This window comes from Acomys minous (assembly GCF_964271855.1).
Source record: "Acomys minous genome assembly, chromosome: 12".
NCBI classification, from domain to species: domain Eukaryota; kingdom Metazoa; phylum Chordata; class Mammalia; order Rodentia; family Muridae; genus Acomys; species Acomys minous.
The window spans coordinates 81,652,541-81,795,171 of NC_140493.1; the positions used below are offsets into that span (position 1 = coordinate 81,652,541).

Genomic DNA, 142,631 nt, shown 5'->3' on the forward strand with positions numbered 1-142,631 from the left:
CAGTCCCCGGCCTCCCATCAGCCCAGGTGTAAAGGTTACCTACGATTCACAGTACTCACCTACCGCCTACATCTGATACGTTTGCACAGCATCAGTAGCAAAAGGCGGAGGAGATGTCCCTGGGCTCCAAGACTCCCAGGTGAGAAATCCATGCCCTCAAGGGGAGCCAGCTGGCGGGTCGGGACACTCCCCTTCTCCCTGTAAGAAGGCAGTACCATATGGCTCACACTCCTTTACAACTAGCTCTGTGGCACGCCTGTTGTGCTGTAGTAGGTCTCTGTGACTATCTCGCCCTAGGAATTTGATAAACACGGAGTACGGGCCATGTCCCAAATCATCTTCATTGTCCAACCAGTCTTTCTCAACCACTCAACCTAGAAAGAGAATTCCACGTTCTGCCATGAATCACCAGACCCCTCCACCCACGATAATTAGGTTAGAGGTGGATTTGTAGTGTTCATTTCCTGGAAACTGCTTTGCTCCTCCCTTGGGAGGCAGCGTTTTTTGTAGTAGTAGGAAATATTTGCCCTCTGGAACCAGACAGGCTCCGTGCCAGCATTGTCTTAGCTGGATTGCTGGCTCCCTACACCTAGTTTGTTTTGTTTTGTTTTTTTCTGAAACATGGATGATTTCTATCTACTTTGAAGGTTATTGTAAGGAGTCTTAGCATCTCACCCCAGAACCTCTTTGTCCTCTTCTTTTCCCATACTGCCAAAATATGAACGTAGGTCCTGGGGAAACAGAAGTCCATGTAATGAACATTAGGAGAGGCAGCACTTTGAATGTTGAGTTCAGCAGTCCTGAGCTCCAATCCCAGCTCTGTCTGTGACAGCACTCTCACTGACACCAGTGAAAATGGATGTGGGACACCACCTCCTAGGGCTGTGTAAGGATTTTTCTGGTAGTCTACTTGATTGGTCTGGCACACAGTCGGTGCCTCACAAACAGTGGCTGTTAGATAACACGAGATATTTACTTTGTCCTCAGGGCTGCTTAACCTTGTCACCCAAGGCAAACTCCCATGGTTCCTCCAGAAGCTCCTCCTTGCATTTCCCATTGAACACTTGTAGCCTCTGTGTCCACCCATGTCTTTTGCACTCAGCCCGGAATGGGAGACTCACAGAACTAAAAACAAAGAAGGCCTAGATGAATGATTCTGGGGGGTGGGGAAAGAAGCTCCAATATTGTGTGTGCGTCTGTAAGGGGAAACATTTGTTAAATTTGGGAGTCTCTCCCAGCACTCAGGAGGCAGAGTCAGGTAGATCTCTGTGAGTTCGAGGCCAGCCTGGTCTACAAAGCGAGTTCAGAGCAGACAAGGTTACTTACACAGAGAAATCCTGTCTCGAAAAACAAACAAAAAGCTGGGTGTGGTGGCGCACATCTGTAATCCCAGCACTTGGGAGGCAGAGGCAGGCAGATCTCCGTGAGTTCGAGGCCAACCTTGTCTGCAAAGCGAGTCCAGGACAGCCAAGGATACACAGAGAGATCCTGTTTTGGAATCCCCAACCACACCCCCCAAAAAATAAAATAAAATAAAAGTGAAATTTCTAGGCAAAGGACTTTACTATTAAATTATGTCCCTGGATCCTCTATTACTTTAAAAGAAAAGGGGGGGGGGCTTGCTATGTAGCCCAAGCGGGCCTTAAACTTGAGATCCTCCTGCCTCAGTCTCCCTCGAAAAAGTTCTGGGATTATAGGTGTGCCCCCACCTCACCCAGTTTAAAAATACTGTAATCAATTTGGTGAAGAAATTCTAAAAAGACACTTGTGTCTCTCAGTCTATCAGATGATTGAAACAATGGACCCCAAAGAAATGGGAATTTCCTCCCCATTTCATGCTGGGAGAAACCAGAGGGAGGACCCGTCTCCTGGAAAGAAATCCCACACAGTTCTAACAGCTTATCAGAACAGTCTACAAGAAGCCACCTGACTCCCAAAGGCTGGGCTGCACTAGGTCTTGACTGGTGCTTAGATGAATGTATTTTTGTCGTTTTTAAAAAACTTCCATCTTACATAAGAACCTGGAAGATAGACTTGAGGAGTTTGCTGGGTCTCTTTGTGGCCACATTGAATAAATCTTTTTTCTTCTTTTCTTTTCTTTTCTTTTCTACTTTCCTCTTTTAATTGGCTTGAGGACGGGTGGCTGAAGCTGACTTGTGCACAGGTTGTGCCACCCAACTTTTGAAATAGTAACAGTTTAAAAAAAAAATATCCCGTACCATAAAAGAAATGAAATTACCAAATCAGCCGGGCGTGGTGGTGCACACCTGTAATCCCAGCACTGGGGAGGCAGAGGCAGGCAGATCACTGTGAGTTTGAGGCCAGCCTGGTCTACAAAGTGAGTCCAGGACAGCCAAGGCCAACACAGAGAGACCCTGTCTTGAAAAACCAAAAAAAAAAAAAAAAAAAAAAAAAAAAAAAAGAAATTACCAAATCTGAGTGTGTGACTTATGGGATGCTGCCTTTATGTCAAGGGCCCGCAGTCAGCGGAAGAAATGGGAATTGAATAGAAAGGGAGTGCAGCTGGAGGGAAGGAGAAAGGAAAGAGGAAGGGAGGAAGGAATTGTGTTGTTGCTTTTGTTTTACTTAAATTTTTATATGCAGTGTGTATGGGGGGGGGGAAGGTCCATGGACAATTTTGTTGAGTCTTAACCAGAGTTTCAGTAATTGAGTTTAGGCCCCACGGCCACATATTCCAAGTTCTTTTCCGGTTCAGCCATCTTCCTCCCAAGCCTGTTTTAGATGTTGAGGCAGTCACTCACTTTGTAGCTCAGGCTACTCGGAGCAATCCTCCTGCCTCAACCTCCCAAGTGACAGAATTACAGGCATGAGCCATCATGCTCTGTGTCTACAGTATTTTGCTCTGTTTGCTTTAGTTTTAATGAGGATTAGACCCGCCTTGTTCTGGAGGCGCAGTTGGGCACACCTCGGGACACGGATTCTCCAAAGCTGAGCTGCACTCCCGCAGGACTTAGGCCCCGATGTGTGTGTGTGTGTGTGTGTGTGTGTGTGTGTGTGTGTGTGTGTGAAGGATACTCCGTCCCTTGCTACAGTTCATCTGTAGAGTGGCCCATAATTTACACCTGGTGGTCTTGCCGGACCTCGGACCGGCGGGAGGGGGGGGGAAATCATGTAATCCCACCTTCACCTCCCAGGACCAGCTTGGTGGCCTCCACTGCCTGCCGCCCGGCCCCTCGGGCCTCACGTGATTTCCTGGAGGCCCAGGGCGCCGCCCCTCCTGTCCAGTTTCGATTCCTTCCTCACTGCTTCCCGAGCGCGGCGCGGTGGTGTCTACCGCGGTCCCTTTGCGTCTCGTCGGGTGTCCCCAGGAGCGCGATGGCCGAGCTCTTCCCGTTGGCCGAGGAGCTGTCTTGCTCCATCTGCCTGGAGCCCTTCAAGGAACCCGTCACTACCCCGTGCGGCCACAACTTCTGCAGGTCCTGCCTGGATGAGACGTGGGTCATCCAGGGCCCGCCGTACCGGTGCCCGCAGTGCCGCACCGTGTACCAGGTGCGCCCGCAGCTGCACAAGAACACGGTGCTGTGCGCGGTGGTGGAGCAGTTCCTGCAGGCGGAGCAGGCGCGGACCCCGGTGGAAGACTGGGCTCTGCCCGACCGCTCCGTCGCTTCCAGCTCAGCCACCCAGGTGGCCTGCGACCATTGCCTGAAGGAGGTCGCGGTGAAGACGTGCCTCGTGTGCATGGCCTCTTTCTGCCAGGAGCACTTGCGACCACACTTCGACAGCCCAGCCTTTCAGGACCATCCACTGCAGCCACCGGTCCGGGACCTGCTGCGCCGCAAATGTTCCCAGCACAACCGTCTTCGGGAATTGTTTTGCCCGGAGCATGGCGAGTGCATCTGCCACATCTGCCTGGTAGAGCACAAGGCCTGCTCCCCTACGCTCCTAAGCCAGGCCAGCGCCGACCTGGAGGTAGGGATTGGCTGGTGGGGGTATAGAGGACAACTTAGGGTCAGCTGAATTGTGGAAAAGGCCCACTCAGGGTATCTCTGAGGTATAGTGGGTTACTAGAGGAGATAGCCATTGCTGAGCTAGAGTTTCCCACCCCTTCACAAGATCTCATGGCCCTAAGGCTCCATGGGCGTTATCTGTGAGTTGAGGGGGGTGGGGGGCGGGCGGGCAGTCCCCACAGAGCAAGCAGAGAGCAAAGAGATTTTATATATAACCTTCCCTCAGCCCCAGCCATTGCTTGCTTTCTCCAAGCCTCTCATGTCTATTTTACACAGCAGACAACTGAAGGCGCAGGGAAGGGTGCCTGCCACACGCCTGTGTTTGTCCAGTGGTGTTTAATATGTTTTGAATATTATTTATGAGCCGTGGGAGTTACCTTTGGGCTCCCTCGGGATCCTGGCCGCATGCAAAAGCGGTACGCTCTTAGTTCATTCCGCAGTTCAGGAAAACGGGCCCAAGAGAAGTTGTTAGCTGAGCTGGGAATCAGGCTGCTTTGACTCACAGTTACTAGTTTCTTGTTCCCCTGAAGACCAGATGAATGTCCACATCTGGTGAGTCCAGAGAATGGAGCATTCTTGGAGGCTTGAGGTCATGAGTAACAGAAGCCTGTGTTGATCTGGAGAGTTCTAAAGATAGGGAATGTGAGCAGAACTCCTGGAGTCTCTGCTTGGGACCTACTGGGGGAGCCAGCACTGTTGCACCACGGTTTTTTGTTTTTTGCTTTGTTTTGTTTTGTTTTGTTTTTTGGTTTTTCGAGACAGAGTCTCTCTGTTAGCCTTGGCTGTCCTGGACTCACTTTGTAGACCAGGCTGGCCTAACACTCACAGTGATCCTCCTGCCTCTGCCTCCCAAGTGTGTGTTTTTTGTTTGGTTTGGTTTGGTTTTTTGAGACAGGGTTTCTCTGTGTAGCCTTGGCTGTCCTGGACTCACTTTGTAGACCAGGCTGGCCTCGAACTCACAGCGATCCACCTACCTCTGCCTCCCGAGTACTGGGATTAAAGGTGTGCGCCACCACGCCCGGCCTGTGTTGGTTGTTGTTGTTGTTTTTTTAATGGAGTCCTAACTGTCCTGGAACTCACCATGTAGATTAGGCTGGCTTCAAACTCACCGGGACCCTCCTGCCTCTGCTTCCCAAGTGCTGGGACTAAAGGCGTGCACCATGGGCTGGTGTAGTCCTTTTTGCTTTGTGAAATTGACTGGGGATTCGGCCTCTGGACCCGGATCCTTTTTGATAAAGACAGGAAGTGGGTCGGGGGTTCAGGGTTCCTAAGGGCCCTTCCAGGCTTGCAATGAATTTAGTGGCTTACTTTAGAGGGTCCTGTCTTCCGTTCCTGTCTTCCCACAATGGACTCAAGACAGAAGCTGCCCATCTTTGCCACGTTTGTTAACGTGCGATCAGATCTCACACGTCTGGGAAGTTGAGGCCTGTCCCAGTGTTATGAAAGGACCCGTAAGCCTGGGTGAGGCCGGCAAGCTTTGCAGTAGTGCCAGGACCAGGATTCCAGCTCCTTTTCCTCTTGCTACAGCCCTTCCCTGGCCTTGCCTGCCTCCTCTGGGCCTTAGCCACGTTCCTCAGGACATTTTCCTCCTGAGTCTTGACACCTCGATCTATGGGGACATCTTTTGAGTTCACCTCTTCAGTACACCCCATGTGGGGTGCAGACACATCTGAGGCTACCAGTTCTAGGAGAAAGTCTGCCTCCCTGCCCCTCTACCCCCCCCAACCCCCCCACCCCCACCCCTCCCGCCTTTGGAGCCTGGAGCTCTCTGCTTTGTCCAGCTAGCGTTTGGCTTGAGGCAAGTCACTACAGATCTCTGCGTTAGATTCAGACCCACCTGGGAAGTGCTTCCGAGACAGGACCCAGTGTCAGGAGGCCTGGTGCATACGGGGTTCCTAACCAGATTCCACGCCAAATCTGTGTTTTAAATCCTGACCCTGCTCGTAGCTTCCAGCTGCAAAATGGAAAAATGAGGGACAGGGTGGTGCTGGTCTCTGGTTATGGTGAGCAGTGGGCAAAGCTCATGCCTATAAATTCGGCATTTGGGAGGCGTAGGCAAATAGATCATCATGAGTTTGAGGCCAGCCTGGACTGTATAGTTTGAGGCCAGCTACAGGGTGAGACTTTGATCGAACAATAACAACAACAAAAACCAGAGGCCATCAAGATGTCTCATCTGGGAAAGGCGTTTGTTACCAAGGCTGTGACCCGGTTTTGATCTCTGGGACCTATATGGTAGGAAGAGAACCAACCCCAGCTAGTTGTCCTCTGACATGGCATCCATCTGCATGTGATGATGCCTGCAGACACTTACACAAATAAATAGCAAAAAAAAAAAAAAAGTCTTAGCCGGGCATGGGGTGCACACCTTTAATCCCAGCACCAGGAAGGCAGAGGCAGGTGGATCCCTATGAGTTAGAGGCCAGCCTGGTCTAGAAAGCAAGTCCAGGCCAGCCAGCCAAGACCACACAGAGAAACCCTGTCTGGAAAAAACAAAACAAAACAAAACAAAATTTTTTTTTTGTCTTAAATAAGAGAGAAAGTAGATGAGGCAGTCTATAAAAAGCAATTTTGTGCAAAAATCTCTATTTAGGTTAGGTTACTCCCATTTCTACTATTGGGCCTGGGTAGATGGGGGTACTCAAGATGGGGGTACTCTGTGCTCTGAGGCAGCCCTAGGCAGGACACTGTCCTGGTGGTCTCTGTCTCAGTCAATGGGACTTGCTAGTGATCCCTGCCAGGCTTCTGAGAAGTACAAAATCACCAAGGCAGAAGTAAGTGGGGGCAGGGGAGCCTCCCTAGCCTGGCCTGAGCCTCTGCTCCCTTTTAGCCCTTTCTGCAGTGAGCGGCCATTCCTGCTGATTTTTTTTAATCCCAATAAGCAGGATTCCCCCTGCCAGCCTTCGCGTTCAGGCCCCTTTTCAGCCCAGCTGTTGCTCTTACTGTTTCAGGACCAGAACCTGGCAAGGCCTGCTCAGTCTTAAACTGGTTTGGGGGGTGCTGACTCAGAAATCCACTCGCTCCCACGTGGAGAACCCAGGTCCTTGGCCTGTGGTAAGGTCTCCCAAACATCGAAAGGATCTCTGTCCTTGATCGGTGGACTGTTATCACCCTTTAAGTCCTTGGACTGCTTCTCTTTGGTTTGGAGTGGGGTGGAGCGGATCCCCCATCCACAGTGAGGTGAACTGTTCTCTGTGTTTGGTTAGGGTCAGATAGACCTTTCCACGGGGAGGCTCACAGTGCAGTTCTGGAAGTGGGCCCGTTGCTAGCACCTGCCCCTTCTCGAGTCTCTTCCAGCTCAGGGAGGCAGGATGTGCCTGGGTTTGCCCTTTGACCCAAATCTATCTCAGCCACTATTCGAGGCCTAGGGGGAGGGCTGTGTCCCAGAGGTTGAGTCAACCATCCCTGACCTGGGCTTTCTGGCTAGAGTTTGTGCTGTCTTGATCTCTGTGTCTGGCCCTTACGTGTGACAGAGGACCCTTCAAATCCAGCCCCAGAGGCCTCTGATGGAGTAGAGGAAGTGGTGGGGGTGGGGGAGGGGGAGTAGAAGGGAGGCTACTGTGTCTTGAGTTACTTGGTTACCGGAAGGAAATGGTTTTTTTGGTGTGTTTCATAGAAATCCCTAGCATACACAGTTTGGTCACATGCCTGTAGGTTTAGTACCAGAACCTTACCTGTGCCAGATACTAACAATATGGTCTTGGGTGAATCACCTGATGCCTCTGCCCCTCCAAGTCCTTCTGTAAAGATTGAGCAATGTCTACTTTCAGGCGTTGCTCAGGGCTTTAAGAAGTTAATAGGGGTCAGAGACTAGAGAGTGCCTGGTGTGTGTGTGTGTGTGTGTGTGTGTGTGTGTGTGTGTGTGTGTGAGCACTTCGGAACAGCTCCCATTACGGCTGTGGGAGTGTCCTAGTCTCTGCACACCACCATCCCATCTTAGCAGGGACGTAGGAGACATTGGAGGTGGCTAAGAGCCAGAGAGTTTTGAATCAGCAGCTTAGCTGTTTCAAGTCCCGGTGGCCACCTTATCCTGATTCCCAGCCCTTGGTGACTCCGGCCTGGGGTGGCCAAGTACAGCTTACTATTTGTCCCTGCCTTGCTGGAGCTGACAAGGCCTTCACCTAGCTTCCTGCCGTGGTTGGAAGTGGCCCCTGGGAAGGCGAGCCTTGCGTGTTGGGCTCCTTCGCTGTGTACCCCCCTTCTCCTGGAAACTTCACTGTTTTGTTAGCTTTCTAGCACCTTGTCGGAATGGCTTTACTTTGCTATTTTGTCTGCTTTCATGGCTGTGTGCTGTGGTAGGGCGAGTGACGTTACCCGCCATCACAGAAGCAGCTGTCCCAGGTCATTATGTCTCTGGGAGCTTGGCCACGCGCTGTCCCCCTTGCTTGGATTTCATGAGCTGTAAAGTGAGTAGCATGGACCTGGCATCATTAGTCTTTTTTACAATTTTTATTTATTTATTTATTTTTGGTTTTTCAAGACAGGGTTTCTCTGTATTAGCCTTGGGATTAAAGGTGCGTGCCACCACGCCCAGCTTACATCGCGTTAGTCTTAACCTCCCCACCCCAGCCTCCTACCCAGTGGTATCTGTTCATGGCTAAGGAAGTAGGCAGAAGACACATTGCTGGGAACAGGATTTCAGACACAGTCATCTTGGTTTCAAGATTTAACATTTCTATATTGCCTCCATAGAGGGAGAAAGGGAAGCATCAATTTCAAGAAGCACAGGGTAGGTAGAAGGACCAGTGGGATGGATGGAGAGAGTGGTCCTCAGTGTGGGGGGCTAAGACACTAGGCTAAAGAGGGGCTCTCTCACCCTGTATGTTTCCCTTACAGAACAAACTGAGGCATAAACTCACCATCATGTACAGTCACATCAATGGGGCAAACAAAGCGCTGGAGGACGTGAGAGCCAAGCGGCAGAGTGTGCAGGTGAGTAAGTGACTCCCCGGACTCTAACTCTAGCCTGGAAATGCCAAACTGCACCGTTCTTTGGGGGCGGGGGTGGGGGGGCAGGCATAGTTGTGATCTGGACCAGCCTGGCAATGTTCAACACCTAGAATCCAAACAAAGGTGGAAGGAGAGAATTGACGCTCCCGAGTTGACCTCTGACCTCCAAACTCTTGCTGTGATACTTGCTTTCTCCCCAAAAGTAAATAAAAATGTAAGAAAAAATAAATAGGACAGACCTGGTGTTGTGCGTCTTTAATTCTAGCACTCAGGTACTAGAGACAGCCGAGTCTCTGAGTTCTAGGCTAGCTGACACTACAGAGTGAGACTTGACCTAAGAAGAAGGAGAAGAAGAAAAAAAAAATAATAAAATGTCTCAGGGAGAATCCTTCCTGCCTCTTCCAGAAGCTGAGGTCTTCCCTGTCTTTTTTTTTTTTTTTTTTTTGGTGTTTTGAAACAGGATCTCTCTGTGTAGCCTTGGCTGTCCTGGGCTTGCTTTGTAGACCAGGCTGGCCTTGAACTCCCAGTGATCCACCTGCCTCTGCCTCCCGAGTGCTGGGATTAAAGACATGCGCCACCACGCCCAGCTAGGTCTTCCCTGTCTTGTCCTGTTTCTGTCTTTCCCTCCTGTACCATTTTTTCCATCTGTAATAGGGCTGTTGTTGTTGGACTCAGGACCCACCCTGCTACCTCAGGATGCTCTCACTCTTGTTTTAAGTACATCTGCAAAGACCCTTGTTCTAACAGAGCCAGACGTTCACAGGCTTTAGGGTGTGGAGGGATCTTTTGGCTATCTGACATCAGCTCATAGGATGTACAGGAAAAAACACTAAGAGGGAAGTATCATATATTAGCCGTGGACACGCTGCCATGCTAATCACGGGAAGATTTGTTATCCATTTTTAAAAATATTAAATTACCTTTAATTTTATTTTTCTTTTTACCTTTAACTTTTAAAAAAGATTTACTTATTATGCACGTACATCTGCAGGCCACAAGACCAGATCTCATTATAGATGGTTGTGAGCCACTACATGGTTGCTGGGAATTGAACTCAGTACTTCTGCAAGAATAACCAGTGCTCTTTTTTTTTTTTTTAAACAACCAGTGCTCTTAACCTCTAAGCCATCTCTCCAGCCCTTACCTTTAATTTTTAAAAGATGCATTTTATGTGTATGGGTGTTATGCCTCTTTGTATGTCTGTGTATATATGCATGCCTGGTGCTTGTGGAGATCCCCTGGGACTGGAGTTATATTAGGAGCTGCCATGTGGGTCCTGATAATCAAACTTGTGTCCTCTGGAAGAGCAGCCAGTGTTTTTGTTTGTTTGTTTGTTTGTTTTGTTTGGTTTTGGGTTTTTTTTTTTTTGGTTTTTCGAGACAGGGTTTCTCTGTGTAGCCTTGGCCATCCTGGACTCACTTTGAAGACCAGGCTGGCCTTGAACTCACAGCGATCCGCCTGCCTCTGCCTCCCAAGTGCTGGGATTAAAGGCGTGCGCCACCACGCTTGGCTGCAGCCAGTGTTCTTAACCAATTACCTTTATACTGAAAGAAAGGAGCTTGATTCAAAAAAAAAAAAAAGAAAGAAAGAAAAAAAACTGTTGCTGAGCTGCAGTACCCACTTACCCGTGGCAGCTGTGGCTTCATTGAGGTCTGGGTTCTGATCCCAGCTCTAGCACGGACTGGCCCATGTGGTGGATCTGCAAGCCTTAATTTCCTACTGGCACAGGGGAACCTCAACTCTTCTGAGGAGATTTTGAGACCCACAGGGTGAAGGTGGAATTATGATTATTGGTTGGTGAGCAGACTAAACTCCTAGGATGAAGCCCCTCCAAATGCAAAGATTTAAGGTAGCTAATTTTTGTTTAGTTTAACAGCCTAAAGCCCACATATGACTAACTTTTTGTTTTGTTTGGTTTTGGTTTTGGTTTTGGTTTTTCAAGACAGGATTTCTCTGTGTGTAGTCCTGGCTGTTCTGGAACTCTTTCTCTGTAGACCAGGCTGGCCTCAAAGTCACAGAGATCCACCTGCCTTTGCCTCCCAAGTGCTGGGATGGAAGGTGTGTGACACCACACCTGGCTCACATGACTAACTCTTTTTTTTTTTCCTCCAAGACAGAGTTTCTCTGTGTGACAGCTCTGGCTGTCCTGGACTCTATTTGTAGACCAGGCTGGCCTTGAACTCACAGAGATCCGCCTGCCTCTGCCTCCCGAGTGCTGGGATTAAAGGTGTGTGCCACCAGGTACTGAAGAGCAAAGGAAGAGGCTGGCAGAGCCAGGATTGCATAGTCTGTAATATATTAAGGATTAGGTAGGCAAGAGTCTTTCTGAGCAGGAGAACGGGATGTGTGTGCTGAGGTAGGCTAAGGTGGCCCATGGCTAATAATAATTATGACCAAACTAAATTCATGCCAGGCTGGATCCTTACACTAGCCCAGCCTTACCTGCTTTCTCTAGTCTGTGAAAAAGGGAACAAGATGAAAGACACCGGCAACCAGCAATTTCCTCTTATGCCATCAGTGTGCTCTTTGTTACACACACCACTTTTTTGTTTTGTTTTGTTTTGTTTTGCTGGCCTCAAAGTCAGATCTGCCTGCCTCCTTAAATCTCCTTCTTCTTATTCATCCCCCGTCCCTTTCAACACCCCAACACCAGGTAAGAGAGAGAGGTTATTAGGGAGAAGGGACGTAATTCTTTTTGGCTACTTCCTGCTGTTTAGGGTTGCAGGTTCTTTGGGGCAGTACCATTCTCTGCTTCAGGCTGTCCTCTGACTTGTCACACAGCATCAACAGAAGCCAGAAGGGAAGCACCAACCCCCGCCCCCTCCATCTCCCAGGTCTCTCTTGGTTTGGCATTTATTCCACTGGCAAAGATCACACTCCCTCTCATGAGGCAGTTCTAAGCTATGGACAAATAGGAGCAGCCCCCATATCCCACACGTGGGATTAAAACAAAAACATTTACATATAATCCAAAATTTCTACAACAACTCCTTAAAGTTGTCCTCTGACCTCCACATTTGCACTTGGGGATGTGTGCACACGATGATGATGATGATGGTGATGATGATGATAAATTTACCATTTTTTTCTTTAATTTTTTTTATATGCATTATTTTTGGCTTGCATGTATGTCTGTGTGAGAGTGTTGGATCGTGGAGTTACAGACAGTTGCTAGCTGCCATGTGAGTGCTCGGATTTGAACCCAGGTCCTCTAGAAGGTGCTTTTATTATTATTATTATTATTATTATTATTATTATTATTATTATTATTATTACTATTATTATTATTATTATTATTATTATTTGTTTTTTTGAGACAAGGTCTCTCTGTGCAGCCTTGGCCGTCCTGGATTCACTTTGTAGACCAGGCTGGCCTCGAACTCACAGCGATCCGCCTACCTCTGCCTCCCGAGTGCTGGGATTAAAGGCGTGCGCCACCACGCCCGGCTTAGAAGGTGCTTTTAACTGCTGAGCCATCTCTCCAGTTTTTCAAAAGTTGAATTTCAGGCTGGGTGTGGTGGCGCAAACCTTTAATCTCAGCACTTGGGAAGCAGAGGCAGGTAGATCGATGTGAGTTCGAGGCCAGCCTGGCTCACAAAATAAGTCTAGGTCACTCAAGGCTACACAGAGAAATCCTGTCTCAAAAGACAAACAAACAAACAAACAAAAAAAAACAAAACACACACACACACACAAACCAAAAGTTCAATTTCAGCCAGGTGTGGTGGCACACATCTGTAATCCCAGCACTCAGGAGGCAGAGGCAGTAGGATCTCTGTGAGTTCGAGGCTAGCCTGATCTACAAAGTGATTCTAGGGCAGCCAAGGCTACACAGAGAAACCCTGTCTCGAGAAACCCCGCCCCCCCCCAACAATTTGAATTCCATTCTTTTTGTGTGCATTGCATATTTTTGTTTGTCATGATTTTGGACTATTGAAGTTACTCAATATATTTGTTCAGAAACATGACTGTTGAAACAATGCTGCCTACCAGAAACATCCCAGACACCCGACTTATTTAAAACTAATTTGAACAACGTGAAACGAGCTATGTGAACCTTGAACCCATGATCACATGCATGCTAGGTAAACACTCTGCACTGAACTATACTCTCAACCCCTGAAACTGATTTTAGTAATGCACTTTATTTAATTCAGTGTGTCTAAAATGTTATTTCTATGTATTACCTATCTATCTATCTATCTATCTATCTTTTTTTTTGTTTTTCAAGACAGGGTCTCTCTGTGTAGCCTTGGCTGTCCTGGACTCACTTTGTAGACCAGGCTGGCTTCGAACTCACAGCGATCCACCTGCCTCTGCCTCCTAGTGCTGAGATTAAAGGCGTGCGCCACCACGCCTGGCTCGATGTTTCTACCTTATCATACCTAAACTCCAAGATGTAGCTACCATCTTGAATTGTTCATTCATTCCCATGTGTTTACATATTTGTGCATTTGTGTGTGTGTGCGCGCGTTTCCATTTCTTAGTAGCAGACACCACTATTCTGTTAATATCTAAGCTTTGTGTGAATAGAATCTAACCGCTTCTTCTGCTTATGTAGTTTTCCCTTGTGGAGATGAACCCACATGTACATCCAGTTTATTGTTTGATATTCTATCTTATGATCAGTTCTCAGTCTTTGCATCACATCTTTTCTTTGTTCAAGTTCTCCACCCCACGTACGTAGTCTTACTATATTATATTGTCCAGGCTGGCCACTGACACCCTCCCGCCTCAGTCTCCAGAGAAACTTGAGTAATAGACATATGCCATAGTAACTAGCTCATTTTAAAAAAAAAGATTTATTTATTTACTTATTTATGTATATGAGTACTTTATCTGTGTGTACACCTGCATGCCGGAAGAGGGCATCAGATCACAGTGTAGATGGCTCTGAACCACCATGTGGTTGCTGGGAATTGAACTCAGGACCTCTGGAAGAGCAAGCGGCGCTATTAACCCCTGAGCCATCTCTCCAGCCCAAGTAGCTCACTTTTTGCTGTTTCAAACTTCCTAGGAATTGGGGTTGCTGGGTCTTGGGGTGTGATCACTTCGAGATGGACAGGACGCTGCCACGTGGCTTCTTACCCCTCCCCCCCCCCCCCCCCCCGTCATCCCCCAGAGTGGCGCCACGAAGTGTTGTGCAGTCCCTCGTGCCCCCCTCTGACCCCAACACTGGAGTGCAGCCTTCGCCAAATGTGACAGGAGCCTCTTCCTTTTGGCCTGGTAGGAGTCTATGACCAGGAAGACGGACCAACTGAGACAAGAATATATGGAAATGAAGGCCGTCATCGACGCCGCGGAGACCAGCTCCACACGGAAGATGAAGGAGGAGGAGAAGAGAGTCTGTGCAAAGTTTGACACCATCCACCAGGTTCTTCTCAAGAAGAAGAGCGAGATGCAGAGTCTGAAGGCAGAAGTTGAGCTCATCCTGGGCAAAGGGGATGAGTTTGAGTTTCTGGAGGTGAGTCGTGTCGAGGGTGCCACTGCGCTTGTGTGTGTTCTGCCCAGCATCCCGCTGCGCTTGTGTGTGTTCTGCCCAGCATCCCACTGCACTTGCGTGTGTTCTGCCCAGCATCCCAGAATCCACAGTAGGCTGGACCTCAAGGAGTAGGGACTGGTTTTGTTTTGTTTTTCAAGACAGGGTTTCCCTGTGTAGCCCTGGCTGGCCTGGACTCCCTTAGTAGACTAGGTTGGCATCAAACTCACAGAGATCTACCTGCCTCTGCCTCCTGAGTTCTGGGCTTCAAGGTGTGCTCGCCAGGTCCAGCAAGTTTAGAGGCTTTAGAGATCCTCGGATTAATATTTTAGTAGTCCCCTTGCCTCATCATCTGGGCATGGCTTTCTGCCTGCAGGCTGGGCTGTATTGACTTGGGAGTGCAGGTCTGTTTTCCAAGTGCACCTGGCTACTGGCAGAATTTAGTTCCTTGGGGCTATAGATGAAGTGTACACTTTCTTGCTGGCTGTCAGCTGAGGTCTTTTCCCAACTTGGCAGCGTGTGTTTCCTCAAGCCAGCAAAAACATTGCTTCCTCTAGGAAGGCCTGCGTTCCTCTGTGAAGGTCTCTTACCCAGTGAAGTCTGCCCCACCCAGGATAATTGCCCTTTCGGTTAATTATTTGAACTGGTTTGATGTCTTCTTTGTTCTTGTGGCTTCCTTCTCTGTCCCTTGTAGTTTGTTGTCAATCAGGTCCTTTCCTATTGACCTTGTACTCAAGGGGATGGTCATGAAGGGTGTGTATAAGAGGAGACTCTTGGGACCATCTTAGTGTGTCACTCACTGCCCTCCCTCACATGGTCCCTGGAAGCACTGTCTTCCTGCTTTGTCTGGCACGCTGTGTGTCTTAGCATGGTCCATGAATGAGGTCCTTGCTATCCAGACTTGGTCTTCTCTCAAGCTCATCTCCTTGCCCTTTGTCCATGCCTTGTGCTCTGACCACAGTAGGCCCTCTCTATTCATTCCTTAGGTGGAGCACTGAGTGGGAGCACCATGTTGGTCTCCTCTGCCCAGTAGATTATGTCCTTTTTCCAGAGCCACCTCCTTGGGTCCCACTGTTACACAGTATTAGCGTTGTAGAATATTACCCTCCCTTAATCCACCCCACCATCACCACAGGACTGAGCCTGCCCTGTGCAGGGCGGGGGATCTCTGTGAACTCCCTAGTCTAGTCCCCCAAGGACCCAGATTCCCTGCACAATACAGGAGTCATGGGACTTCCTCCGCCTCTGATGCCTACTGATACCTAGGTGGAGGCGCTACGCTGTCCCCGGGAGCTCATTCCCGGGCCTGAGAGCTGCTGAGTTCTCTGAGAGAGGATTCAAACTCCCCCATCTGAGCTCCCTTGGTTCCGGGGGACTCCCAGTTAGTAAACTAGCTTTCCAACTTCAGTGACACTTCCACTCCATAGAAGGCCGTTCTGGCTCAAGCTCCATATGCTTGAGACATCCCCGCTCATCATCTTTAGGGAGGAGGGTCTTGTATCTCTTGGGAGGAGGGGAAGAGCTCCAGAGCCTGTCCATCCTGTCTGTGCCTCTCATCCGCACAACTGCTGGCGAGCCACTTGCTGCATCTAGACCTCTTTCCTGCTCTGTAAGAGAAGTGACCTGAGGTCCTTCCGGCTCCAGTTCTTAAACTGCTGGTGACCTTGGGCTTGTGACTGAAACAGGCAGTTGGACTCCTTGTTGACAAAGGAAACATCTGTGGGCATGATGAGGATGGAGCCTGGGCCCCGGTGCCTGTGCTTAACACCTTGGCTTGTTCCAGAAAGCTGCAAAGTTGGAAGGAGTGTCAACGAAACCAGTGTACATCCCAAAGGTCGACCTAGACTACGAGCTGATAAAGGGGATCTACCAGGGTGCAGTGGACCTCAAGGCTGAGCTGAAGCTTTCCCTCAAGCAGCTACAGGAGAAGGCTGAGGAGCCCTCCGCCTCAGGTAACAGCAGCGACCCAACTCACACGGCCCCCTTTGAACATTTTTATTTTGAGGCAGAATCTTTTTTTTGTTTGTTTTTTGGTTTTGTTTTATTTTGTTTTGTTTTGTTTGAGGGAGGGTCTCTCTCTCTCTCTCTATTATGTAGCTCTGGGTGTTTTGCTATGTGGCCTCAAACTCACAAGGATCCAGCCTTTGCCTCCCAAGTGCTGAGATTAAAGGTGTGTGTCACCGCAGGGTGGGGTGTCACAGGCCTGTGATCCCAGCACTCCGGGAGGCCTAGGCAGGCAGATCTCCATGAGTTCAAGGCCAGCCTGGTCTACAGATGGAGTCTAGGACAGTCAAGGCTACACAGAAAAACCAAAATAAATGAATGAATAAATGAATAAATAAATAAATAAATAAATAAATAAATAAATACAGTGTTCGTGCTACCATATCTGGCACTGAGGAAGGATCTCGCCAAGTTGTCTAGGCAGGCCTTGAGTTTGCAGTCCTTCAGCCTCAGGCTGCTGGGTAACCGAGATTACAGGAATAGACAGTTAGGCATTCTAGTTTTGTTAGGCGCCTGTGTTTGGTCTGTTGCTGTGCTAAACTATCCAGATAAAAGCAAATTAAAGGAGAAAGGGTTTCTTTTAGCTCACAGTTCAAGTCACCTTCCGTCATGGCAGGGAGTCAAGGCAGCCGAGCCTGAAGCAGCCGATCACATGACACCTGCAGTCTGGTCACGTGACATGTGCAGTCTTTTTTCCGTTTGTTTGGTTTTTTTTGAGACAGGTTTTCTCTGTGTGGCCTTGGCTGTCCTAGACTCGCTTTGTAGACCAGGCTGGCCTTGAACTTGCAACGATCCGCCCGCCTCTGCCTTCCAAGTGCTGGGATTAAAGGCGTGCGCCACCACGCTCGGCTCATGTGCAGTCTTAAGAGTAATAAGTGTATGCACATTAGTGCTGAGCTTGATTTCTCCATTCTATACAGTCCAGCATCCCAGTCAAGGAAGAGTGCACCCAGAGTGGGTGGGTCCTCCCACCTCAGTAGGAAATTTAATAATCCCCCACAGGCATTTGTTTGCTTGTTTGTTTGTTTGACCGGTTTGGTTTTCTTATTTTGGTGTTTTTGAGGCAGGGTTTCTCTGTGTAGCCTTGCCTGTCCTGGGCTCACTTTGTAAACCAGGCTGGCCTCAAACTCACAGAGATCCGCCTGTCTCTGCCTCCTGAGTGCTGGGATTCAAGGTGTGCACCACCATGTCCGGCTAACATTCTCACTTTTTAAAAATAAAACACATTTATTTACTTATTTTGTATGTATGCATGTATGCATATGTGTATGTGTATGGACATGTCCACCAGGACATAGAGTTCGGGGTCACAGGACAAATAATGGGGGTTGGCTTTCTTCCACTGAGTGGGTCCTGGGGATTGAACTCAGGTTTGGCGGCAAGCTCCTTTACTCACAAAGCCATCTTGACAGACTTTAGGGTAGGAGCCTTTTTTGGGGGGATCCTTTACATACGTGTCATTTTACTGTTCCTTGAGACCCGCTGCTGTCTCCCTCCCTGACCTCTGTGATGGCTGGGGCCAGGCCTGTTAGGAGAAGCTGTCCCACAGCGCTGAGGACAGAGCCTGGCACATTTGTAAAATCCTTGTTGAGTAACCCAGGGGATGGGCCCTGAACTTCATGGGCCAACCCAGTGTCCTTGCAGAGGGACTTCGGAAACAGGTACAAATGAAGCACCTCTGTGGAAGGTTCTGGAAGTACCTCACATGGGGGTAAATCTCTGAGTGACTAGACTGCTGAGAGAGGAAAGAAAGAACCAGTGGACAAAAGACTGATATTGGCCTACCCTCCACTCCATACCAGACACTTGGACCTCATTCAGGAGTCTTATCAGCCATCATCAACGTGGTGTTCTCCTTCATGTATGGCCCAAGAAACCAGAGGAATCTCAGTGCTGGGTGCTGGTGGAGGAGGCTTTCCCCCAGTTGTGCTTTAAGCAGCGAAGAGAAGGAACAAAGACTCCTCTTCCTAATACTTTACTTTTGTCTCTTGCAAATGACTGGGTGGGACGGTGAGTGGGAGGGCTGTCCGAGTGGATGCTCTGACCTTTCTTGGAGTTAGTGGGGAGGACCACATACAGCCGGACCCTTTTCTTTGGCACAGGTGATGTGGGGGACCATGGTAAGGAGTCCGCGTCCAAACCAACGCGCCCTACGAAGAAGACACCACGTAAGTAGCCCCCTTTCCGGTGTCAGGTGCTTGTTTGAGATCATCCCAGGACCTGCTGAAGCTTTTAGACGGTCACGGCCCATCCCAAGTTTCCCAGGGGCCTCGACTGGAGAAAAGTTGGGCAACAGGGCCAGGCAGGTGCTTCAGTGGGGCAGGAAAAGTGACCAAGTCTGCCATGTGACTGAGGGACATTTGTCAGATAAGTGTGCTCTCTTCCCTGCTGGCCTTATGGCACTCTGCTGTTGCAGCATCGTTTCTCCATCTTTCTTTTTCTGTGTGTCTTCAGTGTGGGTGCCTGTGTGGAAGTGAGAAGTCAAGCTTGGGTATCAGTCCTTCCCTTCCACCGTGTTTGAGACAGGGCCTCTTGTTGGCCGCGGCAGGCGCCAGGCTTGCTGGCCTGAAGGCTTCTGGGGATTCTCCCGTGATGGCTAGCCATCAACTTGCTGTGTAATTTCTGGGATCACAATGCATGCTACCCCATTGAGCATTATCTGGGGTCAGGTCCCCACACTTGTGTGGCAAGCGCTGCGTCCACTGAGTCATCTCCCCAGCCCTGTCCTTCTCACTCTTTCCCTCCCTCCCCGCCCCATTGCCCTCTCCCACTGAGCCTTAGAAAATGTTTTCCTAATTGTCCCTACTAGCGAAAATTTGATTCTATACATGTACAGTATAGTGGTTCATTTATAAAAAGAGTAAGCAGTAAGCAGGGCATGGTGGCACTCGGGAGGCAGAGGCTGGTAGGTCCCTGTAAGTTTGAGGCCAGCCTGGTCCACAGAGTGATTCCAGGATAGCCAGGCCTATGTAGAGAGATCCTGTCTCAGAAAGGTTTTCCTTTTCTGTGGGCTTTAAAAAGAACACTTAAAAAAATTTTTTTTATTTGTGTATATAAGCACTCTATTGCATGTATGCCTGCATGACAGAAGAGGACATCAGATAGAAGAGGGCATCAGATCACATTATAGATGGTTGTGAGGCACCATGTAGTTGCTGGGAATTGAACTCAGGACCTTTGGATGAGCAGTCACTGCTCTTAACCACTGAGCCATCTCTCCAGCCCCAAGAATACTTTTTATACCCCGCACCCTCAAGCATTAGATTTTACCCCTGCTCCCCTCCCTCCAACACTGTGATGGTGTCACTGTCATTGGGAATGTGGGCATGAGGTTGGGAAAGAATAGTGTGAATCTCCGTGTCCCTCACGTTTGGAAAATAATGGCAATTGAGACGGTGGGAGGATGGCAAGTGAGGTGGCCCCTGGACACACTGGTTGTGAGCACAGGCAAGCTGGGACTGTTGCCCCAAGGTCAATATAAAGTGGCACCAAGGCACCTGATGTTAGTGGGTACCCAGTGAGTGAGAGGACTCCGGGTGAGCTTCACTGCTTGTTGCTTGTTTATTTTGTGTGGGTTGTCTTCAGCAAACCACTGTTGGGTATTGTTCTCTCTGTGGACTAGAACACCTGGTGACAGTGTGCTTGTAGAAGGAGGCGAGCCCTTAGGAAGGCAGGATGTTTTTAAGCGCCTTTGTTAATACTTAACCAGGACTGTTTTTTTTTTTTTTTTTTTTTGTTTGTTTGTTTGTTTGGGTTTTTTTTGCCAAAAAGTTAAATACATTTTGGCAAATGTGTTCCCTGTTACAATGACCCAAATTAATGTAAACACTTCCTAGAAAAGTCTTTCGTATTTCCTAATAGATGGTCTATACCACCCATGACCCTGGTGGGAGCGCCTGTACTTATGGATGTGTGTCATCAGCCACTGCCTTATATGTCATCCTTCCTTGGTTTTTTTGTTTTGTCTTTGTCTTGTTTTTTTTTTTTTTTGAGACAGGGTTTCTCTGTGTTAGCGTTGGCTGTCCTGGACTCACTTTGTAGATCAAGCTGGCCTTGAACTCACAGCGATATAGCCTGCCTCTGCCTCTGCCTCTCCTGGGATTAAAGGCGCGCACCACCACGCCCGCCTCCTTCCTTAGTTTGTATGAGTCAAATGCATGCTGATGAATGCTAGTATGTTCTTTTGTTGTGTGGCACTGTGCTTTAAAATATCTCAATCCTAAAATCTTTCTTTTGTAGAGGAAAAGAAGACCAAGAAAACCCGTAAGTCATGCATTTGTGTATCTTTTTATTTTCCTGACTTGTTTGAGCTTAGAGCTAGGGTGGGCAGCAACAGTTGACCTGTTTTAACAAGGGTTCTGTGATGGAGCCATTCTCACAGATGTATGCTGGGAAGGCGGGCAGGGATGAGCAGAGATTTGAGGCCCAGCGTAAGACAGATAGAGGGCTTTATCTGGTCTCACTTGTGTGGCCCTGGCTGGTCAGGTGTGTTTGTGGAAGTTGACAGTCATCTTGGAAGGGGAGAGAAATCTAGACCCCTGTGTCATATTGCTCTTCATGTTTGTCCTCCCTCACCTCCTAGCTGGTCCTGCTGTCCCTACCCCCTCCTCTTCCTCATCCAACAAGCTTCCCACCTTTGGAGCTCCGGGACAGACAATGGATTTTAAAACAACCAACCCCGATGGTGAGTTGTTGAGGACAAGTGCCAGGGAAGTATTTACCATTTGTCTCGAGTTTGTCTTGAGTACCACTCTCGGTTTCCTCTTCTAGCCACACCCAAAGCCAACGCCCCACAGCCAAACTCTACAGCACTCAAGGCTAAGATACTAGAAAACTTCTTAACCAAGTCTAGAGCTGAGCTCCTGGAGTGTGAGTAGCTCGGCTATGTGGATGGAAGAGTGGGTGGGTGGCTACATGCATACATGGATGGCAGAGGAATGGATGGGCAGGTGGATGAACAGACAGACGATTGGGTGGTCAGTGCATTAGTAGGTAGCTAAATGGGTAGATAAATGATGATATGTGTATTTGAGTGGGTGTTGGGGTAGATGAATGGCTAGTTAGATGCGTGGGTGGGTGGGTAGACAGATGGCTAGTTAGATGCGTGGGTGGGTGGGTAGACAGATGGCTAGATGAGAGGGTGGGTGGGTAGACAGATGGCTAGTTAGATGAGTGGGTGGGTGGGTGGGTAGACAGATAGCTAGTTAGATGCGTGGGTGGGTGGGTGGATAGACAGATGGCTAGTTAGATGAGTGGGTGGGTGGATAGATGGCTAGTTAGATGCGTGGGTGGGTAGACAGATGGCTAGTTAGATGAGTGGGTGGGTGGGTAGACAGATGGCTAGTTAGATGAGTGGGTGGGTGGGTAGACAGATGGCTAGTTAGATGAGTGGGTGGGTGGGTAGACAGCTAGTTAGATGAGTGGGTGGGTGGGTAGACAGATGGCTAGATGAGAGGGTGGGTGGGTAGACAGATGGCTAGTTAGATGAGTGGGTGGGTGGGTAGACAGATGGCTAGTTAGATGAGTGGGTGGGTAGACAGATGGCTAGTTAGATGCGTGGGTGGGTGGGTGGATAGACAGATGGCTAGTTAGATGAGTGGGTGGGTGGGTAGACAGATGGCTAGTTAGATGAGTGGGTGAGTGGGTAGACAGATAGCTAGTTAGATGAGTGGGTGGGTGGGTAGACAGATAGCTAGTTAGATGAGTGGGTGGGTGGGTAGACAGATGGCTAGTTAGATGAGTGGGTGGGTGGGTAGACAGATGGCTAGTTAGATGAGTGGGTGGGTGGGTAGACAGATAGCTAGTTAGATGAGTGGGTGGGTGGGTAGACAGCTAGTTAGATGAGTGGGTGGGTGGGTAGACAGATGGCTAGTTAGATGAGTGGATGGATGGGTAGACAGATGGCTAGTTAGATGAGTGGGTGGGTGAGTAGACAGATGGCTAGTTAGATGAGTAGGTGGGTGGGTAGACAGATAGCTAGTTAGATGAGTGGGTGGGTAGACAGATGGCTAGTTAGATGCGTGGGTGGGTGGGTGGATAGACAGATGGCTAGTTAGATGAGTGGGTGGGTGAGTAGACAGATGGCTAGTTAGATGAGTGGGTGGGTGAGTAGACAGATGGCTAGTTAGATGAGTAGGTGGGTGGGTAGACAGATAGCTAGTTAGATGAGTGGGTGGGTAGACAGATGGCTAGTTAGATGCGTGGGTGGGTGGGTGGATAGACAGATGGCTAGTTAGATGAGTGGGTGGGTGAGTAGACAGATGGCTAGTTAGATGAGTGGGTGGGTGGGTAGACAGATGGCTAGTTAGATGAGTGGGTGGGTGGGTAGACAGATGGCTAGTTAGATGCGTGGGTGGGTGGGTAGACAGATGGCTAGTTAGATGAGTGGGTGAGTGGGTAGACAGATAGCTAGTTAGATGAGTGGGTGGCTGAGTGAATCGGTGGGTGATGTGTGAGTAGATAGGTGGATGGGTAAAATAAGTGTGCAGATAAGGAAAGCTTTAAAAGTGTAAGCACCATGCCGGATGGTGATGTCACACACCTTTAATCCCAGCACTCGGGAGGCAAAGGCAGGTGGATCCCTGTGAGTTCGAGGCCAGCCTGGTTTACAATGCGAGTCCAGGACAGCCAAGGCTACACAGAGAAACCCTGTCTCGAAAAACCAAAAAGAAAAAGAAAAGTGCAAGGAGTACCTTGGGCCCCTGGTAACATTGGTTCTCTGGGGGATGTTTTCTCAGATTTCGTTAAAGTCATCTTCGACTACAATACCGCCCACAACAAAGTGGCTCTCACGGACAACTACACCACTGCCTCTGTGGCTGATGTGCTCCAGCACTACCGCTCCCATCCCCAGAGGTTCACCTACTGCTCTCAGGTGCTGGGGCTGCACTGCTACAAGAAAGGCATCCACTACTGGGAGGTGGAACTGCAGAAGAACAACTTCTGCGGCGTGGGCGTCTGCTACGGCAGCATGGATCGGCAGGGCCCTGAGAGCCGGCTGGGCCGGAACCCCAACTCGTGGTGTGTGGAGTGGTTCAATAACAAGATCTCCGCCTGGCACAACAACGTGGAGAAAACCCTGCCCCCCACCAAGGCCACGCGGGTTGGCGTGCTTCTCAACTGTGACCACGGCTTCGTCATTTTCTTTGCTGCCACCGAAAAGCTCTATCCGATGTACAAGTTCAAGGTGGACTTTACTGAAGCTCTGTACCCAGCCTTCTGGGTGTTCTCTGCGGGCACCACGCTCTCCATCTGTGCCTCCAAGTAGGCAAGCCTCTAAGCCAGCCACAGACACTTGGCCTTGCTGGGAAATATCCAAGACTGGGGGGGGAGGGGGGAAATGCTGTAGGAGGGACTGTCCGAAAAAGGAGTCCCCGGCAGATAGGAGATTGGGAAGGAAGCCGGGGAGGGGGCAGAGGGAGTAAAAGGGGGAGATTTGGCTCAGAAAGGGGTGGGGTAATTGTCTTGTGGGTGGGAAGAATATCTACCTCCTGGTGGCCCTGAGGGCAGGGTAACCTCCTCCCAGTGTTCTGGGGAAATCTCTAAGCCGTTAGCCACTTGGGCGGAGCTTCAGAGAGTAAAATCATTAGTGTTCCTTTTGTCTTACAGAAAAATCTATAGCCATGCTCTTTCTTTTCTTTTTTTCTTTTTCTTTTTCTTTTTCTTTTCTTTTCTTTTTTTTTCTGTTTTTTCTCTGTGTAGCCTTGGCTCTCCTGGACTCACTTTGTAGACCAGGTTGGCCTCGAACTCACAGCAGTCCGCCTGCCTCTGCCTCCCAAGTGCTGGGACTAAAGGTGTGCACCACCAATGCCTGGCACCGTTCTTTCTCAGGTGACAGATGTCCACCCTGTTTTGCTCTCTGGGGTAGCCTTCGGACCTTCGTGCTTTGATTATATTCTAAGTTATTAAAAAAAAAAAAAGCCAGGTGTAGTGGTACATGCCTTTAATTCTAGTATTTAGGAAGCAGAAGCAGGCGCATCTTTATGAGTCTGAGGCCACCTTGGTCTACATAGTGGGTTTCAGGACAGCTAAAGCTACATAGTATGGCCCTGTCACCACAAAACAAACAAACAAAAACTTCTTATTGAGTTCAGTGTATGTATTATCTCTTTGGTACTGGGAATTGAATCTGGGGCCTTGCTCGACTCTTGAGCATCACCCCTACTCTGAATTTCCATATGACCCTTTCTATAGGAACCTTCTATAGCTAAGGCTTCAGGCTCTGCTCTGGATCAGCCTGTGTTGATTTTTGTCAACATAACCCAGACCTGGTTGAGATGGAAGTCTCTCCCTTCCCAAGGGACATCTCTCCAGGGACCTGTTGACTGTGGCCACACAGTTAGAGTCCTCTCTTCCTATATAGCCTTGGCTGGCAGTGGGGGATTGGGGAGCAGAACCCTGGCTGGGTTGATGGGAGCCTAATGGCTTTGCTCTAACTATTCTTTTGCATTGTCAGCAGTAGTGTCCCCCTCCTCTGTTGTAGATATCAGGCCGATGGCTATAAATGCTGACATTTGCCTCCTGTGGCTGCCACAGTTAAGTGGCCAGAGAGCCACACCACATTTCCAAGCCCTACCGTCATATGGACATACTGTGCGTGGTTGCTTCAGGAACCTCGCTAGATCACCCCAGTGGGGTGACTACCAGTGGCCTGAAGGGTCCTATAACAGATCTGTGGGAGACAGCGATATTCCTGTTTATCCCTAGCCACAGACTGCAGGCGGAGTTGATGGGTCTCAGGCCTGTCACCTGCCCTGATCCTTCTGCTGTCTTTTAATTCCAGATGCTCATACAGACCAAACCACAGGCTAGGAAGACGTTTAAGGATAAGAAAAGATAAGTTAAGGAGGGTCTAGCCAGCGGCGGTTTTCTCTGCACTCTTTCACCCAGGGAAAATAGCCCAGGCCACTGAAGGGCACCCTCCTTCTGTCCTGATGTCAAATCAAGAAAGTGTAAGGATTTGGCCTCTTGGGACAGGCGTCCAGCTCTCTCTTTGCTAAGTGGGGAGCTCTCTCTCTCTCTCTCTCTTGTAAGCATTCTTATGAAGAGGGGTCACATTAGGGAAGGTAGGGTCCCTAGATCTTTCATAGGGATGGATATTTGAGAGCATAACACATCTCAGGGGCTTGTATGGGATTCCAGGGCTCTTAGCATGGCATTCCTGACAGATGTGTGATCTATGTCCTCTCCCAGAGGAATGCTCTGTTCCCTGGGAGCATCTTTGCAGGGAGCATGTCCCTGTGGATGATATGTGGGCTTTGAAAGGTTTCCTCCTTTGCCACATGCATTCTTGGTGGTACTTCTCCAAACATGAAGCATCTTTACTGATCTTCTGAAACAAAGCCTTGTTCCGAAGCCAAGCGAGACTTGGGAAGTGGAATCCCAAGGATTTAACTCGGGCTTCCTGTTCGGGCTCTCCTGCAGGCAGTCGAGACTCTTCCTAGGAGTGCAGTTCAGGCTAGGAAGGCACGCACCTCTCTGTTGATTGAGAGAGCCAAGCAGGCAACTGGAGCCCAGAGCTGGGTGAGAGATGCTTTGGAGTTGTGAGTGGAGGAGTGTATACCCTTGCTGTCTGATACCCTTCTGTCTGCAGTGTTAAGACCTACCGTAACCCTAAGCGTTTCTGGGTTGGCGTACCACAGGCTCGTGGCATGGACGGAACCCAGGTTTCTATCTCACTTAGCCTTTTGCAGAGGCAGGCAGGAGGGGGTGGGGAGGATGGCCCGGTTCACCACCAACATGGAGATGCCCAACATGGGTGACAGGAAAACCCTGGGGCCCTGTGGACATACAGAGAATTCCAGAAACGTTCATGTAAAATACTATTTTAGACCCAGGTACTGGGGATTGCCTCAGTCACTCTGGTGTGATAAAGTAAAGGTCAAGTCTTTGTATTATTATCCAGGACTGGCTGACTAGTCTTTTTAATTACTCGGAAAATTGATTTTTAATATATTACTAATGTTGATATATTATCTTTTTACACTATTGATTTAATGAATTACTGATGTTTTAACTATAACTTCTTGAACCTAGTGTTTTAGAGGTAATTCATTATTAAGATAATCATGACAAACAGGGCAAGGCTGGCTGGTGTATGAAGGAGAGATAAACATGTTTTTTTTTTTTGTTTAGGTCATAAGTGGGGGATGAGAAAAAGACTTGTGAGAGAACAGGTGATATTTATCCCCTTAGAAGTCGAACCACTGCATAGGGGAGATTGGTTGTTAACCAGCTGAAAAAAAACATCCTTGAACAAATTCTGAGAGGAGATATAAATGTGAGCCAAAAACAAGAGGCGGGGCCTTTGGGGACTTGGGATAGTTTTGGCTGTTCATCGCTCCACTGTTGTGCCTTACTTTGAATGCACTGAAGTAGCCTTCATGGACCCTTCTGGATTGAGGTGTGGGTGGAAGATGTTGTCACTCAAGCTGAAATCCGCTGATGAGGTACCCACCCGCCCACTCCCCAAAAACTTCTGCCCAGGGCCTCTGGGTGCTCAGCCTCCATTCCAGACTTCTGCTCCCTTGAAGCTTGCCGTAGCGTGGCACCGACTGCAGGGAACTCTGGGTGGAGAATACTCAGAGAGAGAATGTGAGGGCTTAAGCTTCAAGATAATGCAAACAAAGGCGGGACATTGACTAAGCCCCACTTGAGTGACCAGCAAGGGAGCCCAGGGCTTGTTTTCTTGCTCTTCCTACTGTTGTGTGGGCTTGAACATTTCTATCATGAAAAGTTAAATAGTGAAATGGAAAACAGTCTCAACCAGAGATGGACCCTATTTGTGATCTTCTCTGCAGAGTTAATAGGTGTCTCAGGAAGTGTAGATACTTTGTTGGCTATTAAAGAATCTGGCTCGCCTTTGTCCCTGGGGTGTGTGTGTGTGTGTGTGTGTGTGTGTGTGTGTGTGTGTGTGTGTGTGTGTGTGTGTGTGTGTCTTAAGTCCTTGGAATTTCCTGAGAGGGTGGAGCATCATTGTTATTTGTCTCTTGATCACAGTGGAATTTGCGTCAATGGAGGAGATGGCTCAGGGTGGTAGCCAGGCACTCTAAAGGCAGCTAGCTTACTGATTGATAACAGGGATGAGGCACTGGGCTCAAAGGACCTCTGGAGGGAAGAAGAGGGAACCGGGGAGCAAGGGCAGTGCAAGACCTTTGTGAATCCTGCCTGGAAATGACAGTTCAATCCCAGCTCCAGCTGAGACCGAGTGCAACATCCCTGCAGATGAACACAGAATGGCTGTGCTTCTGGCTCACGCACTCTTGTCCCGTGACGGCAGGACAGGGGAGCTCTGTGTTTGAGACCCTTCCAGGCCTTGCCCTATATGTATCTTTATTTGACTGTTTCTGATTCTTGTTCTTTTGAATAAAGTTCAAATCACAAATGCAACAGTGTCCCGCCGTCTGTGAATTCTAGCAAGTGGCCAAAAGGCAGGCAGGTCACAGTCACTTCCAGGATTGGCAAGGCATGGGGGTTGGGGAGTGTGTCCCTTAACTTGGGGCACCACATCTAACTCTTGGCGGCTGGCAATGCGCCTCCACCCCCTCCGTCCCACCATTGCAGGACAGCGATTGCTGCTGCAACAGAGGTGATGGGCGCGTGCAGAGATGGGCAGCCTGTCACAGGAAAACACAGGGCTGTCTTAGAGTTGTTTCTCCACTTATTCTGGGAAGACTCACCAAGTCAGAGACTCTTCAGAGATGCCACTTCACCTGGCCCAGAACACTGTCATTCAGATAAAACTCGGAACGGGCTACTCAGTCAAGGCAAGCTGGGTTTGTGAATGTGGAAATGTGCCCATGCGAGTGCAGGTGCACCCTGAACTCCAGAAGAGCGCTGGGGCCCCCTGTATTTATCATTATATATATATATATATATATATATATATAGAGAGAGAGAGAGAGAGAGAGAGAGAGAGAGATATTTATTTTAGAAACTTGGGGAGAGAGAAAGGGGAAGGGGCACCCCTGGGGGACAGAGAGACAGGCAGAGAGTGCTAGAAAGAGAAAGAGAAGAAAGTAAGATCGAGAGTGCAGTGGTGAGTAAATCCATTATATCTGGCACAGCTGAAGTGCACTGTGGTGCGGGCATGCACACACCTGGCAGAGGCAGGTGATGACATTAGAGGTTGCTAAGAAACCTAGAGGCAGTAGCTTTTATGCCAACCCCCTGGAGCTGTGGTGATCATGAGGCCCTCCACCCCCCAACCCCCACCCTATCCCGTTATTCAGGCACTGCTAAGAGGAGAAAGCTTAACTGCTGAGTTAACTCTCCAGCCCCAAAGTTAGGGCTGTTTCTGCTTGAAACAGAATCTCATTTAACCCAGGCTTCTTGATTTGCTGTGTAGCCAAGAGTGGCCTTCAATTCTCCCCCCTCCCCCCCTTTTTTTTTCTTTCTTTCTTTGAAAATGTATTTACTTATTATGGATACAGTCTTCTTCCAGGATGTGTGCCTACATGTCAGAAGAGGGCACCAGACCTCATTATAGATGAGCCACACCATGTGGTTGCTGGGAATTGAACTCAGGACCTTTGGAAGAGCAGCCAGTGCTCTTCACTTCTGAGCTATCTCTCCAGCAGCCCCCCAACCTTCTGTTGGGAACAATTTTAAAGTTATCCGTGGTCTATTTGAGTGACTCCCGGCCGAGACTGCACTATGGTGGAAACAAATGTATGTTAAAATTAATGTTGAAGTTAACATTACGACACCTGGGAACACGGAGAAAAGGTGACCGAGAAGGCTTGCAGCTGGGTATGAGACAGCCAGGCAGCTCAGAGAAGAGGATAGTGTTGGGGCCAAGGAGCAGCACTAACCGACAACAACAAGGCCTGTCTTGGCTGGCTCCAGCTGCCTAAGGCGGCGATGCTCTTCCACATATTGTAGTAAGACATTGAATTGCAACACACAGAGAACTGCAAGAATACTTTCTAGGCTGGGCGTGGTGGCGCATGCCTTTAGTCCCAGCACTCTGGAAGCAGAGATAGGTAGATTGCTGAGGCCAGCCTGGTCTACAGAGTGAGTGCCAGGACAGCCAGGGCTACACAGAGAACCCCTGTCTCAAAAACAAAACAAGACAAAAACAAAACAAAACGAAAACAAAAAACAAACACCTTCTAAGGAAGCCTCCACTTTTTCCAGGAAGATCGCCCCAAGAAAAACTACAGCCACTTCTTGGGACCTTTGTCCCCAGATGGTCAGAGATGTCCTTGATGGTTAAACATCCTTGCTGCCTAGTGGCAGAGGCCTTGAGTTCCAGCACTCAGGAGGCAGAGGCAGGTGGATTGCTGTGAGTCCAAGGCCAGCCTGGTCTACAAAGTGAGTCCGGGACAGTCAAGGCTACACAGAGAAACCCTGTCTCCAAAAACAAAAACAAAATAAAATAAAACAAAACAAATCCTCAGCCAGCTAAGCTGCCCACTCCAGTCTGTCCCTGGACTGTTTGTTTTAGCTTAGCTTTCCCTGTGATACTTTGGTTCACAGGTCAAAAGAGCTTGCTGCTCTTGCAGCAAACCGGAGTTCAGTTGCAGCACCCATGTGCACTCACAAACACCAGTTTTTCCAGTTCCAGGGGGTCTGGCTATCTTCTGGCTTCCCTGGGTATGTGCAAACACATGCATGTGTGCAAACACGTGGGTATGTGTAACCACGTGGTGCACATATATACACTCAGGCACCCACATATACAAAACAAAACAAAACACATCAATCTTAAAAAGAAGGAAAACAGCTTTTAAGCACAGGCAGTAGGGAGAAGGGTGCCTTAAAAAGAACAGTACACAGCCAAGGCATGGGTGTGGACTTCTCAAGAGAGACCTGTGCGTGCTGTATCAGCGATAGCCAACTGTAGTGTTTTGGTGGCTTTAGAAGTTACATTGTTCAAAGTATTTCTAAGAAGCCCGTTCTTTTTAGTAGATCAGAGCAACAGGGAAGTCCTAAAGTACGTTAGGCAGAGATAAGACGAACCAGTCACCAAACTGGAGGAATCCTTACTGTGGGGTGTCACAAGGGATGGTGAACAAAGCTTATAATCTTGTTTATAAGAATCTAAGGGCCCCGGGGCTGGAGAGATGGCTCAGAGGTTAAGGGCACTGACTGCTCTTCCAGAGGTCCTGAGTTCAATACCCAGCAACCACATGGTGGCTCACAAGCACCTATAATGTGATCTGGTGCCCTCTTCTGGCCTGCAAGTGTACATGCAGGCAGAGCACTGTACATATAATAATAACTAAATAAATCTTTAAAAAAAAAAAAAACAAAACCAGAATCTAAGGACCTTACAGGGCAACTTTTCAGATCAAAGCATGCTGGGAGGGCCAGTGAGGTGGATCATGGGTAAAGGTGTTTGGTGCCAAGCATGCTGGCTTCATTTAGGTCCCTGTGCCCCACATGGCCGGAGAGAACTCACTTCTGCAGCTTGGCTTCTGACTTCCACACCCGGCTCATGCACCCACACTCTTATACCACACACACACACACACACAGCCTCGGCTGCCTAGCAAGACCTATCAAAAAAAGAGAGAGGCGGGGGAGGGGGGAGGGGGAGGAGGGAGAGGGAGAGAGAGCTCACACATGTGCGGGCAGACAAGAAAAACTGTAGCTCATTCAGCAGAGTGCCTACCTGGATCATAAGAGGACTTGAATTCAATGCCCAGGACCAAACCTGGCATGATGGTGCCAATATTCCAGTGCTTGGGTGGTGGAGACAATCCAGTCTCATCTTTGGCTGCACAGTGAGTGAGCTAGAGGCCAGCCTGGGCTGGTTTGTAGCTAGACATCAGGCCTCTTTTATCAGGACAAGGCAGCTAGACAGACCCAGTACACACACACACACACACACACACACACACACACACACACACACTACACATGCACACATAGTATTAGCGGATAATGAAAAGCTTCTGCTATAGGAGTCATTGGTGTAGCGCATGCAAGCTATGTTTAATTTTACAATGGAAACAGGTTTTTGTTTTGTTTTAGATTTATTTATTACATATACAGTGTCCTGACTGCATGTACACCTACATGCCAGAAGAGGGCACTAGCTCTCATTATAGATGGTTATGAGGCCCCCCCCATGTGGTTGCTGGGAATTGAACTCAGGACCTCTGGAAGAGCAGCCAGTGCTCTTAACCGCTGAGCCATCTCTCCAGTACCAACAGCTTTTTGTTTTTTTTTAAGATGGACTTTCAATGCACCATATTATAGCCTCAAACTCACTAACTTCCTGCCTTAACTTCCCAAGTGCTGGGTGGGACTGTAGGCGCATGCCGTTTGTGGTGGTTTGACTAAGAATGGCCCCCATGGGCTCCTATACCTGAATGTCTAGTCACTAGGGAACAGAACTGTATGAAAAGACCAGAAAGATCACCACGTGTGTCACTGTAGGGGTGGGCTTTGAAGTTTGAACTCACACTGAGTCCTTTGTGCCCTCTCTCTCTCTCCTCTCCTCTCCTCTCCTCTTCTCTCTTCTCTCTCTCCCTCTCCCTCTCTCTCTCTCCTTCCCTGTCCTACCCCCCTCCCCCTGCCTGAAATCAGGCTATAACTCAGCTACTGCTCCAGGACCATGCTCCTTGTCGCAACAATATGACAATAATGGAGTAAGCCTCTGAAGCTGTAAGGAAGCCCCTAGTCAAATGCTTTCTTTTATAAGAGTTGCCTTGGTAACAGTGTCTCTTTACAGCAACAGAGCAACACTAACTAAGGTACCACTCTGCTAGGCTGGCAGAACCTTACTAGCAAAGTTCTAAGCCAACTCAGGGCATCGCATGGCCAGAGTCAGGGCATATGTGTTTGTGTGTCTTCTTTCTGGCCTTTCTCTTACCTCTTCTAAAGGCACTTGTTTCTTTTCTTTTCTTTTTTTCTTCTTTTTCTTTCTTTCTTTCTTTTTCTTTTTCTTTTCTTTATTTTGTTTATTTATTTATTTATTTTGTTTTTTTTTTTGAGACAGAGTTTCTCTGTGTGACAGTTCTGGCTATCCTGGACTTGCTTTGTAGACTAGGTTGGCCTTGAACTCACAGTGATCCACCTGCCTCTGCCTACTGAGTGCTGGGATTAAAGGCGTGGAAAACACAAAAGTTAATCAGCGATTCTTTAACAGAAAAAAGAGAGAGAGAGACTGATTTGGAGTACTGGCTCAGTGGTGAAGAGCATTTGCTTAGTCAAGGGGAATAAGAGCTGGGTTTCCAGTACCCCTGTTGGGCAGCTCACAAAAGCCTGTAACTCCAGCGCTTGGGAGTCTAAAGCCCTAGTCTGGCTTCCCAGGACACCTGCATGGACACTCACACAAATGTATAAGTACATGCAGATAAAAAAATAAATTGTTCGAGGCCAGCCTGGTCTACAAAGCAAGTCCAGGATAGCCAAGGCTATATAGAGAAACCCTGTCTCGAAAAACCAAAAAAAAAAAAAAAAAAAAAAAAATTATCTCTAAAACATTTAAAAAATATATAAGGTTGGGCTGGAGAGATGGCTCAGAGGCTAAGGGCACTGACTGCTCTTCCAGAGGTCCTGAGTTCAATTCCCAGCATCCACTCACAGCCATCTGTAATGTGACCTGATGCCCTCTTCTGGCCTGCAGGTGTACATGCAGGCAGAGCACTGTATACATAATAACAAATAAATAAATATTTAAAAAAAAAAAGAAAAAAGAAAAAATATAAGGTTAAGAGCAGTTTAAGCTTTGTTACACACACACACACACACACACACACACACACACACACACAGGCACTAAAGAAACAGGAAGTATCAATGTGCAGTCTTTCATAGAGTAACTCTCCCAGAAACGTAAACAGAAAGGTTGGCCTGGTCTTGGATGGTTCTAGTTCCTGTGTAACTTTGAACTTTGTCCTCGAAGCCAATGGCACCTGCTGGGTGGGCCAGTTTCTAGTTCCTATTTCTTCCCCATTTTTACTGACTCATAGCGAGTCTATTTACTAGACCTGAAGACAGATTTCTTTAAGGCACACTATAGCCACGTCAGGCAATGACCTCTCACCTCTCTGCCTGTGTGGAAGGCAGCCAACAAAGATGCCACTGTTAGGAGCCCCGCAGTCTTTACTGGGGAAGAAAAGAGTATTTTAGAAGTAAGCAGTGTGGTGGCCCACACCTGTAATCCCAGCACTCGGGAGGCAGAGGCAGGTGGGTCGCTGTGAGTTCGAGGCCAGCCTGGTCTACAAAGTGAGTCCAGGACGGCCAGGACTCTGCTACACAGAGAAACCCTGTCTTGAAAAACAGCAACAAAAGTAAAGAAAAATAAAAAGAATGGGTCCTATGTGTTCATACGTCTGAATGCTTAGTGCCCAGGAAGTGGCACTGTTTGAGAGGATGAGAAAGAGTAGGAACTGTGTCCATGTTGGAAGAAGTGTGTCACTGAGGGTAGGCCCATACCACACACTCCGGGCTTTTCTATCAGGACATAGCTCTTAGCTACGGTTGCAGCACTGTGCTTGGTACCAGGCTTGCCACCACACTCCCCACCATGACGACGATAGTCTGATTCTGTGAAACTGTAAGCAAGCCTTTTTGTTTGTTTGTTTGTTTGTTTGTTTTGAGACAGGGTTTCTTTGTGTAGTCCTGGCTGCCCTGGACTCCCTTTGTAGACCAGGCTGGCCTCGAACTCACAGCGATCTGCCTGCCTCTGGTAAGTCTTTTATAAGAGTTGCCAGGGTCATGATGTCTCTTCCCAGCACCAGAACACTGACTGTCTGAGACAATGGCCTTCTAGTCCTTCTTAAAAGCAACACCACTCAGAGGAAATCCCAGTGCTCTCAGCTCAATGTCTGCTGCTCCATTTAGAACAGCCGCTTCTCAGTGTCACACTTGTCCTGCCTGCCTGGCCAGCCTTTGTGGGTCCCTGCTCTGAACTCTGCCTTGGCTTCTTCTCACAAAGTGCCACTGCTGCTGCCAAACATCAACAGAAGGGTGACTTTCTCACCCAGGAAGCTTGCCTGCAGGGCTGCCATGTGCCAGGCGTTGCAACCATGCTAGAGAGAGATACAGGAGTGAAAAAGCACCCCCCCCGCACCCCCAAATCCATGCTCGGTGTGTGATGGGGGTTCTAGATCCTACATGGGGATGTAGGGAAAGGGGACTGTAAAGAAAAGAGATAAGACTATAGCATAATAAATAGACATTGTTTGCTGCTGTATCTAAAGCATCAGGGAAGATTTCTTTGTGGGGGTGGTGAGCTCTTTAGGCCCCAGAAGGCAAAGGTAAGAGAGAAAATGAAGGCTTGGAAGTAAAGTGTGTGTGTGTGTGTGTTTGTGTGTGGTGTATGTGTGTGTGTGTAGTGTATGTATGTGTGTGTGTGTGTGTGTGTGTGTGTGTGTGTGTGGTGTATGTGTGTGTGTGTAAGTCCTGAGCCGTGGGCTGGAGAGATGGTTCATCTGTTAAGAGTACTTCCTGTTCTTGCAGAGGACTGAACGTTGAGTTCCCAGTAGTTCTGTAGCTCACAGCTCTGACTCCAGCTCCAGGAATCCCTCCAACGACATTCTCTTCAGGCCTTAAAGGGTGATGGTACCCACATGTGCATACTCCCTTACCCCCCCCCCCGCCCCACCCTCAATCCTTTGCAAACGTAATCATCACCATCTTTAAAACCTGAGCAGAGGATGACGATCCACACCTGAAATCACTACGCTCTCCAGGCTGACACGGGGTTCTTGAGTCAAGGCCAGCCTGAGACACACTGTGAGATCCTGTTTCAAGCACTAACAACACCCTGATGCTCAACATGACTACCCAGAGTCTTAGAGAAAAAGGGAAGTTAAGCTCCTCAGAGGGGGTTGCCGGGCACAGGCCAGGCTTTGTTCTGTATCTGCCCTCTCCTGCCCTCGAGTGACACTGCTGGGCAGAGTGTTGCCTTCCGTTTCTTATGGAAAAACAAAACAAAACAAAAAAACTTCCTTCCCTGCGTGTCTGCACTGCTTTATCAGTAAGATCATTTTTGCTGAGGATTTAATGTCCTCCATGACATCGATGCCTTTCCCAGTGCTCAGAGCCCCTGGGAGCAAATTCCCCACTGTTTAGGGTTCTGGTGACTTGGAACCACCCCAGAGCTTAAAGCGCTCTCTCTCTCTCTCTCTCTCTCTCTCTCTCTCTCTCTCTCTCTCTCTGGCACCTGATGATACAGGTAGTGTCTGAGAACTGCACTGAGAACTGTGTGTCAGAGGACATCAGACTTTGCACTGTCACACATGGCTCCCCTGGGATCTCTTTGAGGTAAGGGAAGAGCGTACCTGTGGCTCTTGTCCTGTCCCTGACTCTTCGGTAGTTGATATTCACGGTTCCTCAGTTTTGTTTTCAGGGTAAACTTGACTTTGCTTTTTTTTGTTTTTGTTTTCTGAGACAGGGTTTCTCGCTGTAGTCCTAGGTGTCCTGGAACTCACTCTGTAGATCAGGCTGGCCTCGAACTCAGAGATCTTCCTGCCTCTCCCCCTGAGTGCTGGGATTAAAGGCGTGAGCTGACTTTGCTTTCTTTTATTGGTTGTCATTCTGACCTTCTGGTGATCTGACCTGTCACTTCCATCATTTGGAGGACGTCTTCTCAACTGCCGTTTTCCCTGCACCACTGTGATTCCCACCCAATGTAAGAACAACACCTGGAACTGGGCATGGTTAATGGTGGCGCACGCCTTTAATCCCAGCACTCGGGAGGCAGAGGCTGGGCACAGACTGGATCGCTGTGAGTTCGAGGCCAGCCTGGTCTACAAAGTGAGTCTAGGACAGACAAGGATACACAGAGAAACCCTGTCTTGGAAAACAACAACAACAAACAACAACAACAACAAAAAAGAACAAAACCTGGTAGTGCACTTTCTCATTTTGCTTTTTGTTGTTGTTGTTTATCTTTCTTTCTTTCTTTCTTTCTTTCTTTTTTTTTTTGTTTTTCAAGACAGGGTTTCTCTGTGTATCCTTGGCTGTCCTGGACTCACTTTGTAGACCAGGCTGGCCTCGAACTCACAGCAATCCACCTGCCTCTGCCTCCCGAGTGCTGGGATTACAGGCGTGCGCCACCATGCCCAGCACTTTTCTATTTCTTGGTCACCATCCAGCACTCTGCATGAACATGGCGCCAGGATGCTACTTGTGGTAATGAACCCAACTTTGTTTTTTAATGATTATCTTATGTGCATTCATGTTTTAGCTGCATGTATGCCTTCGCACCACATGCATGTCTGTTGCCTGCAGAGGCCAGAAGAGGGTTTTGGACCCCCTTCCCCCCCCCCAAACTAGAGTTATGGATGGTTGTGAGCTACCATATAGGTACTGGGGGGTCAAACCCAGCGCTTTTGACTGCCAAGCCAACTCTCCAGCCTTGGTGTCCTTACAAAAAATTTAAGTTTTTAATATTTCTTTTGTGTGGTGTGTGTGTGTGTGTGTGTGTGTGTGTGTGTGTGTGTGTGTGTGTGTGCATATGTGGCACTGAGTGTGCGTGGAGATCAGAGGACAACTTGTCATATCTATTTTTTAATTACATAAAGTTGTGTTGGAGGAGTGAGGTGATGCCAGGACACATGTGTGGTCAGAAGACAACTTGTGGGAAAAAGTTCTCTCTTCTCACATGACTGGTCCTGGGATCAAACTCATCAAGCTTGGTTCCTTCAAGTACCCTTATACCCACTGAGCCATTTTGCCAACTTTGGTTTTTGTTTTTGTTTTTATTTGTTTGCTTTTGTTTTTGAGGCATCATCTTAACCTGTAGTCCTAACTGGCATTGAGCCATAACTCAAGACATAACTCCCTCCTTAGCCACCTGATTCCTGGGTTTAGAGACATGAGCCACCATGCTGTGCTTGAAAACCCAAGTCTTTTTTTTTCTTAAGGATTTATTTATTATTTATTATGTATATAGTGCTCTGCCTGCAGGTAACACCTGCAGGCCAGAAGAGGGTATTAATCACATTATAGATGGTTGTGACTCACCATGTGGTTGATGGAAATTAAACTCAGGACCACTGAGAGAGCAGTCAGTGCTCTTAACCTCTGAGCCACCTCTCCAGCCCCCAAACCCAACTCTTTGTTTGTTTGTTTGTTTTTTCCGAGACGGGGTTTCTCTGTGTAGCCTTGGCTATCCTGGACTCACTTTGTAGACCAGGCTGGCCTCGAACTCACAGCCATCCGCCTGCCTCTGCCTCCCGAGTGCTGGGATTAAAGGCGTGCGCCACCACGCCCGGCTTCCAAACTCAACTCTTAAGAATGAGGAAATCCTCCATCTCAAGAACTCTCAGTCCCAAGGCAGGGTGTCTCTGGGTTGATTCTGCCTGCGTCAGCTCTCTGTGACAAGCACAGCAAACTTGGAGAAGAAAACAGGTGTGTTTCCCTTCTGACTCAGCAATGTGTGCACAGCTTGGGAGGCGCAGCTCATTTCCAGTCCACGTGGCATCTGTTGGGGTAGTTTGGAGGATGGAGGGATCCCTTTGCACCAGCGGTTAACAGCAACTGGGAGCCGTCCATGCGTCTGTTTGCTCTCCCAGCAGCTGGAAGACACATTGTGTCGATGTGAGTGAGACTGAAGAAAGGGCTGGGGTCCCAGGGCAGCTGTCCCAGCAGAACCAAAGAGAGACGGGACCACCTTTTACAACAGAGCCTCTGGAGACCCTGTGTGTCACATTGGCCACCCAAAGAGGTCAGAGGAGAGTGTTTTGGACTCAGCCAGTATCACCTACCTGAACCCCTTAGTTTGAGTTGAACTTGGGGGAAGCCTCGTCTTGAAAAGCATCACCGCCCCTACCCCCTCCCACCCCCCCACCTCACAAATGTAACTACCAAGTTTTGAGGCAATTAATAAGGCAACCATTGTGTCTGTTACTTCGGTGTCACTGTGACAAAATACTTGACATTAACAACCTGAGGGATGATTTATTTTGACTTACCCTTTCAGAAGGGTCTCAGTTCAGGAAGGCCAGGAAGGCATGGTGGATGTCATCCCGGTGCAGTCTGGCAGAGATAGATGCCTCACATCAGGACAAAGCAGAAAGCAGAGTGAGCCGGATTAGGACCTTCAAAGGCTCACCTCTAGTGAGTGGCTGACTTTAGCGAGCTGGGTCTCCCCCCACCCCGCCCCACCCCGCCCCCATCCTAATGGTTTCACAGCTTCCCAAAAATAGAGATACCAGTTGGAGAACAACATTCAAGACAGGAGCCCGCGGGGCACATCTCAGATTGAAACCACAACAGGTGTCACAGAGACAGGACCTGACCTCAGGACTAGAGACGTCTCTCCGAGACCCAGTCATCGCCACGACTCTGCACAGGACACACGGGCCTACACTCTCCGTTCACAGCAGCCCCGGGTACTTCCCTGTAAACGTCCCTGTTATCTGTCCAGTGTCTGTATCTAAAACCCAGCTCATCTGCAGTTTCTGAAAAGGCCAGCTCCTATGTGTGGGGAGGGTTTCGCCCTGGCATCATGGTGACCTTGAACGTACTCAGGTGAACTTGAAAGGTAGTCTTGGCAGAACACCCTGTGATCTTCTTGGATCTGGGAGGCCTTCAATGGAGTGCTAGGGGTCCTTCTTCTAGCTGTCTGGAGAAGCTATCAGACAGTTTCTCGTTTCTCAGGGCTTCTGGGGGGGGGGAGGTGGGAGGAAGCAGAGAACTTCCTGTTCAGGCCCCATCGAAGCATTGCTTTAGAATACAGAAGCCCAGAGGCAGCTTCCTAGGCCATCGCTCAACCATGTTCACTGTGGTCTTCCGGCCCCTTCAGTGTCAGTGCTGGACCTTTTCTGGTTTATAAGACAAAAATCAAGGGGACCTGGCACCTTTTGCTTATTTGTTTTGTTTAGGCAGGGCCTCTTAAGAAAAATCTCAATCTGGCCTCAAACTCTGTAAGTAACTGAGGATGACTTTGAATATTTATTTATTTATTTATTTATTTATTTATTTATTTATTTATTTATTTATTTATACAGGGCTTCTCTGGGTAGCCTTAACTGTTGATCAGGCTGGCCTCGAACTCAAAGAAATCCGCCTGCCTCTACCTCCCTGAGGGTTGGGATTGTAGGTGTGTGCCACCATGCCTGGTTATTACACTTCTCTTAATTGCATTGATTTATTTATTGTGTATGTATGGCCTGTGCATTCTTGCGGAAGTCAGAGGACAACTTTTGAGAGCTGGTTCTCACCTTTGTTTGTTTTTGTTCTTTTGAGACAGGATTTCTCTGTGTAGCCCTGGCTGTCCTAGAACTCAATCTAGAGACCAGGCTCGCCTCAAACTCCGATCTGCCTGCGTCTGCCTCCTGAGCACTGGGATCAAAGGCATATGCCACCACTACTGCCCCTCTGGCTTGGTTCTCGCCTTTGTAGTAGAGTTCTGTAATTTATTTGGGGCTTTGGGATCAAATTCAGGTCATTAGGTTTGGTGGCAAACACCTTTACTTGCTGAACTATGTCACCAGCTTCTAAGTGGCTCCAAGTAAGCATACTGATCCAATCAGCCAGGACCTGGCCTAGGTTGTGTGTTCGTGAGCTGGCATCCCATGCTTTTGTTTCTGTCACTCACATGAAAGTGCGCCCAATAGTAATTGAATAGATTCGTCCTTCCAAGGCTCAAGCCCCGCCCACTCCCTCTTAGAGACAAGGTCTCATTGTAGCCAAAGCTGTCCTCGGAGTCGCTGTATAGGAGAAGATGAGGTGGTGGTGTTCCCCTTTAATCCCAGCACTTGGGAGGCAGAGGCAGGAGGATTGATGTGAGTTTGAGGCCAGCCTGGTCTACAAAGTGAGTCGAGGACAGCCAAGGCTAACACAGAGAGACCCTGTCTCGAAAAACTAAAAAACAAACAAAAACAAACAAACAAACAAAAAAAACAAAACCCCAAACAAAAACAAAACAACAATAACAAAACCCAAATAAAACAAAAACAAAAAACTTCGCTTACGTAGTTATTTGCTACTTTTCTAAATTCCTCTCTCATTGAGCCTCAGCTAGCACCCGGCTCTTCCTGCCACCTTGTCCAGCGTGACATCTTTGGACTTGAGTTGGTTACGTTGTCAGCTCCTTCTAGGCTCATGGTAAGTATCACTTTTCTTTTCCTGTTAACTCTTCTGACCCTGCAGTCTCATACACTGTGTGAGTCAGAGCCGGAAATGACTGGGGGCGGCAGAAGCAGACCGTGCAGAACAAGTTCATGCATGGCCAGTTTATATTGACTGTGTGTGGCAGCCCTGGCTAGAACTGCTGAGGTTTGTTTGTTTTTGTTTTTGAGACAGTCTCAATATGTAGCCCTGCTGCCTGGCCGGAACTTGCATAGATCAGGCTGGCCTCAAACTCACAGAAACTCACCTGCCTCTGGGAGAGGTGAGATTAAAAGTGTACACTATCAATTGTGCTGGCTGTGAAAATCTGTTGTTTTGGTTTTGTTTGATTGTTTGCTGTAGTTGTTGTTGTTTCTGAGACAGAGTCTCTCTGTGTAGCCTTAGCTGTCCTGGACTGGATTTGTAGACCAGGTTGGCCTTGAACTCACAGAGATCCTCCTGCCTCTGCTTCCTCAAGTGCTGGGATATCAGGTGTGAGCCACTGTGCCTGGTGAAAATGTGTATTTTTTTACATTTACTTATTGTGTGTGTGTGTGTTTGTGTATGTATGTATGTGTGTGTATGGATGTATGTATGTGTGGTGTGTATGTATGTATGTGTGGTGTGTATGTATGTGTGTGTATGTATGTATGTATGTATGTATGTGTGTGTGTATGTATGTATGTATGTATGTATGTAAGCCACAGCACATATGTGGAGATCAAAGAATAACATGGACGCTGCTCCCTTCTTCCAGCTTGTGAGCCCTGGGGATCAAACTCAGGCCATCAGGCTTGGCAGCAAATGTCTTCTACCTGCTGAGCCTTACCAGGCTGAGTCTTACCAGGCCACTTCTGACAAGGTCCTTACAAAATTCTGCTTTCTGGTCTGAGAAGATAATCTCAGTTGGTAAAGTGCTTGCCGTGTGAACCCGTAGATGTGAGTTCCGTCCCATCCCCCAACACCATGCAAAAAAGTCGGGTGTGGTGGCATACAGTTCTAAACCCAGCACTAGGGACATGGAGATGACACATCTTTCAGGCTTGCTGGCTAGCCAGCCTAATCGATACAGTGAGAAGATAGTGAGATACCTTTATCTCTGCCTCCCAAGTGCTGGGATTAAAGGCGTGTGCCACCACGCCCAGTTTAAGGGTAGTGTTTTTTGTTTTTTTTGTTTTGTTTTGTTTTGTTCTGTTTTGTTTTGTTTTGAGACAGGGTTTCTCTATGTAGCCCTGGCTGTGCTGGACTCGATAGGATTAAAGGTGTGCGCCACCGCCCGACTAAGGGTAGTGTTTTTAAAAGGCAGAAAAAGCACAATTATATTGATCTTAGATAAGGTCAGAGTAATCCTGCAACATTTATTTTGATAGAGCCTAATTATTTCAGACACAACATGACAATTTTGATTTATACCCTTCCCAGCTAATTTTAGCTTATGTGGTTTGTATACCCATTACTTATTTTGGTTAATACATCTGGACCATGGTCAGGGTCACGGAAATCCCGGATGTGTTGCCAAGGCAGACCTGGTTGTTGGAGGGAACGGGTAGAGGGCTGAAAGTGTCTAAGCAGATGCAAAATGGAGTCAGGGCAGCCTCAGCAAGTCATTAACCTTTCTGAATAACCATCATGATTTGGGCAACAGAAATTATATATGTTCTGCTGATTCACTTTCATTTTTTGAAAGGAATAATTGAAACTGCTTTATGACTGACAGATGTTCTGCAGATGTTACTGCACCACATACCTGGGACATATGGATGGCTTTTATGTTCTAGTTTATACAGTAGCCTAGTTACCTGGGTATAACAGGTTTCCCTCCTCCCTCCTTCCATCCTTCCCTTTCTTTCTCTCTCTCTTTTTCTTTGAGACAGATTCTCACTTTTCAGCCCTGACTGGCCTGGAACTCATTATGTAGACCAGGCAGGCCTCAAACTCAGAGATCCCTGCCTCTGCTTCCTAAGTGTGAGATTAAAGATGGATGCCACTATGTGTGACCCTTTCATTTTTCCTAGGTTAGTAGTGAGCAAGCTCCAGGATCCTTCTGTCTCCGTTTCTTTTCTTTTTTAAAGATATTATTTATGTTATGTATGAGTGCTCTATCTGCATTTACACCTGCATGCCAGAAGAGGGCATCAGATCTCATTATAGATGGTTGTGAGCCACCATGTGATTGCTGGGAATGGAACTCAGGACCTCTAGAAGAGCAGACAGTGCTCTTACCCACTGAGCCATCTCTCCAGCCTTTTTTTTTTTCCCCCAAGACAGGGTTTTTCTTGTAGTCCTGGCTGTCCTGGACTTGCTTTGTAGACTAGGTTGGCCTCAAGCTCACAGAGATCCACCTGCCTCTGCCTCCCGAGTGCTGGTATTAAAGGCGTGCACCACCATGCTGGGGCTGGCTCTGTCTGTTTCTTGAATGCTGGGGCTACAGGGATTTGACAGACCACACCAGCCTATTATATGGGTACAGGATCTGAACTCAGGTCCTCATGGTTGTACAGCAGGTGCTCCTAACTGATGAGCCGTCTCTTCGGTGCCACTGAATTACAATTCTAATGGAAGAGTCGTGAAGGCATAGCAACAGCAACAGCTGGGAGTTCCCATCCCAAACCCTAAGCAGGAGGCAGAGAGCACACTGGGGATGGGAGGGGCTTTTGAAGGTTCAAAGCCCACTCCTCCAAAACCGTACCTCTTAATTCTTCCTGAAGGTCCCACCAACTGGGGACCAAGGATTATGAGCCTCTGAAGGCCTTTCTCACTCAAGTCACCACAGGGTATGTCACCACATCCAGAGGCTCTATAATTTTTCTGTTTTTCCTTCCACCCAAAAATATCTGACTTAGAATTTGTCACCAAGTCTGTTTGCCCTGCTGAAGGACTGTGACCATGGGTGGAGGCTCACAGCTTCTTTTACGTCACTGACAAACACACCCACCACACTTTTTAAGTGCTACACTTTACATTTTATTTTAAAACAAGCAGGCATACCGTCGACATATCAAATGCTTCCCCTTACATTTCTGTTTGTAGGCACTCATCGCAGGATGCAGACCCGGCTCAACGGAAGCAATTAACGTAAGAGTGATGGCCGGCGGTAGACATTAGTACTGTGCTCAGAGCAGGGATAAACGTGCAAGAAGCTGGTTGGCTGCTCCGGCGGACTCACTGAGCATCTTCAATGCTGTGGGTTAAGGGGTGTGAGTAGCTGGCTCTTGTGAGAGAATCAAGGATCCAGCCAGGCTGCTCTAAACTCGTATGGAGCAGAAGGCCAATCTAGTCAGCTGCTTCATCCAAATGCTCAAGCTGTAAAGAACACTAGCATAGCCCAGAGCCCAGCAATGGAAGCCCCGTGTGAGGCAGTCGCCACCTAAGAGCACACAGTGCTGCCTAAGCCTGCATTTTTCTTGGCCTGCCCATCCATTCAGGATGCTGTCCTGCTTAGACACTGTCAGAGAAAATAAACAAACAAACAAACAAAAACCCCAAAACCCAGGAAACAATATAACTTCCCAACTCTCCCTGTTTCAACATTCTGTGTCAGTCACCAGAGATTGAATTCCTTTCCTGTTCAGTGTATTCTGTGCTGGCTCCTCCTTTAACATGAGTAGCCCAGGTTATCCTTCTAGAGACCGAGGCACTGTTTTTGGTCTGCTATCAGCATCATGATTGCGTGCTTTCTGGATAGATACATTCTGCAGATGTTCCCAGAGGGCTAAATCTCAGCAGTGTCTATATTAAGACTTGACTTTCTAATATGCTTTCCACAAGAATCTTTGGGTATAGCCTTTGAGACCAGTAAGCCTCATACTCCTACACAGCAAACAAGAGGCATCAGAGCAAACACATGTGTGTATTTATGTCAAATAACTGAATTCACAGGGAATTTCCACATTATAGTCACAACATCTTGTGACTATGTTTGGCATTTTACTATACAACAAAAATCCCCCCTCCCCCGAAAGCTGAGATAGCTGAGTGTATTCCAAATGGCAACTGAGACTCCCCCAAAGAAGTATTTTCAGAAAAATACAAGGTTTTGAGTGCATACAAAAATCATTAGAAAGCTGGGCGGTGGTGGCATATGCTTTTAATCCCAGCATTTGGGAGGCAGAGGCAGGTGGATCTCTGTGAGTTCGAGGCCAGCCTGGTCTTCAGATGGAGTTCCAGGACTGCCAAAGCTGTTACTCAGAGAAACCCTGTTTCAAAAAGAAAAAACAAAACAAAACAAAAAACCATTAGAAAATCAACTATGTGCCAAATTCATCAAAGAAAGTGCTTCCCAAATCTCTTTTTAAAAAATTTAAGAGCACTGACTGCTCTTCTAAATAACCCAGGTTCAATTCCCAGCACCCATATGGTAGCTCACAACCGTCTGTAATTCCAAGATCTGACATCCTCATACAGGCATACATGCAGGCAAAACACCAATGCATATAAAATAAAAATAAATTATTAAAAAAATACAATCTTGGGGTTGGAGAGATGGCTCAGTGGTGAAGAACACTGGTTGCTCTTCCAGAGGTCCTGAGTTCAACTCCCAGCCCTCACATGGCAGTTCACCTCACACCCTCTTCTGGCCTCCCTGCGCACCATCATGGTGTTGACATACGCAGACAAAACACCCATACACAAACACCATGCTGGCCGGCCTTCAACTCCGAGATCTTCCAGCCTCTTTCTGAGATCACAGATACTGCTAACACACCCAACAGAGAGCTGGTTTTTAAGTAGTGGCAGTATTACCTACTGGTCCCACACACCACTCAGTGTAGCCCAGTGCAGTCTAACATGCTGCACTGAGAGTGCTCGCTTGCTCTGCTCCACTAGCTCTGCTCTTACTTCTTTGAAAGTCCGTCCGGCAGTCTAAACACTACATTCACAGCAGGGACTACCAATCATTAATAACGAGGCCATTAATTTAGGTTAGAATATAAACTTTTTTTTTTTGAGATATATAGCTAGGCTAGCCTTGAACTCAGCCTCTAGGTATTGGGATCTAACAGCATATGCTGCCAACTTAATACAAACATGAGTGCTGTTCAAAAAAAAAAAAAGGGGGGGAGCTCCTCTGTCTTTCGATCAGGCTCAGGAATTCACCCCTCAATCACACTCCTGGGCCTCCTGGTTCTGAGAGAACCCCTGAGATGCAGAGGCTAGGCGTGAGGGTTCTGGAAACATAAGACATGCTTCAAGGTGAGCCAAAGAGCCTGTGCTATGGCCAAGCACGTGACTTCATGAGGATTGGGATCAAGTAACAAAACTATTTTTCTTTTAAAATTTCTAGATTACAAAAAAGCAAGAAAAAAATATATACAAACATACATATATAATCTACTTAACATTTCCTGTCCTAAACTGTTCAGAAGTTTAAAAAGTCACAGAAACCAAATTAACCACTCCCCACCTACCACATTTCTGAATATAAAGTGCTGGTTTCTTGCTTTAATATTTTTATTTTGAACAAAAGTATCATGAAATTATACCTATTCTAATGACCTTTCTGATCAGATTATGTATTTAGGTCCACAATAATGTGTAAACTATCATAACCTTTCAAGTTTTCTAGCTAGTGCAAATTAAAAATCCCACAGTATACATTAGAAATATTTTACTTTATATTACAGGTGAAAATTGCTCTTTCTGACATGCTGGCACAAGTGCTAAGTTAAAACATAAAAAGAACTTTTCTGAGTCAGTCTTCATTACAACTGGGTACACAAATGTCCAAAAGGCAAATACTACAGGTTTTCATAATCTAAAAAAATAAAATAGTTTTCACTATAAAATTTTTATAAATATCAGCTACACATTACAGGTTCACAGCTAAGAGTTACAGAAAATCTAAAACACTTAAACTTAGTTCCCTTCCTACTGGACAACTTCTACTCTGAGACAGAAACCCCTGACTCTATTAAAAAAAAAACAAAAAAACCAAAGTACTGAAAACTCTCTAAGGGCCGAGAGGAGCTGCCGGGTACTCGGAATTAAAGCCACTAAGTCACGTGGTGTGAGGAATGTATTAGGGCAGAAAAAGACAAGAGAGGTGAAAACAGATAAAGAGATGGTTTGCAGTTTTTCCTGAGAATGTGTAAGATTTGTTGCTATGAGTTTAAACAGAACAGAGTGATCTCACGGTGAATCAGTATGTATGTAAAGTACACAGCCCTGGTGGTAAGCTGTCACCGCCTAACGTAACTCGCAAACACCAAGACCTATAAACTGTATTCAAACAAGGCACGTGCCTATCCATTTATCTGGAATGCTGGGTAAACTGGTGCCTAAAAAGGTGAGCTGTATGTGGTAAAACAAAGTGCTGGTATGCTTTCTAATGCGGTGTTGTGTATTGTGAAAGTTACAGAATGGAATATGAGTGAGCTGTATGTGGTAAAACAAAGTGCTGGTATGCTTTCTGATGCGGTGTTGTGTATTGTGAAAGTTACAGAATGGAATATGAGTGAATGCGTATCAGAAAACACCCCGGCGCGTCATAGGAAGGAGACACCAGCCCGCTTCTGCCTGGTGTGTCTCTATAATAGTTACCTAACTATTTTGGTTGACAGCCCAGAATCGACAGTCTGTTTCCACCACAAATGAGTATTGTGAATTACAGGTATAACCTACAGCCAAGTCAACTCAACAGCCTCAGAGAGTGACTGTATGACAGTCTGAGGTTGGATCACTTCACAACTCCCCCAGGCCCTCAGCTGCAGTTGTCCAGAGTTGAGGCGCATGCATAACTAACAAACCTATGGATCATCTTTCCATGGTAGAATTTGGTATCACCCAGGAACAGGTGGAAGAGGTTAATTTAGCAGTGTCAAATTACTTTAGACAATGCACTCAGTAATATATATTATAAGTTGTCCTTTCAAGAACATGGTCTAGGCCTGAGATGACTCAAATTGAAGTTTATAGCAGTTCACTGACTGAAGATTCAAAATAAACCATTAAAAGGGAAATAAATGGTGGTTTTGGGAATAGATTCTAGTCTTTCAGCAATTAGTTTATGCAAGACCAGCAAGTGCAAACATGCCATTTGTCAGAAATACACCCAGTTAGCTGCCCACTGGTGCAGCTGAGTGCAGAGGCAGGCCACTGACAACAGCAGAAGAGCACCCCCTAATGGAGAGCCGGGGAACTGCCTTCAATAAGCACTTGGCAACGGAGACTGGAGGTGCAATGAGACAAAGCTTTGAAACCCCAAGTTCTTCATTATGTGCCCTCCTCTTTACAGTCTGAGGAGTGAGCATAGGTGAGGATATATGTCATGGGAACCAAGAGAGAGTTCTATGTGACTGTGACCAGCAGACTTATGTGAGCACTTCACTAAATAAAGCTGTACAATACAGTGTAAACGCTAAACACGAGCATCATGCCACAAGGTAAATAAATTAAATTAAAAATATATATCTTTCTCACTTTGAAATAAATATAAACATCTTAGCAGAGCTTCCCTCTCTGAGGGTGACGCTGTCAAGAGTCCTGCAGTGATTCACAACACAAGACCACTCAACTTGAAGGCAGTCAGCCTGGATTTTTTTTTTTAAAGTAATTAATTTGACCCAGAAGCTTCACTATGTGTATTTTGTCTCACTGTCAACACTATCTTTTAGTCTAAAGAGAAGATGGAAATTGTAGAGCTTCCAATCCAAAGTTCTCTATATCTTACTTTAGACCCATCCAGCCATATATATATATATATATATATATACACATACACATATACATATATATACATATGTGTGTGTATATATATATATATATAGTTCAATGACAGAGCATTTGTTTAGACTTCCAGAGGACCTAGTTTCAATACCTAGTATTGCCCAAACAAAAACAATTAAAAATTTTTGCATTTCAGCTCAATATGGTCATTAAATACCTGAAGGAATAAAATAGATACAAAAGATTCTACTGTGAAAATTGGAAGTACTGCTTCTCTTTCACTTTTCTCCTCAGGTGCTCCTAGAAACCAGGAAACCGCTTCTGCAGGCGGAAGCCCAGTGTTAACCACAGCAGTCCAAAAAGCAAGTTAATTTTTAACATGTTATGTTGTTACGATATAAAAAACTAAGGGAATGATCTTTTCATCCACATCTTGTCCATGCAGACAGTGAGTACACAGTGCAGAGTGAGCGCCAGTCTTAACACATCCAGCCAGGAGGAGCGTTCCATCCTTGTGAACTTGCTGTGTTTTCTCAGAGTTAGTGAGAAATGATCAGTGTCTCGGTGACAAAAGAGTATGTGCTTGTGGTACTGAAGTCTAGCTGTGGAAATGCTGTTTACAGAGCTCACATACATTATACTAGGAATGAAATGAAGAGCAGAGTGCCAACAGTACTTCCTGTGGACGGCCATGTGTCTCCTGGTTTGGCAGATGCTGCTTCATTCCATCCTTCTACTCAGCTTCCTTTAAGTCCTCTTGATCAGAAGCACTTGAAACATCATCGTCCGTCTGCTCTCCAGAGAAGTACAGCATCAGCGCGTGTGTCTTGTGCGTTATGGTGACGGTGCAGGGTCCTTGGGCCCATGGCTCCCCATCCACTTGCATCGGCATCATGGAGCACTTCAGAATCAGCTGAAGTCAGGAAATAGTTAGAAAGACATCAGTTCTAGACACTACAGGAAGGTGTTCCTAACCACCACTCTCTTTTGTGGGTCCTTAACCTTTGACATTAAAAAAAATTAATCTGAATATACCTTTTTAATAGATTGTTTAGGTATTCTTTTCCAGTGAGCATTTTATTTCTTTAACTGGCTAGCTTCCTGCAAGCCCTGCTATAGGCTATAAAGCTTAGGGTCCACATTGCTTTCTCCATATTAATGCTTGAAAATAGCTGGTTATACTAAGGCTACACAGAAAAACCCTGTCTCGAAAAACCAACAAAAAAGTAGCTGGTTACAGAGCTATGCCACCTACCCGCACTGTATGTGCTTGTCCTATTCGAAAAGGGTTTGCCAGCTTCACCTGGATCTGCGCACAGTGGAAAGACCCGTACACTCCAACGACTTCCAGTAAGCCGTCATCATGTCTAACATTGGAAAAGGAAAATGTGGATTACAGAATGCAGTAAAATCAAATTATCCATGGAAAAACACATACTCTTTTAAATCAAGCAGGCCATCACCGTATTTATTTATTTATTTGATTAAAGGAATGCTGCGCCACCATACCCTACTCTAACTTATTACTAACATATACAGTGTTGCAGGATATTTGATCCCATTGTGAACTACCAAGATTGTGAACTGTAAAACCCTCTTTCTTTGCTGTCGTTGAGCCTTAACACACACCTTTAATCCAAGAACTCTGTGTTTACTATAAACAGGTGACTACGGTGTGGCTCAGACAGCCCTAGGACACACCTTTAACCCAAGAGCTTTGTGTACACAGGATTAATATAGCTAACCATGGGTCAGGAGGTGGAGCAAGACACCAGCTGACAGAGATTATAGAGTAGGAGGCCCTTTGAGTTCAAAGCCCTTTAAGACAGCATGGATAAGCAAAGAGTGAGCAAACTCTTTGGCTTTTAGTTTTTTGGCTTTTCCTCCTGGGCTGAGCTGGCAAGCTTTAGGCTTTGGGCTTTTTTGTTTTCCTTCTGGGATGTTGGCTGAGTAGGAAGGTCAGCTGGGTACTTTCTCCGCCTCACTGAGCTAGTAGGCTTTCACCCCAGCATCTGGCTCCTGAGTGTTTATTAATAAACTTGAATATTTGGGATTTTTACTGTCATTATAACAATAATACAGAAGTAAAAACCTGAGGGAAAAATGAAAGTTTAAAAAGCAAACAAGAGCCAGGCATGGCGACACATGCCTTTATTCCCAGCACTTGGGAAGCAGAGGCAGGTGGATGAGTTCCAGGCCAGTCAGCCTTATCTACAAAGTGAATCCAGGACAGTTAAGGCTACACAGAGAAACCCTGTGGGGTGGGGAGGGGGAAAACAAACAAACTGCTGGGTGTGGTGGCTCACACTAATAATTCCAGCACTCAGGAGGCAGAGGCAGGTGGATTTACAAAGTGAGTCCAGGACAGCCAAGGCTACAACTGAGAAACACTGTCTTGAAAAAACAAAACAAGGGGGCTGGAGAGATGGCTCAGTGGTTAAGAGCCCGACTGCTCTTCCAAAGGACCCAGGTTCAATTCCCAACACCCACATGGCAGACATCACAACTGTCTGTAACTCCAAGATCTGACACCTTCACAAAGACATACATGAAGGCAAAACACTGATGCACATAAAATAAAAATAAATAAATTATTGAAAAGAAAAAACAAAACAAAAACCCCAAAACAAAAAACCAACTCCTCCCAAAGCAAGCAAACCAATAACCGCCTCCCCGTACCCCCCAAATCCTCAAAAACAAAAATAGAAGGCTGGGTACAGTAGTGCATACCTTTAACTCCATTTGGGAGGCAGAGGCTGTGAGTTCAAGGCCAGCCTGATCTATATAGTAAGTTTCAGAACACCAGAGCTACACAGTAAGACGCTGTCTTGAAACAAAACAAAAACCAAAACAACCCAAACCCGAGCGCTCTAAGGGAAAGCGATGAACCCAGACTGTAGCTGTGGTAGCTCAGAACTATAATCTAGTCCCAGGGAGGCTGCAGCAGGAGGGGAGGGCAGAGTTGGATTAACCAGGTTTACACAGTGAGACACTCCCCGCCCCCAAACTGCCCAACCAGCTCCACTGCAAGGGTGCATACCTGGCTAGAGGGTAAGTCTCATCCCCCATGCCTTCCCACAGTCTACAGCCGCCGCCCCAGTAGCCAATGTTCAGAACGATGATGCCTTCCAAGCTGGGCAGTTCAACTCGTTCACCATCCAGTTCTAGCTTTAAAGAAACGTAAGTAGTTAGTTACTACAGGGCACCCTATTTCCACACCCATCCACGGAACTCAAACTTATTAAGCATATTCCTAGATGTGAGACACGCCTGAGGGGAAGACAACTTCCAACCTCAACTCAAGGCAGCCTGGCCTTTCTCTTCAAACAATGGACTTCTGTCTTATTTAGTTTATTCCTGGTGTCTGGAGGTGGTTCCCAGGGGCTACATACCTTTTTTTTTTTTCATTTACACATAGATTTTATTATTTAAATTGTCCCTGTATTTCTGGATGACAATATGTCTACAATTTGAAAAGGAGACAATACTTTAATGATGGAGTGGTGATACTAATCTGACTCAAGCACCAGGGAGAGGACTGAGTGTGGAAAACGAATGAGGTTGGCAAGTCTATACCTCATTTCTTAGATTCCTGTGTGAATTCTTTCATGATTTTGAAGATAACTGCTACATGCATGTTGTTTTTTTTAAAGATTTATTTATTTATTATGTATACAGTGTTCTGCCTGTATGAACACTTACATGCCAGAAGAGGGCACCAGATCACATTATAGATGGTCGTGAGCTGCCATGTGGTTGCTGGGAATTTAACTCAGGACCTTTGGAAGAGCAGTCAGTGTTCTTAACCTCGGTTTTGAGAGTGTCACTGCCTGGCACTTATTACTTTTACTTTTTTTTAAATCTTGGGTTCTGGGGATGGAAGGCCTTCATTTGCACTATAAGCCCATCACCAACTATCCCCTCCACCCTAAGCAGAATGGTTTTTAATCAAGTTATCAACAACGTCCTCTCTGTCTCTGTCTCCTTTGGTTTTTTGAGTCAGAGTTTTCTGTGTATCCCTAGTTGTCCTGGAACTCTCTTTGGATATCAGGCTGTCCTCAAACTCACAGAGATCCATCTGTCTTTGTCTCCCTGAGTGCTGGGATTAAATGCATACACCACCACGCCCTGCATGTGTGTGCAACCCTTCCCAGACACTCATATACATGTAAAATAAGAATAAATAAAAATGCTCCGTATGAAGCTGAGCGTGGTGGGGCATGCCTTTAATCCCAGTACTTGGGAGGCAGAGGAAGGTGGACTGTTGTGAGTTTGAGGCCAGCCTGGTCTACAAAGCAAGTCCAGGACAGCCAAGGCTACAGAGAAACCCTGTCTCAAAAAAAAAAAAAAAAAAAAAAAAAAAGAAAAGAAAAGAAAAAGGAAAGAAAAGAAAAAAGCTCCTCTGCAACCCGTTCTCATCACCCATCTTAGGAGAAAGTAGCATGGGGCCTTACATTCCAGACCAGGAGCCTGGCGCTATCTACACTGTGTTCCCCACAGCCAGTTAGTAGGAAATCAGATGTTGCAGGATATTTGATCTCAGTGTGATCCCTGAGATTGTGAACTGTAAAAACCTGTCTTTTGTTTGGCGTGGTTGAGCCCTCCACACACCTTTAATCCAAGAGCTTTGTGTACACAGGATTTAATAAAGTTAACCCTAGGTCAGGAGGTGGAGCAAGAGGCATGGGACGTGGCCTGGGAGGTAAATGATAGCTTGCGGGGGTAGTTTCTGCTGAGGCCCAGAGCTTAAGGCACATTCAAAATCTAAGAGGTGTCTGTGTCTTTTATTGATATGGTAGCAGGTTAGAAAATAACCACTGTAATAATTACATGGTTAATGGTAAATATTAATAACCCACTTTCTTCAACATCTGTCTGCACGTCTTTAGCCTTGCCTCTTGCCCTCTTCTTCCCTGCAAGCCATGATCGGCACTGAAGCTCTCTTACAAGCATCTGATGCCCAGCACCACACTCAGCACCACCGTCATGGGACCCTTGCAGCTCCTTCCCTGCCCAGCGCCTGCAGAGGCTCTCAGCCACAGGCTTGCTGGATGGGGCTAGGGGACCAGGCTGCTTCCTGATGCTTGTGTTGTCCACTCTTGCCCCAAGGTCGTTATCATTTCTCCCCTTCGTATTTTTCAATACTTTTGGGCTTCTCTAATTAATGTTTCTGTCCTTATTGACCATTATGGAATCTTTCTAGAAGCAAGCAAGATACACATGACTGCTAAAAAACATGAATTCATCTTTTAAATTTTCCTGAGCATTCAGATGAGTCAGCACTGTGTTAAGAACTTTAAATTTGATATCAGTCAGCTTACCAATTAAACAGATTCTGGGAACAAACCTGGGTTCAAGTTGTGACTACTAGTTCCTATGGCTAAGAACTATGTAACTTAGGAAAATTACTAAATTTCAAACAGTTTGGCCATCTCTTGGAATACAGTAATGCTTGCCATACAGAGCTGTAGTGATAATTTAGAGGAATGATGAATATAAAGGAACCTAGTTAAGCAGAGGCTGGAGAGATGGCTCACTGGTTCAGGGCACCTGGTACTCCTATAGAGGACCCAAGTTCAGTTCCCAAGTACACACGAGGCAGCTTGGACAACTGTCCTGAACTCTAGTTCCAGGGGATCTGGTACCCTTTTTGGACCACTAAGGGCACCAGGCACGCAAGTGGTGCTCTTACATATATACAGGCCAAACACACTTATATACATAAAACAAACACACACACACACACACACACACACACACACACACACACACACACACACACACAAAGAACACAGCCAAGTGCCTGGCATACAAACATTCCACATTCATGAACAAAGTATGTTTCCAAAAAATTTAGCTTTTGATAAAGAACTTCAGAATCTAGACAATGCCCAACTTTAGAAAAGACATTAGTATCTTACCTCAATTTTTTTATTCAAGTCTTTACACTCTTGCACTAAACAATCTTTAGTTCCATAGAATAAATAAACAGCCTATGAAAAATAGACAAAAATATGACATTAAAACATTAAGAAGACACTGTAATAATGGCATTAAAACATTAAGAAGACAAGGCCCAGTGTGGTGGCACACGCCTTTAATACCAACACTTGGGAGGCAGAGGCAGGCGGATCTTTGAGTTTGAGGTCAGCCTGGTCTATGGAGTGAGTTCCAGGACCGCATAAAAACCAAAAGAAAAAAGAAATTGGGCTGGGCGTGGTGACACACGCTTTTAATCCCAGCACTCTGGAGGCAGAGCTAGGCAGATTGATGTGAGTTCAAGGCCAGCCTGGTCTACAAAGTGAGTCCAGGACAGCCAAGGCTACACAGAGAGACCCTGTCTTGAAAGACTAAAAAAAAAAAAAAAAAAAAAGAAGAAGGAAAAAAGAAGACATTGTAAGTATGGCATCAAAGCATCAAGAAGACACTTTAAGGGACAGAAGAACAAGGCGCCTCTAGCACTTTCACATTCTTTTAACACCTAGCATTTCTTTTTTCTTCTTCCTCCTCCTCCTCTTTTTTTTCCCCCCCAAGACAGAGTTTCTCTGTGTAGCCTTGGCTGTCCTGGAACTCACTGTGTAGACCAGGCTGGCCTCAAACTCACAGAGATCCACCTGCCTCTGCCTCCCAAGAGCTGGGATTACAGGCGTGCGCCACTGTGCCTGGCTTCAGCATTTCCTTCTACTCTGCATCCGTGGCTGCAGAATTCCAGGTGAACTGTGACCCATGAAGTGCTAGCCTTCCCCTTCTTTCTGGAGATAGGGTCCCTGTCGCCCAGTGTGGCCTAGAATTTGATACTTAGTTTCAATTCCTACTCCTCCTGCCTCTATGTCACCACTCTTGGTTTTATGGGGAGCTGGGGATTGACCCAGGGCTACACGCATACCACACAAGAACTCTACCAACCGAGCACAATTCCTGAACCCTCTTTTTTTTCTCTGATAGGGTCCTGCTATGTAGTTCAGAGTGGCCTTGAATTGATAGTAGTTCTTCTGCCTCTGGTGTCCCATTCTGTTACAGATACAGACTCCTCCTCTTTAGCATGTGACAGTAAAACCCATCACTGTGGTTTAAATAGTCTGTCTCACAGAGGCGATGTGGAATATGGCTGGGATGGTCTGTGATTAAATAGCATTTCCTTCTCATTAGTCCAAAGGCACATGTTATAAGACTATGTTGGACAAAGAAGATCCTACCTTCTCCTCGTACTCCAGGTGACTTAAGGAAAATACATATACATCTAGCAAATGTTGTATAGACACTTTTGAGTATAGAAGGGTTGATAAAAACACTGAAGTTGCCAACTCTTCACTGACTTAGTTAACATTATTTTAAAAAAGATTTGTTTTTATTTTACGTGTATGGGTGTTTTGCCTGAATGTACGTCTGTGCACCACATGTGTGCTTGGTACCTGTAGAAATCAAAGAGGACACCTAATTCTCTGGAACTGGAGTTAGAGAGGGAAGTGGGTTGTCACATGGGTGTTGCGAATCAAACCCTGGTCCTCTGCAAGAGCGGTCCTCTGCAAGAGCATCCAGTGCCCTTAACCACTAAGCCACCTCTCCAGCCCCATGTTCTCTTAATAACATTATTAATAAAAGGGAACCAGTGTCTGTGAAAGAGTGTTCTCCCTGAATATTGTGTGGTAATTCTTTGCATCTATTGGATCCTGTAATGGTTGCTGCTACAATGGCTTTTTTTTTTCTTCTCGAAACAGGGTTTTTCTGTGTGGCCTTGGCTGTCCTGGACTCACTTTGTAGACCAGGCTGGCCTCGAACTCACAGCGATCCGCCTGCCTCTGCCTCCCGAGTGCTGGGATTAAAGGCGTGCACTACCACGCCCGGCTTTACAATGGCTTTTTAAAGTTACCAGTTCCAAGACTGATTACTGGGATTCAAAGAGAGATTTAAAAAATGGCCTGTGTGATTAGTGACAGCAAACATATTAGCAGAGGCCAATCAAGAGGTGGGCAAATTGAGAACCACAGTTTTACAAAATAGAGCTACTAGAGATTTTTTTTTTGTTGATCAAGCATAATCTTGGTTGCCAACAATTTCCTGCCAAGTGTTGCTTTAATGTGTCAGATTTCTCTCATACTATCAATGATGGATTGATGATAAACAAACATCTCTCAAGTGACCTTGGAATAAGCATCATGGTTAAGATGCCTTCCCCTTTCCCTGGTCCTCTGCTCACAATGTTGTGCTTATCAATAATAGCAAGACAAGACATGCAGACAGGGCATTCGACCGTAGCCTCTGGATTACAGCCACAATTTTGTCTTTAAAAAAATAAAAAAAGGAGCTGTAGGGGGCACAGAGGTCTTTCCACTCAGATTTGCACACAGGATTGTTCCTTCTGCCCAGAAGCCTGGAACTTTCTGGCCTGGTGACCTTTGCACTATCTGTGTGGCTGAAGATTTTTCAGCACCAGATCCTCCCCAAGACCCTTATGGTAAGCTTGTTTTCCTCAGTCAACCCACAGAACCTATCTTTAGGATTTTACAAGGAGTTTGGATGGAGTAACAGCTGATCTGCATTTGGCTTACTTATTTGTCTGCTTTGACAAATTGAGTTAAGTATCACAGAAAAGCTTTCACCAAATTGTGCTGTGTTTAAATACGACTAAAAGACCACTAGGGGGCAAGACACCTGAAGTCTGAGCCACCACTGGCTACTGAGTCATGCTGAGCTGACCTGCCTTCGTGCTCCCAGAAGCTCATCACTCAGCTGTCCATAAAAGTCACAAAGACATTCCCCACCCTCTGCAACCTACTATGAAATTTCAATGATTTGTAAAATAGAAATAGGGACACAACTAATTTGCACTTATTTTTCACAGCCAAAAGCCACAACAATCAAACAAACCCTAAACAGAGCCAGGCATGGTGAAGCACAGCAGCAGCAGCGGCAGCAGATGGGTCCCTGAAAGTTACAGGCCAGCCTAGTCTACTTAGCAAATGTCAGGGCGGCATCCGGGACTCTTGTCTCAAGACAAAACAAAACAAAAACTAATAACAACAACAAACCAAACAAAAAACCCAGCAAACATACAAACAAACAAAAACTGAAACAATATCTCCAACAAAGGAGTCCGCTATGCTCGGAACTGGAGTGGTGATGGTGTCGTGAGCCATGGGTAACAAATGGCCCTTTCCTCACTTCATCTGCCTTGTGAGGCCTCCTAAGGCAACAAATTTTATTTTCCCTAGAATTTCTTTCTGCTATTTAAGATAAACTTCAACATGTGCCAATTACCTTCCATCTAAGTAAAACATCTCCACTTCTAGTTTTTTTTTTGTTTGTTTGTTTGTTTTTCCTGAGACAGGGTTTCTCTGTGTAGCATTGGCTGTCCTGGACTCACTTTGTAGACCAGGCTGGCCTCGAACTCAGTGATCTGCCTGAGTTAAAGGCGTGCACCACCACGCCCACGCCCGGCACTCCACTTCTAGTTTTTAAGCTCTTGTTATTGTTAACAAAATATATTTACATATCTTAATTAGAAATCCAATACACAGTAGAACACATGCCTCCATAAATCAGTGATCTGAATCTAAGAGTGCTAAATATAATTGAAGTGTTGGTTTTTACTGTACCTTCGGTGATAAGCAGGAAATGTTATTTTATCCCACACACCTTGTTAAGGATTCTGCTGGAGAATAGAGATGGCGCCTTCTCACGGTGAGCGTGAAAATTGAGAGCCATGAGGGCATCGGGTCCAATAGAGAAGTAGTTGTTCATTGTGAACTCCTGGAGAGAGGAAGGAGGGTGACTCTACCAGCTGTGCCACACACAGGTCAGTCCCAGTCTGTGCTCTGTATTTACTGTCACACATTGCCTGCTGAAGCCACAGGCTGAGAATTCCAGAGCCACTCCTACTTTCTATCTCGCTTGCACATCCTACCTCAGAACTTCCCATCTGGAATGGCTCGATTCTATATGCAGGCTTCTGGGATCCTGTTGTCCTCAAGGCTCTCCTTGGGTCTCTGAACTATGGTCACACTGTCTTCAGGATCTTTCTTAAAATACTGATTGGGACTGTAGGTAGCTCAGTGGCAGGGTACGTGGGCAGCATGTGTGAGATCCTGACTTTGATTCTCAGTAAACTCACAGAGCTCCATGGGATTACAGGCGTGCACCACTGGTCCTGGCTCAAATATTCTCTATTATCTCTGTATTATTTGCTATTTGCTGACATGCTTACCTCTGTGTGGGAAACCCTGCGTTTCTTTGCTGACCCAAATTAACCTGATCTGCCAGGCCAGGACTAAGTGTCCTTGAGCAATATTTTCTTCTATAGCACATTTATAGTCCAGCTTGGGGCCTGGAGATGTGGCTCAGTGGGAGGGTAATAATCTAGCACTTCCCAAAACACAAGCCAGTGGGGGGAAAATGAAACCAAACCCAGCAGGGGTTAGTGAGGAAGCAGCATTTGGGTGTTCTTCCGCTCTGGACCCAGCTCCCTTCAGATAACAGGCCTCTCCGTCCATGTGTGCTCCCCCCAACCCCCCACCCCCGTGCCCCCCCAGCCTGGAGTCATGTACTGCAGACACCGTGTGCCTTTGCTGAAGTGCTTACGGCTGAAGCCCTAGAAACATACCTTGGGTTTTCTTAAATTGTAGTATCCTTTATTTGTTACTTGCACTTTCCATCTAAAAAACAGAAGTTTAAAAAAAAAAAGAAGAAAGTACTTTTTACCAAAAAAACCTGTATTCTAGATAGCCTGGCAGACGAAAATTTCTATTTTAACAAATGCTATTTTAAAGCATCTGAGAACATATTTACACCCAAGTAAGTGTTCAAATTTTGGCATAATTTATAACTGAACCATTTATAATACCACGACTAAGATACCAGCACCTGTCATAAGCACAACAAATATAGTTCTTTTTTTTTTTTTTTTTTTTTTTTGGTTATTTTTTTTTGAGACAGGGTTTCTCTGTATAGCCTTGGCTGTCCTGGACTTGCTTTGTAGACCAAGCTGGCCTCGAACTCACAGCAATCTGCCTGCCTCTGCCTCCTGAGTGCTGGGATTAAATGTGTGCACCACCATGCCCAGCTCAGTTCTTTTAATTTAAATTACATTTAACTTGGTTTTGGTTTCTTGAGACAAGATCTCAATTCTATGGCCCAGGCTGGCCTCAGACTCATCCCAATTCTCTCCTGCCTCAGTCTCCCAAGGGCTGGGATTACAGGTATGAGTCATCATGCCTGGGCAACTTCATTAAATTCTATAGCTACACACATCTTCATATATATGAAAAATATCCCCAAGCTCAAATGACAGACTTGCTAGCACAGCCTAGCTTACCTGTCCAGTTTGATTCCATCTGCTTCCATTACATTTCTCAAGACCTGTTCAACCGGGATTTCTCCAGCATAGCCTGTTCCCCAACCCAGGGTATTGGACAGATCATTGCCTGTTCCCAGAGGTAAGACCGCCACCTGTGGAATGTATTTTTCTTGTCCCTAGAATACAGAAGATGTACTGCAGATTTTTTCCTTTAGATTATCTGGAGCATAATGATATTTTGTGAAATGTAAAGACTAAAGCAACAAAGACACAAACATAACAACTGTAGGTTGTCTTAACCACTAATCAGTGTCTTATTCCTAACTACCCAAATTTGCTTCATCTTTTTTTTTTTTTTTTTTTTTTTTGGTTTTTCGAGACAGGGTTTCTCTGTGTAAGCTTGGCTGTCCTGGAACTCACTGTGTAGACCAGGCTGGCCTCAAACTCACATCGATCTGCCTGCTTCTGCCTCCCAAGTGCTGGGATTAAAAGCATGCACTACCACGCCTGACTGGCTTCATCTTCTAATAGTCACCTGCTAATTTTATTCTTTGGGGGTGGGGGGAGTGCTAGGGACTGAAGCCACATATGCTAAGCAGGCGCTCTACTACGGAGCCAAACCATTAGCCCCATGCAGTAGGTGCAAAAGCTGGGTACCTTAATCTTCATCTCATCAACTGCATCGAGGACCCAGCCCACAGTCCCGTCCCCTCCACAAACAAGGACTCGAACTGAGTGGTAAGGAAGAAGCGTGCAGAGCTGCAGGGCTTTGATCGGAGGCGTTTTAGTTACATCAAACACCTAAAAGTGAAAGGGCAAGAAAAAATTATTTTGCCTAACACTGCCCTTTGCCTGCCGATGACTGAACTCTAGAAGAACAGAGGTGTAGCTGAGCAGCAGTACTGGCTATTATGTATTTTCCTTTTACAGTGCCTCAGAGACAAGCCCAGACCTCCTGTTCACTGTGGCTCACCCTGTACACTGACCTACGCAGGAGGAACCGGCCTGATTCTACCGCCCAGGACACTGAGGCCTGGGAGTCAAGTCAGCGGCCTGTGACTCTGCAGATGCTGAAAGACAATTCAAACTAAGACTACAACTCCATTTTGACTCCTTTTTATTCACATCAAACTAAAGTGTGCTAAGCTTATCTTTAGCTAGTGTTCCGTATTTCACGACTTAAAAACAGAACAAAACAACACTAGTGCAAATTTCTAGAAAATAATTTTGACAAATACACAGTGACCTAAAGTGTAAGGACTCTGAATATCTGTAAGTATTTACTGACACAGGAAAATACTTAGGAGACTAATGCTGTCTGTACTGGTGGCTTCTGTGGGACAGTTTATAGTAATCCAAGTGCAGGGGCAGTCTCAACTTCCAACAGTAGGAAACTCGATAAATCACCGCATATCTTTTAAATGACTTTGGTTGCCAGTTTTATAATTACAAAGTTATATTGCAATAGCAAAAAATATTTACATCATTGAGGAAATGCAAATTTATGCATCTTACTGTTAGGACTAAATCTGGGCTCTCAGTGCTAGACAATTGCTTTATCATTGGGTTACTGATCCAGTACTAAAGATGTAAAACGCATAAACTGGAAGGAAAAAAAGCAATTACATTTCTGACAGCTACAAAGTAGATTGTTATCTAGCATATACATATAATCTTATTTTTTAAAATGTGCTTTTAAGAGAGGATCTTACTGTGTAGTCCAGGCTGGCCTTGAACTCAGAGATACACCTGTCTCTGCCTCCTGTGTACTGGGACTATGGTGTTACATCACTACACCTAGACAGGCACATTCTTTTTTTTGTTGTTGTTTTTTGTTTTTCGAGACAGGGTTTCTCTATGTTATCTTGGCTGTCCTGGACTTGCTTTGTAGATCAGGTAGGCCTCGAACTCAGTGATCCGCCTACCTCTGCCTCCTGAGTGCTGGGATTAAAAGCATGAGCCATCACGCCTGGCTGCATATTCTATTTTAATGGCATGCCTGACCCATTTAAAAAATTCAAGGTATAATTTACTTATCAAAAATTTCTCTCTGAGCCTGGCCTGGTGGCTCCATGAGTACTCTATGAGTCCACAGTTTACTTATCCACTGAGCAGGCCATGCACAGTCAAGCTGTTCCACTTTGAGGCAATTATGGAAAATGCTGCCATCAAACATTTGCACCCATCCCTGTGTGACCTAAGGCTTGATATCCCTTGAAACAGAATTGATAGATAGTATAGTTTTTGTTTTACTTTACATTTGAAGGGCTTGAGTCTGTTATATTCTTTCCTATGACTAGGTAGTGATTTAAAGCATCTATAATCATTACATTTTATGGAAATAAAAGCTAAGACCAAGGCAGGCAATGCAGAAAGGACGGTTTTTCTCTTTAGTTACCTGGACTGGATTCAATAGGATCCTAAACTCTCCCAACAGTCCTTCTCCCATGTTGGTTCCACTCCGAGAGTTGGCCAGGATTATTAATGGGGTCCATTGCTTTCCAAACTTAGAAGCTAGCTGAAAAGGAACATGAAACAAACAAACAAACAAACAAACAAACAAACAGGATTAGTGTCTGAGACATAAAGCTTTCTTTAGTAACGATGGTTCTGTAATTGGTCTTTTGAGAGTCTCACTGCATTGCCTTGGCTGGCCTGGAACTCACAGAGATCAACCTGTCCTCGCCCCCCAAGTGCTGGGATGAAAGGTGTTCCAGCAACAAGAGGCTACCTTTTTTACTGAGCTAGGGTCTTCTGATGGGTCATGGGCTTGTCAGTTACGCTAGGCTGGCTAGCCTTGAGCCCCAGGAGCTCTGCCCTTTGCTGGCAGGACTATACATAGATGCTGCCATGCTCAGCCTTTGACACAGATGCTGAGAACAAGTCCTCATGCTTACACGTCAAGTACTCACTTCCTCAGTCGCCACTGCACTCTTTTCACATTACCCTTTTAAAGAAATCAAATTTAATCACCTTCTCCCCCTTTTTTGAGACAGGGTTTCTCTGTGTATCCTTGGTTGTCCTAGAACTTACTCTGTAGACCAGGCTGGCCTCAAACTCAGAAGCCCACCTGCCTCTGCCTCCCAAGTGATGGGATTAAAGGTGTACGCCACTACCACCTGCTAAATTTTATCAATCTTTAATATATTTAAAATTTATTTTTGTGTGCATGACTGTTTTGTCTACATGTACATGCATCATGAGTATGCAGTGTCCTCAGAAACCAGAGGGCATCAGATCTCCTGGGACTGGAGTTACAGACAGTTGTGAGCTGCCATGTGGGTGCTGAGAATTAAACCTGGGCCCTCTGAAGAGCCTGTGCTCTTTACTGCTGAGCCCTCTCTCCAGCCCCTTTAGCATCCTTTAAACAGTATTTTCATAGGGCTCTTGCAGTGTTGTCCCCAGAACCCGCTTCAAGTAGCTCACAACTGCCTCTCAGAAGACAGCTAGAGGTCCTTTAAATATGAACATCCAGGCATGTCCTAGATGAATTCCGACTAATACTTAGAGGCTGGTGAGACAGCTTAGCAGGTAAAAATACTTATCACCAAGCCTAATACCTCAGTTCACTCCCTGGAGCCTACCTGGTATAAAGGACCAACTCCCACAAGTTAACCTCTGACCTCATCTCATGCGCAATGGCACATGTATACCCTCCATGAAATAAGTAAATGTGATAAGCACTTAAAAATATTTTATTTTCAGTTTCATTTTTTTGTGTGTGATACTCATGTGTGAGTGCATACATACACACACACACTCATGGAAAAAAATTAAAGGAACTCATTAATAAAGCAATCAAAGTCATCACATAATTTACCACACAATTGTTGTGTTCAAATACTTAAAACATTACGTAGGTTGAGTATACCTTATCAGAAATGCTTGAGCCAGAAGTGTCCTGTGCCCTGCCGCCCATAGGCCCTATTGTATCATTTTACTCTTTCATACATGTGTATGGCATATCTGGTCCTTCCTCCCACAGAAGTGTCCTGTGTCCCTTGTCCTCCATAGGCCTATGGTATCATTTTATTCTTTCATACATGTGTATGAGTATCTGGTTCTCCCTCCCACTTCCTTTCCATCCTTAAAATCACCCCATCCCCAGCCATATACAAACCTCTTCCCTCTATTTACTAATTTTGGTTTTGTTTAGTGTCCCATAGACCTTAATCAGGGGTACCTGTGTGATCCTGAATTTGAACCTAACCATCAGAGCCGGGTGGGCTCCCCAGTGGATAGACAAACAGATAGCATTTCTTCCCCTCTACTGAACTGTTATCAGCAGATTAGCAGCATGAGGTAGGCTGTCCTCCCGGCCCCTGGATGTCTGGTGTAGAGGATGTTTAATCTAGCAACAGGGTCCTCTGATCACATCCAAAGACCTTCTAGATCTGGAATGCAGACGTGCCATTAGCACATACCTTTAATCCCAAACAATGAAGGTAAAGTTAGTTTGTAGAAGGAAGCACTAATGTTTGAAAGTGATGTTTAAAAGTGACGTTTAATTGAGAGGCAGACAAAGTGACAAATCAGAGGAAGATTTGACAGAATAAATAGGATACGCCCAACTTTCAGGAGAACAACACAAGAAAGAGAGGCGACTTCAGAGGGACAGAGAGAAGGCAGTCTGACCAGGACAGTTGTATGAGACAGGTTGCAGAGAGAGAGAGAGAGAGAACAAGTTACACATAAGTGAAGACAGAATGGAGCCAGAAGATTAGAACATCCTGCCAAAGTTAGTATAAGGCCAAGCAGGGCAGTTCAGTCAGAAGCTCAGAGAAGCCAGTGTGAATCAGTCAGCTGGAAGACTGAGTTTGAGCCAGAATAGCTGAGCTGAACCAGCCAGCTAGAGTTCAGAAAGAACTAGAAAGGGTGAGCTTACTCAGTAATAAGTCTCAGAGGCTGAAAACATTCTAGGCCTAGATTAGACTGTACAGAGGCTAGAAGCTTCCAGGACTAGGCTTATGTTAGCAAATGGAGGCAGTAAGCTTCTGAGACAACAATTACTTCTGGTGAATAAAAGTTACTTTTATATCCTGGAACTAGCTCTGTAGACTAGGCTGGCCCCCTAACTGGGAGACGCACTTGCTTCTGCCTCCCTAGTATTCTCTATTATCTCTTTTAGCCACTGACAGACTGGACTTAGATTTTCTGTGATCTCTTTGTTTTCCTTTTCTGGAAGGCTTGGCTGTTTGTGACTCCTAGTCTTTTCCTTTGTTCTTTTTGAGACAGGGTCTCACAGAGATCTGTCTGCCTCCTGAGGACTGTGATTAAAGGATCTCTTATTACTTTATATGTATGGGTGTTTTGGCTGCATTTATGCCTGTGTACCATATGAAAGCAATGCCTAAGCCGGGCATGGTGGCACACACCTTTAATCCCAGCACTTGGATCCCTGTGAGTTCAAGGCCAGCCTGGTCTACAGAGTGAGTAGGACAGCTGAGGCTACACAGTGAAACGCTGTCTCAAAAAACCAAAACAAACGAAGCAATGCCTAGCATCCCAAAGGGGCACTACATCCCTTCATACTGGACTTATGGCTGGATCTAACTCCTTACGTGAGCACTGGGAGTTGAATCCTGGTCCCCTGGAAGAGCAGCCAATGCTCTTAACCGCTGAGCCATCTCTCCAGCCCCTGGTTCTTAGGTTTGCTTTGTTTTGTTTTGTTTTTTGAGACAGGGTTTCTCTGTGTAGCCTTGGCTGTCCTGGACTAACTTTGTAGACCAGGCTGGCCTCGAACTCATAGTGATCCGCCTGCCTCTGCCTTCCGAGTGCTGGGATTAAAGGCGTGTGCCACCGCTGCCCAGCTAAAATTTTTTTGGGGGGGAGGGGTTTGGTTTCTCTGTGTAGCCCTGGCTGTCCTGGAACTAACTCACTCTGAAGTTCATGCTGGCCTTGAACTCAGAGATCCATCTGCCTCTGTCTCCAAAGTGCTGGGATTAAAGGTGTGTACCACCACGGCCTGGCTTGGTTCTTAGTTTTTAAGACCAGACTTTGCGAAACATTCTAGAACTTGCTATATAGACTATGCTGGCCTTAATTTTTTGATCCTGCTGCCTTTTACCTCCCAAGTGATGCTATTAAAGTTGTGTGCCATCATACTGGGCATTGGGCAGAGTTTTGTGACTTACCTTTATAACCCTTAACCTCTTATTTACTTAATTCCCACTTTCTCAGATACACAGAATTAAGGAAACATTTTACTTGCCATCTTTAAGTGAATAAATTTATAAAAAATAACTAATTACCGCTTCATAATCTGTTTTTTTGTCTTTACGCATCTGGTTAATGGAAGTTAAATAACCCGGCGGGATGATGAGATTTCTGAATTCTCCAAAATCACACTTTTCATTCTTTAAGCTACTTTTCATGCATTCATCATGGACTGTTTTCTGGCACCAAATGCACCTGAGGAAAGAAGACACCGCTGTCAATTAATTTTAAACCAGTGTTCCTAATCCAAAACCCACATTCTGTGGGAAGTTAAAATAGCGCATCCCCACACAAATAAGTGTAATGAGTTTGACAAAAATGTACTACTTATGATAATTTTAAAAATAATAGCGCCGGGCATGGTGGCGCACGCCTTTAATCCCAGCACTCGGGAGGCAGAGGCAGGCGGATCGCTGTGAGTTTGAGGCCAGCCTGATCTACAAAGTGAGTCCAGGATGGCCAAGGCTCCACAGAGAAACCCTGTCTCGAAAAACAAAAAAAAACAAAAAAAACAAAAACAAAAACAAAAACAAAAAAAAAGGAACTTCTTGCTGCAATATTGTACCGTGGCGACACCTGAAGGTACACCATGCCCTCTACCCCCACTCCCTGCACACAAGGTCAATCTAGAACAGCTGTACACATTAGTAGTGTGTGTGCTTTAGCTGAAACCTGTTTATGACATCTGTGGTTCCTCAGGTCTGGTCTGGAAACCTTTCAACTTGTATGTGGAAAGCAAAACATCCCATTTCTTTTAGGAGCTGATAAATAGCTCCATGTCTGCTTCTGAAACAAAGACAGGACGTGTGCATTCAGATTTGCCTCTGTACTGGGTGCCGGTGTCAACAATAGGCAGGGAATAGTGCTGGCGAGACTCAGGCTTTCTATTATTAATCTGCTAAGCTATTTAATCCACTCACAGTAAGACACATCTGACTGAGCAAACGCAGGCCATCAGAGAAGGACAGAATTAACTACTTTTAAAAGGAGGGAATGAACACTTTCCTGCTGGATGTTAACTCGTGGCCTTCTATTTTAAAGGTGTTTTGGATGTTGAGATGTGTCAAGTAATTACTGCTGTTTCCTCAAGAGTTCTATTGATGGCTAAAACCAGATACCTGTATAACGTGTAAAGGACAGTATAACATAGCTCACGACATTTATAAACCCTGGCCTTTAACTTCAGAAACTGTAACAGATGGTTACACAGTTGATGTAAATATTCCATCTACTGGTGGCCTACAGCTAATTACTATTTGATTGCACCAGTGCATATAATATCATTGTTTTTGAGAGAAGATCCTGCTATTTGGTCCTCTGGTCTTGAGCTCCTAATCCTAATGACTCAGGCTCCAGAGTGCTGGGATTATAGATGGCCAAACCTGGCTTGGGAAAAAAAAAATTCGGTGCTGGAATGCAACCCAGGACCTGTTCATGCTATTCAAATAATTCAAATATTCTATTTCCTACCCACCTACACCATAGCCTAGCTCATTCTAGATTAGTATCGTATATTCCCCCCATAGTATCACATTTATTTGTGGGGAAGAGGGTCAACTCTCACCACTGATTTTTAAGCCGAGCAAGACTATGAGACTCTGATGTCCTTGACTCCTTGGCTTCACACCTGCACAGCCAATCAGATTTGGCATGTAAACTGTTCCCACCACGGAGACAAGCACAGGGGACACGTTTGAGGAGTCACAGTTTCCCACTCAGAAAGCGCTGTTTTTGTTTGTTTGAGACAGGGTTTCTCTGTGTAACAGAGCCCTGGCTGTCCCGGACTCACTGTGTAGACTAGGCTGGCTTTGAACTCACAGACATCCTGCGGCCTCTGCCTTCCAAGTGCCGGGATTAAAGGCGTGGGCCACCACTGCCTGGCTTTAGGAAAGTGCTGATCTTGAAACAAAACAAAAATGAAAAAGAAACACACACACATACACAAACACACACACATCTGGCAAAATAAAACAACAAACCCCCTATAGTGTTGAAAAACAAGGGCAGGGGCTAGGGAGATGGCTCAGCAGTTGAGAGCATTTGTTACTCTTGCAGAGAACCTGGCTGGGCTCTCAGCAACCATGAGGTGGCTCAAAAAGCACCTACAGCTCTACTTCTAGGGGAATCTGACACCCTCCTCTGACCTGTGGGCACCCCAGGCATGCACGTGGCACACAGACACACATGTAGGCGGAACCCCAGTACACATAAAATAGTAAAAGACCCCCCCAAAACAAACAAACAAGCAAACCAAAAACCAAACCAAACCAACAAAAACCAAAACCAAGGGCAGAGCCTTGGCTTAGCCTCCTGGCACAGGCTTACACGATTGTGGCCTCATAAAAGAGAATCACAGCCTAAGAGCAGTACATTGTTACTGGACATAACCGGCAAGGGATGCTCACGAAGTGTTCATAATAATTTCTTCTGGGAAGAAAAGACTCAGGTGGAAAGGGCATGAACTTCTAATCCTGTTATTTTTGTGTATGTTACTTAAGTTTCTTAAAACTACAATATATTCATGAATTTCTTTACTACGTTGTTTTGTTTTTGGAGACAGGGTATCTCTGTGTAGCCCTGGCTGTCCTGGACTCACTTTTATCTACCTACTTACCTATCCTCTAATGAATCGCAATGTGTTAGAGGGGCATTCCACAGCACATCTGTGGAGGTCAGAGGAAAACTTCTGGACTCTGTCCTTCCACCATGTGGGCCTAGGACAGGCTCAACTCAGGTGGTAAAACTTGGTGGCAGCAGTCTACCCACTGAGCCATCTTGATGGCCCTGTCATTAGGTTTTGGTAACTGCATACACTTTCATTTACCCAGAAATCTCTTTTATTGTCAGTTATTTAAAAAATGCATCAGTTTGTTTGTTTGTTTATTTATAGTTAGTCTCTTGTATCCCAGTCTGGCCTTGAGTTCTGTAGCCAAGAGTAACTGCAAATTTCTGACCCTTCCCATGTGGGTGCTTTGAATTGAACCTGGGTCCTCTGGAAGAGTAACCAGTACAACTGCTGAGCCACCTCTCCAGGCCCAAATACAAGAAATTATTTTTTGTTTGTTTTGTCTTTTAAGACAAGGTCTCACTATGGCTGTCCTGGAACTCACTATGTAGACCAGGCTGGCCTTGCACTCTCCCAGATCCGCCTGCCTCTGCCTCCTGAGTGCTGGGATTAAAGGCGTGCACCAAGCCCAGCATCTGGCATCATTATTAATAGTGTTCTCTTTTGCTCTCAGTGTGTCCCAGCAGGGACGATAAGTGCACACATAGTAAGATGGAGAGATTGATCAATACTTAAGAGTATGTACTACTGTTCTCCCAGAGGACCCTCTGATTCCCAACACCCATGATGGGGAGCTCACAACCACCTACAACGTCAGCTCCAGGGCAGGCTGACGCCCTCTTGTGGCCTCTGTGGGGATCTGCACTCACATACAGATGCCAACAATGCCCGCCCCACTAGCTTCAGCGCTAGTACCACCTTTCTGTTCAGCTCTTCAAAGTGTGTGTGGGAGTTTCTATTTGCCAGAAATAAAACCTCTGACAAGCCTCTGACAAAACTAGGTGTTAGAAATTTTAGGAACTAGTGCTATTTTATCTTTAATTTTCTCAAGTGTGAAACAAGTGAGAATAGATGATCTGTAACACCGGCCCCCCCACCCCCCAGAACACAGAAGCCCATTTCAGACAGCATTCCACAACGCAAAACTCGTTGTGTGGCTTCAAAATACACACTGAATAATGAATTTTGCATTGTGGGATGTGTATATTGAGGCCATGAAAATATTCTTTTTGTTTGTTTGTTTTTGTTTTTTGAGACAGGGTTTCTCTGTGTAGCCTTGGCTGTCTTGGACTCGCTTTGTAGACCAGGCTAGCTTTGAACTCACATCGATCCGCTTGCCTCTGCCTCCTGAGTGCTGGGATTAAATGCATGCACCACCACCCCCCGGCTCACGAAAATATCCTTAAGTTTAGCTAAGGTGACTGACTCATCTGCGACATTAGTCCTGAAAGATATGACAACAGAAATATTCCTTTCAGGGCTGGTGAGATGGCCCAACAGAATGATGGGTTAGAACCACGGGACTCATGCAGCAGAAGGGAGCTCAGGCCATAAAGTTCTGTCTTAGACCCCCCCCCACCCCCCCACCCCTTGCCACCACGCGTACAACTCCATTGCAAACGCACCTCCCTCCTATAAACAAACAGAGGGAAAACATAAGAAATACTCCTTTCCTATCCATAGTGTCAAATACGTCACTATGACCCCAACACCTTGTGTTAGCAAAAGAAATGGAAGAGCACAGCTTTGGGGTGACCCTTGTTTTCACTGTTCCAGACTAAGTACCCATCGGTTTTGTGACTGACATACTTTGTGTGCCCTTCATTTTTCCTTATATAAAATGGGGTGCTATAGAGTAGCCACGAGGCAGGCAGCACTTAAGACGCCTAGCAGGGGTGAAAAAGTAGGGGGTGGTGGTTGTGGAGTTCAGTAGGCGGCAGAGGGCTTGAATAACGTGTTCACGGCCTTTGGGTTGGATCCCCAGCACCTCATGAACTGGTTCTGGTGGTTCTGGGGTGTAATCTCAGCTCTGGGGAGGTGAAGGCAGAAGAATCAGAAGTTCAAGGTCATCCTCTGCTCTCCAGTGAGTTTGAGGCAGCCTGGGCTACACAAGAGACCCTGTCTCAGAAAGGAAAAACAAAAAACAAAAAACAAAAAACAACCTCAAATGAGAACCACCATGAAAGCCTGGGATGCCTTTGAGTGAGTGGCTTAAATCATTTGCTGAGTTGAGATGAATTTAGGTCTCACGACTCACTGTTTTGCAATCCTGCCTCCCACAGGGCCGTCCCATACCTGTAATCGCAGAGTTTAGGCTGGCTGCCACACTGCTGCCTGCAGACTACACAGTAAGTGCACAGGGGCACATTGCCGCGGATCCAGTGGTGGGGCATGGCATCCGTGGCCCTGTGGTCGTTCTTGAGCATGATCTCCTTGCACGGGAAGCGCTTGTCCGCCTTCTTGAGGCAGCCCTCGTCCACGCGGAGCCCGCAGCAGTCGCAGAAGGCTCCCTGCAGGATGTGCTGCGCGCACACGCAGCAGTAGGTGGGGTGGCTGAACAGGTCGGTGTCACGCCAGCCGTGCTTGCTCTTGCGGAAGATGTCCCTGCGGTGCAGCTGCCGGCGCGACCGCTGTAGGCTACACCAGAAGGTGATGAATACCGGCAGCAGCACGGAGCACAGCGTCCACAGGACCAAGTGGCCATCGGGGAGCAGGCTCTGGGCGGGTGGGCCGGACCGCCGGTCCCCCTCCATCTTCCCAGGCCGGGCGTGGCCTAGGGCGCTGCAGGGTCCAGCGGGCTCGCCTTAGGACTCACTGCGTGGGGTTGCGGCTCGTCTTCGCAGCGCGCGCGCGCGAGCGCGGCCTCGGCCCCCGAGGAAGGCGCAGGAAGCACCCGTGGGCTCAGTCCAGCACAGGCCCGGCTCGCGGCCACCAAGGCTCGCAACGGCCGTCGCGCGGGGGGGGGGGGGGCCTCGCCCCTCTCGCGAGGTCTCTGGAGACCCCGGTCCGTTCACGTGGCCCTGGGTTCTACCCGAAGCCAAACCTGCGGCCTCCGTCCTACCCTCACGCCCCGAGATCTGCGTGGGATGAGAGGCAGCGCTCGCGGTGTGCACCTGCGCAGTCCACACGCCGGCCGGCCGGCCGCTCCGCGAGGGATGAGCGGAGCCTGACGCGACCAGAGCATGGGCGGGGCCAGGTAGGACAAGGCCTATGGCGGCCCATTCCGCTGGTGGGCGGGGTTAAAGAAAGGCGGGTCCTGAGCGGATACAACCATTTATAGGCGGGGTCAAGTGGAAGGGGGGGAGGGGGAGACTAGTGGAGGGGGCGTGGTTTCGGGAAATCAGGGGCGGAGTAATGCGGATATTAGTGTGCAAGGTTGACCGGCCTATGTTCAGAACCAAAGGAAGTTCTACCGTAAGCGACTTATAGCATTTGACTTTGAGCCTGACTCCCTTTCTCACTGATGGAGGGAGTGGCATGATAGTGCGTTATTACTCTTTCAAAAGTGTTTCATTCTGAAAGACATAAGTCAAAGATTGCTAAAAGTGACCAATGTTCTTGCTCTCTGTCTGTATTTATTTATTTCTATATTGGTGCTGGGGACCCAGCAGTTCAACCCAGAGGTTCAACATGCTAGCCAACACTACACTGAGCTACCCTAATCTTCTTATTGGTATTATTGACACACATACTGGTTGATTGCTATGCAATTACTGTGTGGGAAATTCGAGCCTTCGCCGGGCATCAGGCCTGTAGAAACACGTCTAACAAGAATTATTAAGGGCTAGAAAGATGGCTCAGCGGTTAAGAGCTCTCCCAGAAGAACTGAATTTGGTTCTCAGTACCTGTGCCAGGTAGTGCGTAACTGACCGGAACACAAACTCCAGGGGATCAGACGCCCTCTTCTGGCCTCCTTGGGAACCTACATGCGCTTGCAGAGCGTGTGTGAAACCAAAGCAGGAAAACTGTACCTTTCAGGTTAAGAGTTCTGTTTGCAACTAAGAATAATATTTGCCCTCTGTTTGTTTGATCCATCTGCATGGATGTGCTTGCTCACATGTGGGCTGGAGGTGCACGGGCAGAAAATACATCAGGATGTATGCTTGCTGCTGATGGGACCTGACGGGACATGGCAGTGAACTGTGGGTTTTGCCTTTTCTGAAAAGCGTGACTAGGGCCCGTTTCTGGGAACCCAGAGATGGACCAGGCCAGAGAGTCCATCAACCTGTCTAGTATCTAATTAAAGTTTTCTTTAAATGTGGCTTTAAATTGTGCAAGTGGTTTTATTCTTGACTGATAGGATTAACACAAGCTCCTGTCGGCTAGGGGTACACAATATGACTCCATATCAAAAACAAAAACAACCCCCTCAAGCTCAAAACAACTCCACCGATAACGGTTTATCACATCCCAGATAATACTTGCTTTACTTTGGCCGTCCATGGGCTGGTGAGATGGCTCAGCAGGTGCGGGCACCTGCTACTAAGCCTGAAGGGCTCAGTTTGGGACCCAAATACTCTCTGTGGCATGTGAGCACCCATAAACACACATAAATAAATAAATAAATAAATAAATAAATAAATAAATAAATAAATAAATATTCTAAAAAGAACTACGTTGGTCTTCCAGGTCAGCTTCAGTAAAACCCATGGAAGAAAGAGTTTCTCTAATTTGCTGTTGCTCCCGTGGGAACCTTGCCCTGGGGTTCTAAAATGCAGGTTCTGTTTCCCCCTTTTCTCAGGAAGAGACCTGAGATTATTTTCACTTTGAGACGCTTTCCCTGCGTAAGCCAGGCTGGCTTCAAATTTGCTGCAGTCATCTTGCCTCTGACTCTCCAGCGCTGGGAGCATGGACAAGTGCCACTTTGCCTGGCTCTGAGAGCATAGCACACCATATACTCTGTACCAGCCATCAGATAAGGAGCTTTGATGACGCCACCAGCCAGGACCACAATGTGAGTCTGAGACTGGCACACCTTCTGCTCTGACCACTGGCACTGTGTGCGCAAATATCACCATTTTCTATAAATCCTTCTGGGTGCAGAACCTTTACATTTATTAAGAGAAAACAACAGAGCATACTCTTTTAAAATGACTATTGTTCAGCCGGGCGTGGCAGTGCATGCCTGTAATCCTAGCACTCTGTGGGGGCAGAGGCAGGCAGATGTCTGAGCTCAAGGCCAGCTTGGCCTACAAAATGAGTTCAGGACAGCCAGGGCTACACAGAGAAACCTGTCTCAAAAAACCAAACCAAACCAAACCAAACCAAACCAAAACCAAAACCAACCAACCAAACAAAAGTCAAAGTGTTGGAAGGTTGGGAATCACTGCTCTGTCTGTCACAGGGTAATTGTCCTGCCTCAGCCTCCCCAGTGTTTGGCAACAAAATAACTTTTTTTTTTTTTGGTTTTTCGAGACACGGTTTCTCTGTGTAGCCTTGGCCATCCTGGACTTTGTAGACCAGGCTGGCCTCGAACTCACAGCGATCCGTCTGCCTCTGCCTCTCAAGTGTTGGGATTAAAGGCACGTGCCACCACGCCCAGCAAAACTTTTTTTTTTATTTTATGTATGCGTGCTCTGTCTGCATGTATGCCTGCATGCCAAAAGAGGCTCAGGCCCCATTATAGATGGTTGTGAGCTGTCATGTGGTTGTCGAGAATCGAACTCGGGACCTCTGGAAGAGCAGCCAGTGCTAGTAACCACTGAGCCATCTCTCCAGCCCCCCACCATACCTGGCTTTTTTTTTTTTAAAGATTTATTTATTTATTATGTATACAGTGTTCTGCCTGATGCCAGAAGAGGGCACCAGCTCTCATTATAGATGGTTGTGAGCACCATGTGGTTGCTGGAAATTGAACTCAGGACCTTTGGAAGAGCAGACAGTGCTCTTAACCTCTGAGCCATCTCTCCAGCACTTACTTTTGCATATTTAAAAATATCATATTTAGCTAGGCATGGTGGCACAGGCCTTGGATCCCAGCACTAGAGAGGCAGAGGCAGGTGTATCGCTCTGAGTTTGAGGCCAGCCTGGTTTATAAAGTGAGTCTAGGACAGCCAAGGCTATGCAGAGAAACCCTGTCTCGAAAAACCAACTATCCAACCAACCAACAAAACCCCCCCCAAAAACAAAAAACAACCCCCCCCATATTTATAGCCCAACCAAGACCTGAAAAATGACAGCAGTTGGCATATACCAGTATGTCTCAACAAGCCCATAGATGAAAAGCTACAGTCAATTAAAGACGGGTGGGGGCGGGGAGAATCAGCTGTGCCCAGGGAATAAAGCTCTTGATTGATTATCCAGTGTCATGTGGTCAGCCCTAAAAACACCTACATATGAACCACACTAGACTCAGCATGTTGTGTTTATACACTTCTACATATAGATACACACACTTAAGAGAAAAAGGTCCTGTTTGGTGGCTCCATAACACTCCATTCTGTGATGTGACCCACACTTTATGTAACCTGCTTCCATGATCGTAGATGCTATAGCAAGCACCCTGCTCCGCGCCCCCTTCCCATCTTGTGTGGGTTCCCTAGATGCGCACATGCATGCAAAGGCAGTGAGGAGATCAATGCTTATGAAAATGCTTCAAAGATTAATATTCTCATTCATTGTAGTGGTAAACACCTGTTCCCTCACTGGGGAGGCTGAGGCAGGAGGATTACTTCAAGTTTGAGGCCAGCTTAGGCTTCCTAGTGATATCAAGGCCAATTTGAACAAACAAAAGTAATCTCTCTGATAAATTTATATTAGCTGATCATTTTGCCTGAATAGGACAAGTTTCATAGAAACTTCTGCTTCTGAGAAATCTTAGTGTTTGTTTCTGTGATACTGAACCCAGAGTGCCTTGCGTGCTAAGCCCTCACTGAGGAGCTTCATCCTAGTCCCTAATTATTATCACGACAGCCAGCTGTGTTGACTCCTGCCTAGCCACTGTGCTGCTGCATTCCCAGCATTCCTCTTTTTTTTTTTCCCTAAGTTTTTCGATAGAGGGTTTCTCTGTGTGTAACCCTGGCTGTCCTTGGAATCACTCTGTGACCAGGCTGGCCTCGAACTCACAGAGATCCATCTCTGCCTCCCGAGTGCTGGGATTAAAGGCCAGGTGTGCCACTGCCACCTGGCTTCACCGTTCTCATTTTATATGTGAAGGAAGTGTGTGTGTGTGTGTGTGTGTGTGTGTGTGTGTGTGTGTGTGTGATATTACACAGTCCCAGTCAACCAAGGGGGGCTTTGACTAACCCAGTTGACTAACCCAGTTTGTCTTATACCAAAACCATGATGTTCTTAACCCAGCTAGATTTTGTTTGTTTGTTTGTTTGTTTTGTTTCCTGAGACAGGGTTTCTCTGTGTTGCCCTGGTTGTCTTATGTAGACCAGGCTGTCCTTGAACTCAGAGGTCTGTCTGCCTTCCAAGTGCTGGAATTAAAGGTGTGAGCCACCACAGCTAAATTGGGTTGCCTAGTTCCTGCCCAGGTCCTCTTAATCAGATTGTGGTGGACTAGGCATCTCCTCTCCCTCCAAGATCTTTAGGTCATTCTTTCATGTATTTATTTTTAAAATGTTGCTTAAATTCTGGGATATTGAGCCGGGGGTGGTGGGGCACGCCTTTAATCCTAGCACCCGGGAGGCAGAAACAGGCAGATTGCTGTGAGTTGGAGGCCAGCCTGATCTACAAAAGCAAGCCCAGGACAGCCAAGGCTACACAGAGAAAACTTGTCTTGAAACAAACAAACAAAAATTCTAGGATATTAGCTGGGTGGTTGGGGCGCGTGCTTTTAATACCAGCACTTGGAAGGTAAAGGCAGATGGTGGATCTTTATGAGTTCAAGGCCAGCCTCGTCTACAGAGTGAATCCAGGACAGCCAGGGCTATTACACAAAGAAACCCTGTCTCATAACACAAACAAAACAAAACAAACAAACAAGGAAAGAAGGCTCAGCAGTTAAGTGATTGCTCTTCCAAAGGACCAGCATTCAATTCCCTGTACCCACGTGGCAACTCACAACAGGCTCTAACTCCAGTCCCAGAAGACTCTGATGCCCTCTTTTGACCTCTTAGGGCGCTGCATGCACACAGTGTACAGACAGGCATGCAGGCAGAACACCTGTGCACGTAAAAAAAAAAAATACTTAAAGATGTTCTTAAACACACACACACACACACACACACACACACACACACACACACACACACACCACCACACATAACCACACACACACACCTTACAAACAGCTTAAAAAGTCATAATAGAGTGCACATCTGTGAAACACTATCCGGATGGGCATACTGTACACTGACAGCAATACTCTGTGTGCTGTCTCCTCCCTCCCCTGTTACAGGAAATACCTGTCCCGAACTTGGGGTCTTTATTTCCTTGATCTTCTTTAGTTTTACCATCCCCAAGAATATCTCTAAACAGTACAGTTTTGCTTTGAAAAACTGTAAAACCATCCCCAACTTAACTCTACGCTGAAGTAGCCATAAAGCCCTTCAATGTGAAGGTTGCCCGAGGGGTTTAGGCTGAGCATGGATTTGGTTTCCCCCAAGAAGATCCCAGCCTGGGGAGTCAGGGGACAGGATGAAGAGCCTCATCACGGTGGAAATTTCCAGGCAGGGCGATAGTTTGAAAATCTGGCAAAACTATGCTCTCAGAGGGACGGTGCTGTGGGCTACTGAGTTTGTTCACGTGGCTCAGGTAATGGGGGAGGAGACGCGGAGCAGGGGCCGCCACAGCTCCGGGTGTCCATTGTGGTCCCAGGAATACTGGGCATCCTGGCTTCAGTCTGCTTTCTCTCACATACTATTAAATTTTCTTCTTCGTTTTGTTTCATTTTCCTTCCAGATCATGTGTTCACTTGCCTCTGAAGGACATCTTGATGGTTGCCAGGCTTGGCACTGACGAATAAAGCCTCTACGAACGTCCGTAGGCAACGTTTCATGTGGACACAGTGTCCAACTGATTTGGGTAAACACCCTCCCTTACAAACATATTTTTTTTCTTGTTTTCTTAAACTTTCCTTGTCATTCTTGCTTTATTGTAAAAAACATTTCCTCAGTTTTTCTTTTAAACCTTGTTATTAGGTTTTCAATTTCTTTTTCTTTTTCTTTTTCTTTTTTTTTTGGTTTTTCGAGACAGGGTCTCTCTGTAGCCTTGGCTGTCCTGGACTCACTTTGTCGACCAGGCTGGCCTCGAACTCACAGTAGGTTTTCAATTTCTGCTCTTGTGTTTAAAAAAATCTGTGTGTGTGTGTGTGTGTGTGTGTGTGTGTGTGTGTGTGTGTGTGTATGTGCTGTGATGACCGCTGAAGGTCAAGGATGCTTCAGGACTCAGTTCTCCTTGTCCAAGACAGGTGAGGAGGTTAAAGTCAAGTTCAAAGCTCTTCTCTGCTAAGCCCTTTCACCAACCTTCTTGTTTAATTTCTATTCTTTCTTCACTCTTCTCTCCTCCTCTTCTTTCTTCCTCTTCTTCCTCTTCTTCTTCCTCTCTCTCTCTCTCTCTCTCTCTCTCTCTCTCTCTCTCTCTCTGTGTCTCTCTCTTTCTCCCCTCCCCCCCCCCAAGGCAGGATTTCTTGGTCTGTCCTGGAACTCTGTAGACCAGGCTGGTCTTGAACTCAGAGATTCTCCTCTCTTTGCTGGGATTAAAGGTGTATGCCACCACCACCCAGCTCTTTCCCATTTTTTTGAAGTTCTGTCTCTCACTGTGTTGCTCACGTTGGTCACAATCAGTCCTCCTACCTCAGCTGCTGAAGCATCTGGGGCTGGTGCCTGTACTACCACAGCCTGCTTAGAATTTGGTTTCTTGTTGATTTGTTTGGCAAATGTTTCTTTTTTTCCCCAACATCCTGTTCCTATTGCTTTTGAGCGAACATGTTCTCTTTCTTTTCAGAAGATACTAATTTTTTGTTGTTGTTGTTGTTGTTGTTGTTTTTCGAGACAGGGTTTCTTTGTGCAGCCTTGGCTGTCCTAGACGTTCTCTGTAGACCAGGCTGGCCTCAAACTCATAATGATCCACCTGCCTCTGCCTCCCAAGTGCTGGGATTAAAGGTGGAGAGATGGCTCAGTGGTTAAGAGCACTGACTGGTCTTCCAGAGGACCAAGGTCAAATCCCAGTACCCACATGGCAGCTGACAACTGTCTTTAACTCCAGAATCTGACACTCTCACACAAACATATGCAAACCACAAATGCACATAAAATAAAAATAAATGGGGTTGGAGAGATGGCTCAGAGCTTAAGAGCACTGATTGCTTTTTCAGAGGTCCTGAGTTCAATTCCCAGCAACCACATGGCTTTTCAGAGGTCCTGAATTCAATTCCCAGCAACCACGTAGTGGCTCACAACCATCTATAATGTGATCCTGTGTCCTTTACTGATGAACAGGTGTACATGCAGACAGAGCATTCATATACATAATAAATAAAAATAATAATAAAAGTAGAGCTGGGCGTGGCCGCACACGCCTTTAATCCCAGCACTTGGGAGGCAGAGAAAGGTGGATCGCTGTGAGTTTAAGTCCAGCCTGGTCTACAAAGCGAGTCCAGGATAGTCAAGATAACATAGAGAAACTTTGTCTAAAAAAAAAAAAAAAACCCAATAAATAAATAAATAAATAAATAAAACATACCAGCAAGAAGAGCAACATCTAGGTCAGTGTTTTCCCCAGAGTGAATGTATCTTCCAGTTCCAGGCTGGCACTTTTCCAGCCTTTCCAGTGCACCCAACACATTGCACTCCCCCTCCCCTGCACCCCCTCTGCCCCCACACCCCCCAGCATCTGTCTGTATCTTACATTCCTGCTCCTCTGCCCATGTGCCTCTCCTTCCTGTTTAGGTTGGACAGCAGGCTGGCTCTGGCCATCCCAACCATTGCTGACCTTGGCTCTCCTCACCTGCTGCGCAGAGACAAATTGAGGCCAGCATCCCTGGACCCAGAGGAGAAATTAAAGTCCATTTGTGGAAGCACTCAGTAGGCCGGAAGGCCAAAGCATCTCACCATTGTTATGCAGTTCCAAACAGGAAGGGAAGGCTGTGCATAGGCAAAGCCCTGAGGGAAAGAGATGCCAAGGTGGATGTGCAAGAGGGGCGAGTAATCTCGCACTAAAAGGGGGCCACCGTCCCTTCTAATAAACAATGTATAAAGTTCTGTATCCTGCTGTGCGTGACTAACCTCGGCATCGTTGGTCTTCTGAAACTGTTCCGCAGACTCATTTTCCCCTCTTCTGTTTTTTTTTTTTAAGACAGGATCTCATATTCGACACAGTGGCTTTGAACTTCCTATGTAGCCGAGGATGACCTCGACCTCCTCATCTTCCTGTCTCCTCCTCCCAAGCGGTAGGACCACAAGCGTAACGTGCACAGCCTCTTCTAGCTCAGCATACGATTTTCTGTCCTGTGTCCGAGAATGTATGCATGCATGCAAAATGAATAAGAGTGATTTTACACAGAGAAAGAGGGAAGAATAAGAAGGACAGTCATATCTAGCCCCTGTGTGTGCATGTGTGTGTGTTGGAGACAATGCCACACCCCTGGCCCCCCCTGCCTGCCCCCCCCCCCCCACTGCTGGCCACAAGCTCGTGACTCTCTGCCTCTACTTCCTAACTGCTGGAATTACAGGCAGATGCCACCCCTAGATAACCCCAGGTTTGGTGATGATTCCAAAACCCACAATTGCAGCCATTATGTCACCCTGCCTACACAGAGGCATTCATTTGCTTTTGAGTGGCTGTTCTGACAAGGCCTTATTAATAACTTAAATATACTATTCGGCTCGGAGGGTTTGGGCAGGTTGTCTGACCCAGGTAGATTGCTTCATAAACACATTGCACACCCCATTTGTGTCACATCTGCTTATTGTCCCACTGCCCAAATAGAGGCACCTGGTCTAGCCCTTACCCTTTCTAAGTGGGAGCTGTGACTGCATCCGAATGTCAGGCAGTGGGAAATTTGGCAATGGTAAAAGGTTTCTGAACATGTGCCGGGCGGTGGTGGCGCACGCCTTTAATCCCAGCACTCGGGATGCAGAGACAGGCGGATTGCTGTGAGTTCGAGGCCAGCCTGGTCTACAAAGTGAGTCCAGGACAGCCAAGGCTACACAGAGAACCCTGTCTAGTAAAACGAACAATCAAAATATCTCCGGACAATGGTGGCACACACTTTCAGTCCCAGCATTTGGGAGGTAGAAGGAGGCAGATATCTGAGTTCAATGCCAGCCAGATCTACAGAGTGAGTTCAGCCAATGCTACAACGGAGAAACCCTGTCTCAAAAAAACAAAAACAAAAAACCCAAACAAACAAACAAACAAACAAAAACCCCAAAACCAACCAACCAACCAAACAAACAAAAAAAAAGAGGGGTGGGGGAAAAAGTCAAAACGCTTTCAGCTGCTCTGTAATTCACAATCCTCCTGCCTCAGCCTTGTGAGCGTTGGGATTACAAGAGTGCCTCTTCAAGCCTAGGTGGCACCTTCTTAACGTCCTTAGATGTTGTCAAGTGGCTCTCCTAGCCCTAGGCGGCATCTGACGAAGACCTTTAAGCGCCACTGGAGCGCCACCTCTCCCTATGACCAGCGCTTCCCTGGAGCCTGCGCACTTCCAGAATAGGAAAGCGTAGTGGCCTCATTTCTCCGTGGTTCTAGTAGTGGGGTCCTGCTCTCTACACTGCCACATTGTGGCCATATTGAGAATTGCACCCTCTTCCGAGAGGCAAAACTGAAATGGCTCGCCCCTCTCCACACCTACTTGCCGGATCCTTTCCACATCAGCATCCCAGAGCGTGAAACAGGTCCTGCAGTGTCACCTTCCCAGTCCCTGAGAGAATACACACAAATATAGAGCGTGCAGCCCAGTGGAGAAGACAGCCTTTTGAAAAGCAAACAAATAAATTTGATATAAACAGAGTATGGGACAGAAAAGGGTGTGGGAGACAGGGGGTTTTTACTGAGGAGGCTAAGAAGGGCAGGGTTCCCCAGATGGGAGAAGATTCAAGTTGACCCCTGAAAGATGGGAAGGAGGTGGTCAGGAAAAGAACATACACAAAAGTCCTGAGGTAGGAAAGAACTTGCTGAAATTTATTTACGTGTGTGTTTCTATAAATACATTTGTATACAGCATAAGAATGGCCAGCATTGGTTCAGGCTTTCCGCCCTGTAGATCCCGGCCATTGAATTTAGGTTGTAAGGCTTGGTATCTATTTTGCCAGCCTTGAAAGAAGGAAGGAAGGAAAGAAAGAAAGAAAGAAAGAAAGAAAGAAAGAAAGAAAGAGTGAGCCAGATAGTGGTGCATGCATGTAATCCCAGTACTTGGGAGGCAGAGGCTGGTGGATCTCTGAGTTCTAGGCCAGCCTGGTGTACAGAGTGAATTCCAGGACAGCCAGGGTTACTGTTTCAGAGAGAGAGAGAGAGAGAGAGAGAGAGAGAGAGAGAGAGAGAGAGAGAGAGAGAGAGAAGAGATGAGCCATCTTTCACTGACAACGCACGCTTTCTTTCCCTGTCTGCAGTCTATTTGAAACCTCTGTATACCAACCCAGTGGCAGGATAAAACTCTTGTTTTAAGATCTTGTTTATTTTTCTTCTTTCTTTTCTTTTTGAGGACATTTCAGTTTAATATCAGTTACCCAGCATTAGCGTCGACTCTGGCAACTGAGGGTCAGGTTCTGTTTTCTTTGGAGCTGGCCAAGTGACCGCAGGACAACAGGCATTGTTCTGACTGGGGAACATTATGCAAAGACATGCCACATCCCTTCTGGCTGTAACTTGTTCTGTATTTAATGACTTCTTCACGTGGTACTTACTGAGAGCTGCGGCAGCTTGTCAGATCCCCTCCTCTTCAGCTGAGGCAGGGTCAGGGAAGTGGGGCTTGCGCTGAGCTTCCTGTGTGCTGGAGAGGGCCGTGAACCTCCCTTATCCTCCTGCTTCTACATGGAAGGAGCCAGGAGTCCTGCAGTGTGCCACCGCCCCCAGCAGCCTTTCTTCTCCTTATGAATATACCCTTAATTCTGGTTAAAGAGGCTCATGGCCTCACTGATTTTTCCTGAGGTCCCGTGCAGGAAGAAGTGTGTTATGGTGGGTTAGTCAAGTTTTCATCCCTGTGATGGACTACCCAAGATGATCAATTTATAGGTTTCTTTAAAAATGATTGTTATGATGATTATTACTATTACTATTGTTATTTTTTTAGACAGGCTTTCTCTGTGTAGCCTTGGCTGTCCTAGAACTCACTTTGTAGACCAGGCTGGCCTTGAACTCACAGAGATCCACCTGCTTCTGCCTCCTGAGTGCTGGGATTAAAGGAGTAAACCACGACACAGAATTTTTTTTCTGAGGTTATAATGTTAATGTAATTATATATTTTTCCCTTCCCCTTTGCCCTCTAAAACCCTCTTGGGTACCCTCCTGCCTTGCTCTCTTTCCAATACATGGCTTCTTTTCCTTAAAAAACAAACAAAAAAACCCTCTTTTAGGTTTATTTTATTTTCTATATGAGAAGTTTTGCTTGCATGTACACATGTGTACCATGTGCATGCTTGGTGCCTGCGGAGGTCAGAAAAGGGCATTGGGTCCCCTGGAACTGGAGTTATGAATGTGGGTGCCAGAAGCTGAGTGTGGGTGCTCCTCAAGAGCAGCAGGTGCTCTTGATTGCTGAGACTCTGACTCAGCCCTGAGCAACAGTTTCCTTTGTCTCACAGTCCAGGGGGTTCTAGCATATGACTCACTGTCCCTCTTTCGATTGGGCCTGGGGTGAGGAGGCAAACCATGGCAGGGGCACAAGTGGGACAGGATAGGTCATGCCAGGATGCCGGTGCAAAAGAGAAAGAGGAATGGAGCCAGGTCCCACAGTCCTCAGGACCAGCATGTCCCCAGTGACCTTAGGACTTCCTATGCAGGCGCCACCTTTTATTTTGTTTTATTTTTGAGACAGAGTCTATCGACACAGCCCTGGCTGTCCTAAAACTCCCCAGGAGTTAAAGTCATGCACCACTATATCTGGCCTATGCTCCACATCTTAAAGGTTCCCCCTCCCCCCAATTCTGGCATGTTGGGGACCACACCTTTGACACACAGGCCTTATGAGCAGCCGGCATCTAAACTACAGAATGGAACACAGAGAGAAGAACACATAGTTAAGTGTGAAGACAGATTTAGATTCTCCCCCGAATATGAACCATGTATGAACCTGGACTTGATTTTTCCATCTCTGGATCTCAAACTCCTTAATTTTAACAAAGAGTTGGGCCTGGGGAGATGGCTCAGAGGTTAAGAGCACTGACTGTTCTTCCAGAGGTCCTGAGTTTAATTCCTAGCAACCACATGGTGGCTCACAACCATCTATAATGTGATCTGATGCCCTCTTCTGGTCTGCAGGTGTACATAATAATAAATACATAAATCGGGGGCTGGAGAGATGACTCAGCGGTTAAGAGCACTGGCTGCTCTTCCAGAGGTCCTGAGTTCAATTCCCAGCACCACATGGTGGCTCACACCATCTATAATGAGATCTGGTGCCCTCTTCTGGTGTGCAGGTGTACATGCAAGCAGAACACTATATATGTAATAAATAAATCTTTAAAAAAACTTAAAAAATACATAAATCTTAAAAAAAAAGATTTAATTAAAAAAAAAAAAAGAAAGAGTTGGCTAAGAGTGAGTGGTCACAGCTCCGTGACTTCACCCCAGTGCTTCACCACACCCCACAAGGTGGGTTTTGTTGCCTCCTTCTTCAAGAAGAGAGAAAAGAAGTTAAGTGACTTACCTAAAGGGGTGGGAGTGGCGGGGGTGGGGGGGGGAGGGAGGGAGGAAGGGAGGGAGAGAGAGAGACAGAGAGAGAGAGAGACAGAGAGAGAGAGAGACAGAGACAGAGACAGAGAGACAGAGAGAGACAAAGAGACAGACAGACAGAGAGGCAGAGAAAGAGACAGATAGAGACAGAGACAAAGAACTTACATTGATGAATGGATATTTTGGGGAAATGTCATGAAATATGGAAATATAAGAGACATCCAGGGAGGGTGAGATGGCTCAGTGGGCAAATGTGTTTGCTGACAATCCTGACAACCTGAGTTCAACTCCCAGGTCCTATACAGTGGAAGGAGAGAAGTGAATCCCACAAATTGTCCCCCAATTTGGCCCCCCAAGGCATGTGAGTGTCCATGTACACACACCCATACATACACAACAAAATAACTAAGTGGCAAAAAGGGGACGCGAGCTGCTCAGTGAAACAAACCAAAACCAAAACAAACAAGAAACAAACCAGACAAAACCAAGCCAAAGCTTTAGAGAAATAGTTACAGAACGTGCCAGAAGGACCTGTTTACGTGAAATGAATACTCTCAAAACCACACTCAGGAGGTCACATTCAGAGGGCTCATTTCCTGCCTCAGGATGGATATTTGCAGGAATTCGGAGGGAAATATTTTAACAGTCATTATTACAAACTCAGTGTCAGACACGCTTAGCGTCACACGGCGAGCTGTGTTAGTAACGGTCTACAGAGCATTGGGTCTGACGGGGGTGGGGACACAGGGGACTTTCAAGTAGGTGGGACTGCTCCTGAGCTCAGTCAGCGGAGAGGAGCCTGGCACCATGGAGAAGCTGTTCCTGTTGGTCTTCGCTCTCACTCTGCTGGCTTTCTCCTCAGGTAGGGTCTCTCTCCAAGGATGCCAGCATGATAGTATATAGTGCGTATTGACGGATGCCCTTTCTTTTTGGATGAGCAAGCTTCTAGAATTACTATTCTTTAATATTCTGCTAATATCTTTTAATATTTGCATATGATTCTCCCTTCCCCATTTGCTGTGTTGTGACCATACCTTCTGAGTGGAATGTGTGAAGGCTGGGCTTAACAGTCTTATTGTCACACACAATGGGAAAGGACATATAGATATAGATATATTTATATATTTATTTTATTTTATTTTTATTTTTTAAACTATATTCAGGGCTAGGGATGTAGCAGAGTGCTGGCCTGGCGTGTGTGAAGAAGCCCTGAGTTTTGCCCCAGGACCACATTAACAGCATAGTGGCAAATAACTGTAGTTGCAGCACCAAGGAGGATCAGAAGTTCAAGCTAATCCCAACTAGACTTAGAGGTCAAGGCCAATCAGCCAAAAGCTGGTTTCAAAACAGACAAGGCAAGCAAGCATGCAAACAAAAAGCCCGCGCATTACATACACGTTCACTTTAAAGAAATGGGCCGTCGTAGGAGGTAAATAGATTTAAATCCTGAAGCTTTTGCTCTGAGTTAACCGTAATAGAAACAATTTAAAATTCCTGAGCCCTCAGAAATGGTGCATCCTTTCGGGGGTAGATTCCTTTGATGTGTTTTAACCAAGACTGAACTTACAAATTCTCTCTGGAGTCCTGAGATAGAGTGTGTATGGACGCCTGGGCCTAGGAATCTCTCAAGTCTCTTCCTGGTTTTTTCCAGAAGCCTCCCCGATTTTGACAGAAAAGCAAGCCAAACAGCTCCTGAGGTCCCGGCGACAGGACAGGCCCAGCAAACCTGGATTCCCCGATGAGCCCTTTCGGGTGAGTGGTTGGCCCTGGCAATTTTATAGAACACCACTATCTTCTGAGTGAGCTTTTGTTCTGTAGTACACTGTGGGCTGGTCACAGCTTGGCCTGTGAGGGGGTGGGGGACCCCAGTATGTGTGAGCTTTACTCCTGGAGATGCTGGCTCTACTCACCCACTGTGAAGAGGGTACTTAAAACAGGAAGAGTAGGGTCTACAGGGGTGTGGAGTGTGTGTCCCAGCATCCTGAGTGGGCTGTTCAGCATCTTCCTCCTCCTCTCCTTGCTCTGATGCTAACCTGCTGTCTGCCTCTTGACAAGCCTCGTCAGGCAGCGGCGGCCTCCCTGGGCCATGTCTTGGTAGCAGCTGCCTCTGGTTATAACTTTTGTCTTCTGCTCTGCCCTGATGATGATGGCATCTGCTTGCCTAGTCTTCCTGAACCAGGGCACCTAAGATAGTTAATATTGTCAACAGGATCTAGAACCATCTCTAGGACAAGCTGCTGCGCATGTGTGTGAGAGTTTCAGGGTTGAGCTAACTAAGGTGGGGGAAGGGCCAACCTAAGTATGGGCAGCACCGTTCTATGGACTGGGCCCTAGACTGCATTAAAAACAGAAAGCAAGCTGGGCATCAGTTCTCAATTTTAAAAAACAATTTATTTTGAAATTATAATATGATTATTTTACTCCCCACTCCCCTTTCTTCCCATTAACCTCTCTCATATACCAACCCCAAACCCCACCCCCCACACTTTCTTGCTCTCAAATTCATGGCCTCCTTTTCTTTCTTTCTTTTATTTTTCCAAGACAGGGTTTCTCTGTATAGGCCGGGCTGGCCTCGAACTCACAGAGACCCACCTTCCTCTGCCTCTCCAGTGCTGGGATTAAAGGCACGTGTCTTACTCCTGAGTCTATATTAGAACTGCCCCTCCCCCCTCCATCTCAGAACCCAGGCTGTGACCGGCCCTCAGAATCATGCCCGTTCTTTTTTCTTTTTTTCCACATGAGAGGTCTTATTAGGGGAGGGATTGGAGAGACAGTCTCTGGGGACACATGAGGGAAAGAGAGGAGGGTATGGGAGGAAGTCCCTCTATAAGTCGATCTTGCAATGCGCAGAAAGTGCACACTGTGGCTTAAGGGACCTGAATCCTGCTGGATGGCAGTGACATACTTCCGATGAAATGTTTCCAGGCCAGTTCTCCTTTTCTTTAATTGTTACACACACACACACACACACACACACACACACACACACACTCCTAAATACATAAATACAACCTGCTCTGTTTTAAAAGAATGAAAATTCCAACTGTTCGATTTTTACCAAAAAGACCCAGGAACCAGATGCTGGAGTGAAAACCTGCTATCTCAGAGAGGCAGAGAAAGCATCCAGCTGATCTTCATACTCAGCTCGTGTCCTAGATGAAAAAGCCCCAAAAGCTCACTAGCTCAGCTGAGAGCCCAGGGGGAAAAGACCAAGAAGCCCAATGCCAAAGGCTTGCTAGCTCGAAGCTTAAAAGCCCCTTCTTTTTATTTTTTGTTTTTCGAGACAGGGTTTCTCTGTGTAGCCTTGGCTGTCCTGGACTCACTTTGTAGACCAGGTTGGCCTCGAGCTCACAGCCATCTGCCTGCCTCTGCCTCCCGAGTGCTGGGATTAAAGGCGTGCGCCACCATGCTTGGCTCAAAAGCCCCTTCTTATCCACGATGTCTTAAATACCCTTCGTCTCAAAGTCCCTCCTACTCTTTAATCCCTGTCAGCTGGTTTCTTGCTACCCCTCTTGACCTAGGGTTAACTTTATTAAAATCCTGGGTACAGAAAGCTCTTGAATTAAAGGTGCATGCTAGGGCTCAACCACACCATAATCACCTGTCTATAATAAACAGAAGGTTCTTGGATTTAAGGTGTGTGTTAGGGCTGGCTGAACCACACCAAAAATCAGTTCTTTACAATAAAACTGAAAGTTCTTGGATTATAGGTGTGTGTTGGGGCTGGACCACGCCAAACAAGAAGCAGGTTTTTACAGTTCACAATCTCAGGGTTCACAATGGGATCAAATATCCTGCAACACTGCCCGGCCCGTATAATGTTACCTGTATCTATATAATCTCAGGGTCAACAACTTGGTATTTTGTAACCAGTTGGGGGTGGTGGGGCTCTTCCCTGGAAAAGGCCATTTTCCCCATCTCAGAATTCCCCACTTGCCCACAGCTCTTGCCTAGGGTTGAAGCCTCTGGAGCTTTCCCTCTTCCGAGTTAGCGTGTCCGTTACCTTCAGCCTTGCTCCCGTCTTGTTTAGGCAGCCGTGTTGACTAGACGTCATGGGTGCAGCCTCTCTGACATTTCTAGGAGACACAATCTCACAGTAAACTCCCTGAGCCTTTGGAGCAGGAATTGTGTTCTAGATGTGTCCGCTGGGGCTGGGTCATTTCTTTTTACTTCCTGATTGTGGCAGTGACATGACCAGTAGCCTCATGGTACCACTGCCATGCACCCCGCCCCCATCATGATGGACTAGTACCCCCAAACTGTGAGGGGAAATAAACCTCCCTCAAGTTGTATATTTTTATCACACCAACAGGGCAAGTATTACGCACCCCCTTTCCTGGAAAAGAAAGTACTCGGTGGGTGCTGTGAGACCTTGGCAGGCTGGTTTAGCTCCTGTTTTGAGCTTCCCTCGTGCTGTGGCTGGAAGCACTTCTGACATGTATGGTATTTCTGCCTCATCCAGGTGAAGGTTCATTACCACGCACCAGCAAACTGGGGATGTCTGGAAATTATTGTCTGTGGTATCTCTGTGGTTTGAGTTGATCTCTTTCATGGACCCGTTAACTGGTGTCAGCTCTCCATCAGATTCTTTTTTTTTTTCCTGCTTTTTTTTTTTTTTTGAGATGAGGTTTCTCTGTGTAGCCTTGGTTGCCTTGGACTCACTTTGTAGACCAGGTGGGCCTCTGCCTTCTGAGTGCTGGGATTACAGGCATGCACCACTGCACCCAGCCTCCATCAGATTCTTATTTATTTATTTATTTATTTATTTATTTATTTATTTATTTATTATGTATACAGTGCTCTGCCTGCATGTACACCTGCAGTCCAGAAGAGGGCATCAGATGACATTATAGATGGTTGTGAGCCACCGTGTGGTTGCTGGGAATTGTACTCAGGACCTCTGGGAGAGCAAACAGTGCTCTTAACCGCTGAGCCATTTCTCCAGCCCGCCTCCATCAGATTCTTATGCTGAGGGTCACAGGGACCTGGAACCACGTTTGCCTTCTCTTACTGCAGACTCAACATACATAGTTTGATAATTAAAAGACTTATTGGGCTGGAAATGTAGCTCAGTGGTAGAATGCTTGCCGGGAGTGCACGAAGCCCTAGATTTGATCCCCAGCATTGAAAAAAGAGATGGTGGTAAATGCTGCTGGCACAGGTTGACCTAGATTTGAATCTTTTTTTAATATACTTTGTTTCTTCTCTCATCCTTTCTTTGCTTTACACTTGCTAATTTAGAGGTGTGTACATACATATGGAGGCCAGAGGGCCACTTGTAGGAGTTGGTTTTCTCCTTCTGTCATGTGTGGCCCAGCGGCTGTACTCAGGCTGTCGGGACTGGCAGCAATCACCTTTACCAATTGAGCCCTCCAGACCGCCCGAATCTCTCCCTTTTCTAACTGCACATGGGGACAGTTTCCTTATATTACTATAGCCCGTTACTCTTAGCTTTCTTTCCTACACCAGGAAGTGAATCTAGGGCCTCGCCTATGTAGGGCAAGCATTCTATCATTAAATAACTTCCTGACCTCTGAGGTTTTCTCTGACAGCCCCTGCACCCAGCTGTCTTGAGCCTTGTTCCTTACTGGAGACTCTGCAGGCCTCCGTCTGCAGGTGTTTGGGCCGTTGAAGCTCAGTTTCCTGCCTTCTGCAACTGTGCTGCGCTTGGCTCTGAATCTGGCATTGTGTGGTCCTTGTCCCACTTCGCAACTTCTGAGTGCGCTCCTTTGATGACATTGAACCTCTTTCTGGCTTGGGGCCATCGCCTGCCTCAACCCTTGAGAGCACCAGCAGGTGGATCTGGATGCAAACCGTGGTGGCTCTGTGCTTGCCAGTGTGTTATGGGATGTCAGTGAGGTCCCATTTCTGGCCAGACAGGGTCAGGGCCTGGTGGTCAGAGCTGCACCGTGGGTGGCCATCATCCGAGGGCCCTTGGCTCCTGAGGAGGCATGGCTTCCTTCTTTCTCTTTTTTGTTTCTTTTGTGACAGGGTTTCTCTGGAACTCACTATGTAGACCAGGCTATCCTTGAACTCACAGAGATGCATCTGCCTCTACCTCCTGAGTCTGGCCTACACTTATGCGTTTTGATTTTGATTTTTCTTTTTCTTTCTTTCTTTCTTTTTTTTTTTCGAGACAGGGTTTCTCTATGTAGCCCTGGCTGCCCTGAACTGGCTTTATAGACCAGGCTGTCCTCGAACTCACAGAGATCCACCTGCCTCTGCCTCCCAAGTGCTGGGATTACAGGCACGCGCCACCTGGCATCCTGTATGTGTTTTGAAAAAGGCTTTGCAGAGTATCTTGTGTCAGATAATCTGATATTCTTCCTCCATGTTCTTCTTTGGGCCTTGACTTGAGCCCCTTAGGCTACTTGGAAAGATGCCTGAGGGAAGGCTGTCTCAGGGTCAGGTTGGACGTCCCCTGGACATCATTGGAGCATGGTCAGGTTTTTGTGCTGCACACACTGTGGAACCATGCAGGGGTTTCAAGCAGGGCACTGATATGCTTAGGTCTGTGAATTAGAGGTTCAGGACACAGAGCATCTTAGACACTGGCCTTCAGACCCTACCCTACATGGGAAACAGGCAGTGACATTGTTGGACGCGTTATCCGTCTTCTTGTCATGGTACCCAGGTGTTCTTGGGCAAATGAGTACAGCTGACAGCTTCTGGAGGGAAGGCATGTGCCCCTGGGAACGAAGCCTGGAGACCGTGTGCTTACTGCCAACTTAACCAACTAGTGGGCTTGTCTTATTTTGTTTCTTGCTAAGTGACTGGATAAAAGAAAACTGGTTTAGAGAACGGAAAAGCCATGGAAGAGGGTTACAGGTGGCGCTTTGGGGGAGATGAGTTAATTCAAAATGAAAACATGTGTGGAGATTTGCAGTCTCTCCTCATGAAGAGCTACAGCACAATATTTGTCATCTTGACTCTTGGCTTAAACATCACACAGGCTGGCTTCTGCAAAATTATTGGCTTTTGGGAAATAGGGTCAGACAAACTGCCCATGTACACAGGGGCCTTGACTATTTGAAGCAGCCACTGTGTATTTCCTGCACCTAAAAACATGCTAGCGGTCAGCAGGCTGGCATCTGTCCTGGCGGAGCCGGGGGGCACAGGACCCTTGATGGAGGAAGTTCGGGCCTGGAAGGAAAATGAAAAGAAACTAAGAAGGAGACAGATGGCTCTGAGTACTGCCCCTCCCCCCCCCCCGACTTTAACCGTATGGAGGCAGCCAGGATGCAAGAAGATGAGGCCCAGTGTGTGGGGAAGATAGAAAAAGAGGCCAGAGAAAGGTGCAGATGAAGGATGCCCAAGCAGAGACTGCGGCTGGAACAGTCAGGACGCCTATCTGACTGCACTTGACTTTGGGTTTGCAGTCGGCTTTACTGCATGCCGTTTCCTCTGCAACCCCCAGCCACACAAAGCCATCTGTGTCAGTGGTTTTCTGGAAGCAATGATGCCTAGCAGGTGGCACACAGCGGGATGTTCCTGGCGGTCAAGGGAGGAAAATCACCCCTAGAGTCTAGAAACTGCTGTGGTAGAGAAATGGGCTCTGACAGCCGTTTATAATTGACCTGGCTCCAGCTCTTTGGAGATTTTGGAAATGGTATGGAGGCTCCCCAGAGGCTGGCAATTTATTTAGGGCTATGCCGTGTGTGTGTGTGGAGTTCGGTAGATTTTGCTGAGCTGTCACGTGACTCTATTGCATCAGAGGACTCATAGGTCTAAAGATCCCTCATCCAGCTCAGAGGCCAAGACCAACTAAATAAGCCAGCCTTGTTTGGAGACAACTGCGTGAAGACGGGGCTGTCGGAAGGGAAGGCAGCATGGCAAGCAACTTGAAGCTGAAATGGCCCCACGGGCTCATGTGTCTAATATTTGTTCCTCAGCTGGCACTGAGGTCTGGATGGTGGAACAAACCAAAACACGCCACAAGAAAAAAGGGGGGGATATGCTTTTGAAAGTGGTTCCTGGCCCCTGGTTCCTGCCCCCACTTTCTCCGTTCCTTGAATCACCATGCCGTGAACAGTCACACACTCCAGTTGCCTTGAGCTGAGATACCTACTGTATCTTCCCCACCATGTAGGACTAAATACACTCTCTAAAATCATGAGCCCAAACAATTCTTTCCTAAGTTGCCTTTAAGAAAGATTTACAGGGCCTGGAGAGATGGCTCAGTGGTTAAGAGTGCCGCCTGCTCTTCCAAAGGTCCTGAGTTCAGGCAGGAGTACGTGCAAGCAGAGCACTGTATACATAATAAAAAATAAATAAATCTTTAAAAAAGAAAGATTTACAGTTTCAGTGGTTTGCATTTGCATGTATCTGTGTGGGGGGTATGTACCTGTGCATACAGGTCCCCAAGGAGGTCATAGGTAACAGGGTCCCCTGGAGCTGGAGGAACAGGCAGTTGAGAGCCACATGGCATGGGTGCTGGGAACTGAACTCTGGTCCTCTAGAAGGTAAGTGCTCTTAACCCCTGAGCTATCTCTAGGCTAAATCTTTCATCTAAGTTGTTTCTGTCAGGTACTGAGGTCACAGGGATGTGAAAGTAACCAACACAAACATGATTCTGAGATTCCCCTACCCCCGGAACCCCTCAGCTGTGCTCGCCTGAGTCCCTCCAACCCCAGCCCCTCAGCTGTGCTCACCTGGCCTTGATAGGGTTGGGTCTCAATTACTGCTGTTTAGTGTGGTCCCTAGAGAGCTGCTCAGGATTTCTCCGAGCTCATCAGACAGGCAGAACCCAGGCTGCTCCACACACCCCCTAAATGTGGCCAATCGCTGAGTACCTTCGAGTTAGGAAGTCTTGCTCTGGAGAAGACCTGGCCTCATCTCTGTTCTCCTAGGAAAGAGGATATAGCCCTTTGGCCTATTTATTGTTCCCCCCCCCCCCCACAACACACTTGGCCCCTCTGTTTTGTCCTGGGCACTCTGGTTGCTTAGTCTCTTAGGACCTTCATCCCCCACGTCTCCCATTTCTCTTTCCTCTGTTTCACGGCTCTGCTCTCCTTTGGCAAGTCCATAGCCTTTGACGTTGCTTAGACGTGAGGACATCCCGGGCTCTGCCTTCCTTCCCCATTGTTCTAGCCCTTTGGCTGGGATCTTACCTCTGTACCAATGAGACGGCTGGATGCTTCTGCCCCCCGCCTGACCGCTTTCAGGAGCACTGGACTGGCTTAGCCAACTGTCCACTTCTCCATCTGTGCTTGAATATCTAATAGTCCTCTCTGATCTAACAGCTCCAAAAGGAATTCCTGATCTTACACTCACAATGGCTACTGCCCTTGCTCTCCACATTGGGGCATGTGGCACCACCCCAATTCTAAAGCCTGGCACTTTCTTACCCTCTACTCTCATTGGGACAGCTATGAGCAAGCAGGGATGCTGCAGCTAGTATTCCTGCCTCCCCTGTGTGCCATCTATTTCCTGTGTTTAGTTCTCCTAGGATCTGTAAGCACTAGAGGCCTGTTTAACCACCACCATTTCATTGTCCTGCCTCTGGTCCAGCCTTGCTGGTCGCTGTCCGTACTGTGTCTGCATCATGTCCGGTGAAGGTGGTAAGCTGGTCCTGTTTACCCTTTTTCTGCAGTGCGGTTGTTGCCAGTTAACAGAACGCACTCCAGCTCGTTATTATTAAATGATGCATGTGAGATCTGTACTACAACTTACTTGGCCTTTTTTCTTCTGAATGATGGACATTTTAGATATTATCCATATGTGATAAAAAACATTCTCATACATGTGGCTGGAGAGATGGCCCAGAGATTAAGAGCACTTGTTTGTTGTTTATGCCTCCAATCCCAGGGGATCCATTGTCATCTTCTGGGCTCTGAGGGCACCATGTGGTGCATGGACATACAAATAACTCATACACATGAAATAATAAAATAAAATAAAAACCCTCATACACATGTGTGTTTTTCAGGCTCAAAATGAAAATGGAACAAATCAGAAACAAAAGGAAAAATTTCAGAGTTTCAAGCACTTTCAATTATACTAGGGACTGTCAAATTGGATCAAGGCCTACTACTCTCAGTATGTATGAGAACACTCAGTGTCCTCTTTCTGTCTCTGTCTCTTTGTCTTTGTCTGTCTGTCTGTTTGTCTTTGTGTGTGTCTCTCTCTGACAGTGTCTCACTATGTAGCTCTGGCTGGCTTGGAACTTGCTGAGTAGCTCAGGCTTAGTCTCAAACTCAGAAATACATCTGTCTTGCCTACTGGGACTAAAGGTGTGTGTCACCATGCCCAGCATCCTAAGCTCCTTTAAAATTTATTGATTATTTTTGTGCATGAGCATGTCATCATTAGCATCTGTGGGTGCACATACCACAGGGTGCATGTGGAGGTCCGACGACAACTTTGTAGATTTGGCTTTCTTATTCTGCTCTTATGTGGGTTCCAGAGTTGGGACTCTGGTCCCCAAGCTTGTACGGCAAGCACCTTTTCAACCCCATGATGCATCTTGATAGCCTGGTTTCCTAAGCTCATGACAAAGCCTTATATAACATTTTTTTTTTAATGGACAACTTTCAAAATGAAGATGACGTTTTGAAGAAAAACTTGGCCTACCCATATTTATTTCTGCTTCTATGTGTGTATGGGGCAGAAGTGACCATATTTCTGAGTGATAAGACTTGGGGCAGAACTTCACCTTCACCTCCGTTGTCTTTGTTGTTTACGTGTATTTCTTTCTTAGGGCGGCGGTAGTGGAATGTGGTGCATAGAATGGTCGTCCTTTATCATCTTACAGCTCGGCAGGCCGGGGTTTGAAGTTGAGCATTGTTAGAGTTAGTTCCTTCTGGAAACTCTGAAGGAGTGTGCATTACCTGTCCCTCGCCTGCCTCCTAGTGGTGGATGGTGGTCCTTGCTTTCCTTAACCCAAGCCTGCGTTATTCTAAACTGCCTGCTGTCTTCTTCTTCTTCTTCTTCTTCTTCTTCTTCTTCTTCTTCTTCTTCTTCTTCTTCTTCTTCTTCTTCTTCTTCTTCTTCTTCTTCTTCTTCTTCTTCGTGTTGGGATGTTTTGTTTTTGTTTCTGCTTGCTGTGCTAAAATACCCTGACAGATGCAACTTAGGAGAGAAAGGGTTTATTTTAGTTCACACTTCTGGGTTGCAGTTTGTTCTTGTGGGGAGGTTAAGATAGTAGAAACCAGTCGGGTGTAGTGGCGCACGCCTTTAATCCCAGCACTCGGGAGGCAGAGGCAGGTGGATCTCTGTGAGTTCGAGGCCAGCCTGGTATATAAAGCGAGTCCAGGATAGCCAAGGCTATGGAGAGAAACCCTGTCTTGAAAAACTAAAAACAAACAAACAAACAAACAAACAAGGTGGCAGGAACCTGAACCAGTCAGAGCCACTGTCAAGAAACGGTAAGTGAGTACATTACAGCACATACCCTCAGCTCCTCCTCTCCACTCCTTACAGGCCAAAACCCAGGGAAAGATGTCACCCACAATGGGCAGGTCTTCCTGCTTAAATTAACCAATCCTGACACTCCCTCACAGAGATGCCCACAGACAATGCCTCACTGAGGTTCTACATTGTGTCAAGTTGTTAAAGAAAACTAACCGCCAGGCTGGGATTGAACCCGTATTTGCTAAGCTAATGCCTTGCCACCGAGCCATTGCCCTCGTCTCTCACGTTCCCTTCTTCTTCAAAGGACTCCAGCCATTGGATAGGGCCCACCTGAATTGCCTATGATGTCACCTCTAATTGGTAACATTGGTAAATTTCCAAATTCCAAATTTCCAAAACAAAGGGTTACCCTCATATGTTATAAGTGAACATGAGTTGGGGAGGAGCCATGTACTCTTTTAAATTATCAGTTAGATAGATTAATGACCCTGTGTACGATTTCCACAAGTTCATGTAGTTTACAGTGGGCAACAGCTTGTCTGCATCACAACTCACCACTGGCCGACTGCTGTATCTTGGCCAAGTTGCTTACACCTCCCCGAGTCACAGTTTTCACAGCTAGAAAATGAGGCAGTAACAACTGCCTGCCAGGCTCATTGTGTGGCTGAGGAGAGAGACAGTGTGTGAGTGCTCAGCAGAGTGAGTCTGTAAAAACAAAACAAAACAAACACAAACCAGCTAGGTTTTTGTTGTTGTTGTTGTTGTTGTTTTTTTGTGTGTGTGTGTGTCAGTTTGACACAAACTAGAGGCATCAGAGGGGAGGGAGCATCATTTGGGAAAAATGCCTCCAAATGCCAAAAATGCCTCAGGTTGTAGGCAAGCCTGTAGGGCATTTTCTTAATCAGTGATTGATGAGGGAGGGCCCAACCCATTGTGGGTGGGGACACTTCCGGCTGGTGGTCCTGGGGTCTGTAACAAAGCAGGCTGAGCGAGTCACCAAGAGCAAGTGAGTAAGTGGCACCCCTCCACGGCCTCTGTTTCAGCTCCTGCCTCTGGGTTCCTGTCCTGCTTGAGTTGCTGCCTTCACTGCTTTTAATGGTGGATTAGTATAGGAAGTACGAATGAAGTAACCTTATCCTCCCCAGTGTGCTTTGGTCACCCTGTCTCATCACAGTAGCAGTGACACTAAGACAGCCTCCCGCATCCTTTCTGCTTATAGAAAAAAGACAATGCGCTCTAGCCTGGGAGCATGCCAGCCCGAGACATCCCTGGGTTCCCTGCCATCCTTATAAGGTAACTGATGTTCAATTACCTAGATGTTCTCATTGCTTTTTTTTTTCTTCTTCTTCAAGACAGGGTTTCTCTGTGTAGCCCTTGGCTGTCCTGGACTCACTTTGTAGATCAAACTGGCCTCGAATTCACAACGATCCACCTGCCTCTGCCTCCCTGAGTGCTGGGATTACAGGCGTGTGCCACCATGCCCCCGGCTTCTCATTGCTTTTTCACTGAGACCCCAGCATCTTCTGACAAGTGGCTGCATCTGCCTCCAACGCCCTTCTCCCTAGGCTCTGCCGAGCACCCTCCTCTTCCCACTGAATGTCAGAGTTTCTCTCTTTCCTATCTGCTCCTCCTGTCTGCTCACCCTTCCCTTTCTTTTTTTTTTTTTTTCACCCCTGCTTTCTTAAGCTTCTCTCACTCATGGCCACCCTTAGTTTACAAATACGAAATTGGAAACTCTAGCAAGGAACAGTGCACGCGATTAAAACTGCGCACTGGAGCCGGGCTTGGTGGCGCACGCCTGTAATCCCAGCACTCGGGAGGCAGAGGCAGGCGGATCGCTATGAGTTTGAGGCCAGCCTGGTCTACAAAGTGACTCCAGGACAGCCAAGGCTACAGAGAGAGACCTTGTCTCAAAAAACCAAAAAAACAAAACAAAACAAAAAAACCAAAAAACCAAAACCAAACAAACAAACAAAAAAACCCCAAAACCCAACCCCCCCCCAAAAAAAAAAACCCAAAAACCCCTGCGCACTGTTTGGGGAAGGTGGTGAGATCTTGTGCTGTCTTGCTGCCCTGGGGCGGGGATGTCAGTGAGTCCACACTCTCTACAAGTCAGTCACTTAGTCTCTGCAGTGGTTGGAACGAGAAGGTCCCACATAGGCACATACATTTGTGTGCTTAGTCCCCAGCTGATGATCTCTTTGGAAGGATTGGGAGGTGTGGCCTGGTTGGAGTAAGTGCACCCTTTAAGGACCTGTGTCACTGGGGATGGGCTTTGCTCTCTCCTCTCTCCTCTCTCCTCTCTCCTCTCTCCTCTCTCCTCTCTCCTCTCTCCTCTCTCCTCTCTCCTCTCTCCTCTCTCCTCTCTCCTCTCTCTCTCTCTCTCTCTCTCTCTCTCTCTCTCTCTCTCTCTCTCTCTCTCTCTCTCTCTCTCCCTGCTGCCTATGGATCAGGATGTAAAGTGCTCAGCTCAAGCTCCAGAGCTATGCCTGTCTGTTTCCCACCGTGATGATCATGGACAAACCTTCTGAAACTGAAAGCAAAGCCCAATTAAATGCTTTCTTTCATAAGAGTTGCCTTGTGCCGGGCGTGGTGGCTCAGTCTCTGTCTCCATTTTTAGGCCACTGCAGTATTGGTGTGTTTCAGCTCAGCAGGTCTCATATAGAGCCTCTGTCCTTCCCCTCACTCTTCCTTCCCCACAGGCATTACATCAGCTCATGTCCTCACAGGAAGGAGGGAAAGTGCAGCCCAATAAGCTATTTAAGAGCTGTGTGTGTGTGTGTGTGTGTGTGTGTGTGTGTGTGTGTGTGTGTGTACATTTGTGCACATTTGTGCTTTTGTGTGTTTGGAGTTAACCCTAAGCATCATTTCTCAGGTGTCTTCCACCTGTATTTTGAAACAGCGTCTCTCACAGGCCTGGAGCTCCCCAAAGAGGACAGACAGACTGGCCAGCGAGCCCAGAGGTCTGCCTGACTTGGTGTCCCAACACTGGGTTTATAAGTACACACCATTATGCCTGGGTTTTCAAATGTGGCTTCTGGGCATTGAACTCAGGATCTCTCAGGCTTGCAAGGCGAGGGCTTTACTAATGGAGCTCTCTGGCCTACCAGCTTTCCTTTTCATTATTATAGGTAAGTTTGGTAACTTTCTCTCTCCGTAGCAGGCCCTTTCTCCATGACCAACACACCCAGCCTCCCACGAGGAAGGCTCCTCACTGAGTGGAGGTAAGCACTTTATTGACAGAGTTGCCTCTCCAGCTCTGTAGCATAAAATTTGGATCATTCCATCTTTAAAAAAAATTTATTTAATTTTATTTTAGCATGAGGGTGTCAAAGTCATTGGAAGTGGAGTTATAAACAGTTGTGAGCTGCCATGTGGTGGTTGGGAATTGAACCCGGGTCCTTTGGAAGAGCAGACAGTGCTCTTAACCACTGAGCCCTGGATTATTCCATTTTATCATTAATTATCCTCATTGATTTCTTGCTGGGCCCAATTTGTAAATTATACTGCACCCCAGGCCTGTGTCTGTAGGAGAAACCACAGTGTATGGAAGTTCAGCACCAGTTACATTTTCAGATGTTTGTTAGCGGGGCTAAGAAGGTATCTCCTGTGGATGGAGAGACTGTCCTAGTCATCTATAAAACAGTGCCACACACTTACCTAAACACACCCACATACATATGGATTGCTAGAAAAAGGCCCAGTGTGACCAGGGGTTCACGCTCAGCCCTACCATCTCGCTGAGGGTTGAGCGTGGCACTTTGGTGAACTTTGCATTTAATCCTTGCATTTTTATTCTTATTTATTTAAAAAGATTATTCTCACCTTAAAGTATGCATTTGTGTGTTTGCCTGTGTGTGGGTATGTGTGCATGTGTGCGCGCGCGTGTGTATACATAGTGAGTGCTGGGAATCGAACTTGGGTCGTTTGCAAGGACAGTGTGTGTTCTTAATCACTGAGCTGTTGTTGATAAATGTCCAGTATGGCCTAATAATGTTTATTATCAGGCCTATAGTTATTATTACGACAGTATTTTCTAATCTGCTAGCAGTCAATCAAGACACAGGCACCTGTTATATTTTAAAAATAACCTTAGCTAACCTGTGCCAGGGCAGATATTAATCCCCTAAACTACTTCCCATAGTGGAGCAGGTATGGGATCCCTGTCCCAATCCCATGCCATCTGCTTCTGATAACGTCTATCAAGCTACCTCCCATCCATAATCCCAAATACTTGCTCATGTTCTTCATCTGGGCCGGATTCTCCATCCACACCGGTCACGTGCTTCTCCTCCATCTAACCCATAATGGCCTCCTTCTCCTCTCTTCTCCAGTCTCTTCTCCCCAAGATTCTCTCTCTCCCCTACCCTGGGAACCTTAGCCACGCCCATCCTACTTGCCCTGCCCAGGTGCGATGGCCTTTTATTGGTCAAATAGGTTAGGCTCTCAGACGTGGTGGGTCACAGAGACAGCACGAAGTAATTAGCATCAAAATACATCAGACCAACGCTGAGGGAGCTCTCCAGCCCCCAATCTTGATATTTTTATGTTTCTCCTATTAGACTATTCTAAATCACTTTAGGAGATGGGCAGTTTGTTTTACTTCTGGGTCTCCAGCACCAAACCAACGGCTGGCGGCTGGCGTTTATCAAATGTTAGTCGTGTCTGTGCGTCCTGGGGAGGGTGGGAACAGTGGATGGACTCAGCCAGAGGAACTCGGCAGTGGAATCTGGAGTTTACCTCAAGGAAATCTCTCCCATTGCCTCGTTTAAATTCATTGAGCTTTCTTAATCTTTCCAAATTTTAGGGAAGAGATTGTTTGCCAATTGCCAGGGAGAACCACACAAACTCATTAAGAAAGATGGCACTCTCCTGTACCTTGGGGATTTGCCTTCCTAGGAAACGCTGTCGTTTTTGGCTTCTGTTTCTATTATGCATTGTTGTTGTTGTTTTGTTTTTTTCAAGACAGGGTCCCTCTGTGTAGCCTTGGCTGTCTTGGCTTCTATTTGTAGACCAGGTTGGCCTTGAACTCACAGAGATCAGCCTGCCTGTGCTGATCCCTGAGTTCAGGGATTGAAGACTGTGCCCAGCTCAGGCATTTTTTTTTTTACAGGGTGCAGATAAATCATGCCAGCATTCTGCCCAAGTGGTCTTTGTAAAGCCCCTGGGCAGGTGTTCCAGGAACCCCATTACCTTTCTGGTCCCGGGATCGCAAGGATGGTCTAGAACAGCTGAGATGTACTCAGCACATGTTGGTTCGCCTGGGAGCATGGGGCCTTTGGGGGGACACAGGGCAGCTAACTTCCGAGCCATCCCTCAGCCAGTGTGATTACCTTGCTTTGACTAATGAGCAAAATAAACTCTTCCAAATGTCAATGGACTTGTAATCCTGCCCCAAACGTCATAGGAAAGGATGGGGACATCTTGGAAAAAGCTTCTGCCTTGATAGGCTATTTGCTATGTCATTCTTGGGTCGGGTCAGGCTCTGTTAGACAGTTCATTTCATTATCACGCCGCCCCAGCGAGGGTCCATGTGTAGTTTCCATTCCAATTACTGGGAAATGATTCACTTAAATCATTACAATGGGCATCTGACATGGAACACAAACACTGATTTTTGTTTTGGTTTAATTTCTTCCCTCCCTCGAGAGGAGACTCTAAAGAAATGAGAACCCGTTTTCCATCTCCCTCTCCTTTCTCTCAGTCCAGGAACATTTGAGATGATCATTTAATGCTGGGTCGTTTCTGACTCGGCCAATGCAATTGTTGAATTTGTGGTTTTCAGCTGATTTGTAGTCGGGTTTTTCATCTTTGACTAATGACTGCTTTCAGGCCTTTTGTGGCGTATTCATTTCCCCAACATTTGACATAAATACTGAAGTGTCATGGAAACCAGTGCTGGCTTCTTTCTTCTTCTCAGTGTGTGTCTTATTTTGGTGGCTTTTCCTTCCGTGATGACTTCAGCTGCTGTGAAATAGACACTGACTTTTGCTTTTATGTACGTTTGGCCATCATAGCAAGACGAGTGACACAGATGGCTAGGGGCCCTCCAAGGAGGACTAAGTCAGACAAAAAGCGATCTTTTTATGTATTCATTTATATGTCTTCGATGAGCTGTACAGAGGCCCTACCGTGTACTGGGCACTAATCCACACGCTCTATTCTCAAAAACAAAACAAAACAAAAAACCAAACCCTCAAATAAAACCTACCCGGGCTGGGTGGCATGTGTCATGTGCCAGTTCTAACTACCCAGGAGGCTAAGGCAGAGAAGCACTTGAGCCAGGATTTGTGTGTTTGTTTTTTGACACACACACATACAGTCTCTCTGTAGCCCTCTCTGTACTTGAAAAATTATTTTATTATGTGTAGGAGTGTTTTGCCTGCATGCATGTATGTGTGTGTGTGTGTGTGTGTGTGTGTGTGGTGCTCCCTCCCAGAGGCCAGAATCTAGATCCCCATATGAAAGAGAACATGTGGTGTTCATCTTCCTGAGCCTGGGGAACCTCATTCAGTTTTATTTTTTTTTCCCGAAAAACAGGAGATGCTACAAAGTGGGTGACAGTGCTTTACCTATATGTGCATTTTAGGCACTTGCCAAGGAATGTTAACCATCTCTCTTTCCGTATAATATTTCCTTTCTTTTTGAGACAAGGTCTCGCACTAAGCCCAGGGTTGGCCTGGAATTCATTGTGTTGCCTGGGCTGGCCTTGATTGTATGGCAATCCTCCTGTTTCAGCCTGCCACATGCTGGGATTATAGCTACATGGCCACCACGTCTGGCTTTTCTGTGAATGTGTATGAACTTATATGATGTACGTACAGGAGTGCTTTTCTGTGTGGGTGTGCATGTGCCAGGGGAAACCAGGGGTCCCCAGTTGCTCTCCATCTTGTTTTTTTGAGACAGGGTCTCTAGCTGGACCCGCAACTTACTTATTCTAAGGTGCTGGCTGCCTAGCAAGCCCCGGGGTCTTTCTGTGTCTATTGCATCATTGCTGGAGTTATAGGCATGCACGCATCACCACATCCACTTCCGTTTAATGCAGGTGCTGGGGGCCTGGACTCAGGCCTTAATCTTTTTTTTTTTTCCTTTCTCCCTGAGACAGGGTTTCTCTATTTAGCCCTAACTGTCCTGGAACTCACTCTGTAGACCAGGCTGGCCTTGAACTCAGAGATCTGCCTGCCTCTGCCTCAGGAGTGTTGGAGTTAAAGGTCTGTGCCACTACAGCCAACCCTCCCTTACTTTTCTTAAATGATTGTATTTAGTCCTGGCTATAGAGCTCCTAGAAGGCAGTAATAAAGCATCAAAACTTCAAGTTCAAACTAGGCCCTTTGTTAAAGGCTTTTCAGTGCTGAGGGAAATGTTATATGCACATATATATGGGTTTTCAAGACAGTTTTTTTTTTTTAAGACAGAACTTCTCTGTGTAGCCCTGGCTGTCTCGGAACTCTCTTTGTAGACCAGGCTGGCCTAAAACTCAATAAAGATCTGCCTGCCTCTGCTGTCCAAGCGCTGGGATTAAAGGTTTGCTCCATCACGCCTGGCCTAAGATATATTTGATATAGACACATACCAAAGGGATTTAATCTTGTCACAAATACTATATTACTGAATATGTCCGCTCTCTCCTACGGTGAAACGCCACTTTTCTGGTTAACAGGCCACTGTTTTAGAGTTACTCGAAAATATTTACGTGGCTCCTCTTCACGTACACTTGCAAGTGATTCACCTCTCACGGCTATAGCACCTAGAGTTCTTTCAGAGCGAGGCTGACCCCTGCAGGCTTCACCATCCGACTCCCTTGCTGGCTGGCTTCCCACCGGGCTGTGTGAAAGACTGAGGCAAAGAAGAAAGAGCAAGCAGGGTACGTGGCACATCCCTCTGTCGCCAGCTGAGGCAAAGGCAGAGGCAGGCAGAACTCTCTGAGCTCAAGGCTGGCCTGGTCTACATCGTGAGTTCCAGGAGCCTCCCATTGCTATGGGTTTGTCTCTGCAGGAGTATGTGCACCACCTGCTGGCCCTGGAGCACCGCGCTGAGGAACAGTTTCTGGAACACTGGCTGAATCCCCACTGCAAACCCCACTGCGACAGGAACATTGTCCATCCTGTGTAAAGGGGTCAGCTCGGTAGGTCCCAGGCCTTCTGTTGGAAAGGGTGACTGTGACAAGTGGCTGGAAGACTTTATGGGGCAGTGTGCAGAGGGGCTTAGAGTGTCAGTTGCTTGTGGTTTAGGGGGTGGTAAGGGAGCCAGGCAAGGAAGAATGCAGGGGTTTCTATTGGTCATCAAGAGATCCCAGATGGGGAGGGATGGTACCCTATTAAAGATCTGTCTATGGGCAACATGCATGCAGTTCCTACAGTGGCCAGAAGAGGGCATCTGATCCTCCTGGGACTGGAGACGCTGCCAGTTGTAAGCCACCACATAGGTGCTGGGAATTGAAACTGAGTTCTTTAGAAGAGCAGCCAGTGCTCTTAACCACCAAGCCATCTCTCTAGCCCCTTCTCCGCAGGTTTGTTTCTTTGTTTTTGTTTTTTTTTGTATCTTAGGAGGGCCTGGAGCTCCCTGTGGCAACCAGCTGGCCTTGAACTCAAAGAGGTCCGCCAACCTTTGTCTTCTGAGTGCTTAAATTAAAGGCATGTACCACCATGCCTAGCCCTCTTGGAGGCTTTTACAGACCAAACCGGACAGAGCAAAACTGGATGATTTATTATGTGTGGTTGTAAGCAAACTTTTCATCTTCGATGCTGCGTATTTTGTGCTACTGTAGCAGCGCAGAGGCACTCCTTTCAAAACGTCACCCGGTAGTTTACAGTGTGCTCTCCTGTAAGTCCTGACCATCTTACTACCCTGGTATCATTGATGGCGTGCACTTTGACCCCATTTTATGGAGGAGCTGATTGGCCACTATGGAACTCCTAACCTAGGCACAGGAACAGATGGCATTGTCACCTTTTTTTTTTTTTTTTGAGACAGGGTCTCTCTGTGTTAGCCTTGGCTGTCCTGGACTTGATTTGTAGACCAGGCTGGCCTCAAACTCACAGCGATCCCCCTGCCTCTGCCTCTGAGTGCTGGGATTACAGGTGTGCGCCACCGTGCCTGGCCTCTTTGTTGTTTTGAGACAAGGTCTCGCTATGTCATCCTAGATGGCCTAGAACTTGCTATGGCGGCCAGGCTGGCCTCCAACTCACAGAGATCCACCTGCCTCTTCCTCCTGAGTGCTGGCCTTAAAAGCATGCACTGCCATGCCTGGTTTCAGCTGTTTGTTTTCACTAGGCCATTCAAAGACACAATTAATGGGGAGAATTAGAGAACAGAGCCTTAGTCCATGGGGTCACATTGGGAAGAGGAACAGAGGTCCAGTGTACCCTGCGCTTTTTTTTCAGGGTCCTGACTTGAGGTTTAGATTTAAATAGAAGGCCAGAGGCATGCATCACTAAGTGGTCCTGGCCCAAGTGTGGTCTGTCGACCATCACTGTCACAAGGTGACAAGCTGAAAGAGCCGTGTGATCTCTTTGTAGCAGACAGTCCCTTCTCTCGAGGGCCCTAGGCTTCAGCCTTCCTTCTCCCAGCATTGAAGTTCCTAGAGCCATTCCAGTTTCTAGGGGTTTATTTTAATAGCCTGATAGTCAAAGGGAAGGGCAGCCCTCCCCAGTCTTAAAAAAAACTTGTACATAGACTAGGATGACCTTGAACTTCTGATCCTTTTTCCTACAGCTCCCAAGTGTTGGGATTATAGTTGTGTGGTCCCGTGGTTGGTGTTGTTATGCGGTGCTGTGGACCAAATACAGGGCTTCATGCATGCTAGGCAGCGCTCTAACAACCGAGTGTAGTCACCCTAGATGTTTATTTCTGCCAGGGTGGTTATGTACGGACATGCTCCTGACTTCCAGTCTGCTATTTCCTCCTGTACCAAGGGCCTTGTCTTCCATCACAGAAAACTCTTAACTTGGTTCCTTTTAGAAAACAGAACTTTGGGGGGGGGGCGGGGTTAGGTAGGTGAGATGGCTCAGCTGGCAAAGACATTGCCATTAAGCTTGATGCTTTGAGTTTGAACCCTGGGACTCGTGTGGTAGAAGGAGAGGACCAGTTCCCACAGGTTGTGCTCTTGTGTTCTGATTTCTACATCTGCACTGTAGCATGCACACACACACACACACACACACACACACACACACACACACCCCACATTAAAATAAAAAAGGAAACTGAATTGTGGAGTGATTAGGGGCACACATGCTCTGGCCAGAGTGGGCCTGACACACTCTGTGCCTTAACTCTGTGGCCAGCTACCTCTCCTCTCAGGTTCTGCTTCTGCATCTGTACGATGGGGGTGATGCTGTCTCTGGGCCTGGTACCCAGCGAATGACTTCTTAAACAGAATCACGGGATTCCACAAAGGTCTCTTTTCAGACAGCTGCCGTGTGCATGGAGCCAGGGAAACATCAGCAGCAGCAGGGGTGGCTCAGCCTGGAGTCAGGAGTCAGCAGCTTGCAGACCCCAGCCTACTGGGCACTGGCTGAATGGGACAAGTCGCCTGACCACTTTCTGCTTCTTCTGTAAGATGCAGTTAGTGGGAGCCTCTTTTTTGTTGTCCAGAAATGTTGGAAATCGTCAAGAATGCTTGCTGCTCTTGCAGAGTTCTTGAGTTCAATTCCCAGCACTCATGTTAGACAGCTTATGACCATTTATATAACTCCAGCGCCAGGGGAATCTGACACCTTCCTCTGGCCTCCTGGTACACCTGCATTCATACACATATGTACACACTGATGCACATAAATAAATAAATAAATAAATAAACAAATAAGAAATAAAGTTTTAAAAATTGGAGCACACAGAGGGATTTTTTCCCCCCTCTCTCTCAGGAAGTAACAGCTGGCAGCTCCTTCGTTTTCCTCATTTTTTTTTTTTTGGTCTTTTAATTTTGAAAATTTTTTTTTCCTTTTTTGTTTTCGTTTTTTAATTTTAAAAAATTTTTTCTTCTTCCTTTTTCTCTTTCTTCACCACCACCTCAATTCATTATTTTCTCATTCTTTTCTTCTCCAGCAACCGTGTTGACAGGCAGTGACCTGTCTGTCACTGGAGACTTCTGGGACAGAAAGAAGCTCTTCTTCCCTTTGACCTGAAGCTGTAGAAACAGTGTCTTCTGAGCCCAGGGACTCGTGGTCCTTTGTGGGCAGGCCGGAAGTTGCTTTTGGGGAAAATGACAAATATATATATTCTGCTCCATTTTGCTAACGCACCTACATAGTGAATGCGGACAGCCTGAATCATGGGGCTCCCGAAGGCCTTCCTGCTAATTTGCAAGTGTAGGCATAACACCAGTTCTCCCTAAGAGGGATGGATCTGGGGGGTGCAGAACAGGCATGGGGGTAGGGGGTCTGTACTGGGGACCCTGGGGTTACCTTGCTCAGAGGGGGAAGTGCATCACTCGGGGCTGCTGGGTTTGGGTCATCGCTTTTCATTTCTTTGCTGAACTAATAAAGGCTGGCAAGCATTTAATCTTTCTTTGTCTCTTCCTGTGAGGAGAGCACTAGCGATTTCCTGCCGTGCTCGCCTTTTTAAACCCAGTTCCAGAAAGTATACTGATTTTAATTTTTTAAAAAGACTTACTTAATTTTAGTTTATGTGTATGGAGTGTTTGGTTGCATGTATCTGTGAACACCATGTACTGGGGATGACCAGAAAGAGGGTATTGATTTCCTGGACTGAAGTTAATAGATGGTTGTGAGCCACTGTGTGTGTGTGTGTGTGTGTGTGTGTGTGTATGTGTGTGTGTGTGTGTGTGTGGGCATTGGGAACTGAACCTGGGTCCTCTACAAGAGCAGGAGTGAGTGCTCTTAATTACTGAACTGTCTCTCCAGCCCTTATACAGTTCTTTAAATATATGAATGGGGCCTGGTGAGACAGCTGAGTGGGTAGGTATGGTAAGTGTGCCTGCTGTCAAGCCTGGTGACCTGAATTTGATCCCCAGGGCCTACATGGTAAAAAAAAAAAAAAGAGTTGATTCCTGTAAATTACCCCCAACTTCCACAAGCGTGCGGTGGCATGCACGTGCCCACTATATAAATAGATAGAACCAGTATGGATGAAATAAATAAACATGTAATAAAGACTGGAAAATGAACGGGAACGAATACTCAGCAATATTTCCCAAGGGCTCCTTTCTGTTTTTGTTTTTCCCAAAGAAAACATTTGCCTGAGATCATCCCACTGTGGCACCAAATACGTACCTAATCTTCTGGCCAGGAAAACATTTCTTGTGGAAAGCAGGGTGCTTCTCTGTAGCCCGTGGCCCTCACCTGTACCTCTGTCTCAGAATTAGAGAGTAAACAGTCAAAGCCGCAGAAGGGCAGGGAGTCAGCTTGGGTGGTGTCCGGTGGGCTTGTTTAGGGAGATAGGTACTGGTCTTCTCCATAGCAATGGGAAAGAAAGCCAGCAGGACCAAAATGGAGTCCCTCCTGTCAGCACTACAAAGACAACACCGTAAAGCTGGTAGCTTGTGAGGCAGCGTTCTTGCACAAGATTGCCCGATAAAGACTGTCATGAAGAACTCCAGTACACCTCAAAGGGCTCTGAGACCCCACACAGAAAGTTCTTGTGGTGGTTTCAATAGGCATGACTCCTATAAACTCATGTGTTTGAATGCCTGGCCCATGGGAGCGGTGCTATTAAGAGGTGTGGCCTTGTTGGAGTAGGTGTGGCCTCGTTGGAGGAAGTGGGTCACTGTGTGTGTGTGTTGGGGGGGTGGGCTTTGAGGTTATAAATGTTCAAGCTACACAGAGTGAGACACACACTCTCCTGCTGCCTCAGCATCAAGATGTAGAACTCTCAACCCCTTCTCCAGCACCATGTCTGCCTGCCTGCTGCCGTGCTCCAGCCATGATGCTAATGGTCTAAACTTGTGAATTATAAGCCAGCTCCAATTAAATGTTTTCATTTATAAGAGTTGTCCTGGTCATAGTGTCTCTTCACAGCAGTGGAGACCCCGACTAAGACAGTTCTGTAAGGACACCAGCTTTAACTTTGCTTAGCTTGGGGCCGACCCTACTCTTAATTATTCGTCATTGTGACCGAGGGCTATTGTTTCAACATGTCTGATGTAAATGCCTCTTTTTTGTTTGTTGGGTTTTTAAAAAAAGTTTGTTGTTGTTGTTTTTTGAGACAGGGTTTCTCTGTGTGGCCTTGACTGTCCTGGACTCACGCACTTTGTAGACCAGGCTGGCCTCGAATTCACAGAGGTCCGCTTGCCTCCGCCTCCCAAGTGCTGGGATTACAAGTGAGTGCTACTTTGCACGGTAAACTCCTTTTTGTCTTGAAAATTCTGTTTGCTTCTGCCTCTGAATATTCCCACTTCTGTAACCCCGTTATGTTGCTGTCTCCACGTAAGTATCGCTACATTTTAGAGTGTCTCTAGTTGGTATTTAGGTTGATGGTCATCACACTAACTTTTAGAAATTAAATAAAAGGTCAACAAAAGCAGATACTGGGAGGGTATGGGAGATGTCCTGAGGGAAGGTAAAATGCAGCATCTTTTAAAAAGGGTCAGGAGGGCATCCTCCCACAGGGGAGGACATTAATTCTATATGCCTTATGGAACTCTTAAAACTAGAAGTAGGCTGAATGAGGCGACATATGCTTGTAATTCTGGTATTCAGGAGGTTGGAGAGGGGGAGAGCAAGTTTAAGGATAGCCTCAGAAAAAAAAAAAGGATAGCCTCAGCTACATAGAGAGTGTGAGGCCATCCTGGGCTATATGGCAGGACCCTTGCCCTGTTTATATGAGAAATATCAGGTGTTAGGACTTCTGTGAGAAATTGCATTTCATATTTAATTTAGCAAGTGTCACGACCCCTTCAGTGGACAATGACCCCTCCAGTGACAAATGTTACTGCACAACCTGAGGTGATGACCCCTGCCCAGGGAGAGCCTCCTGGAATAGGTCTGATGTTCCTGCCAGGAGTAACTGATTGCATCTTTTCTTTTTCTCATTGTTTTGGAACATTCTGCCTTTGTTTTTTCTTTCATATCAGAACTTTTCAAACATTACTCTGTTGTTATGAGACGCCCTAAAGTGGGACTACAGCCAAGGGTCACTCAGGCAAGTTTACCACTGAGTTCTGCTCTATTTGTTAATACAAGTATGGCTAAAGATTAATCATTAGTTAATAGTTTATATTATGACTTACAAATAAAGTGTTTAAGAAAGCTCCAGATAGTGATGAGAAGGTCTTGACACACAGACCTTTGATAAAGAGGGCACATGCGTACTGATACCAAGCTAATGACTTAAGAATGATGATTCAAGATTACTGACATTATTACTCTACATCCTATATTTTGAATTGTATGAAAAAAATGTAACCACAAAAACACTCCCCATTTCAAAAATATGTGTATAAAAGTCTAGCTTGCTTGCCTGCAAAATACATTCCGATTCAAACACTACCCCTGGATTTGTCTCTGTTTGTCACTTGCCCATCTTTGTCCACCGATGCATTGAGAACTCTTGTTCCCAAGGGCCTAGACTGAGACGGTGTGAGGCAAGCAAGCACAGCCTCTAGCCAGGAAAGGAGTTTGTTCTTTTACATGCTCAAAGGTGTTCAGACAGACTTACTACACATTGGGAAGAATGCATATATATTCAGAGGGCTGCACTATAGGTCAGGAGTTGGCAGACAACTCTGGAAAGGGCCCTAACTCTGTCATGGTAGGAGGAGACACACAGCAAATATCTGTTTGTTCAGTTGTGAACCCTCTCCCACCTCAGCTCAGCCTTGAACTCCAAACCTTTACCTGGTAACACAGAAGCATATCATTGGACCTGAGATGCCCCCAGAAGACTTGTGTACTGAGAGGTGACTCAGGGGACTAGTAGAGTTGACTGGTGCTTGCCTAGCTAGCAAGCACAAAGCCCTGGGTTTGATCACACCACAAAACTAGGGGTGGTGGCATGTGCCTGTAATCCCAGCACTCAGGAGGCAGAGGTGGGAGGACCAGAAGTTCAAAGTCATCCTCAGCTACACAGCAAGTTTGAGGCTTAACTTGAGTTGCATGACATCCTCTCCCAAACAATACCACTGCCTCTACCACCACCACCACTACCACCACTGCCACCACCACCACCACCACCACCACCGCTGCCACCACCACCATCACTGCCACCACCACCACCATGTACCATAAGGCTTGTTTCTCAGCTAATGGCACTATTTTAGGGATCAGTGCCTACCTGGAGGAAATAGGTCACTGGGGCAGGTCCTCAGAGTCTGCATCTGGTTAAGTTGTCCCTTCCTGAGCCTGTAACTCCTTTTTCCACATACGGACTTTAAGACCCTGCTTGAGAACTCTCACTATGAAACTTAGTATGGTTCTCCCTCCCTCCTTCTCTCTCTCTCTCTCTCTCTCTCTCTCTCTCTCTCTCTCTCTCTCTCGCTCTCTCTCTCTCCTCTCTTGCCCTCCCTCCCTCCCTCCCTCTCCCCTCTTGCCCTCCCTCCCTCCCTCCCTCTCCCCTTTCTCTCTCACACTCTCACCCTCTTAGTATGTGGGCCTTTCTCTGAGGTTCCTCTTTTGTGACTGAATAGAAGGCAGCCATCTTCTTAAAGCATGGCCCCGGGGAAGACAGGCATTGAATTACACATGCAAACTCCCAGTCACCAGCTCTCTGAGCCAGTTGGTAGTTTCAGGAGCATATGGAGTTTGGGAGCCCTGGACCCAGAGCTTTCTGGAGCTTTCTGAAAGGGGCTGTGTGTGCTGGGAGACATGGATGTTTGTTTCATCAATCACATCTCCAGGGCGTTATTTCTATCTTATATATCTGACACTGCACTAGGTCCAGGTGTGTGTGTGTGTGTGTGTGTGTGTGTGTGTGTGTGTGTGTGTGTGTTCAGAAGTCAACATCTTTAATAGTTTCCAGTGTCTATTTTGAGGAAGCATCTCTTGCTGAACCTGCAACTCACTGATGGGCCAGTCGGGCTGGCCATTGAGTTTCCAACTCTCTGCCTTCCAGAGCTGGGATTACAGGTGCATGCCACCATGTCTGGCTTCTTCTTCACGGCTGCTGGGGATCCAAACTCAGGTCCCCATGCTTTTCCAGCAGAGGTTGGCCCATAAAGGCACTCCTCCTGCATCCAAAGATGGACTTACTAGTTTATTTTACATACATGCCATGCTATAAGCTGGAAGTCAGGGAGCAGCTTGCAGGAGTTGGTTCTCCTTTTCCACCATGTGGTTTCTATGTATTGAACTCAGGTTGTCAAGGGCTTTTTTTTTTTTCTGCTGAGATATCTATCTAGCTCCCTTGTAACCACGTGAGAACACACGACTCAGAGGCATTTCGTACATCCACATGTTGTGTAACCAGCGCCACCCTTTCATCCTCCTGAAAAGATCCCATGTCCCTTAAGCTGTCACTCTATTTTCCTTCTTCCCAGTTCCCAGCAAAATCTATCTGCTTGCTATGTATGAATTGACCTGGTCTAGATATCTTATATACATTGACTCCTATAGAATATTTTTGGTCTCTGACTTCTCACACCTAGCATATGATTTCTTTTCTTTTCTTTTTTTTAAAAAAAGACTTATTTATTTATTATGTATACAGTGCTCTGCCTGCATATACACTCACAGGCCAGAAGAGGGCATCAGATTACACTGTAGATGGTTGGAAACCACCAGATGGTTGCTGGGAATTGAACTCAGAGACCTCTGGAAGAGCAGTCAGTGCTCTAAACCACTGAGCCATCTCTCCAGCCCAGCATATGATTTCAAGGGTATCATTGTTGTAGAAAGTATCAATATTTGGGTTTTTTTTGCCAACTAATATTCCATTGCATGGATATATATATATATATATATATATATATATATATATATATATATATATCCCATTACACATTCATTAGTTAGTGGGCATTTGGATTCCTCTCACTTTTTAGCCCTCTTTGGTGGTATAAGCATTCAGATATGTGTTTAGGTAATTGTTTTCAATTTTTTTGGTCTCTGCCTGGAGTGGGAATTGCTGGGTCATATGTGATTTCCATTGAGTTTTGTTGTTATTGTGTGTATGCAAGTAAGTGTGTGTGTGTGTGTGTGTGTGTGTGTGTATGCACGCTTGTACAGGCACACTTATGTATGCACAGAGGGTAGAGGTCACAGGACCACCTTTGGTGTGTAATTCCTAGGAACACCACCTACTTTATTCTGAGTTAGGATCTCCCATTAGGCTTGACTAGCTGGCCAGTGGGCCCCAAGGATCCAGCTGTGTTTTTCTGTCTGCCTCTGTGATTACAAGTGAGTTTGCCACCACATGACAGCCAGCTTTAAGAAAACAAAACAAAACATTTCTTAATGGGTTTTAGGAATTGAACTCGGGTCCCTGGCCTTGCAAGGCAAACACTTTACTGACTGAGCCATCTCCCCAGCCCTACACTGAACCTTTTCAAGAGCTATTTTCTACAGCAGCTGCCTTATTTCTCATTCCCACCAGCAACACACAAGCACCAAGACTTCTCCATGCCCTTGCCGATAATGTATTATTTTCCACTTAAAACATTTAAGCACTCCTAGTGGATGTGAAAGGGAGTTAGTTTATTGGGGATTCTGATCTGCATTTCTCTGATAACTCATAATAATTTTGAGCATCTTTTCATTTGCTTATTGGCCAGTTCTGTACCTTTTTGGAGGTGGGGAAAAATCTCCCAGCCTTGTGCTTATTTAAAAATTTTAATTGTCAGTTGGATCGGTAGTGCATACCTGTAATCCCAGCACTCTGGGAGGCAGAGGCAAGTGGATCTCTGGGAGTTCAAGGCCAGCCTGGTCTATAAAGTGAACCCAGGACAGCCAAGGCTACACAGAGAAACCTTGTGTAAAAACCTTGTGAAAAAAAAAAGCCCAAAATTTAAAATTATCTTTTGCTGTAGATAAGCTAGTGTTTTTGTCATGCTAAGAGCAAGGCCTGGCTTCATCTTCTATTCAGGGGCCATAATGAAGGACCTACTGTCACGGTCTCCCAGTGGGCAAAGCTTTGGGACCCTTGCATGGCCCATGGGAGGCGGTTGCTGGGTAACAGATGCCCTTATTACACACAAGCTGAAACTAGCAAGGGTGACTGGACACCACGCTGCAGAGATTAATAACTGCTGGGAAGCAGAAACGACGGTGATGCAACGGAGAGTAACTGGAAGGCTATTTTAGGTTGGGTGCACAGGGAAGGCTTTTCGGAGGAGGTGACACTTGAGCTGACACCGGAATGACAGGAAGGTGCCAACCTCGTGAAGATCCATGTACAGGAAGGGCACTCCCGGCTGAGGGACGGGCTGGGGTAAAGGTCTGCAGACAGGAGTAAGCCTTATAGAACTACTGGAGGGGAGGTGGGGGGGGCGGCGGGAGGAGGGATGGGGGGCGTGGGGAGGGCAGCTGCCTGGGTTTTCACCATGTGAGGGTCCTGGCTGTCAGGCACAGTATGGGAAGACAACTTCTTTGGCTCAGGAAGCTAGCGTGTTGAGGGTCTTCTGCCCGTTACCTAGGAAACTTGAGATAGTGACTAAGCCCATTTGCTAGAGACTTCCATTTCCTCATGTAAAAGCCAAGGCTGGTGGGCTTTTGAGTTGCCACAGTGGGTCAGGGTTCAATCTCTGGGACTCACATGGTAGAAAGAATGAACCCTGACCCGTGGTCTTCTGACCTCCAGATGTGGGCCATGGAACATGCAGCCCCCCCCCCCCCCCCGCCTACTCCACAGAGACGCACAGTAAGTGACGAAAACATTAAAACAAAACAAAACAAAACAAAAAACAAACAAAACCCACGTGGTAATGTTTGCTTCTATGTAGACAGACTTCTACGAAACAAAACAATGAATTAAACTAAAGAGAGGGGCTCCCGTTTTCAGACGTGAACCCGAGCAGTGTGGAGTAGGGAGAGAGCTCAGCTGACGTTTACCCAGTCCCCTTGTACTAGTCCCCAAATGAAAGAGCAGCGTGGGCGTGCTTGAAAAGCCCTCTTGGCACGAGGTTTGTTTCCACCTCAGCATTGTGGGTCCCAGAGCTTGCACCCCTCCTCCTGCCCTCCCATTTCCTAGAACTTTTCCCTCAAACTCTGTCCAGCTCCGGTTTGATTGAGCACCTTGCATGCCGGCCATGAGGCTCCGAAAATGAGTGAAGTTCTGTGGAGCCGAGGAGTCCACTCTGCTGCCCCCTGCACATCGCTTCCTCCCCTTGGATTGTTAGGGCTCTTAATCCTGAGAAGTAGAAAAGAGCCAGGCAGTGGCGGTGGTGGCGGCGGCGCAAGCCTTTAATCCCAGCACTCGGGAGGCGGAGGCAGAGGCAGGCGGATCTCTGTGAGTTTGAGGTCAGCCTGGCCTACAAAGCAAGTCCAGGACAGCCAAGACGACACAGAGAAACCCTGGCTCAAAAAACAAAACAAGTAAAAAAGACATACAGGGAAGAGCCTGCCACACTTTCCATCATCCCCTCTGTGCTGGTACCCGTAAAGCATAGCACCCGGTGCAGTGGCTGAGAAACAGGCTGCCTGGGTTTCCTACTGGACCCATCCTCCTAATTACTAAGATGTTCTAAGTATCAGTTTGCTCACCTGTGAAATGGTGGTATAGTTCTAACTGGAGAGAGAGAGAGAGAGAGAGAGAGAGAGAGAGAGAGAGAGAGAGAGAGAGAGAGAGAGAGAGAGAGAGAGATGCCACCCCCACCCTATGCTGGGCTTACAGTTGCACCGGATCTTTTTATACTTTTAATGTATACCCGCGCATGTACATGGGTGTTTGCATGTGTGGAGGAGGCCCGAGATTAAAGTTGGGAAACTTCTTTAAACCTGGGAAACTTCTTTGATTGCTCTCCAGCGTATTAATTGAGGCAGGGTTTCTTACTTGCACTGAGAGCTCACCCACAGGCTAGCCAACTTGTTCTGGAGGTCACATGTAACAGGCAGGCACCCACTTGGCATTTATGTGGGTTCTAGGTATCAAAACTCAAGGCCCCGTGTTTGCAGAGCCAGTGCTTTAACCGCTGGGTCATTTCTTCAGCGCCCTCTCTGCTTTTTACGTGGGTGCTAACTAAGGGACTGAAACTCAAATCCTCATGCCTGAGCAGCAAGTGCTCTTATTCACGGAACCATCTCTCCAGCTCCGTGTTGTATGGGGGGAGGGCGTCCTCCCCACCCCCCTGCTTCCCCAGAACTTAGAAACATGTCTTAACCCGGGAGCTCCTCCTAAGGTACCTAGGAAATTGTTTTCTGGAACGGACTAAAGGAGGAGAAATTGCTTCTGTGGTTTGGAAGAGAAAAGGGACGCGGTGTGTGTGCGCGCGCGCAGGTGCGTGAGTGTGCTGGGGCTGGTGGTGAAGGCAGCACTGGCCGCACCCATTCAGGCGCACACGGGGTTGCTCTGTGACAAGGGCTAATTCACCGAGCAGGGGTGGGTACCGGGCTGCAATAAATCATCCGGCCACTAGGTGTCAGTGTGTCTCCGCTGCAGGCACCGGCGGGCGGCTCACCTGATTGCTGCAGACAACAGCTGACAGTTCCTGCCTAGCTGTGTCCAACACCTCTTTGGACAAAAAGAAAAGAAAAGAAAAGAAGAAGAAGAAGAAGAAGAAGAAGGAGAAGAAAAGAAGAAAAAAGAGTATCTTTCTCTGTAGTAAGGAAGAGAGTCTAAACAGCCTAAATAACGCGCTTTCTCTTGGTAGGAAAGTGCAGAAGGTGGTCACACCGTCCTGTCTTTAGCATTCCTGAGCGGAGGGAGCACAGAGCCAATTGTGGTTTCTATCCTGGTTATCTTGGTGCCTCCGAGGATGGCACGGCGGCGGTGGCGGCGGCGGCGGCGGCGGCGGGCGGGGAGGGGGGGAGGGAAGGGGGTGTCTGTTGAATTCTTCCTTTTCTATTTTCTGCTTCGGCGAGGAGGAGGGTGTTAATGCCGGTTGGCAGTTACATGAAACCGAGGCGGATGGTGACGGGGTGTGTTAACAAACAAGGGCAGGAAATAGTGTCATATTTTCTGGAGAGCGAACTGCTCCCAGGAGACAAGACTGCAGGATTCCACCCGAGGAGACTCTTGGAAGGGGGGGCGGGGCGGATAAGAAGTCCGGCATAGTCGCTTCTCTCTCCTTTCACTTTCTGGTGTCTCTTGTACAATGACAGATTCGGATTTTATCCCTAGTCTGGTAAACTAGCCAAATAACTGGCCATAAAAAGAAAACCATCCACTTTGACCTGATGTCACTTCAGCGTTTAGTTATTCCTTTGTCTAGAGTGGCCTCTGGAAACAAGACTTCAGGACTCTTCCTTGGAACCTAGACCGAATGGGTCTGTGTTGATTTTCATCCCCCAAGTCCAACCACTGGGCAGATCAGCAGGGATAGGCGGTCTCCTTGCCCTCACCTTATCTGGCATCCTTCGCACGTCCCTCCACCACGCCTTTTCTAGTTCCTTCCACAGGGATCCAACTTCCCCCTGCCCTTGCCACCAGTCCCTTTCTCTGAACTTGAATCACATACGGTGAGCATCCGGAAGCCTGGCGGGGCTGCCACACTCTTCTCTGTATCTCAGGTACTATGCCTGACACACTGCTGGCAGGTAACGACTAGAAAAACAGCACTAACAATACAGATAAAGAACAATTGTCTTAACTCTTGTACTGGAAATAAAGGCCAATGAATACCGAATGAATTTTGTGTTAAAAGGATTGTCCCTGCTTTCTGTTATTTCATACCGATAACAGATCTGGCCAAGAATTCCACCATAATTATCACACTCACTTTATATATTGGTTAAGTGGAGCCTGAGTGGGAGTGACTGATGCACCGCCTGTTCCCCCCACCCCCTCCACCTCCCACCCCCTGCCCCACAACCCCTCCCCCCAGCCCAGTTCTAGAATCTGGCAAGCACAGGGCAGGGCTTCAGGCCTGGCCTCTTGTCACGGGGCAGATCTCTCTCTTCAGGGACAGCCAGCTCTGCTGCACCTGAGTTCCTTGCACGGCGTGGAACGCATGCTCACATGTGCGGCTGAAGATCGTAGGTGCCTTTCCCTGCTCTCCCTGCAAAGATTAAGCTCTCAGGCTAGAGTGCTGGCTACAGCTTTTCTGCAGCTGTCTGGAGAGAAAGGCTAAGTCAGAGCCGGGGACGGGGTCTCCAGGAAATGGGCCTAACTTGAAAAGATGGCCACAGGGGCTGAGTCTTCCGAGACACTGGCCATAGAATCTGCAGTCTTTGCTTCCTTCTCTAAATGACTGGCCCTTTTACATTCTTACACCCCCCCCCCTTCTTTTTCATTTATAAAGTAGTTGTTTCTGTAAAATCAAACAATGCCTGTTGGTGCAGGCCTGTAATTTTGGCTATGCAGGAAGCTGAGGCAGAAGGATCCCAAGTTCAAGGCCAGCCTGAACAACTTAGAAAGGTCTTGATTCAAAAATTTTAACAATTAAGAAAAGGACTGGGAGCTGGGCAGTGGTGGCCCACACCTTTAATCTCTGTGAGTTCAGGGTCAGGCCTGGTCTACATAGTGAGTTCCAGGGCAGCCAAAGCTACACAGAGAAAACTTGTCATAAAACAACAACAACAACAATAACAACAACAAAAAAAAAACAAAAAAACAAACAAATAAGAAAGTAAGAAAGAAAAAAAGAAAGAAAGAAAGAAAAAAAAAAGGGCTGAGGAGTTCACTGGTGTGGTGCTTGCCTCTCACGCCTGAGGTTCTAGACTCAGCCCTTAGGACTACAAACCAAACTAAACCAAACCAAACCCAAACCCAAACAATACACCGAGCCAGGAGCTCATCCCACTGAGGAGACAAAGACAGTACTGGGCACTCCCACCTGAGTCTTTTACGTCACATATCTTGTTAAAACCTTCAAAATGGCCAAGAGTGCCCATCTAAGGCCTGGTGTTGAACCTATTCAGGACATAGTTACTTTGGGTGGACACACACCCGCAGTTGACAAGGCCAGCAAGGCCTCTCTGGTGGATATAAATACTCCAGAAGAGGAAAGCCAAGACCAAAGGCTCGGGCCGTCCTGCGCCGCCGCTGCCGGCACCAGCTCGTGTTCTTCCTGTGTGTGAGGCCTCTTGACTGATCTCTAGTCCTTCCTGAGAGCTGGGAGAACGCACTACGGCCACATTCTTGTCAGCGTTCCCAGCAGTGTCACCAGATCCCATGTTCTCCCGTAGCCAGAATGCATGCTATTGCCTTCCTTGAGAAGGTGGGTGGAGAAAGAGGCCTTGATCTTGGGGTGAATGGGAAGGAAATGCTTGGGGTCGGTGGTGTGCCCCTGATCTTGGGGTGGGTAACTGCTCCACAGTGGCTCTTGGGGTTATCGCCTGGTCTCCCATTAGTCATGAGACACACCAAGACCTTGGAGCAGTGCAGTAGGGCTTGTGGCTGTTGGTGTTTGTCTTCACGGAGGCAGCAGCCTGATTGAGCCTGTCTTGCTCTACTGAAAGTTGAGATGGAAAAGACCAGGGGTTCGGGGTGCAATGAGATTTACATGGGGGTGAAGGCCTCTATTTTTGCACCCCACAGGAGCTACTAGCAAGGCAAAGAGGAAGCAGCTTGTGTAACTTAGTCCAGCCCACCCCCCACCTTTTCTGCGTATATGTGTAAGCACATGTGTGCTGTGTATATATGTATACACAGTGTGCAGAGGCCAGAGGTCAGCATCAGGCGTCTCTACTTTCTTTCTTTCTTTCGAGACAGGGTCTCACTTTGTTTCTCTACCTTACCTGGAATTCTCTATATAGACCAGGCTTGCCTTGAGCTTACAGAGATCTGCCTGCCTCTGCTTCTTGAGTGCTGGGATTAAACATGAAGGAAGCCACCACAGCTCTCTCAATATCTCTCTCTCTCACTCTCTCTCTCTCTCTCTCTCTCTCTCTCTCTCTCTCTCTCGTAAAGGTTTGCTTAGCAAAAAGTTTCATACGAAAGTGTATATGACCCAATTTATGTCATAGCAAAGCAAACCCTCTGGGGGAAGGCTGTGGGCTTCGCTGCTGAACAGCCATTGTTAAGCTTGCCCTGAGACTTCCGTTTCCTCGTTTTCCCACCATTCCTGTGTCAGTTGTGCTGGTCACTAGCTGCCATCTCCATACCGTCATCAACCACAAGCCTCGTGTGAAGGGATCAAAGCCTTGCTGCATTCCTTAGCTTCTTCTGCCACCATTTTACTACATTGCTAACTTTTACCCATAGATGTCTTCCAGCTGGGAAGGTGGGTCTTGCTTCTAGAAGCCTCCTCGGTGGGCTTGGACTAGCTTCAGATCAGTGGGTGGCTTCACTCTCTTCTCCTCAGGTTTTTTTTTTTTGGATGGGGAGGGGTCTCAAACTGAATTTGGAGCTGATCAGTTGTGATAGATTTTTTTTTTTTTTTGCCAGAAACCTGCAGGGACCCTCCTGCTTCCATTTCCTGGAAGGAAGCTGGGATTACAAACTCCTCCATGCCCAGCCTCTTCCCCCTCCCCCTCCCCTTCCTCCTCTTCCCCTTCCCCCTCCTTTTCTTCTTCTGGTTTTTCGAAACAGGGTTTCTCTGTGTAGACTCGGCTATCCTGGACTCCCTTTGTAGACCAGGCTGGCCTCAAACTCGCATTGATTGACCTGCCTCTGCCTCCCGAGTGCTAGGAGTAAAGGTGTGCGTCACCATGCTCAGCCTTGTTCCCAGCTTCTTAACATAGATTCTGGGGCACGGAACTCAGGCCTTTATGGTTGCATAGTAGGCACTTTATCGACTGAGCCATCTCCACAACCCCTTTGTTTTATGGGAATATTTATCTCTTTGGCTGACCTAGCTTATACCAACTGCTGACATGACGATGGGACAAGTCTTTGGAAATAGATGTATTTGAGTAAAGAGTTCCACACCAACTGTTTCAACGTCTATGAAGGTGGTAATGATTGGCGAAGGCTGGAAAAATGGTGCTAGAATTTTAAAAAGGAGTTGACCACCAGGGTGGCCTGCCATCTTGGTTTTCCTCCATTTGTATTCCTGGAGTGTAGAACTCCCCGTGAGAACTGGGGAAGCCCCAGCCATCTGGGATGAATTTGGCCAGTCTGGACCTCAATGAACTGACAAGACACCTTCAGCAGCTGTCCTGAGTCCAAGCAGTACAGCCAGGTACGGTTCCGAGTCTCCAGGCCATTGGGACATATGAGGGAGTCAGTGACTGATGAGGGAACCGATGATTGGGAAAGCAGTGGACTCCTTCAAGGGTGTGCAGAGAAAGTGGCAGAGCGGGAGCTGGCTCTGATCCTGTTAGTTTCAGTGCCCCCTCCCCCTTTCGCAACCCCAGGACTCCTGGCTAAGGATCTTCATACTCTTGTTTTCTTTCCACAGCCTCTGTTGCTTTCAGGGTATCTGTAATGATGCTAGAGCAATTGACAGTTGAATGACATTTATTAAATCGAGACAGTTTACGTCTTAGAGCTTTGTGTGTTTATCACGGATCTTTACATTACAACAGTGGGCACTATCACTATCTGATGTTGATCCTTGTGGAACTGAGGGAATCAAGGAGTTAATCCACTTGCCCAAGGCCATCCAGCTAGTAAGTGTCAGAGGTGAGACTTGTAATCCAGGCTGGCTGGCGCTGGGCCTTTCTCTCTCAGTACTGATTGCATCTAGCCACACTACCTGTGAAGGTAGCTGCCTGGAGGGCACTGTCCAGTTGGTTTTATGTGCTGCAGTGGGAAGGGTTCAGAGACAGGCATCTCAGGATCTGGGCTTGACTTCTGCCTCCAGTTTTCATTCAAAAGGCACAGGCCTCACTTCTGACAGGCGTGAAAAAGGAAACACTGTCAACCTCCTTCTAATCAATACAGCGCTCTGGACTGCTTTCCTGTTTCCAGCTGGGTTCTCCTAATGGTCACACCTAAGTCTATACCAAAGAACTCTGGGGACGACTAACTTCAGAACAGGTACTTGTTTCTGTGAGCAGACAGAGAGAGAGGAGATGCTGGGCTCAAAGCTTAAAAATGAAGTGTGGCTGGGCCGTGGTGGCGCACACCTTTAATCCCAGCACTTGGGAGGCAGAGGCAGGCAAATCGCTGTGAGTTCGAGGCCAGCCTGGTCTACAAAGTGAGTCCAGGACAGCCAAGACTACACAGAGAGACCCTGTCTCGGAAAAAAAAAAAGTGTGAAGCCCACCATGGAAGGACAACAGCTAACCATTGAAAAGGTCTTAAGGGGCTGGAGAGATGGCTCAGGGGTTAAGAGTACTGCCTGCTCTTCCAAAGGTCCTGAGTTCAATTTCCGGCAACCACATGGTGGCTCACAACCATCTACAATGAGATCTGGTGCCCTCTTCTGGCATGCAGGCAAAACACTGTGTAATTAATTAAATAAATAATAAAAAAATCAATAACAAAGATTAGTTAAAAAAAAAAGGTCTTAAAAGTCTAGAAGCAAGGCAGGCGGGAGGGACGATGGAGACATGGCTCAGTGGTTAAGAGCACTAGCTTCTCTTCCAGAGGATCTGGGTTTGGTTCCTAGCACCCACATGATGGCTCACAACTAACTGCCTGTAACTCCAGCTGCAGGAGATCCTATCCTGTCTTCTGGTCTCTGTAGTACACACACACACACACACACACACACACACACACACACAGACAAAACAACCATATACATAAAATAAAATATTATAGAAAATGTCAGGACAGGGGTTGGGGTGTGGCACAGTTGGTAGAATGTCTGCCTCACGTCTTTGAGCCCTGGGGTCTAGTCTCTAGCATGGCATAAAACCCGGATAGTGGATCATACCTATTAAGAAGGTAAGAAGTTCAAGGCCATTTTGGGCTACGAGAGTCTGTCATATAAGACAAGTATACAGAAGTGATATGAACGGTAAAGGTTCAGTATCGGTTTGTTGGATGCATAAACAAACAATGATGGGAGTTGGCTGTAAAACAAGCTGGTCCGACCCCAAACACAACAAAACAACAACCCCCCCAAACAGCCTCCCAAAGCTCCCACTTTACAGATGAGAAAGCCCACGGGACTCACAGGAGCCCACGCTTGGTGCTGTTCCCGACTCTGTCCTCCCCAGCAGTGGACTCTGGGCGAAGCTCTCAGTCCTTTCCAGATGGTGGCGATTAAGCGATGTATTTTCTCATTGGGAATCAGTTACTCACCATTAGTGGTGGAAGGACCCGGCTTAAAGGGTCTGCTGAGTAAAAAGCTGGTAAAGGAGCTGGGAGTGTATGCAGCCCAGTCGGAGAGCACTTCCGGCTTGGGACGCCCACCCCACGAGGGCTTGGGTTCAATCCTGGGTTGTCAAAGGCGGGGCGGGGAGTTGTTAAGTATGGCTGTGAATTCGTCCTTTAGTTTCAAAACCTCCCTGATCGGTTCTGTAGGCAGAAGGCTCTTTGGGGGTGGGGATGGGGGCGGGGGTGGGTGGGTGGGAGGTGGGGGTGGTGCTGTGTATCCTGCCTGATCCAGCCCTCGCAGTGTGCAAGAGCGACCCTGTCAACTCCCATCACTTTAGCAAAAAGGCCACCCCTTAGGGAAAGTCACCGTCACCTGGCTTCTTACCAGTCCCCTCCAGCTAGCAAAGTTTCCCTCAGAAGCCCAGAGGCCCGAGAATTTGGTTCCTGTTTTTGGGTGCACTGACCGGCCCCTTCTTCCACCCCAGTTTCTAGCGTCTTATCAGCTGAGACTGGAACATTCTATCAAAACGAGTCGGCTGCTGAAGCTGTGGGATAATAACTCGTGCGATGAATTTACGGGGTCACCGGGAGACCCTCTAATTTCTGGGAAATAACAAGGCGTGTGTGGCCACGTTTGGGTAAAATGTCCTCTTTTATAGCCCAGCTCCATGCCATGGACTGTTTACTTACAGTCTGAGGGTATATTTACCATCCAGGCAACATCCCACTCTGTCAAAGAAATCTACTCAGGGTAGGATGTGTTGAGTGTCTCGCCTTTCTAAAAATGACAGTCACCTCTTTAAAAATTTTTTTTCTTTTAAAATAAATCTTTTTAGGTGCTATGTTCACAGCGCAAATAGCTCAGAAAGCATACTGGTACAGAGTCAAAGTTTAAGTTAGGGCAGACGTGTTGCACGGAAGCAAGATTCTGTCTCCAGTTTTCTCAAGAGAGGGAGGGCCTGTCTCCTGGATTCCCTCTGCTGTGAACCCCTGAAGCCAAAGGTGAGGGACCAGAGTCCTCGTTTGCTGAGTAGGCATTCCCTGGAGTTTGTGTGGCTCGGTGTCGTTCCCAGCAAATGAAGCCAAGTCATGTGACATAGAGCAGTTGCCTCCAAAGTCAATGGCTGAAGGAATGCTTTCTGTAGGAGATTGGGGAGCACATCTCCCCTCCCTCACTGTAGGAACCATTCACGTTTCTTGGCTTCTGACATCAATATTGAATTTGAATACAAAGCTCTGGTAAAATACGATGCCTCTGATTCAAAACAAGGTGTCGTCAAGGTGTCGTCTGAGTGGACCCGAGGGGTGGTCCTGAAAGTTCACCATCTCTTGCAAAACAGCTTGAGGGCTCAGCGGGGGATGGAGCCAGGACCAGCTTCCCTCTGGCATCTGTGGTGCTTCTAGATGATGCATCCCTAGGTGGTAGGAGGTGTAGAGAGGAGCAAAGCATGCTGGGAAAAGTGCACCTGAGGTTTTGCTGACCTGAAGACACTGGGAAATTAATCATACCAGGTGCCCATGTTTGGGCTTTTGGAGGGCTTGGTTTTCAGTCTGGCAAACAGCCAGGAAGAGTTGTGGCAGGACATTAAACTCACTGGATCCTGGGGACTTTTTCCACAGCAGGGAGTGAGGATGAGGTCACCCCCCCCTTCCCCCCCACCCAGAGCTTGTGTCGTGGAGAGGGTCCCATGTTAGCAGCTTGGACACTGGGAAGAGGCGGGTGTGTGTGTGTGTGTGTGTGTGTGTGTGTGTGTGTGTGAACAAAAGATTACCTCTTTATATAGATTGCCTATAGAATTGTCTCACCCAGTGGAGTGCCCAACAGTTACTTGCCCTCATCCCTGGCCTAGCCCCCTCCCTCTTGTTTTTCCTCCCTTTGGAGACAGGGTCTCACTATGTAGCTCTGCCCTGGAACTTATTATGTAGACCAGGCTAGCTTCGAACTCACAGAGATCCACCTGCTTCTGCCTCCCAAGTACTGAGAGTAAAGTCCTGTTTCATAACTCCAGGGCCCTGGCCTAGAATTTCTTGAAGTTTCCATCTTTGCTGGTCTTCATGTGGCTGCTCACTGCCTCCTGTATTAGCACGATCACGTTTGTGTCTACTCCACATGGTATTCCCAGTGGACTAGGAGGAGAGTCGTCACAGGATGGGTGCCTGACGAGTATTTGGTGAGTGTACGAGCAAGCATAAGGTGGTGGGAGTGTTCACACACAGTTATTCTTTCCGGCATGAGGGAAAACGCCTTTCTTGCCTCAGGAGTAGTCAAGAATCCTATAACAGTAAACTTACTCAAGGGTTCCTCGCGTGTGCCAGCCCTGTGCTAAGCCCTGTGTAGGTACCCACAGTACATCTCTGGAGTGTGTCTGTGTTTGTCTCACACATGGCAAGATGGAAGCTCAGACAGATTGTATGCACCCCCCTCTCCCCCACCTCCCAAGGTCATAGATCTGAGGATGGGTCATCTGAACTGGAGGTCAGTCCTGGTCAGTTCAAAGTCTAGGTAGGGCTTTTCATGACGTTCTTTCCTCACTGCTCCCTCTTTCACTAACCTGGACTGCTCCGCCTCAAACCACACTGGCCACTGGAGGTTCCAGGGTGCAAGCACCCACCCTGGGGGCTGTGACATAGTGGCCCAAACACTGGGCAAGAAGCTCGGCAGGATCAGACACCTGTTCTGTCTCTTTTCTTCATTGCTGGGTCACCATGAACATCCTTTGTTGGCCTCTGATTCTCCAGCTATCAAGCTGGGCATTGAACCCCAGGCTCTGTGCATTTCCACCTGGCACTAACGCTGGCTTAAGTCACAGCTTGTTCTAGATGGCCCTTTACAGATCTGTCTTCTGTGCCCTCCTCTGTTGCCCTTCTTGGACCACGGTGCTTCCTGGCGGTCTTGGCGCTCGCCAGGCTGTGTCTGGAGGATCCTTCCAGAATGAGTAGGGACTGGGCAGGCTCCTGCTGGTGCAGGCTTCATAGAGTCACAGTAGTACAGAAGGGGCTTTCCCACTCATTCAAATGTGTAGGTCAGCGCGGTGCCTCACCCTAGTCTCTCCCTGGTTTTGAAGTTGTACGTGTGTGTGTGTGTGTGTGTGTGTGTGTGTGTGTGTGTGTGTGTGTGTATTCTACTGATAATTAACACAAAATTATCTATCTATCTATCTATCTATCATCTCTGTTACATCTCACTGTTCTTGTCTATGGGCCTCCTCCTCATTAGCATATTAGACCCAAGCACCACTGGAGTGGTGGTCGTCTTGTTCATTGCGGCAACTGACAAGCTCTTGACAAGGCTTTAAGAATATTTTTCAGGGCTGGAGAGATGGCTCAGAGGTTAAGAGCACTGGCTGCTCTTCCAAAGGTCCTGCATTCAGTTCCCAGCAACCACATGGTGGCTCACAACTATCTATAATGAGATCTCCTGCCCTCTTCTGGTGAGCAGGTGTATGTGCAGGCAGAACACTATAATAAATAAATCTTGTTTAAAAAAAAAAAAAAGAATATTTTTCAGCCAGGTGTGGTGGCACACACCTTTAATCCCAGCGCACGGGAAGCAGAGGCAGTTGGATCGATGTGAGTTTGAGGCCAGTATGGTCTACAAAGCGAGTCCAGGACAGCCAAGGCTACATAGAGAAGCCCTGTCTCAAAAAACGAAACAGAACAAACAAACAAAAGAATATTTTTCAGGCTGGGGAGATAGTTCAGTGGATATTAAAGGTGCTTGCTGCCAAGTCAGATGATCTGAGTTTGATCCCTGGGATCCATTCTGTTCTTCCTATGCATGATATAGCACCTGTGTGCCCTTTCCCCTTAAAAATAAAATCTATTTACTAGAGGGATTGAACAAGTAGCTCAACGAACAGTTGAATGGATGGATGGATGGATGAAGAGGACCAGTGAGTGAATAGCTCTGTGTTCTCGGCGGTAATAAGAATTCAAACCCAGCAGGCAGGGGAGGTCAGCAGAAGTCAGAACCAACTGTCAAAGTCCAGCACCACCTTGCAGCTCACTTCCAGGGGCAACGTGAGTGCCCAGTAAATAAGCCTCAAACTCAGGAGCCCCTAAGTCAGCAGACTCGGCAGAGGCCTGAAGTGCCGATCCCTGCGCTTGGAAGCTGGAGGATGATTCTGGAGAAAGATCCCACGCCCTATAGAGCTGAGGTGGAGGGCTCACTCCTGTCCCCACACTCCACCCTTACCACAGGGAGTGTTCATGTCCGGCCGCTTGGGAGTCATAGCCGGCCTGTGTTTGACTAGGTCCCCCAGGGACTTTGCATTCAAATTTTAGGAGAGTTTCCAAATCAAAACTCGAAGGCATTCTGCTGGTATAAAAACCTACAGTTCCCTGGGGACGCTAAGGGTTCTGATTGCGTGTGTGTGTGTGTGTGTGTGTGTGTGTGTGTGTGTGTGTGTGTTGTACATGTGAGTGCAATGACCTAGGAGGCCGGAAGAGGATGTCAGATACCCTGGAACTGGAGTAACAGGCAGTTGCGAGCCACACCATATGAATGCTGGGAACTGAGTTCCAACTTCTATGGGGCAGTACTTGCTCATATGTGTTGAGTCTCTGGCCCTTGAGTCGTCTCCAGGCCTGGTGTGTGTGTGTGTGTGTGTGTGTGTGTGTGTGTGTGTGTGTGTGTGAGAGAGAGAGAGAGAGAGAGAGAGAGAGAGAGAGAGAGAGAGAGAGAGAACATAAAGAAAACCCCTATTCTCACCTGCCTGCCTGGCTCCCTCCCCTGCTTCCAGCTCCTGCCTCCACCACTCTGAGTCACCACTTGATACTTTAAAACCGAGGATTCGACTTTACACCTCACAGCTGTTTCAAAGTTGGAGCAGGCCCTCCGAGGTAAGACACTGAAACGGCTTCCAGGCTGAGAATATTTCTGACGCAGATCTGCCACCTTCTACCTACACCCTACCTCCTTGGATAATAAGATAACCTCACAGACCATCAAAGGGCTGCCATTCCTCTCAAGGAGGCCGAACTGAACCATCCATGCAGCGAGTGTTTACTGCATGTGTTGAATGAATGAATGGATGAACGGGTAAGTGGACAGTTCCGTGCTTTTTTAAAGCACTGAGGAGAATGCCATTTTCTGGACTGGATTTTCCACTCATAAAGGGAAAACCTGGGCTCTTAGGCTAAAATAGCTTCCTGGGGGCGACAGGAGGGGACTCGGAAGTCCTCGTATCCCCCAGCCTGCCTCTGGGCTGTCTGGGAAGCCGCTCCGTCACATAAACAGGCATCTAAAAGCCCAGAGAGATGGCGATTTCGCAGTCTCCCTAGGAGTCCTCTTTCATGGTCCAATAAGCCCTTCGAGTCAGGAAGTTGTTTCTGGGCCTGACCTGCTGCTCTTATGCCGCATTATACCCTGCTGATCTCAAAGTATCCCTGTTTCCTGGATGGCACCTATCTGGGGCTTTCCTGAGGCCCTTGAAGGTAACTGAGCTGCCTTTAAAGGCTGGTTTTAGAGGGAATCTGTCTTCCCTGTCTAATGGCTGAGCAACCCTGCTGGTGGGCCTTTGATGATTTTTTTCTTGCTTGCTAAGGATGCTCCATCCATACCCATCAGGGAGGCCGCCTGAGGGGCCACAGAGTCCTGGGGATGGGCTCTTAGGTTAGGGCATAGTTGAGGGGAGTCTTGTGCTATTTCCTAAACCGTAACCCCTCCCCAAGCCAGTGCTGAGCATCAGCCTAATTTTGTTCTGTAATTGTTTTACTCATGGCCTGGGCTGTTCACATTCTTTGCACCCACCGTTCAGCATGCCTGTGTCAGAAGGCATCTCAAATTAGACACTGCCTCCTTCTACACAATGATGCCATGGCGGACAGTAAGCATTTTTCCTTATTCTGACCTCGGTGCCCACCACTACGAACAAACCATCGCCTCCTGAGAGCCTTCCGGCTGCAGGAGACAGGTAACAGCATTGTGAATGGGAAAAGGCATGAATGAGGCTGGAGACTGAGAGGGTATTAGCCAGGGCCGGCCCAGACATGCTGGCGTTTTTTGGGTTTAGCAGTGGGTTTTTCTGTCTCCCATTCACTGAGATCACAACACACATTTAGTAAGTGGGGAAGACGCCAGTCACCTGGGACAGAGAGACCCGGCTGTGGCTCTGAAAAGAATCTGGTCGAATTTTGGCTTCAGCGCTGGGCCACAGCCATGAACCAGACAGGACACTAGGGAGGAGACACAAATGGCTCTTGCATTGGTGACGTCAGTCCTAAGGCGCTTTCCCAGCGTCAGGTCAGCCTTCCATCCTCCTTCCTCTGAGCCTGCACTTCCCGTGTCAACCCAGCCGAGCTGGACAGAAGCCGGTAGGGCTGTGGTCGGCTAGCTCTGACCGGTGAGGACAACCCACTTTCTTAGAATTCCTCAAGAGGGACACACACACACACAGCGTGCACACACCCACACCCATACCCACTGTCATTTACTTATTGGTTGATTGTGTGCTGTGTGTGTATATGTGAGCACGCGGCAGTATATGTGTGGACATTTCACAGGAATCAGTTTGTTCTTTTCACCACCTGGGTTCTAGGGATCAAACTCAGGCCTGGAAGCAAGTGCCTTTACATCTCGCCGGCCCCCCACTGTCTACTATTAACCTCACTTGCTTGGGATACACACTGTACCCCTTCAGAATAAAAGGAACAAGTCAGCCTCTCGCCCAGCCAGCCCACTAGCTGAAGTGAACCACCCTCCCCGTAGCCTCTGTGGGAGCTCCCCAACACAGCTAGACAAGAAGGCCGACAGGAGCCCTCAGTTATCAGAACAGATGCCAGCCCAGCGTCTCCAGAGCTCGGAGAGCGAATCCAGCAAGTGGTCATCTGGACAGCGTGTCTTCCTTCCTCGCCTCTGAAGTGAGCTCACCGGCTTATAGTCTCTTCTGCTTTTGAAACTTGGAAATCAAAATAAAACACAGTCAGTTAAATCTTGAGTTTCTTCTCCTTGAATCTCTCTCTCTCTCTCTCTCTCTCTCTCTCAGCTCTCAGGAAGCTGCCTTCAGGATAGCAGATCTTCTTGTTTGTGGCTCCTTTTTTACCCCAAAGTCATTAAGCTCTCTGCCTCGTGAGAAGTTGTCCTTACTGCAACCACCACCCCTCACCCCCGACACCCAACAATTCTGAATTTTACCATGCTTGCTGTATTTGATGATCTCTAGGGAAAAAAAGAAAGAAAGAAAGAAAGAAAGAAAGAAAGAGAGAAAGAGAACATTTTGTTTAACAAACTAGCAGGAGTCTTTTTGTTGCTCACCTCATTGTCTACCAGGAAACTCACAGCAACTTTTTTGGCTCAGTTGCACTGATTTTCCTTAGTTGAAGTCTTTTGGCCCAGATTTTCACTAGATAGCAGGTCCTGGTGGCCAACTAGACTATGGCGTCCCTTTTCAGCTGGACACAAGGCTTCCTGGACAAAATGAAAGGCGTGCTTCTTCAGGGAAAGAAAGTGGTTAGATTTCAAAAGATTTGTGGGTATGGCCTCTGTACCTGCAGTCAAGCAGAAGGAACCAGCACCCCACAGGATGCTAACAAAGTACCAGGAAGAATTTCCACCAGCCTGAAAACCCGGTCACCATCCTGGGGTGTCTCAGTCAGCTAATACTGCATAACAAGCAAATACAAAAGAAAACCGAGGCTGCTGGAGAGGTAAACATATGTCTGGCTGGAAATAGACACCTGGGTTGTGACCTGGTCACCCCCAGACATACTCTTCCCAAGTGGCAGAGCCTGATAGGTCCGGAAGATACCCCATAAGGAAGAGCCAAGAGTTCGAAGAAAGTTCTCAAATCCATCTTAGCCTGCCTCTGGGAGAAATCCCCGGCTTGATGTGGAAACTGGGGATGAATGAGGGAGTGCGTGCCTCCCATTCCTTCCCACCCCGAATGGGAGCGTTTCTGCAATGGCTCAGTACACTCTGCTCCACTGGGTGTTAGGTGTAGGAGGAAAAACCAACGTGTCTTCTTGATTCTTAGCTCCTTATCAAATGAAGAAGCACCTCAGCCAGCTCTGGTGTAGATCACAAAACTCAGGAATTGCAGACTCATGCTGGCTTTGGGTTAGACATTTGGTCTGTCTCAGGGACGTCGTGAGTGTATTTGTGCATGTGGGAAAGGGACAGATATCTGTGACAAAAGGTCAGGCAGGTGAGGACAATCTGTAAATACTCCTCTCCCCACCTTCCCATCTCCTGAGACAAGCATTCCCCCCTGCCTTTGACTCCGGGCTTCTCTGTTTTCACTTGGTGCTAACGGATGTGACGTTATGGACAGAGGTGGAAACGGCTTGTGCTGTTGAACTTTTCTCCTTATGTGTGTGCCGTTGCTATGAGAAAACCAGGGCGTGGGCTCAGTGGAATGAGAGCCACGTGGAGCTAACCTGCTCCAGGAGACCCAGGGACCTGTATTCTGAAGGCAAGCCACCCACGAGACCCTCAGGAATGACTCTTGTTATGGGCTACCGTGTTTGCTTGTTATGCGATATTAGCTAGCGACCCGGAAGACCCGAGGGCATCCTAACATATGGAAAGTGGACAAATAAATTCTTTAAGAGTAGCTGGTAGGAAGGAAGAACGGACTTAGTCTCTGGGTGAGCTAGGGGAGGTTCTAACTGCTTGGAGAACTCCCCGGAACCAGTTGACCCTGAAGTTACACAGGAGCGACTGCACCTTCAAGTCTCCCAGGCTGGTTAAAGCAAGGGCATAAAGGGTCGGTTGAGTGCTGGGTGAGGTGACTACGTTTACAGACTGAGGTTGCTCAGGAATTTCCAGTGCATATATGCAGGGTACACACTTACTGTTTGATAGGTTTATTATACGGCAATTTTCTGATAATTAAACATCTTAATATAACTTTGTGGTCAGAATGCCTTTCGAACATTCCAGAGATTACCTTTAAAAAAAAAAATCCTGTTGCATTGTATGTATTTTTAGAAGAGGGCAGAGCGAACACAAATAGATTAACGGAGAGGGCTGGGAGAGGGGGTTGGGTGGGAAAGAAAAATGCCATTTAGAAAAAGACCATGAGACGAATTACTTGGATAAACCAACATTAAAAAAATATTGTTTAAGATAACGGTCCTAAACTCAAATTCCTTGCGGGTCACGTGAGTAACATAAATAAAGAAATCACGCTGGGTGGAGAGTACGGCATCGCAGAGAACGTGCTCAAATTAAGGAGGATGTAGGGCTTGGTTTCCTCCCCATCTTGCCGTTTGGCAGTGGGGGCCTAGTGTAGCCAGGTCTTATTCCAGAGAAGCAGGGCTGCTGTGAATGTGTGAGCAGGTTGTACATTGCTCAGGGCGAGGGCAACGAGAGACTGGAATACAGCCCAAGCTGTGTCAGAAGCCCTGGCCAGAGCAGGACACATGCGCTGGAAAGCAGAGGCGGCCTGAGGCTAGCCTCGGCTCATCTCCTTCAGCTTGCCTTGATATGGATCAAGATGTACAGGGTAGACCCAGGAACATTCCATTTTCTGTTAGAGAGATTGAGTAGAGCACCCCTCTTCTTTCTTTTTCTTTTTGTTTTTTCGAGACAGGGTTTCTCTGTGTAGCCTTGGCTGTCCTGGACTCACTTTGTAGATGAGGCTGGCCTCAAAATCTTTCTTTTTCAACCTTCCTTTATCTCTTTCTTTTCTGTGGCTCTGGGGGTTGAACACAAGATTTTTTTTTTTTTGCATACTAAGCAAGTATTCTGCCACCGAGCTATCTTCTCAGCCTTCTGATACTTTGAGACAAAGTCTCATTAATTTGCCCAGGCTGGCCTTGAACTTACTCTGCAAACATGTATACACATACATTAAAGACAAGACTTTCTTTTTAAAAAGGGGAAAGATCTGGGTTTGGTGGTGCAGGCCTTTAATCCCAGCACTCGGGAGGCAGAAGGCAGGTGGATTGCTATGAGTTGTTCAAGGCCAGCCTGGTCTACAAAGTGAGTCCGGGATAGCCAAGGCTACACTGAGAAACCCTGTCTCGAAAAACAAAACAAAACAAAACAAAACAAAACAACAACAACAACAACAACAAAAAAGACCATGATCCAGTAAGGGTGCTGGAGAAGGTAGATAGCTCAAGTCACTAAAGTACCTGAGTTCAATCCCCAACAGTTGTATGATAAACTGGGCATGGTGGTCTGTGTTTGTTATATCAGCACTGGGGAGCTCAGGGGCCAGCCAGTGTAGTCTTATCAGCAAGCTCCAGGTCCAAGTGAGAGACCATGTCTCAAGCAACAACCCCCCAAAACAAAGAACAAGGTGGGTGGCTCCTAAGAACTGACACTGAAGGTGACTTACGGCCTGTGCGTACACGTGTGTACACACACATCCATACATGCTCTCCTGTAAACACACACACACACACACACACACACACACACACACACACACACACACAATGAGTGAGGAAACCAAGAAAGAAAAACTAACAGCCTATGTAGGCTTTGAATGTTTTCAAATCTACTTTATATGTTTTTTTTTTTTAATGTTATACCTCCTTTCCAACCCACCTACCCTAGACAGGGTAGAAAAGTGGTTAATGGGAACACGAGAAGTAGACCTTTTTAGGCTCAGCTCCTTGGAGCGACTCCACTCTTTGTAGTTAGGATTTCAGCCGACCCGCTAAATAGCAAACCAGCGATTCAGAAAAGGTGACTGCAACCGCAGCAGCCGGAATCAGGAGCAACAGCCGGAACCTGGAACCTAAAAGTGTTCTCTGGAGTGTTTCTCTCTTGGAGTATCTCAAAGTGGAGTAATGAACAGCCAAACAAGAGGAAATGATGCCAAGACCAAAAAGCCACATCTCTTGTTTTGGGGGTATATATATGTCAGAGTCCATACTAAGTTGTTTATCATCAGTTGGCAAGGACTATGCACCCACAATAGGCAGTTGCTCTTCTATTAGCAAACACCACATGTCCTCTCACAAGTCTGTTTCCAGTAAACAAACACTGCACACCCTCACACAAGTCTATTTCACATCCCATATTTGGGATCAAAACAAAAATATGTTTATATCTACTACAAGCCTGTGCTGGCCAGTTTTATGTCAAGTTGACACAAGCTGGAGCCATTTTGGGAGCACCTCAATTGAAAAAGCACCCCTATCAGATGGGCCTGTGGTGCATTTTCTTAATTGAAGACTGACCTGAGAGGGCCCAGTTCAATGTGGGTAATGCCATCCCTGGGAAGGTGCTCCTAGCTGAGGAAACCATTAGCAAGCAAGCAAGCAAGGAAGGAAGCAAGCAAGGAATCAAGCAAGGAAGCAAGCAAACAAACGAGCGAGCAAGGAAGGAAGGAAGCAAGCAAGCAAGCAAGCAAGCAATCAGGACTCTTCCATGACTTCTGCATCAGTTCCTGCCTTGAATTCCTGCCCTGATGTCCCTGTATGATGGACTATAAGCCATAAGATGAAGTGAAAAAAAAAACCACTTTACTTGTCAAGGTGCTTTTGGTTATGATATTTATCACAGCCATAGAAACCCTAACTAAGACACAGCTTTAAAAAACTCTGGATCTAACCAAAGAGAACACGGTAAGATGCCTCCTGAGGGAAAATGAAGTCCCAAGGGAATGGAAAGTTTACAGTGGAGAGGGAAGAAATTATAACAAAGGCAAACACTACAAGGAAAACAAAAGCAATTGGAAACTCAAGGAAAACAACCAAGCTTATGACAATGGCGGCATTGTTATGAATTATTTGCAAATATTATTAGACCAATAATATAAATGCTATGTATTTTTAAATTTTAGATAGGTGAGGAATTGAAGACAATTATATTGGACAAGTAACAGAATGCGCATGTTATTACCATTGCCACTGTAAATACAGAGATGTCTGAAATAGCTAGATGGGTTTGGGGAACTGAGCTAAGAAAAGCAGAGAGACCCCAGAACTTTTATAAGATAGTAATTTAAGAAGGGCCAGTGATAGTTGAAGGAATAATATGTTTTTACTGCATTGCTTGAATTTATAAAGATAAATAACAGTGATATGATTATTCAGATTAAGTAAATATAGGAGATCGGAATGATACAGAACAGCTAAATTCACTTGTCTTTTTAAAAAATATTTTTATTTAATTTTTAAATGTATGTGCATTGGCGTGAAGGTGTCAGACCTTGGAGTTACACACAGTTGTGAGCTGCCATGTGGGTGCTGGGAATTGAACCCTGGACCTTTGGAAGAGCAGACGGTACTCTTAACCACTGAGCCAACTCTCTAGCCCTCACTTGTCTTTTTTTGTTGTTTATTTTTGAGGTTGCACTTCAATGATAACATTTCTCCTTTTTCCTCCCTCCAAGCCCTCCCATGTACCCCTCCCTGTTCCTCTTCAAATCCATGGCCTCTTTTCCCCATCAGTTGTTATTGCAAGCATATATGTATTTGTATGTACATTCATAGTCCCCAAATAGCCTGTGGAGCCTGTTTGCAGGGTTGACTGTTTGGCACCGGGCAACCAATTGGTGTGCTCTTCTCTGGGAAAGGCCACCTCTTTCACTCGCAGCTTCACTCAGTTGCCTACAGTTGTTTGTGTAGGACTGAGACCTTAAGGGCTTTTCCCTACGTGGTTTGGAATGTTCATCGGTGTCATCCTTGTTTAGCTCACGTCTAGGCAGTCGTTGTTGGTGAGCCTTTATGGGTTCAGCTTCTGATGCTGTTAGAGGACATGATCTCACAGCAAAGTCCCGGAGGCTTTGGCTCTTACAGTCTTTCTGCCCTTTCTTCCTCAGTGTCCTTGAGCCTTAAGTGTTGGATGTGTTTTGTAGATTTATCCTTTTGGACTGGATTCCACAGCTCTTCAGATTGATCAGTTGTGGTCTCCATCTTTTGCAAAGAGAAGTTTCCTTGACGAGGAATGAAGACTACCTTTACCAGGCTTGACTCTGGAGAAGAATGTGGGAAGTCTGGGGTAAATTTGCATCTTGATGTCATAAGAAAGAATTAGGAGGGCTGGAGAGATGGCCCAGTGGTTAAGGGCACTGACTGCTCTTCCAGAGGTCCCGAGTTCTATTCCCAGCAACCACACGGTAGCTCACAACCATCTATAATGTGATCTGATGTAGACAGAGCACTGTATACATAATAAAAAAAATCTTTAAAAAAAGTATTTAAGCTGGGTGGTGGTGGTGCACGCCTTTAATCCCAGCACTTGGGAGGCAGAGGCAGGCGGATCGTTGTGAGTTCGAGGCCAGCCTGGTCCACAAAGCGAGTCCAGGATAGTCAAGGACACGCAGAAAAACCCTATCTTGAAAAACCAAAGCCAAAAACAAACAAACAAACAAACAAACAAACAAAGTATTTAGAAGAAAGAAAGAAAGAAAGAACTAGGGTTGGCAAGGTGGCTCAGTGGGTAAAGGAACCTGCTGCCAAGAATCAAGCCTGATAACTTTGTGTAAGATCTCCAGAACCCATGTAAAAGTGGAAGGAAGGAAACAGTTCTTTACTGTTGTTTTCCGGCCACTATGTGCATATTTGTGTAACACGCTCTCTTCCACTAAGTAGAAAAGAAAAAAACTGATGCTCTCTGACCTCTACACACATACACACACAAGTAAGTATAATAAGATTTTTTGAAAAGAAAGAATTAAATAGGCAGCACTTAACATTAATAAGTCAAGAAGCAGTTGTATAAAAATATATTTAGAGATCTGAGATAGTTTCCTAGAAAAGAATGGATCTGAGTTAAAGTATTGTTAATTTTGAAGAATAGAATTAAAGGTGTAGAGGGATGAGAGACTTCTGTGCCATTTTAATTTTAAATTGTGTGCATCACTTTAAGGTTTATTTATTTTATCTTATTTTTTTTTTTGTTCTTTTTTTGAGACAGTTTTCTCTGTGTGTAGTCCTGGCTATCTTGGAATCACTCTGTAGACCAGGCTGGCTATTAACTCCCAGAGATCTTCCTGCCTCTGCCTCTCAAGTGCTGGGATAAAGGTGTACTCCATAACTGTCTCACTATTTTAAAAAAAACTATTTTATTTATTTATCTATTTATTTAATTTTTCATGACAAGGTTTCTCTGTGTAGCCCTGGCTGTTCTGGAACTCACTCTGTATACCAGGCTGGCCTTGAACTCCAGGATCTACTTGCCTCTGGCTCCTGAGTGCTAGGATTAAAGGCTTGTGCCACCTCATCCTGCTGTAAGGTTTAGTTTTGATTGTGTCTTTGTGTGGGTGTGGACAGGTGCATGCAGTACCTGTGAGGTCTGAAAAGCTGTTGGGTCCCCTGTAGCTGGAGTTACAGCTGTTTGTGAACTGCTTGATGTGGGTGCTGGGACTCGAACTCAGGTCCTCTGCAAGAGCAGCCAGTGCATGCTCTTAACTGCTGAGCCACTTCTCCATCCCCAGACTGTGTGTGTTGCTATTTTTACCTCAAAACAAGGCGCAAGTCATGAGTTGTAGAGAAAGAATCCATATGTCGCTCTCATGTACTTGACACTTGCTGGCTCTATAGGCATCTAGCCAGAAGCAGGAGCTGGAGATATTAATTTCCTCTCCCCACTTCTGAAGAGTCCTTGCTTGCTACCACCAGGAATAACTTGGCTAGTTTCATTCCGCCTCTGACTGTGTCCATTGAACAAGACACTAGACTTACTCTTTCACGTTTTGAGCTCCATTTTGTAACAAGCAATCCTTTGATACCTAGGACCCCAGCTTGGGAGGTATAGGAATATTCAGTAAATGTTTTTAGACATCATGATGATCCCCAGAGACACTAAGCGTCCCATGTAGTCTGTGTGGACTTCTTTTCCTAGGTGGCAGTACATTTATGTAGTCAGCGTGCATTTGTGAAGCTCCTACAGTAAAACATGGCCTGAATTTTTATGGTGACAGATGTGAGCCGATATGTAATTACATACTGCAATTTATATTATAAAAGGAAAAAAAACTGGATGTTTTTGTGGGAGGATCAAGTGACCCCTTTCAGTGGAAATGACGTATAAGCTAAGGATGAGTAAGACACAACCCACACGGGCTCACATGAAGGAGGCACGTTCTGCATAGAGGGTGCTGCGTGTACACAGGTTCTGAGGGGGGAGGGGGTGAATGTGTAGTCATGGTGCCTCTCACACTTTACTATGCAGCCACAGCTCTTCCTCCTCCTCCTCCTCCTCCTCCCCCTCCTCCTCCTCCCCCTTACTCCTCCTCCCCCTCCTCTTCCTTCTTCTTCGACAGGGTTTCCCTGTGTAGCCCCGCTTGTCCTGGAACTAGCTCTGTAGACTTCCAGGCTGGCCTCAGACTCACAGAGATCTGCCTGCCTCTGCCTCCCAAGTGCTGTGAATTAAGGCGTGCGCCAGCACTGCCTGGCTTACCCACAGATCTTATTAGAAGGCAGATTCTCGCTTATCAGTTCTGGAGTGCAGCAAAAGTCTGGAGTTGCCCATCAGCTTCCTAGTGATGTTGGAGCAGCTGTAAGGAGTCTCAGATTTACACATAGGCTAGTGGTGAGTTAGAGGAGCCAAGAGACTCCTGAAGGGAGGCGCCTGCAGACACTATGGAAAGCAAGTCATAGCCATGGGGCCACTCAGCTCATAAGATGGCTTTTCACACTCCCATTCTCAAGTTCTGAGTTCAAGAGCTGCTCATAACAACTGCTGCCTGAATTTTCAGGATTGACATAGTCAGGTAGAAATACCAGCCCTGCACAGCCTAAGTAGAGAAAAGATGCTTTTCTTAAGCAGGCTAATATTATTTGAGGTGAGACTGGCAGAACACATGCCAGAAAAGGAAAAAGAAAAAGAAAAAGGAAAAGGAAAAGAAAGAAATTACTTTTGGAGAGAGAAATTCTCTGTGGAGAGGGAAAATGAGTTAGGTCTCTGCTGACCTTTTCCTTGTCTGTCTGTCTGTCTGTTCTTCTTGGTTAACAACAGGATGCCCCCCTCCTTCTTTTCAGCTACAAACAAGTCAGGAGCCTTTCTGTCTGCACACCCTGCCTCTGTTTAAAGCAACAGACACCCATTTCTCACCAAGGAACTCTTAGGTAAACAACAATATATTTTCTTAAACCCAGAAAGTGGTTCCACATACTCAGCACAAGTAAGTGAATGGCTCCAGCATTCCAGGGCTGGGCTCAGGACAAAGGTCTCCAGAGGAAGACTGCTTCCTCCTCTGAAAGGAGTAAAGGAGGACAACAGGAAACCCTGGCCAGAGGGGGCTGGGGCACTGAGGCCACAGACAGGAGCCAGCCTCCATTCTGTCTAAAGAACCTGGTATGCTCTCAGCTGTCCCTGGCTCCAGCTGGCAGGAGGCCACAGCTCTGCCTCCCTTGGCGCTGTGTCTCTTCTCCATCCCACCGAAAAACCACATGACCTCAGTGCCCCCTCTTAATGATGCCAGGAGTTAGGCTTGCTTCACAGATGGGGAAACTAAGGCCGGGAAGATTAACTTCCCATTGTCATATAGAAAAAGGCTCACTGACCAGTCTGGTTTACACTGAAGTTCATTTCCAAAGCACCTCAACATTGACTTCTTAGAGCCCAGATTTCTGAGAGCCTAAGCAGCCTCCCAAAGCCTTGCAGGGGAGGAAGGACCAATCTTTCAGCTCTGGAGGCTGCAGGATTCGAGGAGGCTATTTAGATCTACAGCGTAGGGAGAGCGCTGGGGTTCCTGGGGGGGCTCCCACTCAAGTCCCCACTATTGATATTCAATAAAAGGACAAGAGACATTCAGGAGATCCCCTTGTGTGGATAGGCAGAACCAGGTTTTGCTCAGCCGAAATTTCCATCATACTCCTCTTTTCTGAGAGATTCCTGTAGCTGCCCGACAAGGAGGCCACCAATCCCAGCCATGCACATCTGTCCCCAACTAAGCAACAATCATCAGAAAAACAAGACCACAGGATGTATGTATTCTCTATGCTCCTTCACAACACAATGGTGGCTTCTGATGGGAGAGGGGCAGCGGGATGTGTGCAGTGAGCTGTCACTGGCTTTAGCTTGGATTCTGTAGGTGTGTTTGTTTTTACCTGTTTTATTGGGTTCTTACACCTCTACCTCCTTTCTAACACTTATTCCATGCTAATCCCTTCCAATGCCCCGACACTAAGTAGGAGAGCAAGAAGGTTAGAGGGGAAAGGGTGCATAGACCTCTATAAACTTCTTCCTGCTGATTAGGGATGTAGAGTTCACTGAGGCAAGTCCAATCTCAGTTGTCAGAATACTCAGAAGTCCAGCAAGTGAGCAAACCAGCAATTCCACAAAAAGCAAATGCAGCTGCAGGTCAAACCAGCAGCAGTGGGGGCAGCAGCAGCTACTACAGGCCCTCTTGGGGCTCTCCAATTTATACCTCTCCAGTGCCCCTAGAATTAAACTACCATATTTTCTGGCATATTAGATGACCCCCAACTTTTCCAGTTAAAATATAGAATTTAGAATATATTCACCATATAAGACTACCCCCCCTCTTCCAATGCACTTCCCTGTGCAGCAGACTCGGGTATGTGTCTATTTGCAGGCAGGGCACAGGCAGCCAGGCACTTTATTAAATGCCATCAGACAGCCAGTGCCAGCCTACACTGCCCCCTTAAGGCGTGCTCCACACACAACCTGAAGGCGTGCAGCTCTCCGAGTGGAATGGTTGGGTTCTGGTGGAGAGCCAACTCACGGTCATGTTCTTCTTCTCAAGGTACAAGAAGATGTGTGCAGCTTGCTCCTCCCTGTTTCATACTCCCTGCACAGAGCGGGGAATCGGCCACGGCACCCCACCCCCCACCACTCTATGCTGCAGGGAAGTACCCAGTGTATAAGATGACCTCTGACTTTGTCACAGATTTTTTTGGGGGGTTAAAAAAGTTGTCTCATTCACTGGAAAATACTGCATCTGCAGCTGGCAAAGATTACACCACTACTAGTGCATGTGGCAAATCGTACCTGCTGGGAAGCAGCCTCTTATCCCACATCTGGGATTAAAACAAAAACATATTCACATAGCATAATTGGGTTTTTTTTTTTTAAAGAAACCAACATTCTTACTACAGGGTTCAAAAGTCAACACTAAGGGAATCTCCGGGGACCCCCTTACCTCCTCAGACCCCTCTTTTTCCATCATCCACACCTTTCCTGAGATATGATGGAATGTCTCTGTGCCAGGCCCTGCCCATTGTCACCACAGAGCCTTCATAGGCAGCATTTTATTGACAGGGGGAGACTGGGAATCAGAGAAACCCAACAGTTTGTCCAGGATTGGCCTGCTTCCAAACTGAGTTCATTTTTGTTTTCATTTTCCAGCAGGGAGATGGAGCCGAGGACCTCATACAGGCCATCAAGTGATCTACCGTTGAACCTCGCCTTTAGTCTCCAAGCCAATGTGCTTAACTGTCAAGCACAGTTGTGTGATGTAGAGTGGTGCTGGGTGCTATAGGAGCTCAGCCAATGTCAATTTCCTTGATGCCTTGGCTCCAAGGGGACAAATAGTAGAAACTTTATAGAGGCACTTTTGGTAAGGCTGGACAAAGTTGATGAAAGAGTTGTGATTGCTTCAGATCCCTCCCAGCACCCTGAGATACTGGAATGTGAGGTTTGAGGTAAAACGTGGTCGCTAGAATGAAGCTGAATGGTGTCATCTTCGTCAGTGGTTTCCTTTCTAAGAAGATGAAAGATAACCAAGTTTGCGACATGGAAGGGAAGTTAAGGGTCCTAAAGGGCAGAGCAGACTGGGTTTATGACAGGCAAGTGATGTGATTGATAATGACAAGGATAAGAACCAGAATCTGCCGAGTGCTCCCTATGGTAGGAATTTGCTTCTTCCCAGGGTGATGCTGGAATGATGTGGGAGAGCAGGATGCTCTTCTTCTCTGGGACCATGCTTGGTCCTTCTCTCCATGCAAAGGCTGGTCCCTGTGGACCACATATCCTTGCTTTATTTATCAATTGGATTCTGGCTGAGTTTGTCCAAGGAGAGACACTGTCAGGACATCACAGGGGAAGCTGAGAGGTTGGGACACTATTTTTTTTTTTAGACAAGGTCTCATGTAGCTCAGCCAGACTAGCCTCAAACTTATGAGGTAGCTGATGATGACCTTAAATTCCCGATCCTCTTGTGTCTGCCTTCCAGGTTCTATGATTATAGGTATGGGTCACCGTGCCTGGCTTTGGTTGGGGGCACTTGTTCATCTGCTCAAGTGTTAGGTTCCTTCTCAGCCTCTGGCTCTTCTCCAGCCTCTCAGCTCTGGGGAGGACACTGTTGGTACTTTCTGGGTGCCTCGCTCTATCTCTACTTGGAGAAATTATCTGCATCATCAAGTTTGTGTGAAGCCTACCTTCAGCTTGTGCTTTCTGTGGGTACTGTCAAGGGTTTTCCCTTTTTCTTCTTCACAGAGGAAGAGATTCAGTTCAGGGCACTAGATCTGTGCAGAGTTCATGGGGGCGGAGAACGCTTTCTCCTCCACGACCCACAGAGGCTGTCAAGGGCACAGACTTTCACCTGGACCTGCAAGGGTGTCTGCATTCTGCTTCCCAAGAAAATTCCTGTGGTGCTTGGCTTCAGGGCTGCTGGGAGGTAGAAGGAATGTGGGAGTGAGATTCAGGGTGCATGGGATATTGGGGAGCATTCAGACTAACTGACATTGTCTCTCCTCTGTGACGTGAGTTGGGAACGAGTGTGCCTATTTTAGGCTTTTCATTACGCTGACAAGACACTTGAGAGGAGCAAGTTCAAAGAAGACTGATCTTGGCTCCTGTTTTTTGGATGGTCAGTAGTCCCATTGCTCTAGATCCAAGGAAAGGCAGAATCATCATGGTGGTGAGTGTGTGGGCAGAACAAGGAAGTTCACTTCATGGTGGCCAGGAAGTAGAGAGCAATCAAGATGGTCCTGGGAGAAGATACTGTCTCCAAGCTCTCAGGGATCTACTTCCTCCAGCCAGGCCCCACCTTCCACATTGTCCTTTACCCTCCCAGTAACGTCATCACTTGGTGCATCCATTGGTGGAGTCATCCATTGATTAAGTCAAGACCTCATTAGCCAAGCACCTCTCAGTGATGGATGGGATCTACCTGGGGACCACGTCTGCTCTATACAAGCCTTTTTGTAACCATCTTGGTAGGAGTGAAGATATTCTAAATAGACATCTGTGCCCTCCCTCTCACACTGAGACAATGGACACCAAGACATTGGAATTTCTCCAGGGTTTTCATGCTGGGAGAAGGAAAAGACTGAATGAAACCTGATCTCAGCTAGAGGGGGAAATTGTACCCCTGAAAGAGATTTCTCCCA

General features: G+C 47.0%; 3 protein-coding genes across 5 annotated transcripts; 2 read left to right on the plus strand and 1 right to left on the minus strand.

Moving 5' to 3' along the window:
* Window positions 1-3,227: 3,227 nt before the first annotated feature.
* On the plus strand, window positions 3,228-27,789 carry TRIM25 (tripartite motif containing 25). Of its 3 annotated transcripts, none has more exons than XR_014772935.1 (10): window positions 3,228-3,930; window positions 8,805-8,900; window positions 14,149-14,382; window positions 16,181-16,349; window positions 18,504-18,569; window positions 20,641-20,664; window positions 20,984-21,085; window positions 21,172-21,270; window positions 23,139-27,305; window positions 27,344-27,789. XR_014772935.1 is itself a non-coding variant. In XM_084748731.1 (9 exons), exons 1-9 carry the CDS (start codon window positions 3,337-3,339, stop codon window positions 23,666-23,668), a joined length of 1,914 nt encoding a protein of 637 aa, XP_084604857.1. In that variant the 5' UTR covers window positions 3,228-3,336; the 3' UTR covers window positions 23,669-27,789. The 3 variants fall into 3 exon arrangements, 1 of the variants encoding a protein (XP_084604857.1); XR_014772936.1 differs by having other exon boundaries at window positions 23,139-27,285; XM_084748731.1 differs by having other exon boundaries at window positions 23,139-27,789.
* Window positions 27,790-46,795: 19,006 nt separating this feature from the next.
* On the minus strand, window positions 46,796-71,240 carry DGKE (diacylglycerol kinase epsilon). Its single transcript, XM_084748732.1, has 11 exons — window positions 70,455-71,240; window positions 65,629-65,788; window positions 61,776-61,895; window positions 60,035-60,178; window positions 59,396-59,553; window positions 58,685-58,736; window positions 57,721-57,834; window positions 54,006-54,077; window positions 51,125-51,252; window positions 49,340-49,451; window positions 46,796-48,997 (listed from the first exon to the last, which is right to left on the minus strand). The coding sequence occupies exons 1-11, from the start codon at window positions 70,910-70,912 to the stop codon at window positions 48,818-48,820; spliced, it is 1,698 nt and encodes a 565-aa protein (XP_084604858.1). The 5' UTR covers window positions 70,913-71,240; the 3' UTR covers window positions 46,796-48,817.
* Window positions 71,241-84,625: 13,385 nt separating this feature from the next.
* On the plus strand, window positions 84,626-106,651 carry LOC311578699 (uncharacterized protein C17orf67 homolog). Its single transcript, XM_084748733.1, has 4 exons — window positions 84,626-84,798; window positions 85,588-85,688; window positions 103,284-103,413; window positions 106,335-106,651. The coding sequence occupies exons 1-3, from the start codon at window positions 84,744-84,746 to the stop codon at window positions 103,398-103,400; spliced, it is 273 nt and encodes a 90-aa protein (XP_084604859.1). The 5' UTR covers window positions 84,626-84,743; the 3' UTR covers window positions 103,401-103,413; window positions 106,335-106,651.
* The last annotated feature ends 35,980 nt before the right edge of the window (window positions 106,652-142,631 follow it).

Coding starts and splice junctions, on each gene's coding strand:
- TRIM25 (XM_084748731.1), top strand. CDS start 3,337: ATGGCCGAGCTCTTCCCGTTGGCCGAGGAGCTGTCTTGCTCCATCTGC. Junction 3,931..8,804: donor AGGCCAGCGCCGACCTGGAG/GTAGGGATTGGC, acceptor TTTCCCTTACAG/AACAAACTGAGGCATAAACT. Junction 20,665..20,983: donor AAAGAAGACCAAGAAAACCC/GTAAGTCATGCA, acceptor CTCACCTCCTAG/CTGGTCCTGCTGTCCCTACC.
- DGKE (XM_084748732.1), bottom strand. CDS start 70,912: ATGGAGGGGGACCGGCGGTCCGGCCCACCCGCCCAGAGCCTGCTCCCC. Junction 61,896..65,628: donor AAAAAACAGATTATGAAGCG/GTAATTAGTTAT, acceptor GTTCCTTTTCAG/CTAGCTTCTAAGTTTGGAAA. Junction 48,998..49,339: donor GACAAGCACATACAGTGCGG/GTAGGTGGCATA, acceptor TCCTGACTTCAG/CTGATTCTGAAGTGCTCCAT.
- LOC311578699 (XM_084748733.1), top strand. CDS start 84,744: ATGGAGAAGCTGTTCCTGTTGGTCTTCGCTCTCACTCTGCTGGCTTTC. Junction 84,799..85,587: donor TCTGCTGGCTTTCTCCTCAG/GTAGGGTCTCTC, acceptor GGTTTTTTCCAG/AAGCCTCCCCGATTTTGACA. Junction 85,689..103,283: donor TCCCCGATGAGCCCTTTCGG/GTGAGTGGTTGG, acceptor TTGTCTCTGCAG/GAGTATGTGCACCACCTGCT.